Source organism: Ruditapes philippinarum, unplaced genomic scaffold (assembly GCF_026571515.1).
Source record: "Ruditapes philippinarum isolate M1 unplaced genomic scaffold, ASM2657151v2 ctg832_1_1_1_1, whole genome shotgun sequence".
In the NCBI taxonomy this organism is placed as follows: Eukaryota; Metazoa; Mollusca; class Bivalvia; order Venerida; family Veneridae; genus Ruditapes; species Ruditapes philippinarum.
In genome coordinates this window covers 115,991-231,012 of record NW_026857120.1, presented here as the reverse complement: position 1 = coordinate 231,012, position 115,022 = coordinate 115,991, and the positions used below count along the sequence as shown (strand labels likewise).

Sequence of the window (115,022 nt, the reverse complement as noted above, 5' to 3'; positions counted from 1 at the left end):
CTGTTCGCTTACCAACCCTATTACAAGTAGAGAAACTGATAGCGAACAGCATGGATCCTAATCAGACTGCACAGATGCGCAGGCTTGTCTGGATCCATGCTGGTCGTAAACACACTATGTTGGTTTTGTCGTGACATGGCTCATTTAGATGTTAAGCTAATTTGATTACAATACAAGTGTAAGAATCTAACTAGGTGAGACAACAAGCTTAGTTGTAACTAGAGAATTACAATAAATACATTCTAAAACATTATAACGGAATATTGCACAGCAGAACACCCACAGAGAGAACACACATCTTATCAACAATATATTATGGTTTTTATATTATACCACCAAATGTGGGCTATAATCATATCTACATAAAATGTATATATTTCAGAATCAATTTCAGAATCAATTTCAGAACACTTTAATTCTTAGTTAAATAAAGGATGTACCACACTATATGTTAATATTTGTTTGTTTGTTTGTGTCATTTTACGCCTTTTTCCAACAGTATTTCAGTCATATAGGCGGGTAGTTTCCTAACCATCGTTCCTGGAGAGTTACACCAGTACTTGACGACCTTCCTCCGCGCTAAACTACCAAAGCATCTCCCGGTTAATATGAAACACAATTAAATTCTGTGTGAATTGAAACACTATCCAACAATGTTCTAAATCACAAATATGACTGCTTTTAAACTTAAAATGCTCAGAACATTATTACAGCAATTTTGAGTTCAGTGGTTTCACACCAGTCGTAAATGTCACATGAAATAAATATCATTAAAATCTTAAATACTCAAACTGTTTTGTCTAGAATAATGTATTTTGACAAATATTAATTATTACAGCAGACTTTAATGATATATTTTTCTGTTTATTGTCAAGATTTATGATAAAGATTTTGTCCAAATGGATGGTTTCAAAATTATCCTAAATATAATACTGATTTTTTATGAACTTTTTAAAAAAAAATTTTCTTAATAAAAGTAATATTTTCTCATAAGATAAAACAGAATAATGTTGTCAAGTTAAAGTCAGGTGACTATTAAGTTAGATGACTGGTTCCTTGCATCTGTATAGACTGGTTCCTTGCATCTGTGTAAGATATAGGGAATACACATTCAGTAGAGTGATTTCATGCCCTCCTCTTCAAACTGGGCCCAGGCATCATTCAATTCTATAAAGATAGCTCTAGCCAATGGAAGATGTGGTGAATCGGAAAGCTAAAATACAAATTATATATACTATTAATAAATGTACAAGCCACACAAATATTTAGAAATTATTGAATGCAAATGGATGCCTTAATCAGTGCATAACATAATAAAATTACTGGACGTGACGTCCTAACAGAACATGCGTTAAAGCTGAGTAACACGTTGATGTTAAACAACAAAGCTATGAACAATGTTTATTTTTTCAATAAAAAGATCCAAACAGTGATCTATTGTTAAGACATGCTTTGGTTAGACACAAAATATCCAGGAAGCCAGCTCTAAAACTTTTTATTTGCAAAACTGCATTCTGTGCTTAATTTGGATAAAGTTAACATGTTTTTTTTTCTAAGGGTTTCTTCACTTTTATCCATTTTTTAAAAAAATCCCCCACTTAACAGCAATGGCTACAGAAACTAGAAATGTGTCCATAGGACACGGGTGTCCCCACTGCGCCACTGTTCTGTCAATCTTATGACTCTTGGTCAAATATTTTTTGAAAACTAAAAATCTTTTACTAAGTAAAGGGCAAGAACTTTACAAATACTGAATAAATCCACAAGCAAACCCAAAGGTGCATAAGTACACATGCTGACCAACATTCTTGTAAACTTTCAGGCCTACAAGTGAAATACTTTTTGAGCTATGCATGAACAAGTTGAAAATTGCAAATTTATACTACTGTAAGTCAAGGGCAATAAGGAACAAGGAACAAATAACAACATAATGAAATGGTTTTTACTAAGTCAAGGGAAATAACTCTACAAATACTAGATAAATCCACAAGCGCAACCCCAGGTGCAAAACTAAATATGCTGAGCAACCTTCCCGTAGGTCAAATCCATTTTGAATTACATGCGACACAAGTTGAAAATTGCAAAAAAAGTCAAGGGCAATAACTCTAAAAATACTAAATAAATTCAGACGAAAATAAGCGGTGCACAACTACACATGCTGATCAATATTCCTGTAAAGTTTCATGACTCTATGTCAAATACTTTTTGAGTTACATGCGACACAAGTTGAAAATTGCAAAATTTTACTAAGTCAAGGGCAATAACTCTAAAAATACTAAATAAATCCAGACGAAAAATACCAGGTGCACAACTTCACATGCTGATCAACATTCCTGTAAAAGTTTTCATGACTCTAGGTCATATACTTTTTGAGTTACGTGAGACACAATTTGAAAATTGCAAAATTTTACTAAGTCAAGGGCAATAACTCTAAAAATACTAAAAATATCCAGACGAAATACCCAGGTGCCACAACTTCACATGCTGATCAACATTCCTGTCAAGTTTCATGACTTATCAATACTTTTTGAGTTACATGAACACAAGTTGAAAATTGCAATTTTACTAATCAAGCAATAAACTCTAAAATACTAAAAATATCCAAGACGAAAATACCCAGGTGCACAACACACATGCGATCAAACATTCCTTAAAGTTCCCCCTTGACTCTGGTCAAAAACTTTTTGATTTAACGTGCGACACAAAGAAACAACGGACAACAGGGAAAATCTAAAGCCCCCCATTAAAGTGGGGACCAAAAAAAACACCAAAATGTTTATGTAATACTGATAAAAATTTTCAAAAGAAAAGTTAAGAAAATGCTTTCTTAAAAAAACAAATTTTTTGCAATTTCATTGGAATTAAGCTTTTATTATTTCCACCTTTTCCCAGATTTTATAATATAAAACTTCTGCTTCTTTTGTAAATAACCACGATTGTAAGTTATTATTTTTAGCCTTAATTTGGTCAGAAGGCAAGTCTGTGCAGGTTCGGCCTGTATATTATAAACATAGACCTGTCAATGTCATTACTAGAGATCATTACCTTATCAGGATGTACAGAGAGTACAGCCTTTCTGTAGACTTTCTTCACCTGATCTGGTGTGACAAGATCATGCATACCACATTGTTTCCATCTTTTTTCATCCTCCCATAATACAGTATGTAGAGAACACAGTAATGCTCGAATGTTACGTTCCTTTCCTTGTGTCCACTCCATTACCTGTTTACATACAGAGAAATAATTATTAGTAAATATTAGCATTTAAATGTGTATCTAATTCTAGCATATAATGGGGCAAGTTAGAAGAAACTTTCCAAAATATGACAAATATACTAAGCCTAAGCCCCTGCTGTGACTTTTGACCTTTGAGCTAGGAACACAATCTTCTTTTGTGATCATGTGTACCAATTTATTTTTCAACCAATCATGCATACAATAAGTAAAGACACACAAATACATAGATATGGGTTACACAATTTTATGGAAGGGGGCATAAAAACTTGAATATTGAAACATTACCCTCAGTAAAAATACAAAAGAAAGAATCATCTGAAAATTTTTACAAAATTTTTTAATGGGAATTTTTTCCCGCCAATTTTTTTTTCATATCACCCCAAAACTTTTTTGGGCCCTTTACTTTTTTGGGAAAATAGTCCCCCTGCAACAAAAATCAATGTTGCTTTACTTGCATGGGTTTTTGGTCCTGCATTTTGTCCTATTAAAAATATACAAAAATTTCTTTAACTATACAGAATTCTGTCAAGGAATATAAATTTTTCCAAAAAAGGGTGCCCGCTTTTCCTTATCTAAATCTTTCTTAATATGTCACCAAAAAATTTAAATTTTTTTATGTTTTAAATTTTAAAAAAAGTTTAAAAAAATAAACAAAACCCAATTTAACGGGGGAGCTCCATGAAATTTTGGCACAGGAAAGTATAAACTAGAAATGTGTCCATAGGACACGGATGCCCCCACAGGCCACTGTTCTGTCAATCTTATCAATCTTATGACTCTAGGTCAAATATTTTTTGGACTACATGTGCCACAAGTTGAAAACTAAAAATCAACAAAGGGCCATAATTCTGTTAAATTTGGTTGCAGCAAAAATACCTTCCTTTACTACCATCTACACATTAAGGTTGTTCATCCCTTGAAGTTTAAGCAAAATCTGCCATCCGGTTTAAGAGGAGTTGTGTTCACAAAATTTCTACATAGTATATAGTGAAAAAATCAACAAAGGGCCATAATTCTGTTAAATTTGGTCGCAGCAAAAATTCCTTCCTTTACTACCATCTACACATTAAGGTTGTTCATACCTGGAAGTTTAAGCAAAATCTGCCATCCGGTTTAAGAGGAGTTGCGTTCACAAAATTTCTACATAGTATATAGTGAAAAAATCAACAAAGGGCCATAATTCTGTTAAATTTGGTCGCAGCAAAAATTCCTTCCTTTACTACCATCTACACATTAAGGTTGTTCATCCCTGGAAAGTTATGCAAAATCTGCCATCCGGTTTAAGAGGAGTTGCGTTCACAAAATTTCTACATAGTATATAGTGAAAAAATCAACAAAGGGTCATAATTCTCTTAAATTTGGTCGCAGCAAAAATTCCTTCCTTTACTACCATCTACACATTAAGGTTGTTCATCCCTGGAAGTTTAAGCAAAATCTGCCTTCCGGTTTAAGAGGAGTTGCGTTCACAAAATTTCTACATAGTATATAGTGAAAAAATCAACAAAGGGCCATAATTCTGTTAAATTTGGTCGCAGCAAAAATTCCTTCCTTTACAACCATCTACACATTAAGGTTGTTCATCCCTGGAAGTTTAAGCAAAATCTGCCATCCGGTTTAAGAGGAGTTGCGTTCACAAGATTTCGGGACGTACGGACAGACGGACGGACAGACGTACGGACACTCGGACGGAAAAGTGCAACGCTATATGCTCTGTGGGGGCATAAACAAGAGGGCCATGATGGCCCTGAGGTCGCTCACCTGTATAAAGCACCCCCCCCCCCCCCCCCCCCCCCCGCACCCAAAAGAAGATGTTTCATGCTAAACATCTAAGCTCTAGCTCATTGGGCTTTTTAAAAGAAGATTTTTTTAAAGTTTTTACTATACACATATAGTTAAAAACAATGACACCCCTGGGGCAGGGCCAGTTTTGACCCCAGGGCTTTTATTTGAACAAACTTTGTAGACACTTACTAGAAGATGTTTCATGCTTAATATCTAAACTCTAGCTATTTGGGTTTTTTCAAAGAAGATTTTAAGTTTTTGCTATACACATATAAGGAAAATCAATGACCCCCTGGGCGGGTCCAATTTTGACCCCAGCGCTTTTATTTGAACAAACTTTGTAGACACTCACTAGAAGATGTTTCATGCTTAATATCTAAACTCTAGCTATTTGGGTTTTTTCAAAGAAGATTTTTTAAGTTTTTGCTATACACATATAAGGAAAATCAATGACCCCCGGGGCGGGGCCAATTTTGACCCCAGGGCTTTTATTTGAACAAACTTGGTAGACACCTATTAGAACATGTTTGATGCTAAATTTCTTAGCTCTAGCTCTTTGAGTTCTTTAAAAGAAGATTTTTTAAGTTTTAACTATATGCATATAGGGAAAATCAATGACCCCCTGGGGCTGGGCCAATTTTGACCCCAGGGCTTTTATTTGAACAAACTTGGTAGACACCCATAAGAAGATGTTTCATGCTAATTATCTAAGCTCTAGCTCATTGGGCTTTTTAAAAGAAGATTTTTTTAAGTTTTTACTATACACATATAGTTAAAAACAATGACACCCCTGGGGCAGGGCCAGTTTTGACCCCAGGGCTTTTATTTGAAGAAACTGTGTAGACACTTACTAGAAGATGTTTCATGCTTAATATCTAAACTCTAGCTAATAGGGTTTTTTCAAAGAAGATTTTAAGTTTTTGCTATACACATATAAGTAAAATCAATGACCCCCGGGGCGGGGCCAATTTTGACCCCAGGTCTTTTATTTGAACAAACTTTGTAGACACTCACTAGAAGATGTTTCATGCTTAATATCTAAACTCTAGCTATTTGGTTTTTTTCATAGAAGATTTTTGAAGTTTTTGCTATACACATATAAGGAAAATCAATGACCCCTGGGGCGGGGCCAATTTTGACCCCAGGGCATTTATTTGAACAAACTTGGTAGACACCCATTAGAACATGTTTCATGCTAAATATCTTAGCTCTAGCTCTTTGAGTTCTTTAAAAGAAGATTTTTTAAGTTTTTACTATATGCATATAGGGAAAATCAATGACCCCCTGGGGCGGGGCCAATTTTGACCCCAGGGATTTTATTTGAACAAACTTGGTAGAAACTCATTAGAAGATGTTTCATGCTAAATATCTTAGCTCTAGCTCTTTGGGTTCTTTAAAAGAAGATTTTTTTAGTTTTTACTATATGCATATAGGGAAAATCAATGACCCCCTGGGGCGGGGCCAATTTTGACCCCAGGGCTTTTATTTGAACAAACTTGGTAGACACTCACTAGAAGATGCTTCATGCCAAATATCTAAGCTCTAGCTCTTTGGGTTTTATAAAGGAGAATTTTAAAGTTTTTTCTTTCGGTTGCCATGGCAACCAGAGTTCTGCATGGAATTAAATTCTTTGAACAATTTTTAAAGGTGACCACCAAAGGAACATTCCTGTGAAGTTTGGATGAAATTGGCTTAGTGGTTTATGAGGAGATGTCATCTAAAGTAAAAGTTTACGGACGGACGGACGGACGCCGGACGAAAAGCGATCACAAAAGCTCACCCTGTCACTTTGTGACAGGTGAGCTAAAAATGAACAAAGGGCAAAAACTCCAAAATTAGGCAAGGCAAAGTTATGTTTTTTTTGCACTGCACTTCTCTTCAATGAGCTCTATCTATCTATAAAGTTTCGTGATGATATCTCTTATAGTTTCAGAGTTATATCCCATGTAAAATTCAAAGTGTAAAAATGAACAAAGGGCAAAAAATCCAAAATAAGACAAAGGTGTGTTTAGGTTCTTTAGCATTGCAGTTCTATCCAATGAGATCTATCTACCTACAAAGTTTCATGTTGATATCTCTTATAGTTTTAGAGTTAATGTCCCATACAAAAGTCAAAAAGTAAAAATAAACAAAGGGCAATAACTTCAAAATAAGGCAAGGCAGAGTTATGATTCTTGTGCACTGCACTTCTACCCAATGAGACCTATCTACCTACAAAGTTTCATGTTGATATCTCTTATAATTTAAGAGTAATGTCCCGGACAAAGTTCTAAGAGTCAAAATGAACAAAGGGCAAAAACTCCAAAATTAACCAAGACAGAGTTACGGTTCTTGTGCACTGCAAACCTACTCAATGAGATCTATCTATCTGCAAAGTTTCATGTTGATAACTCTTATAATTTTAGAGTTATGTCCCGGACAAAGTTCAAAGTGTACAAATAAACAAAGGGCAATAATTCAAGTATTAGGCAAGACAGAGTTATGTTTCTTGTGCACTGCACCCTACTCAATGAAATCTATCTACCTACAAAGTTTCATGTTGACATCTCTTGTAGTTTTAGAGTTATGTCCCGGACAAAGTTCAAAGTGTAAAAATAAACAAAGGGCAATAATTCAAAAATTAGGCAAGGCAGAGTTACGGTTCTTGTGCACTGCACACCTACTCAATGAGATCTATCTACCTACAAAGTTTCATGTTGATACCTCTTATAGTTTTAGAATTATGTCCCGGACAAAGTTCAAAGTGTAAAAATAAACAAAGGGCAATAATTCAAAAATTAGGCAAGGCAGAGTTACGGTTCTTGTGCACTGCACACCTACTCAATGATATCTAACTACCTACAAAGTTTCATGTTGATGCCTCTTGTTGTTTCAAAGTTATGTCCCCGACAAGAAAAGCGGACGGACGGACGGACAAGGTGGCGACTATATGCTCCCCTGAAATTTTTGGGGAGCATAAAAAAAAACTTTGAAACCTAAACATAATTGTTTTTTAATGTTCATCAAAAAACACTAACACTTACCATGAACTTTCTTTGAACCTGTGTCTCTAAATACACTCCCTTGATTGTAGTTTGGCCTCTTTGACTGCTGGTTGCTAGGAGCAGCTGTACTTGGGCTTGCTCTCCCACCTCCTGCTGGCTGGTTTGGTATTGGCTGCTGCATACCACCTATATAAACCAACGTTCAATTATCATATCCTTGTATATTTATCATAGTACAATGAAAACAAACTGGTCATAACTTAGTAACAAGGGTGCCAAAGTCACAAAATACGCCCATTTACGAAAGCTTTAGATGGAGATGGGGGCATTATGGATAAGTGTTATCTAGCAAGCAAGTTTTTATTCTTGGCACTGTGTTGTTAAATGAACCTTAAAACAAATCAGTAGGGAAGATATGCACAGGATGTGTGACCTTGACCTTGGTCGCAGGGACCTGAATTTTATGCAAGGCACTCAGCCTCACAATGATTAACATTTGTGCCAAATTATATTGAAATCCCTCTATGCATGTAGATTTTTGCTCCAGACAAGTGTTTTCCTATGAGCTCTAACTGTGACCTTCACCTTTGACCTAGAGACTTGGTTCATGTGCAGGGCACTACGTCTCATGGTGGTGAACAATTCTATAAAGTAACATTAAAATTCCTCCATGCATGTAGAAAATATGCTCCGGACAACATCTGGATATTTAATCATCTCCAGTGACCTTGACCTTGCAAATATTAACCTAAATTAAATGTGTCACACCTGTAGTCATGATAGTTACCATTTGTGCTACAATCCATCAATAAATGATGACTAAATGGTCCCTATACACATTTTCAATTTTTTATCTTAACTTTGACCTCTATGTGTAACCTTGACTTTGGTCGCAGGGATCTGAATTTTGCGTGCGACACTCAGCCTCACAATGGTGAACATTTGTGCCAAGTTATGTAGAAGTTTTGCTCCGGACAAGCGTTTTTCAATGAGCTCTAAGTGTGACCTTGACCTTTGACCTGGAGACCTGGATCATGCATGGAGCAATACATATCATAGTGGTGAACATTTCCATAAAGTATTATAAAAATTCTTCCATACATGTAGGAGATATGCTCCAGACAAAATCTGGATATTCCATCATCTTTAGTGACCTTCACCTTGTATATATTGACCTAAATTATATGTATCACAGCCATAGTCTTGATAATGACTATTTGTGTTACAATCCCTCAATAAATGATGACTAAATGGTCCATATACACATCTTCGTATTTTTATCTGAACTTTGACCTCTATGTGTGACCTTGACCTTGGCCGCAAGGACCTGAATCTTGCGCGTGACACTCCGCCTCACAATGGTGAACACTTGTGCCAAGTTATATTGAAATCTCTCTAAACATGTGGAAGTTTTGCTCCGGACAAGCATTTTTGAATGAGCTCTAAGTGTGACCTTGACCTTTGACCTAGAGACCTGGTTCATGTGCGCGACACTGCTCCTCATAGTGGTGAACATTTCTATGAAGTTTCATTAAATCCCTCCATACATGTAGGAGATATGCTCCGGACAAAATTGGACGCCGCCCGCCCGCCCGCCCGCCAGGGGCGTTCCCATAATACGTCCCATTTTTCAAACGGGCGTATAAAAAGAAACACATTAAAATATGTGAATCGTTATGGCTATCTATGTAAATCCTTTTCCTAATCCTAAATTTATATTCTTAAATTCAATAACAGGAAATAAAGTTTGAGGTAATGAATACTTAAATAAAGTTGAAATATACATACCCTTATATCCTGATCCCATGGGTGATATACTGGGCTGTTGTTGTGGGGGTTGGTTTTGTTTCTGCTGTGACATACTGCATGCTGGCTTCCCAAAAGCACCTGTAACCATCATTTATAACTAGGTTATTTATAACTCAATCTAGTCAAATACTTATAGTATAACATAATGGCACTTGAATTTTTTTTCCAATTTAATAAACAGAAATAGAACATTAAAGCTGCATTCCTCCAGATAAGCCGAAATATTTCAAGAAAACAAATATTGAGAAAAATGCACTAAAATTTCAAGAAAGATTCAAGTTAAATGTGCGATTAATGACTGATTTTGCAATAAATATCCAATATTTCTTCTGCATTACTTACTAACATGTTAATGACTATTTTTGCAAATTTTGACCTCTTTTTGCAGTTAGCCTTGATTGTAAGCATTATTTTCAATGTGCAAATTAGCATCTTTGTACGCATTACAATTTTTTACTTTTAAACACATTTTCAAAATGTTCATGAAAATCTGTAGAATCTGGATGCATGCTGCTTTAAAAAAATAGTTAGCCCTATACTATTCTCAAGTATTGATTTTTCTAAGGTTCACAGTGGGGGATAATTCAAGATAGAGTTCTGGGTCAACTGGACATAATGATATATTAGTTTCAAGTGGTTGAAAGCACACAAATATCATGCAAAACCTTAACCAGGAATTTTCCATGTTAGAACATGTTATAAGAATTAAAACAATTCTATTTAACATTCATGTGAGAATTCTATGAAGATAAAAAAAATGCTCTCTTACCAAACTCTGCAAATGGATCAGCAGGTTTTCCAGAAGTTCCTGTTCCAGCAAGATTTGATCCTTGACCTATACCACCCTTTGTTTGGAATGATCCGCTGTTAGCCCTTGGAATGTTGCCTCCCATCTGCAACCCTTGGAATGTTCCACTATTGTTTCTAGGGATGCTTGCACCTCCCATTTGTTGGAATGTACCACTACCACTATAAGGTATATTGCCACCAGCCCCAAGATTAGAAGATGAATTATTTCTTGATATATTTGGACTAGAATTAGTTGACACAAAAGAGTTCCAATCGCCCATTAGATCTCCTGAGCCTGACTCTGCTGCAGGTTTTGAACTAAATGAGCTTGATTTACCAATACCCATGGCATCATTATTTTCTGATCCTGTCATTCCATTGGAAACTCCAAAAGGATCAAATGCATGAAATTCATTGTTGGGTGCTGTTACAGTCACAGGTGGTGCATCTTGTGATTTTGTATTACTGGAAAATGCTTGGAATGGATCAAATATATCACTTTTGGTATTTCCACCTATTAAATCAAAGTCAGCAGAACTTGAACCAGCTGTTCCAGAAAGTATATCAAGATTTGATGCAGGTTTTTCTATATGCATGAGGTCTATATCATTGGCTAAACTGTCTCCATTATTTGAATTAAAGAAGTCTACTTCTGGCTCAGATTTATTTCCAGGCATATCCTGGAAATTTGCTTCAAATGGTTTAAAATCTTTGTTTTGTTCGCTAGATTGCACATTGCCAATATCACTTTTTCCATTTACCCCACTCACTCTGTGTTGTGTTAAAGATGCAAAGTCATCCTCATCATCACTGGTGTTGTCTAGGAGATTACTCTCATCTTCTGTTGGCATTCTTACTTCTTTGGGTTGTTCACTAACTTGTTTGTCCCAATCTAATGTTTCAAAAAAGTTAGCAGTAGGAACTTCTTGTTTTGGTTTCTGAGTAGACTGGTTATCTTTATTATCACTGGTGGAATTGACTGGTTGCTTATTTGTTTCACTCGGAACATGACTTGGACTCTCATTAGAACTGACACTAGAAGATCGAGCCAGTCTGGCTTTACCTCTGTCTGATATACCTGCACATACAATAAACAGATATAAAGTAAACATGTAACCCATAGATTTAACTAAAATCTTAAAAAAATGCAGTCGAAATATCAAAATATATCAATGCCTGATTAGTTTATATAGAATTTATTGTAGTTTGAATGTGTAGGGAGCTATTAGTTTATTACACATTAACTATTCCTTTAGGTTGCCTTGTCATGCCATTCTGCATACAGTAAAATTCTTTGAACAATTATGAAAGGATTCATCAACTGAACATTCCTAAGAAGTTTCAAAGAAACAAGGAAAGAAGTTGACAAGATATTTGATAGTAAAGCAGGGATAGCTGAATGAACCTATATGGGGTAGTAAGTGATTTGAGCATCTTGTGATCTGGTGAGCTAAAAACAAGTTAATATTTTATCATACCAAATATACCCATGGTCTCCTGCAGTTCCTCTTTGTTTGAGAACAATATTCTAGGTGAAAGTTTCTGTACATCAAATTTAGCCCATGGAAAATTCTGTTCTGGTGGTCGGTCTTTAGGTGATACGGTGGTATTTAACATGACAGTAAACCTTTCTGGGTACTTGTCTGGTGTATCTAGTTGGTCTAAATCGTATCTACAAAACATATCTTCATAAATACCAAAACATTTCTATCTAAACACCAACAATATTTTATAGGAGTTTAACATGTTATTTTGGATCAATGAAAAATTCTATACAAATGGTTTGTTTAATCATGATTTCATACCGGTATGTCGAATGGTGATTTTATTGTTTTTTGTTTGTAATAATATAAGACGTCTGTTTCAAAGTCTAACATAATACTTACTGGTCAGGAACCATCAACCGAACATTTTTTGAACATTTTTCCGTACAGATTTCATAATTTTTAACCTAGAGACCTACAAATTTTAGACAGTTCAGCTAGGTTCTTCTCCTAACTTACAAACTAGTTTGTTTATTTCTGATTGTATTGACACTTATATCTGAGGCTCGAAAAGGGGAGTATAAAAATTACCTAAAATGTCTACACTACAGTACCATGTGTCCGGACAGATATGTACATGATGTGATTTAATTCAGATAAAAGCTTGGGTGTTTTAATTTTTGGTTTTTTAACATGTTATAAAATATTTCAGCAACAAATGCTGAAGTTTTGGATATTCTATTGTTTACTCTGCAAATGATTATAGTTGGTATACGAGGTCAGGCATTGCTTTCTTGACCCCCAAATTTCAATGTCAACATTCTTGTAATAGACATTAAAATATTACCATTTACGAAGGTTGAAATAAATTTATTTACTTAATTTTAGAAGAAACATGCATATATTGTTGATAAAAAGTAACTGACAACCACTGAACAAAGACAATACTAAATTAAGCATTTTTGGAGCCGTCCGGGTTTGGTGGTTGTCCAGTTTTGGTGGTCCCCAACCAGTACAGGGACGAATTGAAATTTATTTGGTTTGGTTTTATAAAAATTGAGTTACTTTGTAAATATAATTTTATTTGGTTTTAAAATCAACTGGATTAATTGAAACTTACTGTGTAAATTTAAGATTTGTTCGGTTCGGTTTCACAAAACCTGAATTGATTTGAAACTGGAACATTTTCATTGAAGTTATCTGAAATAGAAAATAAATTCATAATAACGATCATACGTAATAAATCATACAATCATGGTGTATCAATAAACAAATAACAAACGCAGGAGAAAACAGTAAGACTGTGAATTGTCAAAAGATGTGAGGACATCAAGAAAGCATGAATTCATTTATTTGTTTTTAAATTGCAACTCTTATCTGGAAAATAAAGCTGGAAATAAAATGCTGACTTCAGACAACTAAGAATACTGTAATTCAACAAGACTTATATTCAATGTCTGCATTAATATCAAGTTGATTTACCTTTCCTTGTATTTTGCCTCCAAATGTAGATCTGGCATGATATACAACTATAGTGATATCACCAGCTGCTGATATATTGAGAGGTAATGTCACCCTACCCTCAGCCTCAGAGAAACCTTTCATCTTCTCATACTCCTGGGATGTTGTTAATATCCTGTCTTCACCTACATACACCTCAACAAATGGTGTACAACCATTCCTACAGAAAATACAGCCAAACACAACTAGTGTCATATCATTGTCATACAACAAATAATATTTTTTCTTTTAAACTTAAATCTTTTATAAAAGAGTTCACATGCAGAAAATAATCTATACAGGGAATTTTCTGTTTCCCCAGTGTATAATAGTATAATCATAGAGTAATAACAAAATATTGTACAGAAACATATCTGAAGCAGTGTGAGAATGCATATAACTTACTTCATTTTATTGAATAGAGGAACAGGGGCTAGAGTAATGCTGTTGAGTATAAGAGCTTTTGTGTGGGGTTTATATGGATCTTCCGATACCATTTCACTCAAGTACTCTATATACCTGAAAAAAAAAACAACATTTTTATATATCATTTCAATTTGACTCTATGGCAAAAACAACAACAATTTACATTAACTAATGCAAATAGTATATATACCAGCAATAATAGACTTTAGAACATACAGACTATTCTATGGTTGACAACACTTCTGTAGATGAAAACAAATTTACTTATTTAAATTTTGCCAAAAACATATACTATTCCTTTTAAAGAACAAAATACAATTTACCTTCTTTGTGATGGCATAACATCAGGTGGACATCTCTTGGTAGCAAACATTGTTAGTGCTTGTTGTGGTCCATCAAATAGTCGACAGAACACAAGAAATGCTGCAGCTACAGTAGCTGAAGTTGCTTTACCATCCTGGATATACACATTATATATTCAAACTAATTTCAGGCAAAACAAATTGGAAAACAATTTCAATTTTTATCTATTTCAAACAAACAATGTTTACGTGTATATTACAAAGTATGAGGTCTTTTAAAAATAATACCCATTACATAACATAAATAAGCAACTGATCAGTCCTACAATCATTATCAATTTTTCAAACAAAAGTACATAGATAAGCCTATAAGCTTTGAATAACATATACATATAATGCAATATGATTCATACTAAATAATGATTGGTATAAAATATAGCCCTATAAGGTTCATACTAAACAATGGATGACATATAATATAAACCTATAATATTCGCACTAAACAATGAATTTAACATAAATATAAACCTATATGATTCATACTAAACAATGGATGACATACATGTATAAATATTCAACTAAAGGGACTAGGTTCATACTTAACAATGGATGACATATAAATGTAAACCTATAAGATTAATACTAAACAATGGATAACATAAACAAGAGGGCCATGATGGCCCTGAAGTCGCTCACCTGTATATAGGCCCCTGGAGCGAGGCCAGTTTAAACCCCAGGGCTGTTATTTGAACAAACTTGGTAGACACCCATTAGAAGATATTTCATGCTTAACATCTAAGGTCTAGCTAGTCAAGTTTTTTTCTTTACACATATAGTTAAAAACAATGACACACCTGGGGCAGGGCCAGTTTTGACCCAAGGGCTTTTATTTGAACAATCTTTGTAGACACTTACTCGAAAATGATTCATGCTTAATATCTAAACTCTAGCTATTCGGGTTTTTTCAAAGAAGACTTTTAAGTTTTTGCTATACACATATAAGGAAAAGGAATGACCCCCGGGGCGGGACCTATTTTGACCCCAGGGCTTTTATTTGAACAAACTTGGTAGACACTCACTAGAAGATGTTTCATGCTTAGTATCTAAACTCTAGCTAATTGGTTTTTTTCAAAGAAGATTTTTTAAGTTTTTGCTATACACATATAAGGAAAATCAATGACCCCCGGGGCGGGGCCAATTTTGACCCAAGGGCTCTTTATTTGAAAAAACTTGGTAGACATCCATTTGAACATGTTTCATGCTAAATATCTTAGCTCTAGCTCTTTGGGTTCTTTAAAAGAAGATTTTTTAAGTTTTTGCTATACACATATAAGGAAAATCAATGACCCCCGGGGCAGGGCCAATTTTGACCCAAGGGCTCTTATTTGAACAAACTTGGTAGACATCCATTAGAACATGTTTCATGCTAAATATCTTAGCTCTAGCTCTTTGGGTTCTTTAAAAGAAGATTTTTTAAGTTTTTACTATATGCATATAGGAAAATCAATGACCCCCTGGGGCGGGGCCAATTTTGACCCCAGGGCTTTTATTTGAACAAACTTGGTAGACATCCATTAGAACATGTTTCATGCTAAATATCTAAGCTCTAGCTCTTTGGGTTTTTTAGAAGAAGATTTTTTTAAGTTTTTACTATATGCATATTGGGAAAATCAATGACCCCCTGGGGCGGGGCCAATTTTTACCCCAGGGCTTTTATTTGAACAAACTTGGTAGACATCCATTAGAAGATGTTTCATGCTTAATATCTTAGCTCTAGCTCTTTGGGTTCTTTAAAAGAAGATTTTTTTAAGTTTTTACTATATGCATATAGGGAAAATCAATGACCCCCTGGGGCGGGGCCAATTTTGACCCCAGGGCTTTTATTTGAATAAACTTGGTAGACACTCACTAGAAGATGTTTCATGCCAAATATCTAAGCTCTAGCTTTTTGGATTTTTTAGAAGAAGATGTTTAAAGTATTTTCTTTTGGTTGCCATGGTAACCAGAGTTCTGCATGGAATGGAATTCTTTGAACAACTTTGTTAAGGCTTCACACAAGGAACATCCCTGTGAAGTTTCATTATGATCTGCCTGATGGTTTCAGAGGAGATGTCGTTTGAAAAGTGTGAACGGACAACGGACAACGTACGACGGACGAAGAGTGATCCTAATAGCTCACCCTGAGCATATGCTCAGGTGAGCTAAAAATAACCTAATATAATATTCATACTGAAACATTAATAGAATATAAATATAAACCTATAAGCTTTGTAGTCACAATAGATATCATATTAATATATTTCTATAATCTTGATAGCCAATTCACAGTAAATAACTTATGAGCTCTTTACTCACTAAACAATGTATAGTTTGATTGTTTAATTGGGTTTTATGTCACACCGACACAGTATAGGTCATTTGGCGACGTTCCAGTTTTACTGGTGGAGGAAGACCTCAGGTGCCCTTCCTTGCATTATTTCAGGCATGAACGGGCACCTGAGTAGAACCATCAACGTTCCATAAGCTAGCTGGATAGCTTCCTCACATGAAAGAAAGTCCCTGTCGGGATTCGAACCCACAGCAGTGAGGGCCAAGTGGTTTGAAGTCAACGACCTTAACCACTTGGCAATGGACGACCCAAACAATGGATAGTATATAAATATAAATCTATATGCTTTATATACACTAAACAATGGATACATATATATATAAACCTATTAGCTTTATATCACTAGTAATGGATAACATATGTCTATAAGCTTCATACTCACTAAACAATGGATAACACAGATGTTCTTTGGATTCTGTCGTAACCACAGATGCATATTTTTACAAATGGCAAATAAGTTGGCTAAAGTAGGAGCTTTTCTTGCTGGCCAGCCACATTCTGAAACCTACAGACAAAATGTTTTAGTTTTCTAGTATTATATTAAATAAACAAGAAAATCAAAGGAAGGAGAGACCACACGTCAAACATCAGGATGGTTTGTAAACTGGATTATTCAAGGATCTACAAGTTTCTGTCTTTCAAGACCTTCATCAGGATACATTTCAATGAAAAATTACTATATTAATTAGATTACTCAAGTTACTCAAGGGATATAATTTCCTTACACTTATATCTAAAACAATGTATATAACAAAGAGAATATATGTGACTATTGTATTAATTTCCCTCTACATGTTAACACAATTTCTTTCATTTTCTGTATTTGTTTACAGAGTGTTGCTACATTTTAACAATGGCAATTGTCATATATAATAAATATTAGTTGACTTAAACGATTCATGCAGTATAAATTAATTTTATATGTGCATAAATATACAATATTCATGAGTGATCTCAAACACTTGATATACAAAATGGCATATAACGCAAAAAGTATATAACAATACTTTTTTAAAGCAAATATTTGTTTAAACAATCACTTGTTGTTCATAAAATAAAATATTGCCCTTAACTTTACTTCTAGACACAATATTACACTAAAATATTAAACAGAATCTTGACTCAATATTACTCAATAACCTGGGCTCAAATTTATTCTTTAACATCAATCTAGGCTCAAACTCACTATGTACAGCCAATCTAGGCTAAATATTCTCTTTTATGTAACACTTTGTACCATCACTCTAAGCTCAACATCACTCTTATACAATAATCTAACCTCAATATCACTCTGTACCATCAATCTAACCTCAATATCACTTTGTACCACCAATCTAGCCTCAATATCACTTTGTACCATCAATCTAACCTCAATATCACTCTTTTACATCAATCTAACCTCAATATCACTCTTTTACATCAATCTAGACTCAATATCACCCTGTACCATCAATCTAACCTCAATATCACTCTTTACATCAATCTAGACTCAATATCACCCTGTACCATCAATCTAACCTCAATATCACTCTTTTACATCAATCTAACCTCAATATCACTCTTTTACATCAATCTAACCTCAATATCACTCTGTACCATTAATCTAACCTCAATATCACTCTGTACCATCAATCTAACCTCAATATCACTCTTTTACATCAATCTAACCTCAATATCACTATGTACCATCAATCTAGACTCAATATCACTCTGTACCATCAATATAACCTCAATATCACTCTTTTACATCAATCTAGACTCAATATCATTCATGCCATATAGGTGTCATTTAATTTAAAGGTGTTTTATCCAAATATGAAAGAATGATCTTACCCTATTTTCAAACTTGGCATTCCTATATTGTCTTTGTGAAATATTGTAAACAGCGTAAGAATTTCTATGACGACTTTCCAGGTAATTTCTAACATCATCTATATGATTCTTTATAGCAGATTCTACACCTTCTGCTGGGAATGACATAACTGGAAAAACAATAGATCATCTTTTTTATAAAAGACAAGCACAAAAACATACAAGTGTAAAAAAGTACATGTACTTAAAATAAAAACATTTTACAAATACATCATACACTAGAAATGTCATATAAATCAACAATACTAAAAATGAAAATCTTTCCATAGATTACCTGCTACTCGAGAAGTTATATAGCTTATATCCAACTCAGATTTGTTCATCGTTCTGAAATGTTGAAAAAAATGTAAATATTTTCAAAGGGTGATTTTTATGAATAATATTTCTGAACTTGTTGGTTGCTATATTTTGACAAACTAATATTGAATACAGAATATTTACACTTTTTAATCATCTTTCCTAAAGAATAAGCTAATGAAAAAACAAATCTGACATACGCTGACACTGTTTCCACAACTTTAGCTGAAGCATCTTTTACATTTTTCATGAGACTACCTGCTCCCATCCTTAATGAACTGAACAGAGAACCAGCTGCAGTATCTGAGCTAGCTTGTTGTCCAGCACTGACTGGTTCCCTTGCTGGACTGGGCGGGTATACTGAAAATATTCACATTTACACTTTCACACATCTACTCTATTCATTAATTTCAAATCAAATACATTTATTTGTATTTTAATAATGTTACAAGAAAGTGTCATTTGGAATAAGATTTACTGTAGCAAAGAAGTACTGAACAAAGAGGAAGAACTACTGTCTATAAATTAATTAGCTAAAATAAATATGAAGCAATGATGACACAAGTTTCAAACTATCCTAAAATCAGCATTATGTTTTGTGTAAATATACCTGGCTGTTGTATCTGTGATTCTGTAAGCAGTGACTGTGGTAATGGTTCAGTCAGACGTACATTTCTCGCCTGACCTATCTCTTCTAGTCTATCTATCACTTCATTTATATTTGGACGATCCACAGGGTTAACCTTGAACATACCCACTATAACAAAACATATAACTTTCCTGTTTACTGTCTGATTAACTGTTCTGTTAAATCTAATTCACAAGTAACATTTCTTTAATTGTGACATGTATGTTAAAACTTGTAGCTGTAAAAATGCTAAGCATCACTTCTTTGCAAAAACTAAAATAAAATTCTACAAGAGCTGTCCGTAAGACAGCGCGCTCGACTTTTTTATTGCTTGCCAATAAAAAAAGTTTTTGCAGTAAAAGGCAATACAAGAATCTCTGTATTTTTAAAGTGAACAATGGCCATGAGCATTAAGATATTTAGTGAAGAATTATTTTACTGAATTGTGTGATACCCTTGAACACTGCAGCAAAGTTTGAAATGTTTAAGTCAAAACATTGACAGTTAAGGGCCATAATTCAAATAAAATCTTTGACAGAATTACCTTCTCCTGGACATGTTTGGGAATCATGATTGTAAACAAGTATTCCAACTTTCAAATTAATATCTCAAACAGTTCAGTCAAAAAGTGGACTGGTACTAAAAACTTAACCAGAGATTCTAAGTCGATAAAAAGGCCTTAATTTTTTAAAACAAATCCTTGACAGAGTTACCTTCTCTTGCGTACAGATGGGGGTAATGATGTGAAATAGCATTAAAAGTTTCAAAGCAATATCTCAAAGGGTTAAGGCAATAAGTGGATTTTACCCATATTCAATGTATTTTCTAAGTCAAAAAGGGGCATAATTCTGTCAAAACCTTGACAGAGTTATGTCCTCTTGTCTGTTGATGAAGGTCGTGATGGTAAACAAGTATGGTCAGTTTCAAAGCAATACCTCCAATGGTTTTGAAATAAAGTGAGGTGGTACAAAAAACTTAACCAAGCTCAATACACTTTCTAAGTCAAAAAAGGGCCATAATTCTGTCAAAAACCTTGACAGAGTTATGTACTCTTGTCTGTAGATGGAGGTTATGATGGTGAACAAGTATGGTAAGTTTCAAAGCCATACTTGTAATACTTCTGAAATAAAGTGGGGTGGTACGAAAAACTTAACCTAGGTGTGACGCCGACGCCGACGCCGGGGCGAGTAGGATAGCTCCCCTTTTCATAGAAAAGTCGAGCTAATAAACTATATTTTTTCACATTTAACAAACATTATAACACTGGGACTGATTCACAGACTTAGCAACATGTATATTTCTCAATTCCTACTTGCAGGATCATATTACTAAACAGTTACACTTTAATGAAAAGTTGTTTTTTTTGTTTTTTTTTAATAAAGTGGTTATGAAATGATAATACTGGACATTTATACATACTTATGAGATCATGGAAGACGTTATATTCTGTATCATTCTCTGGTATAGAGTAGTTGGCATTTATAATTCTCAATTTGGCTGAATCTTCATATGGATGAACACCAAAACACAACATATATAGCACACATCCCAGGGCCTGAAAGTTAACAAGTTAAACATACTCTTTTAACATTTCTAGTAACAGATCTAAACATGATGCTATTTTAAATATTCATCTTTGTGTATGATTTATGTCTTTTATTGTACATAACATTTCTGATAACTTTCCTGAAAAATATCCAAGTTCTTGTTTTACATGATACATTCTGAGAAATTACATTTCTAATTTCTAAGGTTATATAATGCTACTAAAACAATGCAATACTGTTTATCACTTACTAATCCTTATCAGGAGGGTCCAACTGAGACTAGACTCTACTAAAGTGATTAAATAACGTAATTATACCTAACCATTACCATAAATCAAAGTAAATTGAACATTTAAATACATATATAATCTCCCCTCCAAAATAGTAACCAATTAATCACGTTGAATGAACATCTTAACAGTTAAATTTGTTAAAATCTACAGGTCATGTCCAATCACCACACCAGGTTCAGCATCTCTAAACCTAAATGTTTTAAGTTGATAAGACAATGATTAGGTGGCAAAGGTCACACTGACTTTGACCTTTGACTTCTTGACAGACAATAGGAATTAACTTCAAGTCATGACCAACCTCCCTACCAAATGGAAGGACTGTAGGCTAAAGATTTCTCTAGTATCTGATTGAACAAGTTTTATGGCTAAAAATACAATGACCTTGACTTCAAAATCGATGTCAGTCCTCTACAAAATCGGTATCAGTCCTCTACTAGCCATGATCAACCTGAAAACCAAACCTTTGGACTGTAGGACAAAACACTATCTAATTATTGGTTGGAAAAAGTATGGATTGCAGACAGAAAGATGATGTGCAAAGAAATTTACCTACACTTCTTCCAAGGTAAGCATAATAACATTGTGAAAAGTTTAAATATAGAAAAAGGATGTCAAAAACATAATAGAATATTTACCCATATATCCAGTGCTTCATTAATTGGGAAATTTTGATATAAATCTAACATTTCTGGTGTTCTGTACATAGGTGTAGTATTTTTGGTTATCTGAAATTATAGTTTAATTGTTCAAAATTATCACTTTTATTAACATCACATTCACAGGAAATTATAAACATGAAACACATTGATTTTTTATGTTATTTAATAAAAACACAACTTACATGTATGTTGAAAAACAAGCAAAAATGCATGTAAATATTAATTTACACCTCGAAGAAATAACAAAACATTCATTAAACATCTGATTAATCATTAATATTACAATCACCTTATGTTATAAACATATTTTTACTGAATAATTAATTGACGATGTGTTTCCTGAAACATCTCAAATAATTAAATATGTTCAGATAAATTTGTTATACAGCATTCACTAGTACATGATGTTAAAAAAAATCATATACATACCTCATCCTCTACCAGACTTCGTCTCATAGCTGACCAGGTTTCATCAGGATAATGTGTCTCTGTTGTTGCACTCCCAAAGTCACACAACTTGATAAACCCTTTACTACTGATCAACAGATTCTCCACCTGAAAAATATAAATGTTTACTTTATCATTCTCTCCATAGTAACAAACATACAGCTTGTCACAAGTCTTAAATGAAGCCACTCTTGTTAAACTATTTCTTAGAAAATTGAGTGTGTTATGCACTGAATTATTCTTTACAAGTTGTATGCTAAGATCTACATGTGAAATGTTTGAGTCAATTACCAGTAACCACTGATAGTGTTTGAAATTATTTTTTGTCCAACAGAATTGCAGTATTTCAAACGAATCGTAACACATTTACTTTGGTAAATAGGTAAACTAAAATCAGTCTAGTAAATCGACTGTTTCAAAAAATAATTTAAAACACTTAGTTAAAGGTTATTAGTACGCATTTACAAAATTTAATTGGTCGCGCGGTTGTGTCGCGCCTGACCAATTTAATTTTGTAAAATACATACTAATAAACTTTAACCTACACCAAGCAGTTATTATGGCCACAGGCCCACACTTTTTATCATTATTATGTTGGTTATCAGTTACAGCCTACATTAAACATAATAATTATAACATATGCACACATTATTTTATAAAACACAATTGATACAAGATTCTACCACACTAAATCATATATGACACATTACTTTGACATTGCAAGAGAAATGTATAATCAGAAATTATATAAAACATTGATTTTCTTCCCTAAATGTGTTCCCTGTTTACTTTTTTCTTTCAGCAGGCCTTTACATCATGTAATGGTTAGGCTGACATTGGAAATCCTACCAAGTACCTTTCATCCTATCGGACCGCCAAAATTTATTGGCACATTGTACATAAGTTATAACCAGGAAGATTTTAGAAAACATGTATTTAACAATCTGGATGTTTTTTCTTCTACTTGAAATGATGATGTTTCAACAATATAATTTATTTCCCTAAGAACTTTGGCCTTTTGCTCTAGGGAAGTGTGGTATACATGGAATGAACCAATGACTCTCAATTGTATAGTGCATAAAGAAACTTTCTTTAAGATACTGGATTAGAGGAGAGCACATGATATAAACTATACAGATTTTTTTTTCATGAAAGATCTTTTTTCCTACAGGATACCTCTGTTGGTGGTACTGGTACAAGCATACTTATATCATATTCAATACTATAAATACATATAAATAAAATCTAGACATATATTAAAAAAATATATATATATATATAATATGGTTATCATCCTAAGATAAGACAGATCAAGTACAAAACAACAATGTCATATTTGTTTTACTGGAATAGCATTATGCTGCATTAAATACTTGATACATTATAAATTGATTTCTACAAGTTCAGACAGAAGAGCATAAATGTACACTAAAATATACCTTTAGATCTCTATGAATGATAGGTGGGGACTGTTTGTGGAGATGTTGAACTGCCTTACACGTCTGGTAGAATATCTTTAATACTGTTGAACATGGCAGTGGTTCTTCCCTTTGGTTCAACAAGTCTACAACTTGTCCACCTATAATATACAAGATAACTTCCATTCTAATATGAACATTTACACTCATGCATCATTAAGTATTGATCTATGACAATCATTTTATTGCTGACACAAAGTGATCATATAACAGTATCATCATAGTTTTGTTAAATGTTAAGAATAACATATCTATCCATCAGTATAAATTATAATATAACTACCTCATCATTCTCAATGACTCATTATTCAATAAGCTAAATCACCGAATCAACAGAACATAGAAGAAACTAACAAATTCTGTATTGATAAAAGCATCATTAAAAATCTACCTGTACATAACTCCATAAGAAGAAGGTATTCTGCCTGACCATGCCCAGACTCTTCCTTCCCTATAGAGGCTGCTGCTGTAAACTGGACAATGTTTGGATGACCAGTCAATTTTTTCTTGGTAAAGTTAAGGTTTTTATATTTTACAAAAACTAAATAGTTCTTGAAATTCATACAATAATTGCTACATAATAAAATCCTTGATATATAGTAAATGATCAATCTTAGTTACAGAAGATGAAAGATACAATTGTTCACTGTACCAGTGAAAGATTAACAACATAAGCAGTTAAGCCAAACCCTACATTTAGCAACAGTATATTAAAACAGATAAAATAACTGAACTTGAGTCTTGATCACTTAAAAACTTTATATAAAAAAAACAACTCAGACAAAAAAAAAGAAAAAAAATGATTTTCAGTTACTAGAATAGTTATATAAAGTTTATTATTTATAGTCACAGTAAAATTTTGAGACCAAAAAATAATTGAAATATTGTTAAAATTGTTAATACATTGATCATAAATCTCGAAAAGCAAACATATTTACAACTCTCAGTCAGTCAGTGTTATAAAAGGATACAAGAAACTTGATCTCCTGTACCACAGCTTTATTCTTCTCCTCATCATTGGCAAGAAGTCTCTGAAATAATCAAACACATTCTTGCTTTAAAATAATAACTTTTGCACAAAATTTGATTTTCAGTTTAAAAATAAAGTTTGATGAATAAGATTAAGAGTACACTACAGTATGTGATTTTCAGCTTTATTTACACATTTTATGTAAATTTTAAATTTTGCATATTGCAAATGCTGTATTATGAATACTAATTAAGTATACATCTGACAAATATCTATCAAACAAAATTTTATGGCCATCAATGTCATATCACATTCGATCAATTATCTGAACAAGTTAGGTCTCAAATTAAGTTAAATCTAATGTTTAAACTTTTAAAGTTTTGCATCTTACCTTTAACGCATATTCCTTCCCACTAGCATTGTCCTGGGCAACAAACACAAAGGCAAATCCCCCTTTTAATAGGAAAGAAAATATACAAAATAAATGCTGCAAGTGAAAATAAGTGAGAAAAAAAAATCTTTTATAACTAGGGACTATTACTAATAGACATTTGCTACAATCCAAAACACTTAGTTTAAATAAACTTTTCTGAGAGTACCATTAGTACCTGCATTTCCTCCTTAAATGACAGATATATATTGCTCCACTTTTTTTTATCAAGTTGTCTTATTTACAAGTAAACTTGTCATTTGACAAAAGTAACAATTTGAGTCACAGTAAACTGTTATTTATTTACCAATCATATTATGTTCACTCTTAGATTATTGAAAATAATTTCATCAAGCTAGACATATATCTAAATTCTAATGATTTCACCACCTACAAGACATTATAAACCAGCGACTTCATTATTTAAAACAAGTACTTAAGACTTTACTTTTTAACTTTCACTGTCAGTTTGATTTTTGTTTTAGGCCAATAAAAACAAACTTGTTTTGTTCCTTAAAAAGAGATACTATTGTATATTATATTTCTTTAATGTCATAATGTACTCAATTTTGTGTCATTATATGGAATCCAACCATTGGCGTTTGGATCCTCCCCTTTTGTTGTCGACATGTAGGTTCTAAAAATAATCAAAAATTAATGTAAGTGGGTGGGGTATCCTACCTTCAGCGATTTTCTTCTTCACTCGGAGCTTTTGATTACCAAGCTCAACATATTGACCAACAAAATCATGCTCATCTCGAGTACCAGCACTGCCCCCAATAAATCCAAATGCTGATTTAAAGAAATCGGACATATTTAAGACAAAAGTCGATAAAATACATTTATTATGCCAGGAAGCCTGGCGTATCACTAATGTGACGTCACTAAGCTATCATAAGTTGAACCGTCATTAATTGAATTGTCGCATTTTTTTTATATTTTTTTTTGTTGTCAAGAAACAACTCTTTTTTATTATTGAACTAGTTAAAGAGTTAAAAAGTAAAAAACTATAAGAGCGACAGAATAAGTAAACAGTGTAAAACGGTATCCACAGTAATTTTACGACATATTTTTTTACAACACCAGTGGAAGATTAACGCGTGGTCCGTGGTCGTGCTGGTAACAACCCCGAAATTTAAACTCCATACATTATTGAGAATTATGAAAGGGGAATGAAAACCTAAAATGATTTTGTTGCACCTAAACTCCTATTTATAAGTAATAAAATACTAATTTACCGAATTAGTAAGGAGACATAAATCTTAATATAAGGTTTAATACTAAAAAATAACATTTTCGACATTTGGTATGGAATAAAAGGTAAAAGTTTTTTTATATATCAGTAATAAGCTTTCCTGCCTATAACACTCGCGAGAGAAGTTGGCAGTTCCACGGACTTTAATTACATGTAAATAAAGTCACGGACATTAATTGTAATATAAATCCATGATAAAGTTCGCGGCAGTACCATATGGCAGGGTCTTTCAAATAGATTTGCTAAGATAATGAAAGGTAGACCAATCTGTCTTTTCATAATAAATTTTGCAGGACATGTTACATTATACACTGACGTGCAAAAGAAACGCCCATTCCTATTTGATGTCCGATTTTTTAGTATTCGTGATTTTAAAAAACTTATTTTCATCTGCAAATTTGAATATTTTTAATTAAAAAATGATCGTTAAGAAATTATCAAAGTGTTACAGTTTTTAAAAAAAATGGAATTTTAGATAGACCTGTCGTGGAATTTTCATTCCGAAAATCAGTAGCGTGTATGTCCACCTCTACTTGCGACAACAGCAGCAAGGTGGCGTCTAATGGAACCGCACAAATAGCGTAGAAGATAACGAGGGATTCTTCTCTACTCCTGGTGCAGCGCTGCCGTCAGTTGCTGGACGTTTGCTGGCTGGGGTTGACGTCGACGTATCCGACGTACAAGGTAATCACACATGTGTTCAACCGGGTTGCAATCCGGTGAACACGCCGGCCAAGGCAAAGCCAAAGTTGTTCGCCTGAAGAAAGTCCCGGGTGGCACGTGCAACGTGTGGTCGCGCGTTGTTGTGCTGGTAGACCAGGTTTTGAAGTTGGCGGAACATCGGTACAACCACAGGACGTAAACGATAAGATAAGATAAGATAAGATAAGATAAGTTTTATTTCAAGTCGGCAAGTTTTCAACAGTACAACATAAGCTCTAGGAGCTTTTATAACCGACTGTATATAACATAAAATATAATATCAACAAAGATATAGAGGATATTTGTTTAGTTCAGTGTAAGATCGGAATATATTTCACCGAGTGAGCACCAAAAGGTATATTTCACAAGTGGCGCAGCCACGAGTGAAATATGAACTTTTGGTGTTCACAAGGTGAAATATATTTCAATCTTACACTAAACTAAACAAATTTTCTTTTTATTATATGCAAAGAAACGTTTTAAAAAGACATTTAACCTAATACTGAATGAAAAGCGCGCCAAATAATAATATAACGTGACGTCATTTACGATGTCACGTCATTAAGTTGGTTCCCAGTACTGTGCACGCTGGTATTTCACTGAAATAACGTAAGGGGCTTAAATTCAAAACAGTGAAATTATCAAAGTGGTAATTTCACTGTTTCAAACAGTGAAATTACCATTTTTATATCACTGATATATTTCTATAAACCACCGAAAAGCATGTAATAAAAAACAGCTGCAATAAAAATTGATTAGGCATAATCTATACATAAAATGTATACGTAAAACCTGGTCTATGTAACGCCTTGCTGTGAGGTTACCTTGGCAGACGACAAGTTGTGTCTTAAACTGCCCAGACCAAAACTCCGCACTTCCGTACGGATTGTTCTCCACAACGCAATTGTCAACGTAGCGTTCTCGACGTCGCCTGTACACACCGATATGCCCGTAAGTGTTCCATAAGTTGAAACGCTACTCGTCGCTGAACACCACGTTCTCTCAACGCTGACCGCGTTGGTTGCGGGCCCTGATCAGACGTTGGTGACGGTGGCGTAAAGTTAGAACTAAACCACAGTAGGGTCTACGGCAGGTAATCTCGCGTTCCCTCAGTCGTCTTCTAACCGTATAACGACTTATTGGGCGACCACGGTTACCGACCACTAAACGCGACGTCGCTTCCGCCGTCACAAACCTGTCACGCAAATGACGTTGATGTATAAAATTATCTTGTCTGGCAGACGTCACACGAGGTCTTCCTGAACGTGGCCGATCGGCAAACGCTCCCGTAACTCCAACACATCGAACAAAACGCCGAATCGTCGAACGCGAGACATTAAAACGTCACGTCTGGCGATTTGTTCTTGCGTTCGTCCGCATCCGAGCATAGCCAAAGCTCGAGCTCTCTTTTCAGAATTTAGCGATGGCATTCTTAAATACGAATGTTTAATAAGTAAATCTCTAAAGTTGTGATTGTGATTGTGCGGAGTGATTGTGTATCGACTAGCACATATGTAACTGTGTAAAATGTGACCGATTTCACCACGTGGTAAACATACACGAGGTGCACGTGGAAATCGTGAGCAGCCACCAGAAATAAACATCGGGCTGAATAGAAGCCTACGAGTTTTCTTTGTCGTGATTGTCGGTCAATGTACATGTATGCAAACTATATTTAACTAAAATTTTAATAGGTATGAGGACAATAACGCCAAACTCCGTTGGGGTTTTTCTTTTGCCCGTCAGTATATTTTCTTTAATTCTCATGATTTTTGAATTAACAGATATAAATAATGGAAACTGGTCATATTATTTTCAACAACTCCCCATGCAAAAAGTGACATATTTATGTCATACGTATGTATATATTCTTAGTTTTGCATTGTCAGACCTGCGACAAAAAATAATAGATAGAGTCTATCTACATTTTATTTTATTCAAGGTCTTTCAAATTTTTCTATTTGAAAGACCCTGTTTTATTTAGATCTAATTTAAGTATATTTTGGTCCCAGGTCAGACATCGCGTCAAATACAGTTTTACTACTCGCAGATTCTATACAGTAGTAATTTTCAATCGGTAAACCAACCAATCACGTGCAGTTTCGTGCCGGCAACCGGTGTAACGGCAAAAATCGCACCGTACCTGTGTACACGAATACAATAAAAATGAATTCTAAACTAAAACTTTTGATTCTTTGTTTCTGTGTATCGTCATGTTTAGCAAGTTTTCCGAGACCAAGGGGCGTATCTATATCGAGTAAGTTTGAGAAAAATTCAAATGTTAGACTAATCGGCTTGTGAATAGAATAGTATTTTTTATTACCAATCATGGGCCTTCTCATATTTTTTGCTTAGTTTGCTAATATATACATGTAAATATACAGAGAACAAATTGATTTCCAAATAGCAAAAGGGTTGGGCCCAAGTTCTTACAACATTAGCGATCGGCCCTCCCCCTGAAAAATATATTAATCAACATTGATGGCATTTATATGAGAAAGTGTGACATGTATACATATAAAGCGAACAAAGGAAAAAAAATAAAGACAGATTAACATATAAATATAAAACAATGTAAGAAATAAGTAAGAAAGAAATTTTTTTTTAATTTATGTATTTATATTATAACGGCAAGGTTAAGGATCCAGCATTATTCGTCATTGGGAGTAAACGTCCCATCATAAATGTTTGATTGTCAATTATTTGTGGTACCCAGGTTATTAGGATAAATACAATTGGCCGTTTTACAGAAATATCATGTGTTTTCGAAAACGGTCAGTAGTTTTGATAAAATTTTTGGACAGCCGCAAATATTTGTTCATTATTGTTAACATCTAAAGAATTGCTACCCCACAGTAATAGCTCAACATTAAGAGGATGAAAAAATTCTGGTTTCTGCGAAGAGTAATAAGTCTTCTGAGGTTTAAATAATGGACAGCAAAATATATAGTGCTCGGCATCCTAAACAAAGGTTCCCACATATACAAGTCAGGCTTTCTCTCAAATGATTTTTGAAAAAGGTCAGCGTGTAAGTTGCTACAATTGTTCCTTAATCGGAGCATGTAAAAACTGACAAATATCTATACCCAAACAAAAAGTGTTTAGGTACTACTGGGGCTTTAAACTTTTCTTTCATTCTAGATTTAAAAATATTCAATGAATTAATTTCGCGAATTTCGGTGTCTAATGCATTCCATAATTCAGTAGCAGAAGGTATAAATGATTTGTTGTACGTTTCGGTGCGCCTAAGCTATAGTTATGTAATTGTTGTTGTTACTTAACGAGTAATTTGTTGTTTCTGAAACCAAAATTCGATGGAAATTTATGTTTTCAAGGTATTGTGGAAGAAGACCATTTTTAGGCTTTAAAAACCGTAACTAATTTTTGTATTTTACGCCTGTCTGAGAGGGAAACCCACCCAACTTCTTTAATAATAAGATTGGGGATCGATACCGACCTGGTAAAGACCTGTTACTATGCGCGCTGGACATCATACTGTAGTTGTTCAGTGATTGTTTTTTCGTAAACTGTACATCCGTCCCCACACAACGGAGGCATATTCTAATATTGGACGCATGTATGAAATGTAAATTTTTTATTTAGAGTGGAGCGTTTCAGTTTAAACTTAAGTGCACGCATGGTACTCAAAACTTTAGAGGCTGATGTAATAATGTTACCAATATGCTGATGCCATTTTTAAATCCGTTTGAAAAAGTTATACCTAAAATGTTTGTGATGATCTACAAAATCAAGAATAACATTATCATTAAAAAAAGGAGAGTAGGCTTTTCGGATGTAGTTGATGAAAAAAAACATAACCTCCGTTTTATTGGGGTTTAAACTTACAAGCCATTGTTTGGACCATTTATCGATAATTTCGAGATAGTGATTTTAAAGTAGATTCTATGTAACGCATGTCATTGGGATGAAAACGGCCAATGAGCTGTCATCTGCGAAAAAGACGTGTTATACTTATCAAATTTTCGGCAATATCATTAACATAGATGAGAAATAAAAGAGCCGATCCCTGGGGTACCCCTGCAGAGATGTCAAGTGTTTCGGACAGTTCTGAACCTACAAAGACGGACTGTTTTCTTTCAGAGAGGTAGTCGATAGTCCAATTTAATAAATTACCATTAATACCATACTGTGTAAGTTTAAAAATAAGACCTTGATGCCAGACTCTGTCAAAAGCTTTCGATATGTCACAAAAAATTATACATGTTGATTGTTTTTTGTCAAATGATTCACAAATTTGATGATAAATGTCAATAAGCTGATATACCGTAGAATGTCCGGGAATAAAACCAGACTGTAATGGATAGATTAAATTATTTGAGTGTAAATGATTGTAAATATGTTTAAAGATAACCCTTTCCATAACTTTACCTACACAGCTAATCAATGAGATAGGTCTATAATTTGATGGCGAGTTTTTGTTACCTTTTTTATAAAGTGGCATCACTTTTGCAAATTTCCAAGTATTTGGATAAATACCTTCAGAGAGAGACCTATTAAACAATATAGTTAAAGGATAACATACCGGTATACTGTATCGAGTTTCTTTTAATAATTTATGACTTATTTGATCAGGCCCGACTGCTTTATTTACAGGCAAAAGTGATAGTATGTCTAAAACTTCTTGAGTATTTACGCTAAAATCTTCTAAATTGTTATTTGATTTGTAAACAAATTCCGGAAGATGAGTAGCTGATGAGTCAATTTTTGAAACGGAAGTAAAGTATTCATTTAAGCAGTTGGCCTTTTCGGAATCAGTTGTGAAATGTTTCTCATTATTATTTTCATTAATGATAAGAGATGGTATTGAACTAAACGCAGTAGAGTTTTCTTTTATCAGTAATTGGACTGTTTTCCAATATTGCCTCGGATTAGTATTACATGATTCCTCTAACGAGTATTCTAAATTGTTAAAAAAAGATTCTTTAGCGTGAGTTTTTAAGTTATTGACTTTATTACGGAGACGTTTAAAGGCATTCCAGTCATTTAAAGAATTAGTTCTAATCGCTTTTTATCCCCCGCCGATGGAATCGGGAGGGGGATATAGTTTTGGCGTTGTCCGTCCTTCCATCCGTCCGTCCGTCCGTCCATCCGTCCGTCCATCCATCCGTCCGAATTTCGTTTCCGGAGTAGTTCTCTGCAACTAATGGCTGGAATTCAACGAAACTTTATGGGAATGTTGATCAGCATGTGAAGTTGTGCACCTGGGTATTTTCGTCTGGATATTTTTAGTATTTTTAGAGTTATTGCCCTTGACTTAGTAAAATTTTGTAATTATGCCCCCCTTCGAAGAAGAGGGGGTATATTGTTTTGCTAATGTCGGTCTGTCTGTCTGTCGGTCCGTCTGTCGGTCTGTCCGTCTGTCCGTCGGTAGACCACATGGTTTCCGCTGATTATCTTGAAAAGTATTTATCACAAAGTCTTCATATTTCACATAGTGATTGGTCATAACTAGTAGATGACCCCTATTGATTTTGGGGTCACTAGGTTAAAGGTCAAGGTCACAGGGACCTTAAATGTCAAAATGGTTTCTGCTGATTATCTTAAAAAGTATGTATCACAAAGTCTTCATATTTCACACAGTGATTGGTCATAACTAGTAGATGACCCCTATTGATTTTGGGTCACTAGGTCAAAGGTCAAGGTCACAGGGACCTTAAAATGTCAAAAATGGTTTCCGCTGATTATCTTTGAAAAGTATGTATCACAAAAGTCTTCATATTTCACACAGTGATTGGTCATAACTAGTAGATGACCCCTATTGATTTTGGGGTCACTAGGTCAAAGGTCAAGGTCACAGGGGCCTTAAATGTCAAAAAGGGTTTCCGCTGATTATCTTGAAAAGTATGTATCACAAAGTTTTCATATTTCACATAGTGATTGGTCATCACTAGTAGATGACCCCTATTGATTTTGGGGTCACTAGGTCAAAGGTCAAGGTCACAGGGACCTTAAAATGTGAAAAATGGTTTCCGCTGATTATCTTGAAAAGTATTCATCACAAAGTCTTCATATTTCACATAGTGACTGGTCATCACTAGTAGATGACCCCTATTGATTTTGGGGTCACTAGGTCAAAGGTCAAGGTCACAGGGGCCTTAAATGTCAAAAGGGTTTCCGCTGATTATCTTGAAAAGTATTCATCACAAAGTCTTCATATTTCACCTAGTTATTGGTCATAAGTATTAGATGACCTCTATTGATTTAGGGGTCATTAGGTCAAAGGTCAATGTCACATGGGCCTTAAATGTCAAAATGGTTTCCGTTGATTTTTCCATAATTGAACACTTCCATGTACCCATTTTTTGGCAAGTTTCTGTAATAAAATTACCAATTATGTGAGTCAATGGCTAGAAAGGGGGGTATATGTGTCGTTCGACATTCTTGTTTTCAACTTGTGTCGCATGTAACTCAAAAAGTATTTGACCTAGAGTCATGAAACTTTACAGGAATGTTGATCAGTATGTGTAGTTGTGCACCTGGGTATTTTCGTCTGGATATTTTTAGTATTTTTAGAGTTATTGCTCTTGACTTAGTAAAATTTTGTAATTTTCAACTTGTGTCGCATGTAACTCAAAAAGTATTTGACCTAGAGTCATGAAACTTTACAGGAATGTTGATCAGTATGTGTAGTTGTGCACCTGGGTATTTTCGTCTGGATTTATTTAGTATTTTTAGAGTTATTGCCCTTGACTTAGTAAAATTTTGCAATTTTCAACTTGTGTCGCATGTAACTCAAAAAGGATTTGACCTAGAGTCATGATACTTTACAGGAATGTTGATCAGCATATGTAGTTGTGCACCTGGGTATTTTCGTCTGGATTTATTTAGTATTTTTAGAGTTATTGCCCTTGACTTAGAAAATGTTTTGCAATTTTCAACATGTGTCGCATGTAACTCAAAAAGGATTTGACATAGAGTCATTAAACCTTATTGGAAAGTTGCTCAGCATATTTAGTTTGTTCCTGGGGTTTCGCTTGTGGATTTATCCAGTATTTGTAGAGTTATTTCCCTTGACTTAGTAAAAACTGTTTCATTATGTTGTTATTTGATCCTTGAGTGCTTGAGTTAGAATCGACCAACTTTACAGGAATAATGATCAACATCACTAAATTACAGGAATAATGATTCACCTCACTGTGAAGCTATGAACCTGGGACTTTGCATGTGGATTTTTTTCAGTTTTGTTAGAGTTATTGCCCTTGAATTACAGTAGTATAAATTTGCAATTTTCAACTTGGGGTTTGCTTGGGGATTTATTCAGTATTTGTAAAGTTCTTGCCCTTTACTTAGTAAAAAGATTTTTAGTTTTCTAAAAATATTTGACCTAGAGTCATAAGATTGACAGAACAGTGGCGCGGTGGGGGCACCTGTGTCCTATGGACACATTTCTAGTTTTTATTAAAGAAGAATTAAAATGATTTGTTACAATAACATTTAAAAATATTTGAAAATTGTGAGATCCCTTCTTGATGCCTTGAAAATGGCAATGAAGTCTGGAGATTAAGATGTTTTTACATCTAGGTGAGCTATTGTGATCCCCCACCGTCCGTCGTCGTGCGTCGTCAGCAATTTCTTTAAACAACATCTCCTCAGAAACAAATGACTGCACAGCAACCAAACTTTACAGGAATGATCCTAGGGTGGTCCCTGCCAAAGTTGATCAAATGGTTCCGGTCTGTTGCATAAGTAGGTCACAGGGCCAGAAAAGGAGTTTTCAAAAATGCAAAATTAAAAAATCTTGTCTGAAAGTACAAGGCCTAGAGCTTTGATATTTGGTATATGATATAACCTATAGGTCCTCTACCAAAATTGTTCAAATTTTAGCCCTGGGGTCAAAATTGTCCCCACTCCAGGGGGTCATAGATTTTCCTTATATGTATATAGTGAAAACTTGAAAATTCTTCTTGTTTGAAGGTACAAGGCTTCAAGTTCAAAGAATATTACAGTTTATGCCATGATTAATATATAAATAAAGCCTTATGTCTTCAGTTGTTGTGTTAATAATAACCAGTACTCGGCGGGGGATATAAATTCAACGAATTTGCTTGTTTCTTACTCCGATCACGTTGTCTTGATGTTCTACGTATTTCCAAGTCATACCAGGGCTTATCTTTTGGTCGAATTGTTACTAAACGCATAGGAATAGTCACTCTTTAGCTAGGTCTAAAAGTAGTGCTGTAAAAGATTCACATGCCTTATGAACGGAATCATTATATAAAAAAGACCAGTCTGTTGACTGTATAAGGTTATTTAAACGTTGAAAATCTGCACGATTATATTCTCAGGCATACAATATAAAATAAATATCAGTACATTAAATGTAAATGTACATAAACAAAACAATGATAAGATAACATAAGCTAATTCTGATTAGTTAACATAATTAAAAAAGGACTAGTTACTACAAAATTATGCATTCAACAAAGGCATGTGTGACAAGCTACAGTAATTTCCTAATGAGTAAATTATGTCAGTTATCACAAACTTGACAAAGCCACATACACCAAACGCATTGAAATCGAAATGAATTGTTTGTTTTTCAATCCCAGCATGTAGATCTACTTATCATATTTATAACAATAAAACTCGGAAATCGGGCACCTGAGTAGAAGCACTGACGCACCTTCTGTAAGCAAGATATGTAGCTTCCTAGAATCTGATAAACTATCCACAATCATGCATGTGAACTTTTTTTGATGATCACGTAGAAGATTTTTCTTAAAAAAGAGGGAGATTTTAGAATTTGCAATAAACAAAGAAGAAAGTCCTTTGAAAAAATCCTGCAGAAAGTGGGAGTCTCCCACTTAAAGTGGGAGAGTTCACATGTATGCACAATAGTATTGAGTGCCCTGACTATATTGCTTTATAACAATTACATTTAGGCCAGTCTGGCTTGGGTTTGTAAGTAGTGCTAAATCGTTTAACTGAACATGTGTTGTTAGAAGCAGTAGAATGAAATATACTACAAAAGCAATTTGATTATTCCATAAAAAATATAGTTTTACCTTTGTTATGTAATTTCAGGATCTATAATGATTCAATGGTAAATTAAATATCCGTCACCAGGGATTGTAAAATTAATCCAGTTTCTGTTCAAAGAAAAAATAAATGATTAACATGATAAAGAATTTCAAATTTAATGAAGCAAACATCCAGTTGAAACATAATGATGGGTATTACTTTTCTCTGATGGCCGCTGTGTTGTCCAGTATTTAATGTTTAGATTTGAACATTATTTACAGTGTCCAGTTTTTACCGTCCTGATGTACCGTTTCAATGTCTTGACGGCAGTAAGCAGATCCCGTTTGAGTATGTGAATGATGATTACTGTGACTGTCCAGACGGCACCGATGAACCAGGTAGGTTGTGTTGCTTTAGTCTTCAAATATCTTGGCTTTTTAGCTCACCTTGCACAAAGTGCAGGTGAGCTTTTAGGATGGCCAACCAAATGGCGTCCGTCGTCTGTCGTCCGTCCACATTTTAAATATTCTAAGGACATCTTCTATGATACCGCAAGGCCAATGTTAATGAAACTTGGCAGGAATACTCTTTGTATGAAGCTCTATCAAGATTGTTCAAAGAATTCCATTTCATGCAGAACTCTGGTTGCCATGGCAACCGAAAGAAAAATCTTTAAATATCTTCTTTTAAAGAACCATAAGAGCTAGAGCTTAGATATTTGGCATGAAACATCTTCTTATGAGTGTCTACCAAGTTTGTTCAAATAAAAGCCCTAGGGTCAAAATTGGCCCCGCCCCAGGGGGTCATTGATTTTCCCTATATGCATATAGTAAAAACTTAAAAATCTTCTTTTAAAGAACCCAAAGAGCTAGAGCTAAGATATTTGGCATGAAACATCTTCTAGTGAGTGTCTACCAAGTTTGTTCAAATAAAAGCCCTGGGGTCAAAATTGGCCCCGGCACGGGGGTCATTGATTTTCCCTATATGCATATAGTAAAAACTTAAAAAATCTTCTTTTAAAGAACTGTAAAAGCTAGAGCTTAGATATTTGGCATGAAACATCATCTAGTGAATGTCTACCAAGTTTGTTCAAATAAAAGCCCTGGGGTCAAAATTGGTCCCGCCCCAGGGGGTCATTGATTTTCCCTATATGCATATAGTAAAAACTTAAAAAATCTTCTTTTAAAGAACCCAAAGAGCTAGAGCTAAGATATTTAGCATGAAACATCTTCTAATGAGTGTCTACCAAGTTTGTTCAAATAAAAGCCCTGGGGTCAAAATTGGCCCCGGCACGGGGGGTCATTGATTTTCCCTATATGCATATAGTAAAAACTTAAAAAATCTTCTTTTAAAGAACTGTAAAAGCTAGAGCTTAGATATTTGGCATGAAACATCATCTAGTGAATGTCTACCAAGTTTGTTCAAATAAAAGCCCTGGGGTCAAAATTGGTCCCGCCCCAGGGGGTCATTGATTTTCCCTATATGCATATAGTAAAAACTTAAAAAATCTTCTTTTAAAGAACCCAAAGAGCTAGAGATAAGATATTTAGCATGAAACATCTTCTAATGAGTGTCTACCAAGTTTGTTCAAATAAAAGCCCTGAGGTCAAAATTGGCCCTGCCCCAGGGGGTCATAGATTTTCCCTATATGCATATAGTAAAAACTTAAAAAATCTTCTTTTAAAGAACCCAAAGAGCTAGAGCTAAGATATTTGACATGAAATATCTTCTAGTGAGTGTCTACCAAGTTTGTTCAAATAAAAGCCCTGGGGTCAAAATTGGCCCCGCCCCAGGGGGTCATTGATTTTCCCTATATGCATATAGTAAAAACTTAAAAAATCTTCTTTTAAAGAACCATAAGAGCTAGAGCTTAGATATTTGGCATGAAACATCTTCTAGTGAATGTCTACCAAGTTTGTTCAAATAAAAGCCCTGCGGTCAAAATTGGCCCCGTCCCAGGGGGTCATAGATTTTCCCTATATGCATATAGTAAAAACTTAAAAAATCTTCTTTTAAAGAACCCAAAGAGCTAGAGCTAAGATATTTAGCATGAAACATCTTCTAATGAGTGTCTACCAAGTTTGTTCAAATAAAAGCCCTGGGGTCAAAATTGGCCCAGCCCCAGGGGGTCATTGATTTTCCCTATATGCATATAGTAAAAACTTAAAAAATCTTCTTTTAAAGAACTCAAAGAGCTAGAGCTAAGATATTTAGCATGAAACATGTTCTAATGGGTGTCTACCAAGTATGTTCAAATAAAAGCCCTGGGGTCAAAACTGGCCTGCCCCGGGGGTCATTGATTTTCCTTATATGTGTATAGCAAAAACTTAAAAATCTTCTTTGAAAAAACCCAAATAGCTTGAGTTTAGATATTATACATGAAACATCTTTAAGTAAATATCTACAAAGTTTGTTCAAATAAAAGCCCGGGGTCAAAACTGGCCCTGCCCCAGGGGTGTCATTGTTTTTTAACTATATGTGTATAGTAAAAACTTAAAAATCTTCTTTTAAAAAAACCCAATGAGCTAGAACTTAGATGTTTAGCATGAAACATCTTCTTATGGGTGTCTACCAAGTCTGTTCAAATAAAAGCCCTTGGGTAAAAATTGACCCGGGGGGGGGGGGGGGCTATATACAGGTGAGCGACCTCAGGGCCATCATGGCCCTCTTGTTTGTTAAGATATCTGATTTTCTCAGATGCTTCAAACTTGTCATTTATAAATTAAACAAATATTAAACCTTTATCACAAGTTTATTGAATTGTTTGCTTTCATAGAGTGTAAATATAAACTGGTTTGTTGAATGTATTCAGATTAAAACATATTATCAGTTGTGTATTGTATAATGCTGTAATACGATATGAAGTATTGTTAGTTAACTTAGTTTTATAATGTTTGATCCATATAACATGTATAAATGTAGAAAAAAGTAACCTGGTAGCTTCATAGGCAATAAAGAGAAATGTACATTTAGATTGGTTTAACCAAAAATTGTGCCCACATTATATGGTGCCCATCCTAAATTTTAGTGAAATCTTCATAGTAATGACAGCAATAAAAATTCATATCGTCATGGAAACATGATTTCAGGTACATCAGCATGTCCTGTTGGAAAATTTCATTGTACTAATGCTGGATACAAGCCACTAAATGTTCTATCTTCAAGAGTCAATGATGGTATTTGTGGTAAGTTACTTCATTTAAATGTTTGATTTTTAATTTAGTTTTGCAATATGAAGAATAGTGGGACTGTTTTTAGTCCTAGTATCGGTCATAGAGAAACTCTGCCTTTAGGTTTTAAGACTCGAAACTCTAGCATGAAGAATTATTATAATGTTATAGTGACTAGATTTGGCATTAGATTTTGTTTAACAAATATTTGGTTGAACCAATAAAACATTACAAATAAAGTGACTTGATGATTATTTAAATATTGATTTGTGATCATATTTTTTTTAAGAATGAGTGCATGTACATGTACTTTCTTCAGGGTATTTTACTCAGGCCTGATACTTTGTAAAATGTGTTGTTTGTATTAGTCAGAGTGTAACATTTTGTGTGTGTTTATATAGATTGTTGTGATGGCACTGATGAGTGGGACGGTAGCATTGATTGTGTCAACAACTGCAAGTATGATGGTCTTGCTTACATTCCTAGTTATTACATTGACAGTGACTAGCACATGCCAACAGTATAGAACTATGACAGTCTGCACATCCAAGGTGTCTGACCTGGCTTTATACTGTTGGCTATTCAGTTTGATAATATCTCTAAAACTAGAATTGTAAGTTCCAAATTCAAAGGGGAACACATTTTATTACCATACTCAAATTCATCAGCAGAACATTTAGTGATTAGATTGTTTGAAAGAAATATAATTATCTAAGATATGATAAGTGTTTATCTCCTAGATAATACAATGTTTGTATTCAGTACTGCTTTGAAATTTAAAACAATATCTTGTTGTTCATAAAAAACAACTTTGAAATTTTGAACAATATCTTGTAACTCATAAATAGAATATATTAAAATGTATGAGAACATTTGTTGTTCCAGATTAGTGAATGTGTTTGAATGTTGTTTTGTAGAGAGTTAGGTAAAAAGATGCGAGAAGAGGCTGACAGAGTTAGGCAATTACAGGAAGAGGGATTCAAGTTAAAGTTGAAATTTATTGAGGAGGGAAAACAAACCAGGGAACAGAAAAAGGTAAGATTGAAATGAAGTCTATATTTTTTCAACTTTAACTCTATGTTAATTAAGTTGTTAAATACAGGATTTTTCAAATATCTAACTTGGCCTTGTATGAAAAAATAAATTATCCAAACCTGTGATAATGGCCATATGCTTAACACCTCTCCTTTTTGTAAAGTTTTTGAGAAATGCATTGTATTTTTGGATTGCCCCTGGTGGATGGGTGGATTGGCCTGGGGTGTGTCCAGTTTTGTCTGGAGCAGTTCTTCAAAATGCATGGACAGATTCTAGTATTACTTGATACAAATGTTCACCACCATGAAAGGTAACTGCACACATGAACCAAGTCTGTAGTTCAAAGGTCAAGGTGACACAGATCTCATATAAAAATACTTAAGTAAAGCAAAACTTTTACATGCATTTAATTGTTAAAAAAAACATGGCTCAAATTTTCACCATTTTGCAGCAGTGTAGCATGCAAATTCAGGTCATTGCTGTTAATGTATAGGTCAAACATAGATGTCAATGGTAAGAGAAAAATATGAAAATGTGGGCAATTTCAATACAACAAGGTCCCTGAGTCACATGCAGAGGTCCAAGTTCAGATAAAATCAAAAATGAAAATGTGGGAATGAACATTGTGCCTTAGAAACGAACAACTTTTTACTTCTTTAGAAAGGGCAAAACATGACCTTTACAACATTTAAATAATGGCTTTAGATTGTGTTTAGATGCTTGTTACAGAAGAAGTAGTGGTAAATTTGAATTTATTTGTCATAAACATAGCAAAGTGTAAACAAAGTAGTATTTTGACCTCCATACAATATACTAAATCACTGTATCTAGACTTTCTCCCAAAAAGCGAAAGAAGAAAAAGTAAGGTGATGTAATTGGCAAATGAGTATCTTTTCAGAAACTATAAAAGTACACCAGAAATAAAAGAACTTTTAAGAAATGAAAATAAAAACATTTCTGGGGCATAATGGGCCTTTAAGGGATTATAATGTAAATGTTCTAAATCATGAGACTGAGAATTTGGTTTATACAGAATTTATTTTAGTTCGATTGTGTAAGAAGCTATAAGCTTATAGACACACATTAGAAGTTGTTCCTGGAACCAACCAGTACTGAGCAATGAATGTAAAGTTTCTTGCTCAAGGAAACGTTAACTTACCCCTGATTGGGTTTGAACCAATGCAGCTAGTGATCATTAGATTACTAGTCCAACACGTTAACCACTCGGCCATGCCGCAGACTGAGAATTTGTGCCGGGTGTATTTTGTGGCATTGACACTCTTGTTATCCCTCATGCAAAGGTAGCCCCAGGAAGCTAACTTCTAGCCTTCTTCACAATTGAAAGTTTTTTTTCTTTAAGTTTTATACATATTGTTGTGTCTTGCAACATAATCATAGCTAGAGGCAAAGACATTCAAGTTATTTTTTTTAAATTTTGTGAAATTTATAAGAATATTTGTAGTGTTTGAGAGAGGCTGTAGCATTACATTTTGTTAGAGATGCTTTTTCTGTTGTCAAATTCTTAAACACTTAAAAACCTACCGGTACATGAAAATGCAGAAACTTGTAAACAAGATGATTAACTCATGAAATGAATAGAAATGTATGTATATGTATTTTTTTGTTTATAGGCAGACCTTGAATTGTTAGAGAAGAGCAAGTTGGAATTAGAAACAGTTAAGGCTGAGTTTGAAGGTATATACATTACATTAAAATTCATAGCTAAATATGAATATGAACTATATTATTGACTTAACATATCTAAGATTTAAACATTTATTAGCTCACCTGTCACAAAGTGACAGGGTGAGCTTTTGTGATCGCTTTTCGTCCGGCGTCCGTCCGTCCGGCGTCCGTAAACTTTTACTTTAAATGACATCTCCTCATAAACCACTAAGCCAATTTCATCCAAACTTCACAGGAATGTTCCTTTGGTGGTCACCTTTAAAAATTGTTCAAAGAATTTAATTCCATGCAGAACTCTGGTTGCCATGGCAACCGAAAGAAAAAACTTTAAATATCTTCTTTTAAAAAACCCAAAGAGCTAGAGCTTAGATATTTGGCATGAAACATCTTCTAGTAAGTGCAGGCTGTCAACCAATTCCTATATTCCTATAAAACTCCTATATTTTGGGTCGGAATCCTATATTTTAAAAAGCCTCCTATTTTTCCTATATTCTCCTATATTTTGAATATTTTTCCTATATTTTTTAAAAAATATATTGCCGAGGAATTCAAAGAGATTTAAATTTTGGTACTGCTTTTGGTCTTTTCTATTTTACAGGTATGATAATGTCTATGCTTGCATCAGCATCACATTATTATGCTCAAGGCTGCTGTACTCCACATAGCAATCTGCATGGTCACCATGAAAAGCAGTGCATCAGTATGTCAACTTTATTTCAGGTGACCATTCAGATGATGGTCTTGCATTGCTGTAACTTTCTGTCGGGATGCTGATGCTGTGGTTCAAAGCTAATGCAGGCTGTCCGCTCTGTCCCTAAAATTCCTAACAAAATCTTAATTTTTTCAGTTTGGCTAAAATTCCTAAAAAAGTGAAAATTCAAAGGGAATTCCTAGGGATGCCCTATTTTTTCACTGAAATTCCTCATTTTTTATCTTTTGTTATAAACATACTTATAACTCGTAACCCTGTCAAAGTAATCACGGACATAACTAAGTCGACCATGTTTTGAACATGATCAAAAATGATTTGGCCATGATTTGCCAACTCAAAATTGATGACATTGAAATGGTTTCGTTTTAACTAAAAGTTACTTTGACTATGTCAGTAACATTGCTATTTCATAATCAAAGCAGTTGTTGATAATCATGTTGACAGCAAAAATACTACCATATTATGGTCCTGAAACTCAAAATCATAACCATAAGAGTCCACTTATTCTGGAATATTTTTGACACTCTTTTGCCAAAACTCCAGATATCTTGAATTTTATGTTTTCATTTTATCCAAATTTCTGAAGTGGTCCATTTATTAATCATATCATATTTTAAAAAAGTGATCATTATGAAGCTGTTGGTAACACAATCTAAATCAAAAAACATGTATTAAATTTCGTTGTCAAAAATCTTAATGTACAATTTGTTTTTACTTCACAACTCTTTTATTTAATCTGCATTGAATCGAAACAACATTGTAAAGTATGAATGGGTTTTTAACGTTACAGACCTTTTGAAAAACAATTTTCTTTCCCTCATATTATTTATCCTTTTTCCGATGGTCTTTGTAGGAAAGGAAAATTGGTTATTTTGCCAACAAAGTTTTTAATTTCATTTCAATTCTTGTTCTTTGGGATTCAAATGGTTGCCCAATTTAGGAAAAAATGCCAGAGACTTTCATAATTAATCACACTAAAAATTTTTGGCAGGTTCAATAAATAAGGATCTGCTCATTTCCAGTTACCATTGTAACACACATTTTGCAATTATGTGATTCTAGGAGAAACTGACAAATTGAATTTGGTCAGTGTGATGAACTTTTTTGATGTGCAAATTCTTTGTGTTTGATGTTTATAGATGACTTCCCCATTGTGATTCAAATGGACTGTAGGATCTACTAAGGCAAATGCCTTTTTTCCTTTGTCTACTTGTACAAAAAATTTTTCATTTGCTGTCATATCCCCCAAGCTGGCATTTGTTGCAAGAATTTCACTGTATAAGAATTCCTTTTAGACACTTTGGTTTTTATAACATTCCGAAAAACATAGGTAAAACATGTTCTTTTTGGGACATGTTCAGCCAGTTTAAAAAATTATGGTTTGGGCACATTTAATTTGGGACTAAGACCATTTATGCAGGGGGGGGGGGGGGGGGGGGGGCCATAGTTTGACCAGTGGGAGTCCACATGGTATCACCTTTTGCTCTAACTTAAATTAGAAAATTATTTGTGAGGTTACTTTGTTGACAAATATGTTGAGTTTATTTAGTTTTTTTAAAATTAAACAAATTTTAGCCCATAAATTTCTATTAATTTTACCCCTCTTCCCTTAATTTTAGCCCTTAAAAAATTTTTCTGAAAATTTTCCCTAAAAATTTCCCCCAATTTTTTTATGTACGGATAGGTGCTGGTGACAGCCCCTGCTAAATGGTGTCCTTCAATCTTATTACGGGTAGAATTTTATTGTAGAAACAGCATGATTGTGTAAAAGTAAGAATAATTTTTAATTTATAATAATGCCATTCACTGTTAAATTTTAAAACAATTTAAGTGAACAACTTCCTATTTTTTTTCCTCAAAATGGTTTCCAAAAAAATCCTTATTATTTTCCTGCAAAAATATTCCTAGTATATCCTCCCTTTATTTTTGATAAAGACCCTGGTTGACCAAAGCCTGTCTAAGTGGTTCTACCAAGTTTGGTTCTAAATAAAAGCCTTGGGCGTTTCAAAATTGGCCCCGCCCCGGGGGTCATTGATTTTCCCTTATATGCATTGTAGTTTAAAAATTAAAAAAAATCTTCTTTTAAAGAACCCCATGGAGGAGCTTCTACCGCCTTAAAATTATTTATCATGAAAATCTTTCTTAAATAAAGGTTAAACCAAGTTTTGCTCAAAAAAAAAAAGCCCTGGGGTCAAAATTGGCCCCCGGCCCCAGGGGGTCATTGGATTTTTCCCTTTAATATTGCTATTAGTTAAAAACTTAAAAAGTCTTCCCTTTTAAGAAACCCATAGAGCTAGAGCTAAGATATTTAGCATGAAAATTTCTAATAAGTGAGCCGGCTTACCGTTTGTTCCTCTCAAAAAAAAAAGCCCTGGAGGGTCAAAATTGGCCCGCCCCGGGGGGTCATTGATTTTCCCTATGCATATAGTAAAAACTTTTAAAAAATTTCTTCTTTTAAACAACCCAAAGATTTAAAGCATTGAAACCCCCATGTTCTAATGGATGTCTTACAAAGTTTGTTCAAATTTAAAAGCCCTTAGGTCAAAATTTTGGCCCCACCCCAGGGGGTTGATTGATTTTCCCTATTGCATATAGTAAAAAACTTTAAAAAATCTTTTTTTTAAAGAACCACTAGAGCTAGAGCTAAGATATTTAGCATGAAACATCTTCTAATAAGTGTCTACCAAGTTTGTTCAAATAAAAGCCCTGGGGTCAAAATTGGCCCCGCCCCAGGGGGTCATTGATTTTTCCCTATATGCATATAGTAAAAACTTAAAAAATCTTTTTTTTTAAAGAACCCAAAGAGCTAGAGCTATGATATTTTAGCATGAAAAATGTGCTAATGGGGTGTCTACAAAGTTTTGTTCAAATAAAAGCCCTGGGGTCAAAATTGGCCCGCCCCGGGGGTCATTGATTTTTCCTATATGTGTATAGCAAAAACTTAAAAAAAATCTTTCTTTGAAAAAACACCAAATAGCTAGAGTTTAGATTTTAATCATGAAACATCTTCTAGTGAGTGTCTACAAAGTTTGTTCAAATAAAAGCCCTGGGTGGTCAAAATTGGCCCGGCCCTGGGGGTCATTGATTTTCCTTATATGTGTAAAAAAAAAAACTTAAAAATCTTCTTTGAAAAAACCCAAATAGCTAGAGTTTAGATATTAAGCATGAAACATCTTTCTAATAAGTGTCTACAAAGTTTGTTCAAATAACAGCCCTGGGGCTAAAACTTGCCCCGCCCCAGAGGTGTCATTGTTTTTTAACTATATGTGTATAGTAAAAAACTTAAAAAAAACTTCTTTTAAAAAAACCAATAAGCTACAGGTTAGATTGTAGGAAACATCTTTATGTGGGTGTCTACCAAGTTTGTTCAAATAAAGCCCTTGGGTTAAAATTGCCAAAGGGGGGGGAGGTCATTGTTTTTCATTATATGTGCGTAGTAAAAACTTAACATCATGAAACATCTTCTAATGAGTGTCTTCCAAGTTTGTTAAAATAAAAGCCCTGGGGTTTAAATTAGCCCCGCTCCGGGGGCCTAAATACAGGTGAGCGACCTCAGGGACATCATGGCCCTCTTGTTAAAATTACATTTAAAAGTGTTAGTTATGTGCACAAAACATTAGCTCAAATGAATTGGGATGTCAAGGATTGGTCATGCCTAAATTAAACACCAAGGAACATATAAGGTTCACCTCCACCAACATATGCTGGTGTTAGAGTTGTTTTTAGCTTTTATAGGGAGGGCTATTGTATGGGGGCATCGGTACTGGCACCAAACTTCGGTTCAGTTTTTGCATGCAAATTGGTATCTCTAAAACAACTGAAGGTAAGGGGCAGAAACTTCACTCAATTTAAGAGCATAAGTAGAGGTCACATTCCAAGGTCTATAACTCTTAAATGGATTTTGACAGAATTATGACTCTTTTTGAATTTAGAAAATTCTACATTATTCAGGCTTTTGTTTTACTATCAAGCACATACCCCAGCATGCTGTCCAATGGACAGCTCATGTTTTATACATTATTAGCATTGTCCATTCATAAGTGTTGGTATTTTATTATATGTAAAAAAAAAACACCTATATTTGTGCTCAAGATTTTTTTTATAAATTATGTACTTTTAAAAATAACTATAATAAATGGGATCTTTCCTGGCGGATGGCATCCATTTTTGTCTGGAGACTTTGAGAATATCTTCTACATTTATGGAGGGATTGAAAGTGCAGTATATATAAATAATGTACAATAAATAAAAAAAACCAAAAAAGACATAATTAAGGTCCTTTTTACCAAGGTCAGATATCAAAAAATGTAAATATAGATCATTTAGTCATCATGAATTGTTGGATTATAATGTAAATATTGACTGGAATGAGGCTGAGCATTTGTGATGATTTATTTTGTGACTAATTGGCATGCTTGTTCAAGATTATGTAGATGTATGTAATGAATGTTAAGGTTAATGGTAAGGATGCTTAAGCTTAACTCTTTACTTTCTGTGGTGAGTACAAGTTGTTCTTAATCATAGTAAACTGTGCTTCAGCATTTGTGTATACACTATACACTAGTGTATACATTTATGTATACAATAGTAAGTGATAAGTTATGACAATAAAGTAATGGCAATGTAACATGTATTATAAAGTACAGTTTTATTTTCAGCAAAGAAGAATGATGCTGAGGCACCAGAGAAGGAAGCAAAGGACAAACATGAAGCTGCCTGGAATGGTAGGAATCCTCTTTCTACCATAGTTACCTCTCATAAACCTTTAGAACATTTCACTGCTGTGATTAAAAATAAAACTATATCTTACATTGCTTATCTATATGTCAATTTTAGAATATATATTCAATATATTCTGAGAGGCAGTCACATGAAATATTTGATTTATTGAGATAGATGTTTGAATATTTTTACAGAGGAGCTAGAGAGAAGAAATGCAGAGAAAGAGAAGTTGAGAGCAGAGATTGCTTTTGCTGAGTTGGATGCTAATAACGACAACAAGTAAAGACATATTATATCTCCAGCTGTTGTTATATAGGCACATTATAAAATGACGAGTTATAATCAACAGTAAAATTGTATATTTTCCACAATCCTATGATCTTTTTTCGTAAAAGTTGTAACATAGCATGTCTGTTATTTAACAGAATGGTTTTAAATGTTGGCAATGAGTTCATGCCTGTTCCATTCTTTTTAAGGAAATATACTTCAATTTTCTTTCATACATACATTTTGGAAGCATTGGTTTTTGAAATTGAAACAATAATTATTGTTATAAAATTATAGCTTTATACACTTTAATGTTAATATCGACTGTGCCATACATGGTCTATTTGTTAATTTGTACCAGTTTTATGACTTGAGATTGCAGAATTAAGAATATGGTTGCATTTATTATTACTGTTTGATAAAATTGCTCTTTGAAGTCATGAAATACACAGAGGAAACTGTTTTTTTTTAGGATATCTCTATCTGAGATAAAAGGTCTGTCAATGTTTGATGTGGATTCTAATGGTGAAGTGAGTGATGATGAAGCTAAGGTAAAATACTTATGTTTTTGTTGAATTATAAACAGATAACTCAATACTTATACATTATGTTTGCTAAGATATGTATTTTCTGCCCTGCCATAGTATGCCAGAATTCAAAATCTATAATTGCTTGATATTTTGTGTTTTAAACTATTATGTCAAAATTGTGAAATGGTATGCAACATGATTTGAATTGAAAAAAAAAGTGAATAAGAAGTGTATGCATTGCTGACTCAAGTTTTCTCCGTTGTCTTATTAGCTCACCAGAGCCGAAGGCTCGGGGTGAGCTATTAGTATCAAAGGGGGATGCTGCGGCGTCCGTCGTCATGCGTCAACAATCGTCTTCTTCTCTGAAACTACTAAGCAGATTTACTTCAAATTTGGTCTGTAGCATCCTTGTGACAGTCACACTTGAATTTGCTCATGTCATTCCAATTGGCCCCTTTTAGGGGTCAGCAGTGCTAAAAATAGAAAAAACCTTTAAACATCTTTATCTACAGAACTAATGGATGGATAATCACCAAACTTTGTCTGTAGCATTCTTGGGTAGTCTTTTATCAAGTTTGCTCATATTAATTTGATTGGCCCCTTTTAGGGGTCTCTAGGGCTAAAAATAGAAAAACCATTAAACATCTTCTACAGAACTAATGGATGGATGATCACCAAACTTTGTCTGTAGCATTCTTTGGAAGTCCTTTATCAAGTTTGCTCATTTGATTGGCCCCTTTTAGGGGCTGCTAAAGCTAAAAATAAAAATACTGTTAAATGTCTATTTCTAGAGAACTAATTGATGGATGATCACAAAACTTTGTCTGTAGCATTCTTGGGTAGTCTTTTAACAAGTTTGCAAATATTATTTTGATTGGCCCCTTTTAGGGGTCTCTAGGGCTAAAAATAGAAAAACCTTTAAACATCTTCTCCTACAGAACTAATTGATGGATGATCACCAAACTTTGTCGGTAGCATTCTCTTGTAGTGTTTTATCAAGTTTGCTCATATTAATTTGATTGGCTTCTTTTAGGGGCCACTAAAGTTAGAAATAGAAATACCGTTTAATGTCTTTTTCTAGAGAACAAATTGATGGATGATCATCAAACTTTGTCTGTAGCATTCTTAGGTAGTTCTTTATCAAGTTTGCTAATATTATTTTGATTGGCCCCTTTTAGGGGCCGCAAAAGCTTAAAATAGAAATACCTTTAAATGTCTATATCTACAGAACTAATGGATGGATGATCACCAAACTTTGTCTGTAGCATTGTTGGGTAGTCTTTTATCAAGTTTGATCATATTATTTTGATTGGCCCCTTATAGGGGCCGCTAAAATTAAAAATAGATATACGTTTAAATGTCTATTGCTACAGAACTAATTGATGGTTGATCACCAAACTTTGTCTGTAGCATCCTTGGGTAGTCTTTTATCAAGTTTGCTCATGTTAATTTGATTGGCCCCTTTTAGGGGCTGCTAAAATTAAAAATAGAAATACATTTAAACATCTTCTCCTACAGAACTAATAAATGGATGATCACCAAACTTTGTCTGTAGCATTTTTGGGTAATCTTTTATCAAATTTGCTCTCATTAATTTGATTGGCCCCTTTTATGGGCCACTAAAGCTAAAAATAGAAAAACCTTTAAACATCTTCTTCAGAACCAATTGATGGATGATCACCAAACTTTGTCTGTAGCATTCTTGGGTACTCTTTTATCAAGTTTGCTTATATTAATTTGATTAGCCCCTTTTAGGGGCCACTAAAGCTAAAATAGAAAAAACCTTCGAACATCATTTCCTACTGAAATAATTGATGGATGATCACCAAACTTTGTAGCATTCTTAGGTAGTCTTTTATCAAGTTTGCTCATATTAATTTGATTAGCCTCGTTCAAGCTAAAGCTTAAATGCCCCATGTCATGGCATTTCTTCAAATTATGTTTTAAACATATTCTATGCTCAAATTTAATATTAGAATATATTGACATTCCAACACTGAAAAGCAGTTGTTTCTGGTGAGCGACTCAGGGCCATCATGGCCCTCTTGTAAGATTACTTAGGTTGACAAGTCATAAAATTAGATATATTATTCATGTTAGGAACACCTAGAAGGTGAGGAAGAAGTGGACCTAGATCACTTTGTATTAAAAGTTTGGCCTAATATCAAATCTATCTATAAATCTCCTGGTAGTGAAGAGCCAGCAAAGGGAGACAACCAGGAAGTTGCTACAGAAGCTCCAGAGGTATATCTTTTAATCATTAAGTTTAGCTCAGTATTTAAAGAAAAAAAAAGTTACCTAATTCACCCAGAATCCACACTTATGTTGGACTTCAATCTTAATATATGCCTTTGAAGTCATAATGGAAGGTCAAGGACTAACACAAATAACTGGAGCATGAACTTTTACTGATATTTTGTTCTTAAAAATTTTCTGGTTAAGGTTGTGCATGCAGTTCTATCAGAACGACCTGAAAGATTATCACTTTTTAATATACATGTTGTCTTTGTCGAAATATTAGGTCACTGGCCATGGACTTTAAGTAATCTGTCTCTGCCATTTGTCTGAAATTGCCAGCAAAATTAAAAGATTTCAATTTATAATATTATACCAATATTTTGTTTGTCTGTTGTTTTAAAATATAGGATCTTAATAAAAAATAAAGTTTAGATATACCAACAGAATATATTCACAAATAACTAGAGAGTATTACTTATCAATCAGTAATTATCAGGAATAAGTTTGCTGACCTGATATTGAATGGTATATAATATATAACAGTAGATGCCATCTTGTACACAAATATATAAATAAAATAATAGCTGTTTATTTGTACAATCTGAGGTGTTACCACCACCATTGCGACGAGGATTTCCTCGACATAAAAACCCGGCTATTGAACGACAGCGACAGTTGTATGCTCAGCGGGTACATCTTATATTGTGTTGTGTCTTTTTGTCCTCATAACTTATTCGTTCTTTATATTAACTTTACATTTATGTTGTATAGATTTATATATTGATTTTCTTCCGAGATTTGTTAAAATTAAATGTAAAACAGGATATATAAAACATAGATCATGTGATAGCTTCAAAGCTGTGATGTACTCTATGGATGTAAAGATTTTAATTTCTTGTTTTGTAGAATGACAGCAATACAGCAATTTTTTCTTGCATGTTAAAAAACTCATTATATAAAAATTTTGATACAGTAGTTTCTTGTAGCTCTTGTTATTTATATCTCCTTTCTTGTTATTTATATCTCTTTTTTAGCTCACCTGAGCTTGCTCAGGGTGAGCTATTAGGATCAGTGAATGTCCGTCGTCCGTCGTACGTCCACAATTGCTTGTGAACACACTAGTGGTCACACTTATGACTCAATCATCATCAAACTTTGTCAGGATGCTTGTTTAGTCAATTGCTCGGATGAGTTCGAAACTGGGTCATTTCGGATGGAAAACTAGGTCAAAGGAGCTAAAAATAGAAAAACCTTGTGAACACTCTAGTGGTCACATTTTTGACCCAATCATCATCAAACTTTGTCAGAATGCTTGTCTAGTCGATGCTTGGATAAGTTTGAACATGATTTATCTTGGATGGAAAACTAGGTCACAGGAGCTAAAAATAGAAAAACCTTGTGAACACTCTAGTGTCACATTTTTGACTCAATTATCATCAAACTTGGTCAGGATGCTTGTCTAGGTAATTGCTCGAATGTCAAGCTCGAATATGGGTCACCTGGGGTCAAAAACTAGGTCACACTGCTCAAATATGGATAATCCTTGTTAACACTAGTGGTCACATTTTTGACACACCTGTCATGAAACTTGGTCAGAACGCTAGTCTAGGTAATTGTTCGGATGAGTTTGACGGGTCAGGTGAGCGATCTAGGGCCATCTTGGCCCTCTTGTCTTTGTTTACCTATGATTGTAAATATTTTGATTATATTGGATTATTATGTTCAGTTTAGATGTGTTTCCTTTTTGTAAACTTCTTCATTTCCATGATTTATATTGTCTTCCTTATTTTTATACCCCCGCACAACGAAGTTGTAAGGGGGGTATACTGGAATCAGCTTGTCCGTCCGGGCGTCTGGCCGTCCGTCGGTTTTTCCTTGTCCGCCCAATAACTTAAGATTCCTTTGACCCACAGTCTTCATATTTGGCATGGAGGTTAGTCATGATGAGTAGATGACCCCTATTGATTTTGAGGTCACTGGGTCAAAGGTCAAGGTCACAGGGGCCTTGACTAAAAAAAGCTTGTCCGCCCAATAACTTAAGATTCCTTTGACCCACAGTCTTCATATTTGGCATGGAGGTTAGTCATGATGAGTAGATGACCCCTATTGATTTTGAGGTCACTGGGTCAAAGGTCAAGGTCACAGGGGCCTTGACTGAAAAAAGCTTGTCCGCCCAATAACTTAAGATTCCTTTGACCCACAGTCTTCATATTTGGCATGGAGGTTAGTCATGATGAGTAGATGACCCCTATTGATTTTGAGATCACTGGGTCAAAGGTCAAGGTCACAGGGGCCTTGATTGAAAAAAGCTTGTCCGCCCAATAACTTAAGATTCCTTTGACCCACAGTCTTCAGATTTGGCATAGAGATTAATCACAATGAGTAGATGACTCCTATTGATTTTGAGGTCACTGGGCCAAAGGTCAAGGTCACAGGGGTCTTGATTGAAAAAAAGCCTTTCTGCCCAATAACTTTAGATTCCTTTGACTCACTGCCTTCATATTTGGCATGGAGGTTAGTCATGATAAGTAGATGACCCCTATTGATTTTGAGGTCATTTGGTCAAAGGTCAAGGTCACAGGGGCCTGGACTGAAAAAAGCTTGTCTGCCCAATAACTTAAGATTCCTTTGACCCACAGTCTTCATATTTGGCTTAGAGGTTAGTCAGGATGAGTAGATGACCCCTATTGAGTTTGAGGTCACTGAGTCAAAGATTAAGGTTACAGGGGCCTTGACTATGTAAAGCTTGTCCGCCCAATAACTTAAGATACCTTTCACCCACAGTCTTCATAGTTGGCATGGAGGTAAGTCATGATAAGTAGATGACCCCTATTGAGTTTGAGGTCACTTGGTCAAAGGTTAAGATCACAGGGGCCTTGACTATGTAAAGCTTGTCCGCTCAATAACTTAAGATACCTTTCACTATCTTCATATTTGGCATGGAGGTAAGTCATAATGAGTAGATGACCCTTATTGATTTTGAGGTCCTTTGGTCAAAGAGCTTGTCTGCTCAATTGCTTAACAATGCTTTGGTCAGTAGTCTTCATATTTGGTATTGTGGTTGGTTATGACTAGTAGATGACCCCTATTGATTTTTAGGTGACTGTGTCAAAGGTCAAGGTCACAGGGGCTTTTACTACAATAAGTTTATCCGCTCAAATGCTTTAGATTGCCTGTCTAAAGTGTTATTGATTTTGACATTTTCACATTTGAAGCATATAATTATGTTCTCATATATTCATCATAAAAACCCCCAGACAAAGCTGCATGAATGGGGGTATTCAAGTCATGCAGTGGCAGTTTCAGTTTTGAGGTCAAAGGAAGGTCACTTTGTTTGCCACAAAAACATGTTGAATACATAATTATGCAATGCACTGGCTTACTACCCTTAGACTTGGCAGGGAGGTTGTCCTTGAGCTTTAATTGACCACTGTTGATTCTGACAAAGTGGTATGTGGGGGTATTCAGGCCATGACAGTGGCAGCTCTAGTTTCTTCAGATCTTTGTAAATTTCCAATGAAATTAAAGTAGGAAAGTGGTTAACAACTAATTAAACACATTTTAAGGGCATTGTATGGCAATTTCTTAGATGTCTTTTGTATGAGTATTTATACTTCCGATTCACCTGTACCCTTTAGTGGGGTTTCAGGTAACATAGGTCAAGTTCAAGTCTACTGCAGCTTGAAATAATTTGTTGTTCTTTTCCTCATATAAGAGCAATATATTTACCTCTGTTACATTGATAGCGGGGAACATTCATTGGTGTAACAGATATTGTTATTCAATCATGTGTACAAAGGACAAAGCTGATATGTAATACTTAAGTTTTAGGTTTATAGCATTGATTTATTTTTAGTATTTTAGTTAGAAGAAATTCACCAATGTTCATTTTTCAGATACACATAAATATTTTCTTTCAGACTGGATTACCCGAAACACCAACTCCACAAGACAATGATAGTGATGATGAGGATGATGATGACGACGATGATGATGATGACGATGATGAATACAATGATGAGGAAATTGTAAGTGTAGGCTTTAGTTAGTAAATTTCCATGTCAAGTGTTTACTAACACTGTTTTCCTTGATTAACAAAACAACAACAATAGTTCCAAATACTGAATGCATTTTAAATCTTTAAAATCCAAGGTAATTAAAGATGTTTTGAAACATTTGTTTTAGCTTGACTATTAAAAGAATAGTGGGGCTATCCTAGTCAATGGCATTCTATTTTGGCTCATTTTGAAGCATGCATCTTTAATATGTGTCTGAAATTATTATTCGAGATAACAGTCCAAGGCCCATAACTCTGATGAATTAATTTTGACCCTTTTTGATCTTAGGAAATTCCTGGTTAAAGTTTTGCATGCAAAGTCAATGAAGGCATTGACTTGAAACTAAACTTGAAACTATGTCATGCATTTTGAGCTTAATCTTCCTGTTTGTTTGTTCAAACATTGTACAGGTTCTTGATTGACTATCAAGCAATGAAAAATTGAGCTCTGTAATTTCTAGGGAAAAATTTGCTTTTTTATTAGAAGGATTTGAAAACTATGAATAATATCAACATGAAGCTTGGAATACAAGGTCCAATTGTTAGACAAGGGCCCTTTTCCTGCAATAATTTTAGAAGTTATGTTCCTTTTTAAATTTGAATATCTAAAATAGGTTATTGATAGTTGTTGCCCTTAACAGACAAGTGTTAACACCGCATGCAGTGCTATTGTTATTTATTAGTTTTTATTTACTTATTGCTGTGACTTTGTCAAATTGTTTTAGAAACCAGGGTTAGGTACTGCTCCATCAGGTCAGCCTCACCTCATTGAAAAGGTAGTATATCATTACTGGTGACAAATAAATGTAGTTCTGAAACTTGACACATGTATTCTACCAGTGGTGTTTGAAATTATCTCTATTTGGTATTGAAGTCCTACTTAAATATCCAGCATATATGCATGATGTTTTCATTCTGTTGTAGTTACTTTTTCATGATTACATGTTAGCTAACATAATATCATGCTATGTGATATTGGGTGTCTGTTGCCTTGTGGTTAAGGTTATTGACTTCAATTCAGTTGCCCCTCACTGCTGTGGGTTTGAATCCCGACAGAGACTTTGGATTCTTTCATGTGACGGAGCTATCCAGCTTGCTTATGGAACATCTGTGGTTCTTCTCCAGTGCCCGTTTGTGCCTGATGAAATGTATAGAAGGAAACCTGAGGTCTTCCTCCACCAGTAAAGCTGGAAAGTTGCCATATGACTCATCTTGTGTTGGTGTGACGTAATACCCAAACAAACAACAACAAAAAAACGACTCAAAAAAAAAAAAGGAAAAAAAAAGAAAATATAAACTATGAAAATTTTTCCTCTTAAATTATGTAAATAAGAGATTATATTTTGCATGAATATATAATGTCATGAAAGTATCAAAGATTTCTGAATAATAATTGTGGTAAGTGGGTTGTCATATTCAATAAATTATATATGTATAAAACAGAGTGATTTGTATTTTAAGAATGTGCAATATATTTAGTCATTATCTTGATAGCATCAGCTGTCCACTGTATACTTGGTGTGTGAAGTTATAATGCAGCCTTGTAAGCAAGCTAGCTCATTTTGGTATGGTAATTATACCATTGTGCCCATAATAAAGCACAGTAGATGACATGGGGGGTTACTATGAAGAGTATAGCTAGAAAGATGCTTTATAATCTTATCATTGTCAGTGTGACTGAATATTTGCATTACTTCTGATTTCATAATACATGCATACTTAGTTATAGAGAATACCATGCTAGTGTCTGATATTACAAAATTTATCAGGCTAGCCTTAGAAAAAAGAGCCTTGATCTTCATTCCTCAAGTTTATGCCTTGCACAGTAATGTGCCAAGGGACATATCAATAAGAAATAGACTGGAAGGTTTTTAGTCATATATAAGAGAGACTTAAATGTTTTAATGTCTATTTGATTCAAAGTTTATCAGTTCATTATTTCAAACTAGTAATATTCCATTTTTAGCTCACCTGAGCTTGCTCAGGGTGAGCTATTAGGATCGGTGAATGTCCGTCGTCCCTCGTACGTCCACAATTGCTTGTGAACACTCTAGCGGTCACATTTTTGAACCAATCATCATCAAACATTGTCAGGATGCTTGTTTAGTCAATTGCTTGGATGAGTTCGAACATGGGTCATCTCTGATGAAAAACTAGGTCACAGGAGCTAAAAATAGAAAAACCTTGTGAACACTCTAGTGGTCACATTTTTGACCCAATCATCATCAAACTTGGTCAGGATGCTTCTCTAGTTGATAGCTCAGATGATTCCGAACATGGGTCATCTCGGATGAAAAAGTAGGTCACAGGAGCTAAAAATAGAAAAACCTTGTTAACACTCTAGCGGTCACATTTTTGCATCAATCATCATCAAACTTGGTCAAGATGCTTGTCTAGGTGATAGCTCGGATGAGTTCGAACATGTGTCATCTCTGATGAAAAAGTAGGTCACCGGAGCTAAAAATAGAAAAACCTTGTTAACACTCATCAAACTTGGTCAAGATGCTTGTCTAGGTGAAAGCTCGGATGAGTTCGAACATGGGTCATCTCGGATGAAAAACTAGGTCACAGGAGCTAAAAATAGAAAACCATGTTAACACTCTAGAGGTCACAATTTTGCCTCAATCATCATCAAAGTTGGTCAGGATGCTTGTCTAGGTGATAGCTCGGATGAGTTCGAACATGGGTCATCTCGGATGAAAAAGTAGGTCACCCGAGCTAAAAATAGAAAAACCTTGTTAACACTCTAGCGGTCACATTTTTGCATCAATCATCATCAAACTTGATCAAGATGCTTGTCTTGGTGATTGCTCAGATGAGTTCGAACATGGGTCATCTCGATAAAAAACTAGGTCTCAGGAGCTAAAAATAGAAAAACCTTGTTAACACTCTAGTGGTCACAATTTTGACTCAATTGTTATCAAACTTCGTCAGGAAACTTGTCTAGGTCATTGCTGGGAATAAATTGAACATGGGTCATCTCAGATGAAAAAGTAGGTCACCGGAGCTAAAAATAGAAAAATCTTGTTAACACTCTAGTGGCTACTGTTGTGATCCAAATATTCTGTTAATTGGTCTGAAAGTTTGTTTTGATGATTTCTAAGTCAAGTTCGAACATGGTTCATCTTGGATGAAAAACTAGGTCACACCGCCCAAATATAGAAAAACCTTGTTAACATTCTAGTGGTCACATTTTCGACTCAATTATCATCAAACTTGGTCAGGATGCTTGTCTAGGTAATTGCTTGGATGAGTTCGAAATCGCATGTGGCACTAGGTCACCGGAGCTAAAAATAGAAAAATCTTGTTAACACTCTAGTTGCTACTGTTTTGATCCAAGTATCCTGGAAATTGGTCTGAAAGTTTGTTTTGATGATTTCTAGGTCAAGTTTGAATATGTGTCACCTGGGTAAAAAACTAGGTCGCACTGCTCAAATATGGATAATCCTTGTTAACACTGTAGTGGTCACATTTTTGACTCACCTGTCATGAGACTTGGTCAGAATGCTTGTCTAGGTAATTGTTTGGATGAGTTTGATAAGTCAGGTGAGCGATCTAGGGCCATCATGGCCCTCTTGTTTTAATTTTAATTTTAATTCAGTTTTCATTTTATTTCAATATGTATTGATAAGATGACTTATAAAGCTAAAGTAGAATTAAATTGAGAATAATACTACAATATCAGTCATTCTACAGTAAGAAATTTTTAAGGAACAAATGATTTTGACATTGTTGTTGGAGGTGTTGTTGTGAAATACACACAAGATAAACATCTTCCTCAGAAAAGTATCAAACACATTCCACAAAAATCACCAGGAGAGTTTCATATAAGCTTTAAGCTTTTTATTTAATCCTGGTTGTAATTTATATATTGTAATAGTGTTTTTAAATTTGCAAGAAGAAATAAATATTGTTTAAACCAAAGATTTCGTGTGAATTATACAGGTTGGAACATTGTTTACAAACTAGCTCAATTTAGTTTTAATGGTTTGTATGGTTAGTGTTTGAGTTTAGCATTATGGAGTTTATTTGATATTAATGGCATGTACACTGTTGGCATGGTTGTCACAAGTTTGATCCATACTTCAAGTGTATCTATGTTAAAAGGTTCAAGGTGTAACATAGTGTAATAATAAATATGATATTGTTATTGTAGGAAGAGAATAAAACAAGTGAGACTACAGATCAACAAGATGAAGATAAAATGCCCGACTATGATGATGCTACCAAAGCTCTTATAGCAGGTTATATACAGTTTTCTAACATGATAAAAATCAAAATATATTTAGAATATGCAAATAAACTAATTGATATTTTTATTGATATTTCATTCCTGTTGATTTCTTCCCTAAAATAAGATTTTACTGAGTTTTGTTTTTATCTCTTTCAAATTATATAATGTATTTTAAATGTTTTAAGTCTTCTAAACAAGGGAGTGACATCATACTTAACATGCAACCCATTCATAAAAAATGCCCAGAATGATGTCATTTAAAAGCTTATGGCTTGCCTCAAATTAAATAGGGGTGAGGTAAAGATATGTTTATCTAGCATGGATGTAAACAGAAACAATACTGGAGGTGTACAGACATTTATTGCGCTTAAAATGAAACCACACTTTTGGGGATATACATGTACTGGCATAGCTTTGTTGCGTCAGTCAGTGGGTTGTTCAATCTTCTTCTAGTGTTAAATAGCCGCTCTGAAACACCACTTAGACCAACATTATTCCTTAATTGCTTAACTGAAATTATCTGTTTTGTTCAGATAAATTTATAAGAAAGTAAGTAAGTAGTAATATGAAAGTTATGATGAATTATAAACAGCTGATATTTGTATTATTGTACAGCTGCTGATGAGGCAAGACAACAATTTAATGATGCTGATGCTAAATTGAGAGAAGCTGAAAATAAAATAAGGTAGGAGTTGCATATCTTGTGATTTTTTTTATTTGGAAAAGCTATTTTTCCTGTTACTAGACTTTTCAAATTTTTAGCTCGACTATTCGAAGAATATGAGAGCTATTGTAGTCGCCCCGGCGTCGGCGTCGGCGTCAGCGTCCGTGTCGGCGTCTGCGTTGGTTAAAGTTTTTTGTAAATTCAAATATCTCAATTATTGCTTGAGATATTCAATTGAAACTTACAATACTTATTTATAGTAACAATATACATCAGATTGACAAGTTGGATAACTCTGCCTACAATATTGACAGAATTATGCCCCTTTTTAACTTAGAAATTTTGGTTAAAGTTTTTTGTAAATTCAAATATCTCAATTATTGCTTGGGATATTCAATTGAAACTTACAATACTTATTTATAGTAACAATGTACATCAGATTGACAAGTTGGATAACTCTGCCTACAATATTTACAGAATTATGCCCCTTTTTAACTTAGAAATTTTGGTTAAAGTTTTTGTAAGTTCAAATATCTCAATTATTGCTTGAGGTATTCTATTGAAACTTACAATACTTATTTATAGTAACAGTGTACATCATATTGACACGTTGAATAACTCTGCCTATAATATTTACAGAATTATGCCCCTTTATAACTTAGAAATTTTGGTTAAAGTTTTTTTTTGTAAAGTTAAATATCTCAATTATTGCTTGAGATATTCAATTGAAATTTACAATACTTTTTTATAGTAACAATGTACATCAGTTTGCAAAATTGCATAACTCTGACTGCAATATTTGCAGAATTATTGGCCCCTTTGAAACTCTAAGAAATTTTGGTTAAAGGTTAAAGTTCTTCAAAGATATTGACTTGAAACTTTACACAATCATGTGCTTAGGGTCATAATTGGAGAGTCATAATTGTATGTCACTGACCAAGTTCCATAACTCTACTCCCATTTAGGCTGATTCATCTCCCCTTTTCTACTTAGTCTATTGGTTAATGTTTGCATGCAAGTATTACATATCTCAATAACTATTAAAGATATTTATTTAAAACTTCACATATGCATTTAGAATCATAATTGTAGGTCACTGACCAAGATCCATAATTCTATCTTGCATTTAGGCTGATTTTTCTCCCCTTTTTCAACTTAGAAGTTCATAGTAAAATTTTGCTTGTAAACTGTTATCTCCATAAATACTGAAGAGCTTGTGCCTTTTATGGGACATTTTTATGCATTCATAATAATAAAGCAGTGATTTACTTGATAAAACATCTTTATAACTGTGTACCTTTTCAGTCAATTTTATGTGTTCATTGGTAACTAGCATTATTATACTCAATAAAACACCCTTGTGACAACATTTTGAATAGTCGAGCCAATACTGTCCTCCGACAGTTCTTGTTATTAAAACAAATGACAATAATTAAAGGAAAGTCTGATAAATCTTTTTACAGTTTCAAATAATATTGCTTTGTTTAAATTTTGCGAAGAATCATTCTATGAGTTGAATTAATTGAAATAAATTCATTTGAAATTATTATTATTAATTTTTATGAAACATTTTGCACATTTGTTTATTTTAGAGATTTACAGTCATATTTAGGGACAGACTATGGTCCTAATGAGGAATATAGTGCATTAAAGGGCAACTGTTACGAGTATACTGATCGGGAATATACATATAAACTATGTGCCTTTGATAGAGCTTCACAGCGACCAAAGAACGGAGGAAGTGAAACTTCTCTAGGGTATTAAATTCTGTATTTGCCTAATCATGTCTTGACTTTCAGTGTTAAAATCACATGGATATTGACTATATTACAGTATAAAAGATTAAATAGTTTACAATTATAATATGATGATTAGGTGAATAACCTAGTCTACTGACCCGACTCATGCGATATCTTCTAAAATCTTTATGCAATAATGCTGTCTATATCACAACTTACACATGATGTTTGTTTTACATAATGTTTTGTTTGATTGGTTGTCTTGTACAAGCAATTACTGACAATAATTTCTGATAATATACGGTCAAATTTAGTATTTACTGTTGGAAGTTATGGCTTTTACTTCTCTGCTTCAGGATTCATAAAGGAAAATGATAAGTTATTTTTCTCCATTTTCAGTTCATGGGGAAAATGGGATGGTAGTGGTGATGATAAATATTCAGCTCAAAAATATGAAAATGGTCAGTCATGTTGGAATGGTCCAAATAGATCAGTAAAGGTAACATAGATTGTAAAATAATGGTAATTTCAGATAAGTTATATTAAATATACATGTAAATACAAATGCTTTGTCAAGGAGTGATATATCTTAATATAAAGCTTTATTTTAATTCAAAATTATACGTAAAAAGGTCCAAGAATGCTAGTTTTTTGACATTTTAGGTAAGCATTTTATATTAAATACGAGTAATGTTTACTTAGCTATTGTGGAAACAAAACCAAGTATTTTATCACGTCAGAGTATAAGTTACTGATGTTGTTTTGCAGGTATATTTTAGATGTGGTACAGAACACAGGGTAACTAGTGCTAGTGAGCCAAGTAGATGTGAATATGCCTTTGATTTTGAGACACCAACACGGTGTTCATCACCAGCTAGATCTAATGATGATGTCCACGATGAATTATAGTTATATACCTGTTATACAGCCTCATATACAATAATACATTCTTATACAGGTTTTCAAACAAAATCAATGCATGTATCTGTTGAGAAATGTAGTAAATTTTAAGCTTTATACTTTGGTTATCTCAACTTTGAATCTACATTTTATATATACATTCTTATGATAAATAGAAGAAATACTATTTATAACTTTACATCTTGTTTTGTACTTTTAGTTTTCATTAAATGTGCTACAGATATATTTATAGTTTAGATATGTAAAGACATAAGGATTTATTCCATGATTGTTTATTTACAATACTTGTTATATAATATCACAACAGTGCTACAAAGACAAACTTAAACATGCCTACTATGCAAAATAGAATTGTTCATCTAATTCATTCTTGAAAACAAAAATAATTAATAAAGTCTATAAAACCGAGTGTATTGTCTGTGTTTTAATTTTTCACATATTCAGGTCAAACTTTTCCTGTAGATTTGTCTTTGAAAAAAAATTTACTTGTGCATTTTGATAGTTGTTAATTACATAATTATTTGCTTTAAAGTACTGTAATCCATTAACAGTTTCCATACACCCGAGCCATCATTCCTTTGATTAATGACTTGTTTGTCATTATTTCACAATTTTTATTATGTACTAAAAAATTTAATAAATTATAAAGGTATATCTCATTTTGGTGAAGAAACAGGTTAACTCCTTCTATAAATTAATAGGATTTAATCCGTTAATACACTAAGGTGACAATATGTAAATACTGGTATTTTATTTTGCATTGGTTGATATTAAAGAACAGTTCAAAATACCATCTTTGCACTGGGTAGATCAAGCGGACAGTTTCATTTTATCTTGCTGATCCACCTACCAAATTCCCATTTAACTAATAAAAATTTCTACAAGGACAATGATCTTCATCGAAGAAATAAGCCTGTTTTCATGGCAAAAGTACAGTACCACCTGGAGTTATTAAGACCGAATTTTGATAACACAGATTTATTTGTTCTCACTTCAATATTCATGTGATCCATGAGTAAGCATACCCAGCAAATCCACTTAGGCACTATTAAGACCGCCATTTCCAGTCTACCTGGTTTTGCTTATTCCTTATTTGATTCCGCTATTTAGACCACTGATAATCCATTTAACACCAGTGGTGCTGTCAGTATCTTATTGAATGTTAATGAATGACACTAACTTTGCAAAATGAATTTTTAGGATTATCTGCCTATCTGAAATGGTCACATACTTTCCTTGGAGCAAGTAAGTTAGAAGTAAATAACTAATAGTTTATGAGAAAATAAATCTTAACAAAAAGGTAAACAAGGACTTACAAGACAAAGTTGAAAAAGGGGCAAAACTGCATAAAATAATTTAGGATTATCTACCCTTTTGAAAAGGCGTTTGTTTATGACAATAAACATGTGTGCCAAGTTTACTGTAAATAGCTTTTATACTTTTTGAGAAAATAAACATTGAGTCCTTGACAACGAGGGCCATGACAATAGCTCCATTTTTTTCTTCGTAAAGCGGAACTGAAAAACAACACCTGAGTGAAATAATTTTCATACCACATGTACATGTTAATCAGACTTGTTTTTTATCTAAACATTTAATATGTTTTTCAAATGGTGTATGCCTATAACAATGGGATCAAACGGGAATAAAAAACGAGAAACATTGTAACAGTTTTCAATGGTTGCTTTTACTCTCAACTACATATCTTCATATTACATAAAAAGAAATAAAACAAAAATTTGAGAACAAATACACTTATTCACTTATTTAGGTAAACCAGAACAAAACAGGAAAGCAAAGAAATTTTCAAAGTAGAAACGTGTACTTTATCTGATATAAATATATACTAACTATTGCTTAAAATCAAATGTAGATAAATAGTTACATGTTTTCACTTGGTAAGCAGATGTCATACAAGTACAACTTGTGTATTGTCTCACATGCAAGTATATTGTTTACTTTTAAGCTTTGGGCTGCTTATCAAACCATATGCTCTATTACTAAACATGTAGTGCCTAGCATTTCCTCGTAAATACTTTAAAAAATGGTTGGCAAAATAATCAACCTTCACATTACTAAAAACAACAGATTTAAAATGGCGTTTTATTTCACTCAAGGAAACAATTACTATTCCTTAAGAATACAGGCTTTAAGTAAGCTATAAATAATAATTAAGCACATATTTACAATATTATGATAAAGTTATAATACAAAAAATGAAGGTATAAATTTATATGATCTAATTTAATCTGGATTAAAAAGAATATTTAAAAATATATCTATTCCATGTACTAAAATACCATAACAATATAAATATCAAAAATCTTAAAAAACTAACCGATTGAAACAAAATCTATTGGTTACATGAAAGAGCAAAATCTGTACAGCCAGGCATTGTTTAACATACAAGTTATCTTAAAAGATGAATGTTAATAAATTGCGTTTGGACACAAGAATTCACATGATAAAAAGAAGAATGTAACGACGTTTACAAACGCTGAATGTATGACGTTATACTGGCAATATTCTTGTGTCAAACCTGAACTTACATAGTAAACAAGCGAAGTGAATCCTAGTGAATGAAATAATCAATATGAACTAACGACCTAGATTTTCTATATACATGTACTTGACAGTTTTAAGTATTAGAAATATTTGTTCAAATAATATTTCCATGGAATCCGATAAAAAGAACCTATTTTACTTTATATACGGTTATATCTAAAACGATACTAATAATCACAAAACAGAAAAATAAAAATTTGAACTATGTCAAATAAATAACATCTTGTTTCATATCACAAAGTCCTGGTCAATGTTTTAATATGACCATTTTCTTACAAGCATTGTTATAACAGAAGAACACGAGAGAGTACTTTGTAACCTGAGACAGCTTCACTATTTGGTAAGTCTGCATTAATGTTACGATGAGTGTACACTGGCTAAACGAATGATTTAATATCTAGCTTCTTTCATGGATTCAAAGAATGGTCTAAATGTCATCTGCAGTTTCGTTTGCCATAAAGTGTATCTCTCTCTTCCTACCAATTTGCAATTTTGCAGAAGGAATATTCTGACATGTCGCTTTATTAATTCAGAGTATAATCTAATCGTCGTCTGCGATTCTATGTATCACAATGTGATATATATATATACTACATTATTTTGCAATTTTGGTTTTGCTAACACCCTGAAGTTTTTTTTCTCAATCACCTGGTGTTACATTTTCTTCATCATATTTCTCGTTAAGTGAGTCAACAACACTGTCTCGCTCGTCATCAGCGTCATTCCTTGATGGGCTTTCACTGTTTGCTGACCTTGTTTCCGTGTCTCCATCCGTTGCTAGGGTGTCACCTTCCTGAGTTTCGTCGTTCTTTTCTGAAGAGTCAGAAGAATCATCTGAATGTTCTCCATATTGTATCAAACTGTGTCGTCTTTCTGAACTGTCTATACGTAAGTCTTTTTCAACTTCCTCTCGTGGCTTCTCAGCCAGTTGTTTCCATTTCTTCATATTGGCCCTGAATAGCAATAGATTGCAGTGTTTACATAATATTTAAAAAAAATTTAGACAAAGTGCGTAGGCACTTAAATTCATGGTTAATTCATAGAAACTTTAATTAAGATAGATTAACAACAAGTTTAACAAGTTTTTTAACAAGTTTTATTCATATCAAACCAGAAGGTCAACGACCCATGTGGCAAAATGCACAGTACAATTACAAATAACATGGACTGGTATATCCACAGGATATTACTGGTAAATATCAAGGCATTAACACTTGCTCTGTATATTTTAACGCCACATTAAAATAAGAAGACAAACTACTTACAGTGCACCATCTTTCATTGGTTTAGTTTCTGGTAACACTTGAGTCATCAGGTCGTAACAAGGCAAACAAATTCCAACCAAGAACCCAACCTTAAATATATTTATATAAACCCTGAAAATTGTTGCCTTGCGATTGTTTTTTTTTTTCTGTATCAGATAAAAACATTTTGTTTTAATAGAAAAATAAATATTTTCTCAATATAATTGTACTGAAATTGGAAAAAATGTAACGCTTCAATTTCATTGAAAAAACATAATTTACCTAAATCATTCAACTTGATTAAAAAATACATAATATTTGGAAAAAAGCCTACATTTTTTTAATAATGTAATTTTTGATGTAATAATGTAGTTATTGATGTAATAATGAAGTTATTTATGTAAAAATGTAGTTATTGATGTAATAATGTAATTATTGATGTAATAATGTAGTTATTTATGTAAAAATGTAGTTATTGATGTTATAATGTAATTATTGATGTAATTATGTAGATATTGATGTAATAATGTAGTTATTGATGTAATAATGTAATTATTGATGTAATAATGTAGTTATTGATGTAATAATGTAATTATTGATGTAATAATGTAGTTATTTATGTAAAAATGTAGTTATTGATGTTATAATATAATTATTGATGTAATTATGTAGATATTGATGTAATAATGTAATTATTGATGTAATAATGTAGTTATTGATGTAAAAATGTAATTATTGATGTAATAATGTAATTATTAATGTAATAGTGTAGTTATTGCTGAATAATGTAGTAATTGATGTAATTATGTAGTTATTGATGTAACAATATAGTTATTAATGTTATAATGTAGTTATTGATGTAACAATATAGTTATTAATGTAATAATGTAGTTATTGATGTATATATGTAGTTATTGATGTAATAGTGTAGTTATTGATGTAATAATGTAATTATTGATGTAATTATGTAGTTATTGATGCTATAATGTAGTTATTGATGTAATAATGTAGTTATTGGTGTAATAATATAGTTATTGTTGTAATAATGTAGTTATTGATGTAATGATGTAGTTATTGATATAATAATGTAGCTATTTATGTAAAAATGTAGTTGTTGATGTAATAATGTAGTTATCTGTAATAATATAGTAATTGATGTAATAATGTAGTTATTGATGAAATTATGTAGTTATTGATGTAATAATGTAGTTATTGATGTAATGATGTAGTTATTGATGTAATGATGTAGCTATTTACGTAAAAATGTAGCTGTTGATGTAATAATGTAGTTATTGATTTAATAATGTAGTTATTGATGTAATGATGAAGTTATGGATGTAATAATGTAGCTATTTATGTAATAATGTAGTTATTGATGTAATAATGTGGTTATTGATGTAAAAATGTAGTTATTGATGTAATAATGTAGTAATTAATGTAATAATGTAGTTATTGATGTAATAATGTAGTTATTGATGTAATAATGATGAAATAATGTAGTTATTGATGTAATAATGTAATTATTGATGTAATAATGTAATTTATGATGTAATAATGTGGTTATTGATGTTATAATGTGGTTATTGATGTAATAATGTAGTTTTTGATGTTATAATGTGGTTATTGATGTAATAATGTAATTATTGATGTAATAATGTAGTTATTGATGTTATAATGTGGTTATTGATGTAATAATGTGGTTATTGATGTAATAATGTAGTTATTGATGTAATAATGTAGTTATTGATGTTATAATGTAGTAATTGATATAATAATGTAGTTATTGATGTAATAATGTAGTAATTGATATAATAATGTAGTTATTGATGTAATAATGTAGTAATTGATATAATAATGTAGTTATTGATGTAATAATGTAGTAATTGATATAATAATGTAGTTATTGATGTAAAAAAGTAGTTATCTGTAACATATACCTCCAGTTGTGGAAGTTCATGTTTTTTCTCCCTGTCCATCATAGCTAGAGGAGTAATACCTTTTGCCTTTTCCTCGTCACCCTGTAAAATCAACACACCTCTATTATAAATTACTGGCTGTCTACCCGATAGCATCACTGGTAATACATTATAAATATAGTTATTATAATTCTATACAGTAAAAATTATTAAGTTATATTGACATTCATACATACGAAATATTGCAATCTCATTTCATTTGAAAAATTTGATCTTCGTTACTTGAAAAAATGATATATACGAGATTGACTTATTTGTTATCTTTGAAACACATGATTAAAGAAAAATTGAAAGAGACGGAACATAAAAAGTAAAATTACATTTTCGAATATATTGGCTAGTTCAAAAGAATTAACGATTCTATAGGGAATATTTTAGCGATTACTATTAATAACAGTTGCATCAATTCTGTTTCATCGGATTGTAATTGTAAAAAAAAATTCAAAATTTCAATCACGAATCGCATACTTTATATAAATACGCTGTAGTTATTGTGGTTGGGAATTTAGGTGTAGACTCATTTTAACAGTGATGAAAATAGATTGTAGCCGATATACCTGATTGATAAAAATCATAGACAATAAAAAAAACTCAGATAATTATCTTTGAAAAAGCACATTATCTGCATCATGCTAGATTACATATGCAGTCCGTAGAAGGAAAGTTTAAGTTAAGTGTAGAAAACGAACAACAATACCATTGTCTAAATGAATATAGGGGATTGTCAGTCACTGATTCTTTAATAATTAAAACAAATATTATTATTAATAATTATATATTCTATTTAAAAGATATGATTATCTCATGAGTAAGTACATATATTAAATACATTTATATAATTAAGTTATATCTTGATACATTTGTAGATTATCAAATTATATAATATTATGTTAAAAGTTAAAGGAGAAATAGCAATTAAACACATGGAATAGTGAAAATTATAATAGTGTACACACAATAGTGTGTAATTCTTGACATTATAACTGACTAAACAACATATGAGAAAGTGTTTTGAACATTCTGTAAATGAGTTTGTTTCAAACACGCAAGTTAAAAAAGTTCTAATCTTATCGCTTCATGCATCTTAAATGTTATAAGCATAGAAAACTTTAACTAGCACCACTGCAAAATTACTAAATGCATACTTACAGCCGATAAAAAAACGAGCTACAAACTACATTTATGAAAACAAAACCCTCCTCACAATCTTTATTAATTAGTAATTAAAATTGTCGTTATACATTATTTATGATAATCATTTCAGAGTTATGCTTTTGTAATGTAGTAAACTGAAGTAATTCAACGTGTCAAATGTTCTTTCAAGTATCAAATATTTTCTGGTCTGTTCAGAATACCAATGATTACTAGCGTATGTACAAAGTTTCCATTAAATTATATCCAACTTTTATTTCTAAATAGGCGGTAATACAACAGAAACCTACGCCAAAGAAAGTTTGAATCTTTATATTGCAACATATGTTAACTATCCTATGTCTTAACAAGAACTGATGACAATGCTCTGTTAGTCTTAACAACGCTTATGTAACGTTTCATACAGTTGCTATGACTACATAACATTACACAGCTTAAAGACCATTCAATTTTTACACCGCAATCTTATGTGTGTTACGTGAAAATCCCCATAGTAACAGGGGGTCATTTTGAGTATACCTGCTGCCAAAACTCCTCCATGATGACAAAAACAAGGTCAAGTTGTGTATTCCAGGGTTTGTACATAGCACAAAGGTCACATGCTGTCATACATAGTGTCATTACAAGGTTTCTGTGGGAAATAAACACATTTCAACATATACATATGGTTAATTCACATGCGTATATAGGGTAGGGAACTGTCTCTCCATGTTCTGGGAATACTTTATCTAGCTTGCAAGTGCTGGGCGTGCCGTTACAGTGCAAAAGGTGCGCTCAGGACTAACATTATCATCTTTTGGCTAAAACAGGTTATAAGGAACCGAACAGCAAAGTTATTTGATAATTTAACTCACAGAGATCAAATCCCAATAAAAAGGTTTGTTAGAAAATCTACAATTTGTGTTAAATACCAAGCTCACTAAAAAGATTAAACAGTTTTTTGTTATAATATTCTTTAAATTTCTGCGCTGCATTGCGTTAACTTAGAAATGTTTTCCAGGTTTATTTAGAGTTTTGCTTACGGAGCATGCGGTAATTGTTATAGACATTGAACTGCTCAAGAAAAAGCTGCTGCGAGCAATGAGGAAGAAGCGTTTAAAGAACAGAACACATATTTAATTTAGCACAACTGTTTATCTCTTCTGTCAAGCTTAGAGGTTAGACAATATACGACATTTGTCAGTCACATCATGTGTAGCATCACTACATCTTCCTTATTACTTTATTTTAATGGGGCTACTCAAATAAATATCTTTTTTTAATTTTAACAAAAATGAAACAAAATAAAAAAACATACAAAGCTCATTTAATATTAAAATATACTTTTTCGAATTTGTTGAAAAATCTATTTATATTCTCAAATGTAGTGAAAATATTCATGTATGACTGACAGGAATAGATACACTAAAGACTGTTACTATAGTTACTACAATGCTACAAACAGTTTCGCCCTGTACTACCTGTTGATAAAACTCCTCAAAAATGTATTTAACTGTGTCCAGTTGCATTTTCCAAGGTTTAGCAGACGCCACTAGGTCACATCCGGTCATTACAATAGTATGAACGAGACGTCTGTAGATGTGAAGTTTTTGATAAAATGAAATGAAAATTACTTCTTTTTTCAAATGATTATTTACAAAACTGAACAATTGATTTCCCCTATAAACATATTGTAACATCAGACGGACATTCTAAAGCAAGAAAGTGTAAGCATATCCCGGATGCTGAAAAGTTAATAATAATTTGTATACATATGTCATTTTTCATCTGAAAAAAAAAATGAGAATAGGAGCGAAATAGTACATATTTTATAAAATAAAGAATACATTCTATCAAGCATTGAACACATACATGAGAACTATTGGACAGTATCTATCACAGATCTTGTGCTACAAAAACTTGGTGATTGTTAGGTTAAATAATGACAGTTAGAAGCAAATGTGTATGAGCAAAAAGAAGCTTTAACATATTACAGCCAAATAACATAACGTCTGAAATAAACTTTACGACATGTGAACATAATTACCACTCAAATACAGTGCTATTAAAGAATAACATGTCTATCCACGCTCCCCCTTCTCAGCGGCCATCAATAGAAGCGATAAATAACAGTTGACTATGGTGGCTGATTTGGCTAGCCACAACACGACGCACAAAAGTGTACCAAATCAGCCGCCATAGTTGACTACTAAATATAGTCACCTTTGTGCAGTGACGGGTTAACCCGTAACTGCTCTAAGGTGACGTATTATAGTCATAACCATAAGCAATGGTTTAGATATACATGCCGTTACCAGCTATGTAGCTCTGAGATGCCGTGGGGGAGTGAGGATCTAACTAAGCTATTGAAACTAGTAATTATTATTTCAAGATTATAATTTCTAAAGATTTCAGCATGGTTACAACAGTTGAAATTACTTTAAAAAATAGAAACACTAGTTTCAAATTGCTCTTTTTTGTTTTGATAACACAAACATATTAATACAGGAAAAAAGAAGAATGAAGAAAATTGGCCAGTTTTTATATAAATTAGAGTTATGTAGGTGAAAGTCGATGTTAGATTAGATGATGAGGGCTGAATGACTAGTGAGAGAGAAAGAGAGAGTTTCACAATACTAAATGATAACACCTTCAACTTCTCTATAATGTGTTGAAGTGAAATGTGGCCAAATCAGAGATCAAAAATACTTATGTCCATTCTAAGTGAATACAGAATATATCTTACAAAGAAGTGAAAAAATGATCAATTATGTCCACACGGGGACACAGACAATTTCCTTATATTTTATTTCTACCTATCACCATGGGATATATTCTTTATTCACTCATCCGAGAGACAATTGAATCATATGTGTATTTTGTACCTACTAAATATGAATCCAAAAGCCTTAAAAGAATCACATTATTATAAAGAACTAATTTACTTTTAATCAATTAATGAAAACATATTTATCGCGACAAGTAATTCAAATATTGCTAGTTACTATCAATTCCATCCACAACAATTTGATAAACTTTACATTATCAAGAGACATACACTCATCATGTTAAAGCGTGTTAATTTTTTTATGCAATCAAAGCATTCTCTGTAATGGAAACAAAGTTAATTTCTCTTATAAGAGTCATGGTTCGTACAATTAAATTATAATGTATGCCCTAAAATTATCCACTATAGTTGGTAAGATTGCAATCCAAATATCAACAAACACTGTACCTGTGTTCATAATCCTCCCAGATCAGCTCATTCTTATCTGCGATATCTTTTAACTTTGCCTTGTTTCCAAAAAATAATGCCAGATCTGTTGCTAAGATACAACTCCTTATATCGCTCAGCATCTGTTCAGTTTAAAATATGTTGATAATATAAATATAAAATGATACCAACAATATATTCCCTATGCGATTTATGTAACAATTAAACATTTTACCACGTGTTTTAATATTAGTACATTTTATTTGAAGCGACGTTCGAGTCATATGTAACATTTTGAATACAACTTCACATATATACATGTATTTTCTTTTAAGACTCTATCTATAAACTATTCCAAAGATTATTTGTCTTTATTTGTACCTACAGTCACTGTTATTTATCTGATGGTACCATACTATACTTACTCTTTTATAATCTTCAGGGGATAGGTATTTAAATATGTTGTGTCCCTCATTCTGCAATTAAACACAATATACTCAGCAAATATAAAAGAAACTCTCAACAGACTAAGAAAAAAAAACAAACAACAACAACAAACGACAACAAAATCCCTTAAACCCTGAAACCTTAAAATTACAATTACGATAAAAACTTTTGAATTGTTTACATTAAAAGCAATCATGAACTGTTTTCCTGTAAGAATTTGTTGCCTGTATACTTAGCTTTTACATGTTTTTGAAGCAAGGGAATAAGTTTTAACCAAACTACTATGCCATCTAATAGAATAAATCAGGTTTTATGTACCTGTAATATTGTAACCGTTTGGTTAAAATGATGATGTTCCATTGTGGACGTTGAGTAGATAGCGGCTAGTGGGGAGGCACTTTTTACCATAAAAGCATTGGTTTTTCCTCGGTGGTCGAGGTCATGACACAAACAAGCTACAAATAATGCCAAACACTGAAAAACAAAACAAAAAACTCAGTGATTTATCATGATATTTAATTAAAAGAAAATTATAGCTCTGAACACAAAGAATTGAAATGATGGAAATTTTATTCATATTTCATTATAATATCATCATGATTAATTTCGTTGTTTATTGATTTTAATAACGTTACGGCAAAACGATAGTTCGTTCATCAAGAGTATAATAAAGTCGTTTTGCCAAATTGCCGTTAACTTTGCATTGTAAATTACCGGTATATAGATCTTTTCTATGACAATGATAACATTTTGTTTTGATTGGGTTTTACGTCACACTGACACAGTATAGGTCATTTTGCGACGTTCCAGCTTTACTGGTGCAGGAAGACCTCATGTGCCCTTCCTTGCATTACTTCAGGCATGAACGGGCACCTGAGTAGAACCACCGACTTTCCGTAAGCTAGCTGGATAGCTTCCTCACATGAAAGAATCCAAAGTCCCTGTCGGGATTCGAACCCACAGCGGTGAGGGGCAAGTGGTTTGAATTCAACGACCTTAACCACGCGGCCGCGGACGCCCCTTCAATGATAACATTGATCATTTTGAAGTCAACGACCTTAACCACTCGGCCACGGACGCCCCTTCAATGATAACATTGGTCATTTATTAAACACAACAATTACTATGAATGGTGGTTTTTAATCGAACAACATACAAAATCCTTAGTAATCAGAGAAATTGATCATACCTCTTGTGGTGTAAACTTGTGTTTTGAGGTTTTAACGACTGTGAACATAGCATGGGCTACAGAGAAAGCGTGGTCCCAATTGTGGTACGGTACATTACGGTAATTTTTCCGTACTGTCAATGTAAACCGTATAAGACTGTCCATATCATATCTAAAATTATAAACATTAACAATAATGCTGTTTTATCTAACCGTTCAAGATGTTTAGGAGATAAGTAAATGTTAGAAAAATACATGAAAATTGACGTGGAATGGATATAAGGAATTCTATTCTATGACATGTCACACAGATATATCGAAATAACATAAGATTTTTTCGTATAAATGGTGACAATGTTATTATAATTAAGTGAAGAAAACTCTCATGAATGTAATATATTAGTTTATCTACATCATTTTGTTGACTACAATGTCTGGCAAGAAGAAACACATAATATCTGATATAAGTAAATACGGTTCCTATATCATGCAATTTGTCTAGAATAATGGTAAAAGCTCTAAACAGAAAACAAAAATCTGACAGTTTTATTGATCTGACTAGACAATACATTCATATATATATATACATGTATAAATGCAGAATGACAATAAACTCATTTTTTTTTCACAGAAAATGCGTCATAAGATGATACTTCTGTCAATTGTAATTTAGTTGTATCTCCAGGGAGGCTAATGCAGTCGTGCCAGATCAATAATTAATTCTTTCTTAATGCTTATAAAATGAGGTGTGCAAAAATAGTATCTGTATACATGTATATACAAAATGCGGCATAGCAAAATATAAATTCTGGGAAACGGACCTTGTCCGGTATGTTATTGTACGTTGTGTATTAGAATATGCATTTTAAACTAAGTTATCAGTCTAAACAAAACCCGTGCTTTACAAAAAATAACAAAATAAAATCTAATAAACTCAATATATTCATGACTTTGTTTAAAATATGGATTTACAAGCATACAAAATAACATATCATTTCCAAAATGGGCTTCCAGTAAATTAATACCAAACATCTCGCAAATGAATATATTTTCACATTCTGATTTACACTTTTCTGCACTGTTTACAAAGGTAAAAAAGTATACAAAAAATAATCTAATAAATAATACTAAAATAAACACTAGAAAGCAATCAAATCGTGCCTATGCAAGCTAAAAAGCAGGAATTAGAATATGTTGGAAAATGAGAAATGGTTAATTGTTACAGCACTCCAGAAATGGCACTAGTTTAATATCTGTTACAGAAGGTCAGAGGAGGGGTTACTACATTTATTTTAAAAAAATAAATCGTTTATTAAATAGAAAAATATATTATTTCTAAATGTTTATACGTTAAAATGATTATATATAGAGTTTTAGACTGGCTTTAACGGTGTTTCTAATATAGATGATTTATAATGAAATGTAACAGTTTCACTTGTATCGGAACAGCTAAATATAAACTTTAGCTGTAATTTCAAAACGTAATGAAATATACGGGCTAACTGCTGTCAAGACACTCGGTATAAGTAGTAACTGACATTACGTAATGAAATATACGGGCTAACTGCTATATAGGTAGTAACTGACATTACGTAATGACTGCTGTCAAAACACTCCATATAAGTAGTTACCGACATTACGTAATGCAATATACCGACTAACTGCTGTCAATACACTCGATATATAGGTAGTAAGTATCAATACAAATTTGCTTTGATTACAGAAAATGTTAATTTGCCTTATTAATGACACTTTTCCACTGTACAGAACTATAGAGATGGGTATTGTATCAAATATCGTTATCATTATTATCAGTTATATTACTACATGGGCATAAATTATAGCTCTTTAGCAAACAATATGTATAGATGAAATAATGCTCTTTGCAAACATAGAAGAGTGTTTTACAAATATAGATAGTTTAGATCTATCTAACATAATACAATTGTTTTTACAGTATCGGGCAATTACGTCCTCCACATTAAGTTGTGTCATCTTGACTGAAGATGACGTATGAAATGATACTTGTTGGTAACTATAGTAACTATTGTGATATTTAACAAATTTTACATTTGTTTTATTAATGTATATTCATATTCCCTTTTCTGTTTGGAACAGGAAATTTTTCTGCATGAATGAACTAATATCTCATTGTCTAGTTCTATTTTCTTATGATCTATGATGTAATCCACAATTAAGTACACGTGACGCTTAAACTTAAACTCTGTCTTTACAGAGAAAAGTGTGGGACTGGACAGAAGAATGGTTAAGCAAATTCCCGGATGAATTATAGGGGAAGTTATATGGTTTATTTGAGATATTAGTGAGTGAATATTACTGAATAACTCGTGAAAATAAATGCCTATGTCGTACAAACAACTAGCCAAATTGTTGTCAAAAACTTTATAAAACTAATTTTGAAAACAATTTTTAAACATTTTGAGAAAATAAATGAAATATAAAGAAGAGTGATCTCTAAATGTGATCAATAAAAAGAGGAATTTCCGATACCAGATTTAGAAATAAGAGTTAAACAATGAAAGATGGTTGAAGAGATAATTTAAACAGTCAATAACAAGATGACACTACTATTTGAATTTATTGAAATATATAAAGTTTTTTTAAAAAGCAAATTTTAATCATTTCCAAAACATTCAAAATAATAAAAATATGGTAATGATGATGATGGTGATAATTATGATGATGATGGTGATGATGATGATAATTTTCGTTATTGTTATAAATACTGCATGGGAATATGTTTCAACACATTCAACTGACATATGTTTTAGATGTTTAATATAAGTTTTAATTGCACGTGTATAATATACTTGACGAGAGTGGTGCAAGTGCCAAAATCCAGCCTAAAATCATTAAAGATTATGATATTTTGTTTACTCTCACGCTATACCAATGAAAACGTACGATTTTCTTACACTCACAAATCTCTAAATATCCCTTACGTAACAAATCATTTAAGTTTAAAACATATTTGGGCAATATGTAAAACTACTAGTATTTGTACTTGTTTTAATACTGAGCTAGTATGCGCATATGTTTACATCACAAAACATCTTAAATCACCATTTTACCATTGGACATTCTTTGTGACTATAATAACGTCATTTCACATACAATTCAACCAAAATAAAACGAATTGCTACCTTCTATAACGAGTTAATGGTGTTCTTTTTAAAGGTAACTGTGTAATATAATTACTACTCATCAACCATCTTTCAAGTTTAACTCTACAGTAAGGATATAATACTAGTGCTATTCCGATATCACACAGTTATAGTTGAGATAAAAACTTGAAATCAGTACCTTTTCTCATTTTCTCGCATACTGCAAAATAAGGAAGCATGTCGTTAATTCATCGACAATCGATTAATACAAAAATACTCTCAAAAGTGAGTGTTAAAGTACAGATTTGTGCAGATTCACCACACAAAAATCACTGTCTTTAAACAAAAATAACAAAAACTCCCTGCCGTTATGGAAACTAAAGAACATGAACATATAAAAACCAGCGCAGGATTAAGAAAAATGTCAGCTTTTTGTGATTCTTTCACGCGAATAACCCCCCCCCCCCCCAGGACAGCCACTGTACCTGCTAAGATACACCACCTAGAATTGCCACTCTACCGGCTAAGATTATACCCCGCCTAAATCTGCCACTGTAATGGCTAAGATACCCCGCACACCACTTTGTCAGCATGGTATTGTGGAGTTTTATATTGACATATCATATTAATTAAACATTATGCTTGAACAAGTATGAAGTTTCAAATAAGAAAAAAAAAGGATGAAACCCTAAAAGAAGTCCAAAATGGTAAAATTCAAAATTGAAAATGTTGCGGACTATCTTCGAATGAGCCTGTACATGAACGGTATTTGTAAAAACATGTTACCGCCCATGCCCATAACACCGCCTAAAGCAGTATTCAACATTTAAACATGCTATGGTGAAAGTTTGAATTATGAAACATCCACAGATGTCTTTCATACAGCGGTTGTCATAGAAAAATGTAGAACTAACAATTTAACCATGACAAGCGGCGTATGGACCCCTAATAAAGAATGCTAGTGTCCTAAACGAAAAGCCATAGTCAAAACTTAATAAAATTGAATTTTGAAAGGGGTCAAGATAATTCATCTTATTTCATTTGAGTTATGCCTCCAATAGAATTTAGTGTGTATTTTTTACATATTTTTTTATATTCTAAATACTAGAAATAAAAAGAATAATGGTTCTTGGGCACTGTCATTTTATTGAAATTTAACCACCTATGAAGTTTCAAGTTAATACCTCGAACACTTTCCGGGTAATGCACAAGACAAAAATAAACTATTAATAATTCTTTATGTGTCCACCCTTCGTCATTACAACAATAATAAATATGCTGATTGCATTCCTTATGAATTTACTTATTCAAATTTAGCTGTTTCAGTTATATTTACACCAAAACACATATTCGTACATAAAAGGGGCAGTTCTTGTATTTGAACAAGGATGTTCAGATATTTTTTTACATGCTAGTACAAATAGTGCACATGTGTTTCGAGTATATTTATCAAGGCCTATACGAGGAGTAGCGTCCACAAGAACTCACAGAATAAGCAACCACCCAAGTAACAAACAAGCTGACTCCAGTATTCCCCCTTCAAATTTTATAGCATGGGCTACAGAGAAAGCGTGGTCCCAATTGTGGTACGGTACATTACGGTAATTTTTCCGTACTGTCAATGTAAACCGTATAAGACTGTCCATATCATATCTAAAATTATAAACATTAACAATAATGCTGTTTTATCTAACCGTTCAAGATGTTTAGGAGATAAGTAAATGTTAGAAAAATACATGAAAATTGACGTGGAATGGATATAAGGAATTCTATTCTATGACATGTCACACAGATATATCGAAATAACATAAGATTTTTCGTATAAAATGGTGACAATGTTATTATAATTAAGTGAAGAAAACTCTCATGAATGTAATATATTAGTTTATCTACATCATTTGTTGACTACAATGTCTGGCAAGAAGAAACACATAATATCTGATATAAGTAAATACGGTTCCTATATCATGCAATTTGTCTAGAATAATGGTAAAAGCTCTAAACAGAAAACAAAAATCTGACAGTTTTATTGATCTGACTAGACAATACATTCATATATATATACATGTATAAATGCAGAATGACAATAAACTCATTTTTTCCACAGAAAACGCGTCATAAGATGATACTTCTGTCAATTGTAATTTAGTTGTATCTCCAGGGAGGCTAATGCAGTCGTGCCAGATCAATAATTAATTCTTTCTTAATGCTTATAAAATGAGGTGTGCAAAAATAGTATCTGTATATATACAAAATGCGGCATAGCAAAATATAATTCTGGGAAACGGACCTTGTCCGGTATGTTATTGTACGCTGTGTATTAAAATATGCATTTTAAACTAAGTTATCAGTCTAAACAAAACCCGTGCTTTACAAAAAATAACAAAATAAAATCTAATAAACTCAATATATTCATGAATTTGTTTAAAATATGGATTTACAAGCATACAAAATAACATATCATTTCCAAAATGGGCTTCCAGTAAATTAATACCAAACATCTCGCAAATGAATATATTTTCACATTCTGATTTACACTTTTCTGCACTGTTTACAAAGGTCAAAAAAGTATACAAAAAATAATCTAATAAATAATACTAAAATAAACACTAGAAAGCAATCAAATCGTGCCTATGCAAGCTAAAAAGCAGGAATTAGAATATGTTGGAAAATGAGAAATGGTTAATTGTTACAGCACTCCAGAAATGGCACTAGTTTAATATCTGTTACAGAAGGTCAGAGGAGGGGTTACTACATTTATTTTAAAAAAATAAATCGTTTATTAAATAGAAAATATATTATTTCTAAATGTTTATACGTTAAAATGATTATATATAGAGTTTTAGACTGGCTTTAACGGTGTTTCTAATATAGATGATTTATAATGAAATGTAACAGTTTCACTTGTATCGGAACAGCTAAATATAAACTTTAGCTGTAATTTTCAAAACGTAATGAAATATACGGGCTAACTGCTGTCAAGACACTCGGTATAAGTAGTAACTGACATTACGTAATGAAATATACGGGCTAACTGCTATATAGGTAGTAACTGACATTACGTAATGACTGCTGTCAAAACACTCCATATAAGTAGTTACCGACATTACGTAATGCAATATACCGACTAACTGCTGTCAATACACTCGATATATAGGTAGTAAGTATCAATACAAATTTGCTTTGATTACAGAAAATGTTAATCTGCCTTATTAATGACACTTTTCCACTGTACAGAACTATAGAGATGGGTATTGTATCAAATATCGTTATCATTATTATCAGTTATATTACTACATGGGCATAAATTATAGCTCTTTAGCAAACAATATGTATAGATGAAATAATGCTCTTTGCAAACATAGAAGAGTGTTTTACAAATATAGATAGTTCAGATCTATCTAACATAATACAATTGTTTTTACAGTATCGGGCAATTACGTCCTCCACATTAAGTTGTGTCATCTTGACTGAAGATGACGTATGAAATGATACTTGTTGGTAACTATAGTAACTATTGTGATATTTAACAAATTTACATTTGTTTTATTAATGTATATTCATATTCCCTTTTCTGTTTGGAACAGGAAATTTTTCTGCATGAATGAACTAATATCTCATTGTCTAGTTCTATTTTCTTATGATCTATGATGTAATCCACAATTAAGTACACGTGACGCTTAAACTTAAACTCTGTCTTTACAGAGAAAAGTGTGGGACTGGACAGAAGAATGGTTAAGCAAATTCCCGGATGAATTATAGGGGAAGTTATATGGTTTATTTGAGATATTAGTGAGTGAATATTACTGAATAACTCGTGAAAATAAATGCCTATGTCGTACAAACAACTAGCCAAATTGTTGTCAAAAACTTTATAAAACTAATTTTGAAAACAATTTTTAAACATTTTGAGAAAATAAATGAAATATAAAGAAGAGTGATCTCTAAATGTGATCAATAAAAAGAGGAATTTCCGATACCAGATTTAGAAATAAGAGTTAAACAATGAAAGATGGTTGAAGAGATAATTTAAACAGTCAATAACAAGATGACACTACTATTTGAATTTATTGAAATATATAAAGTTTCTTTTAAAAAGCAAATTTTAATCATTTCCAAAACATTCAAAATAATAAAAATATGGTAATGATGATGATGGTGATAATTATGATGATGATGGTGATGATGATGATAATTTTCGTTATTGTTATAAATACTGCATGGGAATATGTTTCAACACATTCAACTGACATATGTTTTAGATGTTTAATATAAGTTTTAATTGCACGTGTATAATATACTTGACGAGAGTGGTGCAAGTGCCAAAATCCAGCCTAAAATCATTAAAGATTATGATATTTTGTTTACTCTCACGCTATACCAATGAAAACGTACGATTTTCTTACACTCACAAATCTCTAAATATCCCTTACGTAACAAATCATTTAAGTTTAAAACATATTTGGGCAATATGTAAACTACTAGTATTTGTACTTGTTTTAATACTGAGCTAGTATGCGCATATGTTTACATCACAAAACATCTTAAATCACCATTTTACCATTGGACATTCTTTGTGACTATAATAACGTCATTTCACATACAATTCAACCAAAATAAAACGAATTGCTACCTTCTATAACGAGTTAATGGTGTTCTTTTTAAAGGTAACTGTGTAATATAATTACTACTCATCAACCATCTTTCAAGTTTAACTCTACAGTAAGGATATAATACTAGTGCTATTCCGATATCACACAGTTATAGTTGAGATAAAAACTTGAAATCAGTACCTTTTCTCATTTTCTCGCATACTGCAAGATAAGGAAGCATGTCGTTAATTCATCGACAATCGATTAATACAAAAATACTCTCAAAGTGAGTGTTAAAGTACAGATTTGTGCAGATTCACCACACAAAAATCACTGTCTTTAAACAAAAATAACAAAAACTCCCTGCCGTTATGGAAACTAAAGAACATGAACATATAAAAACCAGCGCAGGATTAAAGAAAAATGTCAGCTTTTTGTGATTCTTTCACGCGAATAACCTCCCCCCCCCCCCCCCCCAGGACAGCCACTGTACCTGCTAAGATACACCACCTAGAATTGCCACTCTACTGGCTAAGATTATACCCCGCCTAAATCTGCCACTGTAATAGCTAAGATACCCCGCACACCACTTTGTCAGCATGGTATTGTGGGGTTTTATATTGACATATCATATTAATTAAACATTATGCTTGAACAAGTATGAAGTTTCAAATAAGAAAAAAAAGATGAAACCCTAAAAGAAGTCCAAAATGGTAAAATTCAAAATTGAAAATGTTGCGGACTATCTTCGAATGAGCCTGTACATGAACGGTATTTGTAAAAACATGTTACCGCCCATGCCCATAACACCGCCTAAAGCAGTATTCAACATTTAAACATGCTATGGTGAAAGTTTGAATTATGAAACATCCACAGATGTCTTTCATACAGCGGTTGTCATAGAAAAATGTAGAACTAACAATTTAACCATGACAAGCGGCGTATGGACCCCTAATAAATAATGCTAGTGTCCTAAACGAAAAGCCATAGTCAAAACTTAATAAAATTGAATTTTGAAAGGGGTCAAGATAATTCATCTTATTTCATTTGAGTTATGCCTCCAATAGAATTTAGTGTGTATTTTTTACATATTTTTTTATATTCTAAATACTAGAAATATGCAAAATAATAATGGTTCTTGGGCACTGTCATTTTATTGAAATTTAACCACCTATGAAGTTTCAAGTTAATACCTCGAACACTTTCCGGGTAATGCACAAGACAAAAATAAACTATTAATAATACTTTATGTGTCCACCCTTCGTCATTACAACAATAATAAATATGCTGATTGCATTCCTTATGAATTTACTTATTCAAATTTAGCTGTTTCAGCTATATTTACACCAAAACACATTCGTACATAAAAGGGGCACTTCTTGTATTTAAACAAGGATGTTCAGATATATTTTTACATGCTAGTACAAATAGTGCACATGTGTTTCAAGTATATTTATCAAGACCTATACGAGGAGTAGCGTCCACAAGAACTCACAGAATAAGCAACCACCCAAGTAACAAACAAGCTGACTCCAGTATTCCCCCTTCAAATTTTATTTGCTGGGGTATAATTATGTATGTAGACTGACAAACTTGATCATGATGTATGAATCGTAATAATAACTATTGCATAAATGAGTAAGAAAAATACCATGTTCATTATAAAAAATGCGAGTCGTGAATGGTCCCCCGATTTTGCAATCGTTTGAAATGTGACAGATGTCAAAAGATCTTCTATCTTATTTAGAAATTACAAATTAATGAGTTTGAGTAATTTCTACACGACTAGAATGGGACAATATTTGCAAAATAATGAAAATAGCTTCTATAAGCAGCATGTTGTGCTAAACGTTAATTGGTTTATGTTATGTTAAAAATCTTCTGATTTTAGAAGAAGCTTCGAAAAGAAAATTGTTACGTGTTGTCATAATGAAATTTACAATTAAATTGTTCATTCTTTATGCTGAAATGAGCTTAACAGTAAATTAAAATACAGTGTGCAAAAATGTGATGCAAAACCTCTAACTAGGTAAAAAAGATACTAGATTATTGCAAAAGGAGGTGCTTAAAAATACCTGACAACTTGTCCAAATAAATCTCTGAACATGTATAATACATAAATTGGTTTCTCCATTGTTGTAACTGCCCATGGTGAAAAATGATAACTGAAATAAAGTAAATTGATAACTGACAGCGCCTTTAAAGAAATATTCATATACATATTTTTCAAAATATAAAGATGTGGCTCTACTTATTTTTTCAATACAATATCTAATAAAACGTTAGGGTCATCTATATCAATTATAATGTAACTGAAATACCGGCACATCCCCGTTAAACATTAAACTCAGCTTGTTAAAGTTATATAAATATTGATAGTGAAATACAATGTACGTAAGTGTAAATTGAAATGGAAATGGTAATATAACTGTGTCACATAGAAACATTACAAATTTAACTTACTGTGTAATATTAACTATTTTGTCTGGCACAGGTATTGTTTTAACTGATGTGAATTCTTCATCCGAGCTCTGGCTATGATACGACAGTACTTCTAATGCCACTCTGTATTTCTGTTCAGACCTTCGGATTTTTTCATACAACTACAAAAAGTTAAAAAGATTGAATCCCTAAATAAATCACTATGGAAACAATTTGGTAAATATATCTATATTCATTGCAGCTGGTAGTAAATGAGAACATATAACGGTTATGTGAATAAAGTTGATGACATCACATATGTTTGGTGCCTATGTACACATATGAGCTATGTTCTGTTTCTATATATTTAATAAACTTTTTTCCCCCAATACCACACGAGCAAATAACTATATACTGGGAGGTGAGGTGTTGGGGGGGGTGAGGGAGGAGTAAAGGGGACATGTCATCATCCATATAACAATGTACACCAATATCTTCACTCTAAATATCTAAATAATGTAACGTATACCATGATGCTAATAACATAGCAGTACATAGCGGTTACAAATGGACATATTCTAGGTAAATAACATGACATTTCAGGTTTTACATCACACATTTATCTGACTTTTTGCGTAAGTTGTGTCATATTTCTGATTAATTATAATTACTTGAAATATTACCACCAAATTAATATCAAACCATATCTTATGAAAGAAACACTGTGTCAAGTTATGTGACGTTATTCGCAGTGATTGTGTTATTCATCTCCAATATACTGACACTCTGTCTGATATTAATTAATCTATGATCATATGTTTCTGTTGCTGTTGGCACCGTGTTAAAGTATGTGTATCTATGTGCGGTAATGGAAATGAATTTGTTGATACAATATATTACTGCCATCACGATTATACCGGTATTACTTCGGCACAGTTCGTTTACCTGGCAGGGATGGGATGGTGAAATTACATCGGTTTTATGCAAATATATAATATGATAGATTTCAAATGGATAGCATTACACCAGCGTAATGAATGAATATTGTTACAATAGACATAAGAATATGTGTTATTTTTACCTTCGCATGATGCAAAGCGAGACCACAATATATTGCGAAAGTTTCAAATGATTCTTCATCAGATTTGGTAAAAGTACCGTTCAGTTTGTTTACCATTTGTACCACTCCGATTATACTGAAATAGAAAATTAGCCGCCAACTTGTACGATGCCTGTCCATTATTTTGTGTGTTATCATTAATAATAAGATGTTAAATGTATCAAAAGAAGCTAGCTTCAATAAATGTACATTTAATTTGACAAATTTAGCTGTCGGCAGATCTTAAAAATGTGTGTGAACTTCATTTAAACATCAAATTTATAATGACAAAACTTAATTGACTCACAACTAGCTTTTATTTAATGGAACATTTATTTTTAAAGAAGAATATTTCCAAGGAGTATCTTTTGCCATATGTACTTTGTTACTAAATTAAGCCCATATGCTATATCTTTACAATAGAATTAAACCTATTTACCTTCCTCTGATGTAGATTGGCATACAAAGAATAGATTTCGTTCTGTACCCAGTTTGCATATCTACTTCTCTGAAATGGTTAAATACAATCGTAATATGTCGTGCAACACTCATGCAGAAAGCAGAAAGTCAGTTATCACAGACTACTTTACAATGTATATATATAATTATGCTAAATTTGTCTATTTCTCGTATATGCACTGATGAAAATAATGAGACAATCTTTAGAAATTCACCGACCATCATAAAAATATATCTCAAAAAACTATACGGTTACTGGAGTTTTTATATAACCAGCTTACAAAAATGTCAAACTACTTTTTTTCATTTCCTTGACAGTATCTCATATATGTCTATTACGAAGGAGGAAGTCTCTATCAATTCTATTTTCGTATATAGATGTGTAAATACTGACGTATGCTTTATATCAATATAAGTTTAATCAAGTATTTTACTATAAAACTGATTAATATATCACCTGTTAAAGCGTCTATCTGTATAAGCGTCGGCAATGTTTAGCACCTCTCCCGTTGACGCCACGTGGCCAGCAACGCCTTTATCCATGGGAAATCTGACCAAACACATTAAATCAATATAAAAATTTTAGTTAACAGACTGATGTCAACTTCCGAGCACAATTATAATCTTGTTGTTGACAATACTCATTCAATCTTGCTATTGTTTTTTTACTTTATGTCTAGAGTTACTAGATAAATCTGGTATGACTAAAATAGTATGTATTATCATGTTACAAAATTACAGTTTTCTGGTAGAAATGAATACGGAATATATGGAATATTTGATTTTAAAAGCAACGTACCTTGGCGAGAAAGAATGCTTATATGTTGGTGTAATTATTGAATACTGGTATGGGAATTTATAGATGATAAAGAATACTGTATATGAATTAAGCCATGCACATTTGGGTTACAGAATTGACATGCACTTTACATTTCTTGATGTGTGTGGAACTATAAAAGTGGTGCCACCGGCGGACCGAATAATACATAGCGCACTGTTGGTCCTTTTTTTAATTAACTTCTACCGCAGCATCTGCCTAAAACACATTGTTATTCATAATCGATCTATCTTACAATTGGTACAAACAACTTTATATGATACATTTCAACAATAGACTCATGTGTATCTATTTGCGAATAGGCAAACCTGATTTCTTTACTAGGAACGTTTTCATCAACTTTGCCAGTATCAAATATCCTTGCGTATAGTTCATTGGTAGTTGTGTCCACCAAAAATAACGAGGCCCTATCAGCGTTCACTAGCTTTTTGGCGTAATTCTGCAGGAAAAAAACAGCACAATCAAACACACTAGCCACTAGGTACATAAGCTGATGCTGAAAACTGATGATAAAACCCGGATGACTTAAGATGATATGATGACTCTTGTTTAGATATTTCTAAAGAGGTCAATGGTTTTAGAAAATTGCCAGGTGGAGGGTGTCTAAACTTATGAAATTATTTTAAAATCTTTATGTACTCGGAAAATTCTGATTTTCTTCATTAAAGTTGAAAAAAAAACACTAATGGAAAATTCTCAAACTTGAAAAATACTTTTATTGTGTTGACGAAAACAGAAATATAAATTGCTTCCAAAGAACAACGATAATGAGTGACCATAAAAAACTTTCATTTATAATTGCAATGCCAGTTCACATGTCTCTGCTCTCATTCTATATGGTACAGAGATAATTGCCTGGACAATAATATTTGATACGAAACCTTTAGTAGACGAATAACTACTTCTAGATTACAGAGATGGATTGTTTATTGATGCGTCAGTGACGTTATGGTAAAAGCATCGTTTGTCTAACGACATCTCGGGATTTTTATTCTGATTAATTGTTTATGCCGCTGAACGATAAAGGGGGGATAATTACAGAGGAAATGAAATATCTCTCATATTCAAATTACGGATGAGATGATTATCGTACTGATAATATTTATATGGTCGGAATTTCTGGTCATAATACAATATACATGTATAATTATAAATGATAGTGGAAGTGGTACATGTATACAAGAGAGAAGAATGAAATGTTCCAATGATAGTCATAGAAGCAAAGGCAATATTGTATATAATGTATAGCATATGATATATACACACAGAAGTTTGGGGTTTCTTTATAGTAAATCAGGTATTGTAATATATACATTACCATAGTTACCATATAGTTTATTTGCTATTGTTAATAAATTATAATTGTTGAAACGCAAGGAACAACATAGAAAACCCCAAACTTCTGTAAAAGCAAGCTTGGAGCCAAATCATAATATTATTCTGGCTTGCTTGCAAACCTAATTTCTTTGCGCATGCGCCTGACAGGTGTCCAATGATCATCGATTTCATTGTCGATTTTCACATCGAAAATTCGAGCATACAGTTCTTGATTATCGTAGTCAAGGAGGAAGAGGGACGCTCGATCGGCGTCGACTAGCGTCTGGGCAAAATGCTGCACACACATTACATAAAATAAAGATATAACAATCACAAAATAATGTGATCTACTAATTCAAACTGAATTAATTTTCTTCCATCCACGACTGTTATTAAGATAAAATCTATAAAGAGGAATTGACGTCAAATGTTTACAGATCATGGAGAAATTAACTATTAATTTTGTCAGGTCATAATTATTTCAAAAGGAAGATTTGCAAAAGTGGATTCACTTGGAACTTGGAGAATTAGCATGTCTGCGATTACTAGATTTCAGATATTTTTCTTCGGTAATTGGATATGACGGTTTAATTTCAGAACGAAATTATGTTGTTTTTTTTTCTCCTCATATCAAGATGAAATAAACTCATTAGTTATTTGAAATGACCAATTATGGTTTCTTATTCGAAGGATGGGATATTATAATGTTTTCATCTGCTATTATCAATTATTTACAAAATGAAATATAAATGATTTATCACCAAAGAAAATATATTCTCGGCAATTCACAAATAACTAATCGGCTAACAGGAATCATTTTGTCGATTAAATACATTAAATTTTTCAGTTTATTGAACTTTATTTTTTGTTTGTTTTTTTGTTTGATAGCAATGACATCAGACAAAACTTACCATGATTTTCATAATGACAGTGTCCATGCTCACTATGTCTTGAAATATTGATCTGATAATAGAGGAAATGTGCGTGTTATATTTGAGGTGATTATGATATTCGTCAATGAATATAGTTACATCACACGTATATTTTATAAAATAAACACCCAATTCATTACATGTCATATATAAAATTTTTGTAAAGGCGAGGTGAAAATAACACTTTTTTAATTTGAGCTGCGTCATGACAAAACCAACATAGTGCGTTTGCGACCAGCATGGATCCAGACCAGCCTGCGCATCCGCGCAGTCTGATCAGAATCCATGCTGTTCGCTGTCAGTTTCTCCACTTGTAATAGAGTTGGTAAGCGAACAGTATGGATCCTGATCAGTCTGCGCGGATGCGCAGGCTGGTCTGTATCCATGCTGGTCGCAAACCCACTATGTTGGTTTTGTCATGACGCGGCTCATGTATGTACAATAGCAACCATAGACAGGGCAAGTAAATTCCGGATACCATAGTAACTTTACATAAAATAATAGAATGCTTTTAAAGGCATAAACATGGTAACAATGATAAAATAAGAAATGCTTGTTATTTTTTTTAATACGCAACAAAATTATGAAATGACTAACTTGGTTACTGCCAGCAAGAAATCATTTAACTTCCGTTGCCTCGTCATGCAGTTGTACATCTAAAAAAAAATAAAATAAAACAGTCTGCATCAACTAAATTGTCATTTTTATAATATAATACATTTTACTTGATTTTTAAAAAATACTAATATTAGTTAATGTATACATCTAAGTAGTGTAATTTACATTAATCAATTGCAAAAGAACATACGATGACTCTAAAAATGTAGGTAAAGTTATTTTTATAATATATTTATGTGGTAAAAAACGTCTGTAATGAAAATATAAAAGAATAACAGCAATATTTTTATTGTTTAGCATTTTTAGGCCACAACTATAGTTTAATATCTGAGGAACATTTCTACATAAGTAAATAAATTGACAGAAAATGAAAATACATGTATGTAACGTTACTTTTAAGGTAATCTATCAAATGATAAATACATATGAATTTACGAAACCAAAGTTCCATCAAACTTCTAAAAGGTAAACTTCAATTCTATAATATTACATTTTCCACTGAAAGCATTTGTTATTTCTTTTAAGACTTGTATTATTTTCGAACTGACGTCATACGAAGAAGACTGCTATTTCACTTTACATGTATAGTTTACATGCGTTAAAATACAAAGAAATGAAACACATTTATAATATAGAAAACAGTTTCATGCATTTTTTCACTGTTAATATTGTTAACCCCTTCAGCAGATTTATATCGGAAATATGCAAAATTTGTCCTAAAATCTAATCAAGTTATTAACAGAACTGTAAAAAGACAAGCCTTAAGCTACCAGTTCTCATCTGGAATGAAATTGATGGATTTATACAAAATGTACAGAGGGAAACTGTCTTCAATATGTCTTCATAGTAATGAAATAAAAAGACAGTATTGCCTTAAAGCAAATTAAAACATCGATTATTTACGGTGTTAATGATAATATGTTGTGAGATCCACGTTTCATGATTAGTAAAACATTTCAATGAATAAAACTGTTTGTTAGCGACTGAAAAAAATCTACGATTGAAAAACAAAATGCAAAACAATGGGTAAAATATCCGAAAAGCGTTAATATCTACATAACTTTATAATAGGGCAATGAAAACAAATCAAATAATTGATAATCGCAGACTCCGTAATTTTGAGTCTGTTCATATTAATCTTAGTCATTCACGCCAGCTACAGTTTACTTTACACATGTACTTATCATATGTATATGTTTTTTAATACGAACAAATTTTACAAAAATGTACACATAATGCTGGTACAAAATAGTTTTAACGTAATAAGCAAACCATATAGGTTAAGAAACGGTGATTCATAAGGAATTAAAGTGATAACTAACTAATAAAACAACAACTAGCAAGCATAGAAACTTCAGCATTCGATTCTACATTTCTCTAGATTTAAACAAATACACTCTTTAATTAAAGAATTACAAAAAGTAAATAATTAGAAGTAAAATATGTACCATTTTAATAATTATTACCTATTTATATTTTGATTGATTGTGTGCACGTATAACATGCACAAGTATGTCACGACATAAAAGATTTTGGTCCAGAATGACCTTACTGACATAATAGAACGGTCAAATTTATAATCAAAATACTTTCATATAATAAGCGGGTCAGTGATCTGGTATTTGGCTATCGTTAATTTTACTAGAATAGATCACACTTGGTTGCTTCTTTCTGTGCCTCGTCAGATCCTTGTCTAGCAAAATTCACTCTAGTCTAATACCAAATCAGACAAATAAGTTCCAAATTTTGTTTTCAGTCTTCTCTTGTAGTAACCGTAGTTTGTATTAACATACAAGTATCTGAGGTAATCTGACAAGTAAAGTAACTGACTGTTAAGATTAATGCATTGGTTAAAATACATTCCTTTATATCCTTAATTCGTTATTTTACAATAAAAAGTTAAAATAAAAGGAATACCTTGTAGTATTTTACGCAGTACTGATAAATCCATACCGACAACGGTAAGATGTGAAACATCATCTTCACATAGATCAAGTCAAGTCCATGTATAAATCCAAAATAACGAACACATAAACTCTTTGATATGTTCACAAGTAAGGGCGAGTTTTTTCCAATTAGCGGGTTTATTTAACTGTCTAAATTAACAATTTTGTACGTACACCGGTTACCTAGCAGCAAATATAAGGTGAAGAAATATCGGAAACTTCTGACGAACTGTCACCATACCAACCCATTGCACAGCCCAGATATCATGTATCGAAATTCTTGCACGCGTGTCTTATTTCAATATGAAGTCAACTGGTCACATACTCCGTGTAACGGCTACTAATATTATAACAAGAGGTTCCTTGTAATGAAATACTACATGTTAAGTTTTTTAATACTCTAAAATTTGACACGGTCATTTAAATTAAGTACAACACGGATCGGATTAGTTAATTTATCATCTTTGATCAGCGTATTGTTAACCATGTATGAATAGAATTACTAATATTGTACGATAGGAATTAGTACAGATTTGTTCCCGCATTTAAAACTCGGTAGAATTTTACCTTTATGCCTTTTTCAATTACACGGGAAAATAATTGCGTTACAAGAGACTTACATTACAGACACGTACATGCATTTCATGGTACGACGTTTGACAAAGTGATTTTTGTACATCTATAAACATGCAAATACCTCGGCAAAATACACTGTTAGACATCCCCACATTAGCACAATCTTTGCTCTCTGAAGATTTAAGTTTATGCAGGAAAATAAAAACTGTAAAAATTAACATTTAACAAAAAACATCAAACACGCCGTTTGTATAGAATGGAATAGCTGTAGCTAACGTCATTCTGTGCGAATACTTCATTAACCATGATAATTAAAAGGGTCAGTGTATTATATATATATGAATATATGTAATTATGTTAACTATCACATATATAAATGAAACTTCTTCACTGTCATAGTTTAACGGGGATCGAATGTCTAGGTTTGTTACTTTGTTGCCGATTAGTATTAAATTGCTAGAAAATACCACCTCACCGAAGAGATATAAGAACATTGCTTTAGTTATACATACCAGTAACCAAAAAGTTAGATTGTTAATAAAGCATTTTTATCTGAAATAATTCACTTCTAAGAAGCATGATTATGATGTAAGTTGATCAAAAAGATTTTATAAAGCATAATACACAATATGAATCTTTTTGAGACAATCAAATTATTTCAAATATTATATTGACAGTTTCGAAACTTAAAGCATAACTGCGTGCAATTGCACTAATACATTTGACTTAGAAAAGAACAATCACAATATGCCATGTAGTGTACGCTTTATGGTCTTTTTAATCCACTTTCACTTCATGGTTAGTTTTCATTTATTAGTAATGACTATGTAAACGGTATAATATGAGAAGCTATGAGGGAACTATGATATATGTTGCACACGTGTATATATGTATGACGTGTGTCTGTGACGTTACCTCGACATACTCCACACAAATGTCTGCCCACATGACCATTGAGATTGCAACCTAGAAATGTTACACATTTAATAAGAATACAATTGTCTAAAACGAATACACGTTGATTTCATCATAACGCCATCGACACGTGCAGCAAAATGACTTGCCTATACCACAAGTATCGTGCCAACTTGTAACATCCGGTCTGAGCAGACGATACATTGTTGACTGCTTAATTCAAGCACATACAAAATGTATATTATGAGTACATCTCAGTATCTCATTCAAAGCAGGCAAATTTCATTACACACGTTAATTTGGGTATGGGTTATACCAAATTTCATTTTTAGAATAAAAACTCATTATTGGTTTGACAAACCACAAACCTATATATTGACCTAGCGACCAAAGAAGTAATAATAGGTTATACTCCTAGATATTATATCCTAATTTGTATTATTTGTCAACGAGTCGGTTTATTCTGGGGGTTAAAAACCTATGAATTAAAAGGTATGTATATATTGATAGAAGTGACGGAAACATTAAACAGTGACCAACGTAAAGCACTGTTTGGATGGGCAGTAATTCAGCGTTCAGTAATTGGAAATTACGGTGAAATAAATCCGTTTAGAGAAGTAATTACAGACTGTCAGCATCCAATGATAACTACTTTATTATCGGCCACGGCAATGTGATTTTCTGTGATCGTGAGATATCTGGATCACTCAAATGTCAACATTTATCTCAGTCTTGTTGAACTTACAAAAGCAACAGCATACCTATATAGGGTTATAACTGTTATAATCAAACAAGGCCGGCGATATTACGACAGATTCACTACAATTAAAGGGCCAGCAATGAGGGTTTTTGTCATGACGGGACTAGAAATACATTTTCAAGATTTTCAATACAGTTTTCATTAACCTATTGTATATCTTTCCGTTTTAAGTGCAACAGTTTATACAAATACGGATTTCAAATTTTGTTTTTAAGCCTTGAATGTATATAAGGAACACAAAATGACAAATATAAAACAATGACAATATTTCATACCTCCTCATCTTCCAGGGTAAAGATACCACCACCCACGTTTCTGTACAGTTCTATCACACCTGAAATATTTATACAGTATTTTGCTATATATAACTGAGTGAGAAAATGAATAACTGACTATCATAACCTTATAGACACAATGATAATAATACATTGTTTAAGTCTAGCCTACAGAAAAAAGGTTTGTTCATTCAGTTTATGTTGAACAGCAGAATTAAAACAACAGTTGCTTTGTTCATTATTTTACTTCGGAACTATGCCGGATTATTTTATATTTACCTGTAAGTGTGCCATCCCCTTTTATAACGGGCAGTCCCATCACAGACTGGCATTTCTCCCCGCCTACAGCTAACCCGTCAGGAAATCTGTCATCCTGTCAAATAAAAGATCATTTGTTGAGGTGCTGATATTGTTCAAAGCATTACTTACTCAAAGAATTTCATTATTAATTACAACGGCAGGATTTCTCTCCCTTGTACCTTACTTAGATCGTTAATATTGAAGGCACGCATTTCTCTCATACAATCTAATATATTTATATATATTTAAGACATAAGGCACACGGCGAAATTTGAAATGTTATGAAGATGTAGTTAACAAAGGAAAAACAATCTTTGTTTTAACCAATTTTATATAGTTAATTTCTTACCGCTAAAATATCTCCTGTTCGGACAGTTTCGGCAGTACTCGCAACATACCCGGCAAGTGTCGAAGACAACCGAGGAGAGCCAATGATTGACGAGACAAGTTCACATCTACGAAAATAGGTGACAACAAATAATTTATATACATTTATATATTGCACCGCCATCGCCAACTCGTGTGATTGATAGTGTTATAGATTTTATGTCTAAGATATGAAGACATTGTGACCAAAATTAGTTTGTGAGGCTGGAGAAACAAAACTTATTTTGTAGGTAATAAATGCCATCTACCAATTCTATACCATTAAATAATGTTTAAATACGGTTGAACTACGATTATGGAAATTCGCAATAAAATAAAATATCGTATAAGAGATAGTATCCTGTTAATGAAGACTCATAGTTTGTTAAACTTTATATAAACTTATTAAGCAAAATCTTTAAATTCCATGAATAGTTTTTATCATTTTCTAATATATAATAATGTGAATGAGTCTTGCTTATTTCATATGCAAAACCTTACTTAAAAAAAACTTAAAATGACTTACTTGTTATTATTGTTGGGTTTTTGGTAAAGAAGTTGTTGCTGATGGTCATCAACGAGGTAGAGATTGTGACCGTCCGCTGATGTTGCTGTAAAAAAGGACATTTAATTAACTGTGATTTGTAGATTTAGCTAACGGTTGCTAACGGAGATTATCTAAAAATAATAACAAAATAACTGTGTTTAGTATACACAGTAATGCATCATATAAAATGTTACCGGACCTACACGAAATATAATAAATATTTTTGAGAAGTAAAGAAGTTAAATTTACCTGTTGCAATGCAATTAGCAAGTTCTGCGAGCACCTGAGCTTTGTTGGAATGAGTGTGAATATCACGAGTTAGTTCCTGAAGTAAGCTCCATTTCTTAGAGTGCATAGACGCCTGAAAATAAAAAACGAAAAAAAAGTAAAATAAGTTGTAACATTTTTCGTGTAATGACGTAAAACATCGGAACGCCGTCCCTTAAAACAACAAACTGGGTTGTTAATTAAAACAACACATTCTGATTGTTTTCCGTAATTGGATATATGTATTTCAAAGTTCATGAAGTAGCTAAGAGGGGTTATTGAGAATATAGAAGAAATATTGCTAGAAAAAACATATCTCAACAAAATCATATATATTATAGTAAGACCATATGCTTTGCATTTTATTTTTCGATAATTCATCAATTTATAAGAAAGTTATGTCTGAAACGACTTGACCTCCAAGTCCGACCTTGACATTGAAGGTGAAGAGACGGGCCTTCTCCCGGGGGAATAAAAAAGTACATTTACATATACGTATATGATTTAGTTGGTATGATCTCACATTCTTTAAGATTTAGGCTTTATTTGAAATACCTATGTTATTTTCCAACAGGCGGCTTGGTTCATGTACCAAGAAACAGTGAAGTAAAATTATCATAAATAACTCACCTAGATTCAGTAAACGACGTGAATATTCATTCACAGATACTTAGCAAAAGTAATGCTATTTAACGAAGCACAAGTAAGCAATATCGATAATGAAATAATTCATTATAATTCATGGATAATTCTCCGAGATCCAACTTGGAAGAGGTGAGAGCAAGTTCTAGAAATTATTGATCATAACTGGTCATTTAATTATGTGTTTACTTAACTGAAGCTGATCTAGTGTAAGATTATAAGTCAATGTATCCATTTAAACAATCATAAGGTACACTAGTCTATCATAACATACTGTGGATTATCTCCCTTTATTTTTTACTTCATTTTTCCACCAGTTAATATGGGTCTTACTTTAGAATTAAAGTTGACTGACAGCTACAGCATGGTACATGTTGTCTTTTATTAATTTCTTTAAGATATAATGCCATATGTAAGATTACTTACTTACAATGTTTTTACACAAGAATATGTAGATTTATTGCGTAAGGATTAAACATTAAATTGCTTAAGAAAGCATGAAGGTTATTGCTCATTGTTGACATTGACATTGCTATACATTTATACTTTACCTTCCATTTAGACAATGTTGCTTTCCTGTCAGGTATAATTTCACCTGAAAACAAGTAGATCAACTAACAGTTAACTTTGTAATATAAAAGTCTTATTTCATTACGTTATAAAATACGAAAGAAGAAAAACAAGAGATAACAATCATCTTTGTAAATTAGATTATTTTTTGTGATTATTCGTTCTCGTTTTGCAAGTTCTGTTGTGTAACTAAACCGATGGTAGAAGAACAAATCAAAATCAGCGCTTTAAATCTTTTAAGACTATATTTTGATGGTTCGCAAAGCTACAAATGAAATATTTGCTTGTTTATTGTCAAGTTAAGCGTGATAAGATGTTATCATTGTCCATACAACAAACAATAAGTGAGCTATGTAATTCAATACCATACCGTTTAAGTTTTCACCATGTCTCTGCCTCCGTACTTGCTCTTTCCAAGCCGTCCATCTTTGAAGCCTCTCTTGGTTCACGTGTGACAGAACGTAGTTCTCGAGAAAATCTGGATTCTCGTTCAAATATTGGATGACGAGCTCGGAATTTAATTCTAAAGCAAAATAAAATTACAGTAGATTTTAAACTTTAGGCAATTCAAATGATGATTATTTACCATACGTGTTTTATTTTCTTAAGATAATGAAGTATAAAACAGAAGATTATGAGCAGCTGTTTCAACACTACCAAACGGAGAAATAGTTATATTTGTGTGATACCGTTGAGTCGAATTTTAGTTTATTTCTGTGGAAATAAGAGAGATACTGTCAATTGTGAACTGTTGGGTTTCTTCTATATAAACAAATGATACTACTGAAGTGTAGGTATGCAAATAAGTTTATATAAGAAAGAAAGAGGAAGTGTACGTGTGTTATCCATTAATAATGAAAACGAAACAAATGCACCAGTCATTATAATCAGGGCCGCCATCTATGGAAAAGAACGAAAAAAAGCGAAATCCCACTGCCATGTCAATGCAGCGGGTTGTTTCTTGCACCCATCTGTTATACCCCGGTCACATATTCACGGAATACGCCCACGGAAGAGCCACGGATTAATTCCGGCATCATCCGTAGCTACCCGTAATGGTCAGTAGCTCTCCGTATTGTAACCGTAATCAATCGTACTAGTCCTTGTATATCCGTAGCGATCCTTGACAATTTTTGAACATGCACAAAAATTGGCTACGGAAAAATCAACCGTAGCGTATCCCTGCTAGTCCGTATTTAACAGTACTGATACGTACTGGTCCGTACGCAAACCGTGCTAGTCCGTACTGATTCGTAGTCCACCAAATTTTCAAGGATTTCCACGGTTTGGTACGGAGAACTACGTATTTGTACGGTTACCCTACGTATAAGCTACGGTTTTAATACGGATTAATACGGCATTGTCACGGAAAGCCACGATTGTAATACGTTGTACTACGGAGAGGCAAGGATTAGCACGGTCTTATACGGTTTATTGCGTTGCAACACGAAACGGCACGGAATGGTACGGTCCACCACTGTTCAGTACGGATGAATTAAGAATCATGTACTTTTTCAAGGGTATAAATACTACCTCTTTGTTAAAAACATACATACATTGTATTTGCGGGAACATTGAATAAATGATAATTGCAATTTACTGGCTGCAACTTTATATTGAAATGGCTCGGAATGCGGAGGCAGTGGTCGAGCTGCTTGATGACATGCATAGAGGTAAAATATGTTGAGGATGCAGCGTCCTACAAGAAATTCACTTTAATCGGACCTGATGTGTCTCGGGGGTCGGACGCGATTAAGCCGAATCCTCTACGCCAAAATCATTGAACTCTGCAATTCGTTTTTTAGGTGTTCTTTTCTTCTGAGGCATTTTGAAAATGAGCAAGCAAGAGGTTATGGACGGATGTATTAGGTCCGTATAGATCCGTGGAAATTCGTTCTTCTCCGTATCAATTCGTTCTTCTCCGTATCAGACAGTACTTATTCGTACTTACCCGTGCTTATACCGTAGCAGACCGTAGTGTATCCGTAGTGCGTCCGCCCTGATTCGTGTCGCTCCGTACCAAACCGTGTAGGTCCGTAACAATCCGTGTCTCTCCGGGGGCTTTTGGTGGTAAATCCGTCGGACTCCGTACTCATACCGTTGTGTGTCCGTACCGGAACTGTAGTGGACTACGGAATTTCACATTTCCGTAGTAATCCGTGAACGATTAGACCGTAGCTCTTCCGTGGCATTATCCGTGAATATGTGACCGGGGAATAATTCGTGTTTACAACTGACTATTGCATTATTTGATATTTAACATAGTCTATTCATTATTAACCACCGAATTCTTTACAAATTGTTCATTTAGATATTACATTAAGGATATCTTTATTTATGACGTCAACTAAATGTGGGCACCTAATTAATCACGACTATCGTACTGACAGTAATCATCTTCATTTATTAAATTATATTTGTATTATTTCTCACACATAGTGCATTTCGACCATCTTTAACAGTAATTAGTTTATCATAGATGAACCCTGATACTTTAGACCTGTACTTTAGGTCAGCTCAAATTGTTTTGTGTTTTTAATACAAAGATTTAACGATTAAAGTAATCCCTTATCCATAAGCTTTTGTAAAATCTACAATTGACCCGAAAAACATTTATACTTGTCCAACTTTAGATCGAGTTAATCATCGTTTGACGTAAGAAAAAAAAGAACGAGGCTTATAAACAGTGTACATACACGGTCACACACGGTAATACAATAGTACTAAATCGCCTTGTATTAATCTATATACAATTGTTTTGTTATCTAATACATGAACTAAAATATTCATTCAAAAACACGGTAAATAATTAAACTGATGTACAGAATGTTACTATGTTCACATTTAAATTATTTTCAAATGTCTCATACATGTTAATTATTGCAATAAAACATTTGATATCAATATAAAACTTATAGCAAAAATTGTCAATGAACTGATGATAACAACTTTTTTTGGTCATGCATTTTCTTACATTTATCATTTAGCCATAAAATGTGTTCCTATCACCATTCATATGAAATAATTTAGACTACATATTTATATAATTATATATTTTCTTCATATACTATCAATTATAAAAGGTAGTTATTAAAGTACACGATAGATAGTTCATTTATAGTTCATAAACCTAGTTGTAAAAACACGAAAGAAAGTACGAAAGTAAAAAAATATTCATCCTTCACCATGAAAACATAATTGAGACCAATTAAGTAATACTTTGGATATTTATTGTATTTGTAACGAATGATTCAATTCATTTCAACAGAAAAACAGCAGCTATACCTCCTAACCTGATCACTGCATTATGATAGCAGTTGATAAAAACATTCAATACATGGACATGTAAGCACAAACTTATTTTACTAGAGCACATTGCATTATCTTATACAAATCAGATACAGTAAAAGAAAAACAACGATAAGCCATCATTTATTTTTCATTTTCAATCAGCTAAGACAAATCCTCCAATTGTTTTACAGTTTGAATAAAACAATTCTTGTTTTAAATTAAATCATACCTAATTGCAACTTTCTCCTTTTATTTCCTTCTATTTCTGTGTCATCCATTTTCATATCAATGGCATTTATATTGTGTGCAGCCACAATTCCATTTTTATACATAACATTTGAATTTTCTCCTATTGCACATGATTAGTTTATGAAACCATATTGCGTAGTTAATGAAATTGCAGTTCACAAATGATTAAATCAACTGTACAGTAATAATTTGTTAACTTAACACAATATTCTATTTGCTGTGTATTATTTGCAGAAGTCGTTCATGCTTAACAGCAATACCACAAGCTTATTCTTTCCATTAGTTTAAACTATACGACAACCTTCATTGACCCCTCAATGTTTCTTTACATGTCATTAGGGCGATAAGTTTTCCTTTCAGATATAGTTTTATCTAACCCACTATTTCACTCTGACTGACAAGCTAAACAAATAAAACTATGATATACGAAATACAACACTTTTGACACAGAATTTACAACTGATCGAAAGTTTCAAATAAATCAAGCGTTTAGGTCAAAAGAGGAAACATATATCACGGTTAAAAATTACAATCGTTTTTTATTCTGTCCGCTAAATCCTCTTTTGAAAACCGTCAGCGGGACGTACATTTACACGTAAGAAATAGATTAATAAAGCTTCCATATAACTGACAGGTCTGATTTTAATTTCCTTCCAATAAATCAAACCGATCAATGAGATATCAAAAGGAAAGGAGAAAATGTATTGATGAACATCATGGATAAACCGGAGGTGGCTTGTACCCATAGAAGTACAGCAAGAATATGTCTAATTCTTGTACAAAAAGGTGGAAGAAAATTCATTAATTCTTCATAATGAAATCATTATAATATATATAGGCGAAGATACGAAATTCAATAAGTTTTCCTATCAGAGACCTGCTATAGCTTGACAGTTGGGATTATGATAATGATAGACGGTCTGCCTTACAAATTCAAAGTCTTTTCTTTACATGGTCAGTTTTTAAAAGGTTAATTAAATGTCTCATGAACACATATTATAGTTGAGACCTTCGAGTAGAACTTGAGTGAAACTTTAACAATTAATTTCTTTGCATATTTGAATTGAAGTATTCAAAGACATTGCCCTATATGTCTTGTCATTCTGTGTCAAGTGATAGCCAGTTTCTTCACTGTAAGGCAGCACAGGGGCCAAGGTCGAGAGACCGTTTAAAGCTAAATTACAGGTCTATCTTACATTTGCCAGTAAAACTCATGAACAGACTAAGTTTTCATATTTTGTTTTTGATATTAAGGGGTCCCTATCTTTCTCTTAAACTGTGGATGCCATGAAAGGTTTCTTATAGTTTCATCTCGTGTCGTTTTTAAATGTTATTCGGGATAATAGATCGAAATGCCTTTAACTTGAAAAAAATACAACAGTTTAATTTGGTGATGAAACAAATCGCGTTGAAAATTCAAAATTCATACCTAACACAAACTTAATCAGAGCTTGCTGCATTGTTGCCAGTGATATAAATGTATCATTGCACTTCGGAATTGATAAATATAACTCAAGTAAAATGAACTGTTTTGCACGTGTAAATATTTGTCCACTACTTTCAATCTAGTCTTTGATTTTAATAACATTTAATCATAAGACTGGTCGCTGCTTAATTCTTAGGAATACTCTATTGACTTTACCAGTACAATTTAAGAATGAACGCAAACCACTTCTGCAATGTCCATTAATTGTATTGCTTTTAATGTTCTCGGGGATGTTTTTTTTAAAAATAAATACCAATTGTTACAATTATTATTCTTTTTTTAATTTGGCAGAAAAGTTAACTATTTTAAATTTTCCGTAAAATACAGAGAAAAACAGAATTACTATACTTGGTTTGTTATAGCCGTTTCAGGCATGTAAGTATAGTTTGCAACATGCATGATTTGGATCAGCCACGACTGAGTGTGATTAGCTTTAGACACAATATGTATATATGTACATCACGCTCTCTCAGTCAAGATATTCGAGGTGGTTGGTATGCGGGGTAGTGAAGTTATTCGAGGTGGTTGGTATGCGGGGTAGTGAAGATATTCGAGGTGGTTGGTATGCGGGGTAGTCAAGATATTCGAGGTGGTTGGTATGCGGGATAGTCAAGATATTCGAGGTGGTTGGTATGCGGGGTAGCTCTAAAACACTTTACCTTCATTACTGAACAAATGATCCGTTTATAAGTCTTAAAACACGTATTTTTTATATTGTTATACAGACATTTGTAATAGAAATGGTTTTATGATATTTAGCCGTAAGTAATCCAGGTTATATCACTCGCCATTGTGTTTATATTCGCAACAATTACATTTAGTTTTAAAACCATATCGTTTGTATGTATCGAAAAACATTGTGTAATTTTCTAACAAAGTCTCTACACAAACTATTGACTTTGCAATAAATACCTCAGTATTGATTAAATAAATCTTATCTTTTATTTATAGATATATAAATGTTATCAAACTAACTTATTAAGTGTGAGAAGCATTTTTCAAAACAACAAACTATATAAGCACATTGTGTGCCTTTCTTAAGATTTTCTGCCTCCTGCAAATTATCTGCATCAACCAAGACTGTTAAAATGGCACATTCATATCGGTCTTATTTTTCAATTATTTTTATTTCCGACCATTGTGTATTTTAAAGAGTACCATACAATGTAAAAATTTACCGTTAAATTTATAGTCGTTTACTGGTATTCCGTAACGGGTTTAGCCCGTACACTATTATACGGTATCGGACCCTCGTTTGCGTTGCATTGCGGGATAGCGTTCCACGGCAGCCATTTTACTAAGTGTGACAAGAGGTAAAACATGTCTTACAAAAAATCCTAATTAGTACAAGAATTTGCTCGCTATGGATTTTTTGTTTCGATTTTCAAAGAACAAAAAGTTATATTCAATTGATTTTCAGAATGTCATTTAATTACTCGATATAAAGCTTTTGTAAAATTATGCTTAATATCTGAAAATTACTACCCCACCCACCTGGCAGCTGGACTCCAGCATTGATCCGTATATTTACTGGGCCTCCGTAATGTTTAAGGCCTGTAATTTTACTGCTTGACCAGTATTTTTACGCCAAAACATGTTACGGATAGCCCGTAAATATACGGGCCAAGTCCTGGAAACCAGCTGCCAGGACTTTTCCCGTAAAATTTTACGGTAAATTTTTACAGTGTAGATAAGATGTCATTTTAAGAGCACAATGTAGATAAAAAATGCAGAAAGTAGAGTACATGTATTATCCTCATCACATTATTATATTTTACCTAAAATATACAATGGCTCAAAATACAAATTAATATAAAAAAGTTCGCAAATAATCAAAATTGTTATAACAATATATTTTTGAGTATTATAATATGTTTAGAATCGTTACATTTATGAGGTATAATAGAGAGAATTAAAGAATCCCTAAAGGACGCCCAAAACGACAAAATTGAAAATGTTGCATGCTTGGTTTGATTGAGCCTGTTATGGACGGTACTGGAAAATGCAAGTTACCGTCCACGCCCTCTATCACCGGTTTAAGCAGAATTCAACATTTAATCATGGTAATGGTGAAATTTTGTATTTAGAAACATCCGCAGATGTGTTCATATGGCAGTTAAACTATACTTTAGTACTACGACGGAAGAGAGTTATTCGTTATGACTATCAGACAATTTGAAAACTTCAAAATTTATTTAAGAAAATATACTACTTTCCTAACAATGATTTTAATACTATTATTGCTAAAGAGATGTAATCACTCTCTATAATATGTAATATTCAGACTAGATCAAATCAAACTTGCGATTTTTACCTCTTTTCATGTTTCTATCTATGGTCTTTAAATACACATTAATCTATTTGCATAAAACTGGCAGATGTTATAAAATTATAGAGATGAGCCACTTTAAATTATGATAAATATTAATGTAAACACTGTAGCTATAAAAAGGGGGTAGAGTGGTGTTGAGTACTATTTTATATTTGACAGGGGGGTTATGTTAAGGATCGACAGTGCTCTTCTTAATGACCTAAACAAGGTTACAATTTGGTATTTTTGACGAAATAATATTATTCTGATAACTCTTTTTATACCAACAGTCAAAAATAAATCAATGAAAATACATGAAACTTCGTCTGTTCATATAGTAAATAGAAGAATAATACTTGAAATATCTTTATTTCATTTTATAACATTGTTTCGAGGACCTGTTTAACTTTACGGGTATGTATTTAAAAATGCTAAATGTAAACAAATCAATTGCAACTGTTTAATGCAGAAATCATTCAATCATCCGGACTACTAAAGACGAGTGTTAGAACACTAATTTTTATCAATGCTCTTTTTTTTGGTTGATCATTTTCTTTAACTATATCATTTGATCTTTGAATTACAAAAACAAAAATGTACAGTGTTTATGATGCTTATATGTTAATATAAATATTATTTTGTTGTGTACAATAAGTCTTTAATCTTTAAATTATGTTCCGTATTATTAATTAAAAATTGTCATAATCATGGTGTGAAACAGAATACATACAATGACTTAAGTCATTATCTCACAATTGATAATCATATGTACATATTAGCTTTCTTCAGTTTGTAGGTTAAATTATCGAACATTTTCTACTTGGGGGTAGTCATACTGACGTCATTCAACATAGATCTATTTAGACAGTTCGATTACACTTGATAAAATTTTGGATCATTTTTCAAAAGAATGTTTAAACTGAAAAATGTCTATAGTAGAGGGTTCACGAAGATAATCGTACATGCATGTGCAAGACAGCAAAGTCGGTCAATGAAGAACTGAGAATGAAATATTACGACAAAGAACATCTGCAAAGAATTATCCAAAAAGAAATTCGTCTGCGAGTAAAGTGTAATTTCAGACGATAATTTTTTCACAACATGTACAAAAATGAAGTTATCAAATTTGTTAGGTCAAGACGTTTCTTAAGAGATAATCTACAGGATGTTCCTTTTTAAAGTTGACAAGGTCGATAAGGAAAACGTCAAGTAAGCAGTTCATATTGTCGACAAAAATAATCTACATAATTTTCAACATATTATCCGTTTTAGAAGTAGTTTGTTTTGTTGGATTTGAAGATGCACCGACGCTTTAAATGTCATATGATAAATTTTCCGGGTTTACTGGTTGAGGCAGTCGCCAGGTGCATGACTCCAGAGTAAAACCACCGAACTTCCATATGCTAGTTGGATAGTTTCCTCACATGAAATAATATTTTTTTTTATATGATATGGGAAAAGTATCGGTCCTCCACATGGGATATCGTCAAACTTACACAACCACTCTAGTTTATTGAAAAGAAGAAAATAGCGAACACGTTTTGAAGGATACATGGTTTGTTTAAGGTTCTAGTTAGTAACGATTTGAAATGTATCGCCCATCCTTTAACATAACTTATTATCAAAGATCCTGTTTCTAAGTGCTGAAATGTCTACGACGAATAAAGCGTTTAGTATAAAATGTTGCTAAACATTGTGTACCAATCGCATTGACCATCATGAACCTTAACAAACATCCGGAATCATTAATCCGTTCTCCGTAATCACTATCTGATTAGTATAGAATATACAGCAGATGGACAATATTACTCTTATAGTGACTAATATATTACTCGGTAAAAGGTTTTTTGTCTTCTTGGATTTTGGTCAAGGAGTTGGCAGTTTAAGTTTTAACAGTATGATACCAGTGAACTAGGACGATGGCACCCTACGGTATAACATGCTGTTAATGTTAGAAAATCTCTGTTTACTTTGAAATGTAAACACTTCCATACAATACGCATTGAAAATTGTTTATAAAATTCTCAATGGAAAATGTTGACGATATCACCCACAGTAAAAGAGTATTCAACGAAGTGTTTTAAATGGTTAAGTCAAAGACAAACAAAACTGCTAGCTGTAAAATCCGTTAATATGTCTTAAGTCTCCAAATCTGTATACTTTAAGTACTGATCATTTATCTCATGACAATATAATATCACGGTCATCATTTTATATGACATTTACATTATTTTAACTTTGCTTCATGATGGTTTGTTTAAGACCCTGTTGATTTGGTGCTCTTCGAAATATTGGAATGGTACAGAGAATTTATTGCATATTAGACTAGCATCAAGTGTGACGGTAAACATGGCAGTTACTATCTTCTCGAGCGCAAGATGGTGATGATGATGTTGTCTAAATACTTGCCCTAGCTCTAACAGCTGATAGTGTTACGTGATTTACTTTTGATATCTTCTTTCAAAACAACGAAACTTTTGATTTCTTGATTCCTAAAACGGAGGTATACATTAATATTGTCAACCAAGCTATATATATGGTCTACAATACTGATTTCTGTCATCCTGTTTGATATACTGTTTATGGAGGACGAGACAGTACCTGGAGATTGACTTCTTACACTACTTTTTATAACTTTGAGTGGAACTGGCAGTAATATTGTAAGACAAACGTACTTTCACACACCCTTTTTTCTGTCGGTTGTTCAGTTTTAGTGTTTTGATATTTAAATCCATAAACGTGCAGTTAATCGTCAAAATGTTAAAATCACCCGGACGAAGAGTTTTTGGATTTATTTTTTTTAGATGTTTTTCAGTTAATCATCGCTACAAAGTATATTTTAATTATGATATAAATAGTTCCTTGTGTATCTCCTATGCTTTGCTTTTTTGCAAAGATTATTGTATGTATTTGTATCTAGTTGAGAAATAAAATTTAGCAATATAATCAAAACAAAATTAATAGAAATCAGAGTATCCGATATGATTATTTTGTTGAAACCTGCCGTTGTCAAAAAATAGGATATTTTTTTACTCAATGGTGCCTTCATACTGCTAACTGTTTAAAAATAATTACATTATTGAAACACAGTTTGACCTGGGACTTAATATTTTGAGTCCCAGGTTTGACTGAATATGACATAATCAGACACTCGGATGTTTCTAATGTTGAATGCAGTATATCAACTATGTTGTTACGTTGTATTGTTGTCATACATTTACATAAACCAACTACACTAGAATATACATGATCTGGAAAGTATGTTCATTCATTAAACACCTGTTATCTGATATGTAACAGTGAACTGTTACTGGACTGATTAAAATCGATGATTAGTATGCACACTGATGATATAAATATAAACATACCTGTCATTGTGTAATATCACAGTATATCATTACAACACTGAGGTGACACCATAAACTTTGACATAATCTCGGTGTATGTCCACACTAGTTCGTTACCTAATCATAGCATTATCAGTTAATTATCACTGATCAACAGCAGAAGTACTGTTGTACTATGTTAAGAAAGTACATTAGTACACTCTAAAACAAACATCCGCAACACTTCTCTCCGAGTAGTGGTTAACAACAGTTAGTTAGGTATTGAAATAAAATGTATCACTGTCAGTGTCGCAATTCTTAAGTTGACCAGCTGACGAACTATTCGTGCCCTTGGAATTCAAAATGTCTTTTAAGAAGTAACAGTTAGATCCTCTAAAAGATACATTTTATTTTATTCTAAACTTTGACATGTAAGTCACGTCCCTGCTTAACGCACTTGAAAATTTATTCCTTTGATAGTGTCAATTTCTTTCCACTGTCGGCAATGCCTATTTAATTCTATTCACACTTAGAACTCTTTAGGCATTCGACAGATTTCATATTTCATTCCGCTGTATTAAATGAAAATTTTCAACCTCACAACTTATATGAGGTGATTAAAACTGCTTTTATAACCCCGTAAATCTACCTATTCAATTGGACGCATTTTTACGTATTTACACAGAACGACGATTATTCATTTTCTTTTCACATTTGTTAAATAAGTATAAACGAATCGTGTTCCGCTAAATGAATACACTATAAAGTCCCGTTATATTCAGCTGTATGTTGCCAACACGTCTCTTCAAAAGGCAGTGATTCTCTTATCTTACTGTGACGCCAAGCGACCGACTCAGGTCTTAATGTTCATCATCTATCATCATATTTGCACATCCAAATATTAATCAAAGTAAACCGCCATATTCAATTCATTTAAAACTGTCATACCACTGTACTTATTGGAATTAAAGTCATCGATAGTAAAACTGATTTGCTTTGGTGACCTAGTCGGTAGTAACAAGGGCTTGATTTAACCATATTTGAAGTAGATTGTGTACATTTTACATGTAAATTAGCGTTAAATTTTAACACTACCTATACATGTCCTTGAAAAACGAATACAATTAAAGTGAATGCATAAATTGGTATGCTAAAATGGCATGTTAGACATGTTTTAGATAAAGTTAAAAGTTAAGGGGTTTTTTTAGAAGGTGTTACATTAAATTAAAATACTTAACTTAATAAATCACTTTTTCAACACTTTTTTACTTTTATGAAGTTACATAACGATATACTTTATTGTTTTAAAGCAGATACATTTAAACTTATATTGATACATGTACTGTATATTGTCTTTTTTTTAATGCAAAAGTTTGCCGATTTTTTGTTCTATACATTCGTATTTAACTCTTCAATTAACCCCCCTGTTAACCTTCATGTTGGAAATTTTCCAATTTACAGATTAAATATTTTCTCACTTCTTTTTTCAAGCTTGGTAGCACGTCAAATATACAAAGTCAATAGAAATCATAATTCCAACATAATTATAATTTGCTTTACGGATCAATTTAACTTTACCTATCTGGCTTATAAAGTTTTCAAATATAAGGCACTTACGACAACACAAAACATACAAAACACTTCTTATTACATTTTATATAAACATAAAATAAATTATTTCATTGCTTAAACACATAATTTTTATAGATAAGTGGGTTAAAAAATTGAAGCATTAGCTGGAATGCGTATTTTAAGAGGAAAGAAGTGACATCGCGTGTGGGATACTACTGTACGTATAATAAATAAAATATCAACGACTAAAGCTTAAATAAATCTTTATCATGAAATTGTCATAAAATGGTCTGAAAGGACAAAAAATGTTAAATTCTCAATTAAAAACATCAAAATCGTCAGATTATTTTGTGGTGTTGCCAACCTCCTTTGTGGTGTTGCCAACCTCCTTTGTGGTGTTGCCAACCTCCTTTGTGGTGTTCTATTTTAAATAAAAGAAAAGCGGAAACCCCTCCTAATCTGACCAAAAGGGACAGTGAAAATATTAAATCAGTTTCAATTACGTTGTAAATCTTGCAATTTCCATGGACTTTTGTTATTATGTTCTAAAAAAACTCCAAGTTTATTGTGAACTAGTTGACTATGTAAATGCAACATGATATTGCAACTTTGAATTTTACATAGCGTCAAGCGTACATAATTTATCGTCTGTCAAAAACGTTAAGATTACGAGCAAGAACTTAAAGTTATATAAAAAAAAAGACAAGAACGCTCTTACAAGAACACACTGACAACATCTGACAGTTTTATTATCTAGCATATTTAGTATGTGAGTTAAGCCTAATCTCCCATAACTCTATACATGCTTCTGATTTTAATGTATTTAACTAAACCCCCAATGGATGCCAATTATAACCACCCACAAAAGCACCAAAAAACCCTTCACGCTTAAATAGCGTGTATCAGCACTTTAATATATATATCATTGGTAATTAAATGAGAGAAACTTTTTTATTTAACTTTACCACATTATTATAAAATAAATTATTAAATTATAATACATAGAGTCCAAGGTTTATCTGAGAAATCATTGCCATCTAAGTGCAAGGGAACTACCCGGCTTATTGATGAAATGGCTTTGTTTCCATTCAAGTTTAGAGCAATTAAACTTCTGAAAATTCACAATAAGACGTTTATCATGTGATATTAAATACTACAAAAAATAAAGCTTATTGAGAAAGTCACCCACTTTTGTGTAAAATGCTTTTATAAATGTCGTATATCAGACAATAAGGCATTATGTCCAGTTTATAGAATAAGCAAAGTGAGAAATGACAAACTGCTTTTGTTATCTAGAGTACAATTATATCATAAACAGAGCTTGATGTGGGGTCAATTTTGTTGAGTTTTAGACCTTAATGAGAATTGTACCTACATATTCACTAAAACAATTAGCTGCTTCTGTATTTGTGTGCAAAACCAGTAACATGTTTTGAATGAAGTTGAGTAGTAAATAGTATCGAAAATCAACAGTTTTGTACACAACATGTCTGAAGGTGTAAATTTAGTTTATATTTGTGTTTTGCTAGTGAGCTATGGTCAAAGGTAACAATACCGATGTTTATATTCTTATAAAATAGAGAAATACAGAACCCATAAAGAAGACCCAAAACGGCAAAATTGAAAATTTTGCAGGGTTAGTTTTGACTGAGCTTGTTCATGTACGGTACTGAAAAGTGCAAGTCACGATTGTGTTTGGACAGAATAATATGTATTCAGGTACCAAAGTTATCAAAAAGTCAAAACCAATTTCCTGAATAACCTTAAATAATCGGGTAGGCATAATGTCGGTCACGATTAATTAAGACTTATTTCTACCGTTGGTTTATTTTTCATTATTTCCCCAGATTTGATCATTCTACATTCGATCGATATTTCTACTTTCGAAACAAAGCTTCACTTGAATAAAATACTGATATCCTCAATTTTAATTATATATAAATATCAAACAAACTTCGGCAATAGTGTAAACAAAACTCCTAATTAAAACTACATCTGTCCAATTGAACAGGCAGATAATTCACTCCACTGAATTCCGAATGTCATATCACAAATCCATTTAATCCAAATATTTAAAGAAATCCTCAAGGTTTCATTTCACATACACCAAAAAAATACAACGCACCGAAAACAATTGATCAAATACCCGAATAAACTATACTGTCGAGTATGTTAGGTAGTGCATATTGGTTGGTTTTTATTTACACAATATAGCAAGCAGAACAAATTCGTCCAAGGGCAGTATTATCGAAAAAATGTATAAGAAAATTGGGCCAGTCGTAAACAGGGGTATAAAACCTTTCAAAGATAACTAAGTTTGATTACCTGTAATTTAAATAAAATGCCAGCACCTCTCCTCTATTTTATGACAATCTTTTAAATTGCTACAGGTCAAACAACGGTAACTTCATAATATCAATGTACGTTGTATATTATTTAAAAAAACAACAACAACAACTGCAGCACTATTTTTTTTGATAATTTAGATAATTTCATAATGTTGAAAAATCATTTTACCACGCGGATAAATTGATCGACTGAGAGCATGAGTCTATAAGAAGAACAGATTTTTATCAAGAAGTATACATAGACAATCATCTTTATCAAAGTGCAAGTGTTTCATAATATAAAAAAGTCACAGAACATATACCAGTAAAATGTATGAGGTAACAAAGAAATATCATTAGTCTCTTCATAGAACACAATCAACATGTGTTCATACACAAACGACACTTTGACGTCAGTACCACACAACTCCAGCAACATAAATCTGTATACGTCTCAGCTGGTTAACATTCAAGTCGGTTTTTGACATAATACATATATACTCATACTGCCGAGACATTTCAAGTTATAAACAATATTCACCGATGTAGGACAATAAATTAGAAATGTATATCATAATGCATAATTAAAAGCCTACAACACTCAAGATTGTTATTGAAATATTTTACTTAAAGTTCAATATTATATATACAAGTACCCTGAAGAGTTATTTTAATGCTGAAATAAAATGACCAAGCCCTCTAAGCTAACTTTACACATACTTGTTAAGTGTTGTATCGATCTTATTATGGGAGAACCGATATAATGTTGTGATCTCCCTTTAACTTTAGCTGAATTATATCAGTGAAAACCAGATCATCTCAATGTATGTATAATAAATCATTATAAATCAATGTCTTTCCTTTTTTTGTAAACGAAATGCCATTTTTATTCTCATATTTACACTTTGAACAAAAACAGTACATGCAATCTAACACCAAACAGACAAAACACCAAAACTAACGCAAATTAAATTGCGCCCGAATTTGATAAATCAGAAAGGAAACAGCTGCAGAATGAGAAATCAGCTATCTTGGGCAATCGGTCATTCCTCCTGAATTCAGTTTAAACAAATATTTTCAATAAGTTATCAACAGAATAAATCAAACAACGTACACACAAATATTTATAGAGAAATCAAAATTAAAAAAAAAGTATCATAAAGTGTACATTACAGATTGATATCTATATTTTCATATTCAAAACTACATATTATATACTTAAAATTCATTCTCTTTGTCTATATAATTAATATATCCCCTGTTCAGAATATGTCATTGACCGAAATTTAGTTACGTTATAACTTTGCAATACTTCATGATTTAATAATTTAACACAAAGCATTTGTCGGGTTTATCTATCATTTGTGTATGTTAACACAATACATTTGACGTAGTTAGTCACACGAATGATAAATGTGTTTTAATGTAAAGATTACTGGAGCTTTAAGGTCAATCGTATATCTGACTTCACCATCATTATACTATATCAATGTTTTAATAGTCTTATATTTAGGTTTCTGGTATAGATTACATTCTATATGAAGTTAATGATGAGGACATACCGCCGACGACTCGTTCCAATTGAAATTGTTCTTGGATTTACATTGAAAAAACAACACACACGCTTTATTAGGTGACTTATATATCTTATCTGAACAAGTAACAAACATTGGAGAGCAATATTAGGTATTTACAACAGTAGTGCTTATGTATGGCCATATTTTTAAATCGTTATTTCATCCATTGAAGAAATTGTTATTTCAAAGGCAATGAACTATGTTAACATCAATAGCCTCTCAGTCCAACGGTAGAAAATGGTAGAATATAGGCGATCTTATAAGTATTATGATAATATCTGAAATTATCAATACATCAATTGTAATATAAAGATCAGTTTCTATTTGCTATTTAAGTACATACATTCGTCTCCCATCTATTCGGTAGGTTTCCAAATATATTATCGAAAATAATCTTCTTTTACGTCTAATGATGTTGAACAGTTAGTATGTTTATACGAAATGGTGTGCAATCATTATTAAAGAAATAGAGAGAACAAAATATACTTAATAAAAATGATACATTCTTCATGAAGTATATGTTATCTTCTTGTTATCTAATGCTGTATCATTATTTAAGTTTTATATACGTTTTGGCAGTGATGTCAAGATGAATAAAAACAAATCAAGACTAGAACACTGTATTGACATATGTATACTAAGATACAAGGTTATATATGAATGGTCAGTCGTAATCTGGGACACAGTGCTGAAACTATAAACTCTCAGAACATAGATATGATTATTTTTCGAGACGACTAACCTTAGGCTGATAAGCATAACTGTTATTAATCAATTATATACCATATATATATACTACATGTAACATGATCTCGACAAGACACTTCACTTTATTCTGTAAAACTAATATAGCCCCCAACATTCGAGCTACTTTATTAATGAGATCATGGAGTGCATCCATTTAACAAGAACAATCAAATTCGACCCCTGTAGAGGCAGTTCCTAAACAATTGACGTCATTAGTTTTAATGATGAAATACATCACAGCAAGTGTCATATGATTGGTATTTCTGTACAATGATGTTAAAATGATCAGTTATATCTCGATCAAGATATATTTATTAAACACTTGTGGATATAGAATAAAGTACAATATCCTCATCAAAATGTATTTTGGGAATGTACTGTATTACGAAGCGTATGGTCAAACTTGCATGCTTTCCTCTTGCAAATTATTTTTCAAATTTATACAGTAAAGAAACAGATCTTTTTGAGAGCTTACAAACAAAAAAATGAATAGTAATGTTGTAATATAATTATTTTAATATTTCATCTCAAAAATGAATGAAACATCTCAAAAATGAATGAAATATCAAAAGACGAAGCCAACTTTTGATATTTAAAAAAAAAAACAAAAAAACTTTTACTATTAAGGATACAGGGTGAAAAAGAAATTGCAAATGACAAAATGAATCATATAGTCAAAAATCGAGAAAACTATCTAACACTCTAACAAATATAACCAATGATAAAAACAAATTTAAACCATAAAACATAATAAATTTAATGAAACTAGTTCATTTGTCTCTATGTTTTTTTGTTTTTGTTTGTTTGAGTTTGTTTGTGCTATGCGTGCATGTTTGTTTTTAGCATTAATGTTTGTTGTTGTTGTTTTTGTTTTTTTGTTCATTTATTATTCATTCTATTGGGAAAAAGTTTTTTTAGTGTGTGATGTTGTATTTGTTCTTTTGTTTGGAATTAGGGAATATGTTGTAATTTAATGTGGCTTGAATTACAGAAGATGTGCTTATATTTTGTCATAAAGTGTTGTATGTAATTTATGTGAATGATTATGTAAATATGCTTTTTTAATATGATATAAAAGGGGACAAAATGTAGGAACAACTTACGAACTGGATTTTTGGCAGACGACCTTCTCGAGCTACTGCTGGAAAAACTACTGATACTATGACTGGAGGACGGTAATTTGTAACCCTTCACTAACAAATGTTCACTATTGTTATGTCCATCTGTAATAAAATACGAAAACACGAGGATAAAAGGAGTAAAACAATAAATGCAGCTCTATCTGAAAGTTGCAACATAGCAGCTAAATGCTACAAAGTTGATATAGATGGTCCATTCACTTTAGAGGAAATTTGTTTGTAAAACTAAAACAATAAAAGTTTAGGTAATGATAATATAAACCAAAATTTGTTTATATTAAAGATTTGTTTAGATTGCAAGTCGGGAATTTACCCAGAAGACTGGCTTTCTCCCAATTTAAAAAAAGGAGTGACAAATAATCCCATTGATTTCAGAGGAATCACATAAAGTTCATGGATAATTTTTTTCTTTATATCTAAGAAATGGCATGCGTGAGAATGAAACATATT

At 32.7% G+C, this 115,022-nt stretch overlaps 4 protein-coding genes across 5 annotated transcripts; 1 reads left to right on the top strand and 3 right to left on the bottom strand.

Annotated features, from left to right (window-relative positions):
• Positions 1 to 582: 582 nt before the first annotated feature.
• Positions 583 to 3,241, bottom strand: LOC132748830 (putative tyrosine-protein phosphatase auxilin). The gene is made up of 2 exons (XM_060738479.1): positions 3,046 to 3,241; positions 583 to 1,213 (listed from the first exon to the last, which is right to left on the bottom strand). The coding sequence occupies exons 1-2, from the start codon at positions 3,217 to 3,219 to the stop codon at positions 1,112 to 1,114; spliced, it is 276 nt and encodes a 91-aa protein (XP_060594462.1). The 5' UTR covers positions 3,220 to 3,241; the 3' UTR covers positions 583 to 1,111.
• Positions 3,242 to 3,611: 370 nt separating this feature from the next.
• On the bottom strand, positions 3,612 to 26,232 carry LOC132748832 (cyclin-G-associated kinase-like). The gene is made up of 22 exons (XM_060738483.1): positions 26,005 to 26,232; positions 25,285 to 25,346; positions 24,895 to 24,954; positions 24,315 to 24,429; positions 23,885 to 24,024; positions 22,428 to 22,553; positions 21,975 to 22,064; positions 20,919 to 21,054; positions 19,482 to 19,628; positions 19,072 to 19,231; positions 18,849 to 18,901; positions 18,536 to 18,684; positions 17,085 to 17,207; positions 14,335 to 14,468; positions 13,991 to 14,104; positions 13,568 to 13,766; positions 13,206 to 13,285; positions 12,080 to 12,273; positions 10,582 to 11,679; positions 9,792 to 9,890; positions 8,043 to 8,189; positions 3,612 to 3,718 (listed from the first exon to the last, which is right to left on the bottom strand). The coding sequence occupies exons 1-22, from the start codon at positions 26,135 to 26,137 to the stop codon at positions 3,612 to 3,614; spliced, it is 3,666 nt and encodes a 1,221-aa protein (XP_060594466.1). The 5' UTR covers positions 26,138 to 26,232.
• A 3,137-nt stretch (positions 26,233 to 29,369) lies between these two features.
• Positions 29,370 to 62,645, top strand: LOC132748829 (glucosidase 2 subunit beta-like). 2 transcript variants are annotated; one of them, XM_060738477.1, is made up of 17 exons: positions 29,370 to 29,537; positions 36,544 to 36,660; positions 39,352 to 39,447; positions 39,834 to 39,891; positions 40,350 to 40,467; positions 42,099 to 42,162; positions 47,524 to 47,589; positions 47,782 to 47,866; positions 48,327 to 48,405; positions 50,485 to 50,628; positions 54,543 to 54,650; positions 55,405 to 55,455; positions 58,836 to 58,923; positions 59,529 to 59,598; positions 61,170 to 61,334; positions 61,716 to 61,815; positions 62,085 to 62,645. In XM_060738477.1, the coding sequence occupies exons 1-17, from the start codon at positions 29,447 to 29,449 to the stop codon at positions 62,223 to 62,225; spliced, it is 1,641 nt and encodes a 546-aa protein (XP_060594460.1). In that variant the 5' UTR covers positions 29,370 to 29,446; the 3' UTR covers positions 62,226 to 62,645. The 2 variants fall into 2 exon arrangements, with proteins under 2 accessions (XP_060594460.1, XP_060594461.1); XM_060738478.1 differs by lacking the exon at positions 55,405 to 55,455.
• A 1,260-nt stretch (positions 62,646 to 63,905) lies between these two features.
• LOC132748828 (probable 3',5'-cyclic phosphodiesterase pde-5) lies at positions 63,906 to 100,440 on the bottom strand. The gene is made up of 26 exons (XM_060738475.1): positions 100,068 to 100,440; positions 96,918 to 97,070; positions 96,529 to 96,572; positions 95,318 to 95,429; positions 95,048 to 95,132; positions 94,505 to 94,610; positions 94,135 to 94,228; positions 93,856 to 93,914; positions 92,821 to 92,871; positions 89,363 to 89,421; positions 88,745 to 88,796; positions 86,825 to 86,955; positions 86,136 to 86,228; positions 85,659 to 85,727; positions 85,202 to 85,316; positions 84,163 to 84,302; positions 83,775 to 83,864; positions 81,901 to 81,921; positions 74,004 to 74,154; positions 73,133 to 73,288; positions 72,793 to 72,843; positions 72,389 to 72,510; positions 69,694 to 69,805; positions 67,984 to 68,064; positions 66,068 to 66,156; positions 63,906 to 65,755 (listed from the first exon to the last, which is right to left on the bottom strand). Exons 1-26 carry the CDS (start codon positions 100,168 to 100,170, stop codon positions 65,443 to 65,445), a joined length of 2,652 nt encoding a protein of 883 aa, XP_060594458.1. The 5' UTR covers positions 100,171 to 100,440; the 3' UTR covers positions 63,906 to 65,442.
• Between the last annotated feature and the right edge of the window lie 14,582 nt (positions 100,441 to 115,022).

Coding starts and splice junctions, on each gene's coding strand:
- LOC132748832 (XM_060738483.1), bottom strand. CDS start 26,137: ATGTCCGATTTCTTTAAATCAGCATTTGGATTTATTGGGGGCAGTGCT. Junction 24,955..25,284: donor GGAAGGAATATGCGTTAAAG/GTAAGATGCAAA, acceptor TGATTATTTCAG/AGACTTCTTGCCAATGATGA. Junction 8,190..9,791: donor CATGGGATCAGGATATAAGG/GTATGTATATTT, acceptor TGGTTTATATAG/GTGGTATGCAGCAGCCAATA.
- LOC132748828 (XM_060738475.1), bottom strand. CDS start 100,170: ATGTATAAAAATGGAATTGTGGCTGCACACAATATAAATGCCATTGAT. Junction 89,422..92,820: donor TTTGTGTGGAGTATGTCGAG/GTAACGTCACAG, acceptor ATTTTTTTTTAG/ATGTACAACTGCATGACGAG. Junction 73,289..74,003: donor ACAAGTTTACACCACAAGAG/GTATGATCAATT, acceptor TTTGTTTTTCAG/TGTTTGGCATTATTTGTAGC.
- LOC132748829 (XM_060738477.1), top strand. CDS start 29,447: ATGAATTCTAAACTAAAACTTTTGATTCTTTGTTTCTGTGTATCGTCA. Junction 39,892..40,349: donor GATTGTGTCAACAACTGCAA/GTATGATGGTCT, acceptor GTTGTTTTGTAG/AGAGTTAGGTAAAAAGATGC. Junction 58,924..59,528: donor TACCAAAGCTCTTATAGCAG/GTTATATACAGT, acceptor ATTATTGTACAG/CTGCTGATGAGGCAAGACAA.
- LOC132748830 (XM_060738479.1), bottom strand. CDS start 3,219: ATGGAGTGGACACAAGGAAAGGAACGTAACATTCGAGCATTACTGTGT. Junction 1,214..3,045: donor TCTCTGTACATCCTGATAAG/GTAATGATCTCT, acceptor TTTGTATTTTAG/CTTTCCGATTCACCACATCT.